This window comes from Podarcis tiliguerta (genome assembly GCF_965153285.1).
Source record: "Podarcis tiliguerta genome assembly, chromosome: 11".
Lineage (NCBI taxonomy): Eukaryota > Metazoa > Chordata > Lepidosauria > Squamata > Lacertidae > Podarcis > Podarcis tiliguerta.
Genome location: NC_139544.1, coordinates 30775153 through 30911329, shown reverse-complemented (window position 1 = coordinate 30911329; position 136177 = coordinate 30775153). Strand labels below are relative to the sequence as shown.

The following is a 136177-nucleotide window of genomic DNA, read 5'->3' as shown; positions in this document are numbered from 1 at the left end:
AGCTCTCAGCCATAGAATGAAATTCCTCTTTTTCCTTTTTATTCCTCTTTTATTTTCCACAATTTTTTCCTGCTCAGACCATGATGATAGAGTCTCTTTGCTGAAAATAAGGAATATATATGTCTTGAAGCATATTAAAGCTGCCTCAAAGCTCAGACTGCATGATGGGAACAGCAGGTTTAATTGGCCCAGAAGAAGAAGCCCACCTTTAAGGATATCTCATAGATATCTCATAGAAGTCAAAGATCAGGGCAAGGAGTTCAGAGTTTGGACGAAACAGAGTTGTCCCCAATGAGTTGACACGCCCACCCACCAAGCTTTGAAAAGTGAGACAAGTTGACTCCTGGGACTCTTGTGCCTTGCAGGAATGTCAAGTGGGTAGATATGCACTGTGTGGGGAGGATGGATTTGTTGCTAGTGGCTTTGTTTTGAGTTATGCATGTGTTTTGCAATAACAAAAAGCTTACTAAGTAGTCTGCCAAGATCCTCTGCAATTTCCAAGTGGCTCATGGGGGGAGGGAGTTTGAGAGATGCTGTTTGGAGCATGAACACTTAGGTCATAATCAATGTGTTGATCTTTAAGGTATAAAAATGACAAAAAAAAAATGTTCAGCAAAGATATAGTTCATCTTGAAAATGTACAAGCCTTCACATAATTAAAGGTAGGATTGTTCACAACAGGTAGACATAGTAAACACTAATATTGCCCACCTACCTTTGATAGTAACACTACCCACAAGTAACTGGAGATCAGCCAAAACAGGCAATTATCCCACTCAAGTTTCAAATCCTCTAATTGGCATCTGTATAGATAGAGACACTTTAAAAATACTGAAAACTGATTTTACAGCTGAGAATAAAATAAATGCAATTAGCACCGGGGGAAACCTGTCGGCAACTTATTCTATGAAGATAATTAAGTGGTCTGATGATGTGTTGAATGATCTTGATAGATTAAACCTCACTTACGATGAAGTTCAGAAGGCAGCATCCAAATGGCATGATGGAAGACATCCCACGATCTGAAGGAGGGGATCAGTATGCATGCATGCACTCTGCAAGCAGTGAGGTACAAAAGTACCATATCAAAGTTGCGAAATGGTTTCAGGGTATCTGGTCCCCCAGTTCTTGAAGCAGCTGATGAAAACTCAATCCCTTTACATGCGCAGAAACAGGTGGTTGGTGATGCCTCAGCATTTCCCTCCCAATAGTGGCATTGCTGCCACTTACTAGGAAGGTGCAGAGCAGAGCAAAGTGGCAATGAAGTTGAGGCTATGTGGACACACTAATGGAGGCAACCCAGTGGAACTCATGCAGCTCCAGTCTCACAGCAGCCCTGCTACACACCCAGTAAGTGGCACTGACAACGCTTTTGGGGGGGCAGCAGTGCCACCTTGCCTCACCACGCCAGCGGAAATCTAAAGGCACTCATGGGAAATACTCAGAGAGTTGTCTTGACAGACAACGTTTGAATGTAGCGTCTTCAGAAAAAGTGACTAAAAGAAGATATTGGATTGAATGCTAGTTCTGCACGCACACACAAACCCCCAGAGGATAGTTTGATATGCATTAGCAATAAATGTATGGTATGTTTCAAGTTCTTAAAATTAATGGAAATGAACTGCATAGATAAACATGTGACTAATTAATGATGAACTGCCATGCTGTGTGTATTGCATGCCAAACCATTCAGAGAGGAAAGGCTGAACTACCATGTACCCACAATGGTGTGCAGATCATGTTCTAAGTTGCATATGATCTTCTCACATTCTGGATATTACACATCATACTTGTGTATTTCATATTGTTATTTTTTTACTTATATTGGTTTTGGAAGCAGTCAGACTTCTAATGGTGGGGGGGCACTCCCCTGGTTGAGAAACACTGCTTTAATGATGACAGGAGATTCACTATTAAAAAAGTGAAAATTTCCAAACTATTTAAGGCCATGCAAGCCTGAAGCTCACCTAGGTGCATTCTTGCACCTAAAAACAACAACAATTTTATATGCCACCCCAGTCAGATCACTTAAGTACACAGACACAAACCAGTCACTTAAGTACACACACACATTTCACATATCGTTTCACCTGAAAAATATTGAAAGTATGGCCCCAACCTCATGACTGAATACTTTCAAAAGCTACTTGCCAGAAGAAGAAGAAATCCACTGGGAGAGTGTGGTTTTTTGTATGGTTTGGAGTTTCTTCTCATAGGCAGTTGTAATTCATGGTGCTAATGGGCATCACTGCCCAAGCACCATTCAGACTCCCATGAAAGTGAATGGAGGATGCAATGTTGCCTGGGCTCTGCTTATGCTCCCTTCCCTCCTACTCGCACACCCTTGTGCCAGGTCTCCCCTGACTCAGCCTTCCTGAGAAAATTAGAAATAAAGCCAATGATCCTACTGAAAAACACCACCAGGCTGTTAACAGAGGAATGATATTACCATGATGTGTAAATCTACACTTCAAAATACATTATTAACTTTAATCAGACTTACTCAGGCTCATGACTCTAATGACTCTGGTGACCTTTAAAAAAATGTCAGGCATGTTTGCCAGGTAGATTTTCAGTATTTGAAACATATGCAATTATCATAAAAGTTATGAAGATGGTAGATATTCCTTTTCAGATTATGGTCTAGAGAAGATTGCTTCTTTGAGGTCCTCGTCTTCAGTAACAATAGCCTGGACCCCACTTGCAAATGCCTGGCTTCTTCCAGACACTTCTATTCAAACTTGTTTTAACAATAATTCTTTAGATGAGCTGATTATGGAGGGGTTTTGCATCCAGACATTTCACATAACATGTTGATACAAGAATTGCCACAATGGATCAGGTTTGCTGCTCTTAACCAAAAAACAACAACAACAAAAAACCCTGTCTCGGACTGTGATCAGTGGACCTTCTCTGAAAATGTAGGTACCTTGGATTTTGGGACTATTAGCACAGTTGGGCAGTTATAGATTCTTGCTGCTGTGTGAAGTGACAAAGTGATTTCTGTGTGATCTGCATTTTATCTCACTTAGATATATTTTTAACAAAAAAAGGGGGGGGGAGCTTTCAAAAATGATATCCTTTCCCTGGCTTGTTGCTATCTATCTGATCACCTCAGGATTCTCCTACTTCATTTCCACCTCATGTTCCTGCATGTATTCAGTTCCAGCCTCAGTTACACATTGGAAGGCTTGACTGATGTTTATTTCATTTGGAAATATAGCTATCCTGCTCTAGTTATCTTATCCAGAGGTAGTTCACTCTCGAAATAGAAAAATATCCTGCTCTAGTTCCTGGGATTAGTCCCAGCCCACTCCTCTGATCTTGGCTCTCAGCTGCTATTTTCACCCTCTTAAGAAAGGGGTGTGGGACGCACCCTGTCCCAAAGCAAAATGATGCCCAAGACCCAACATATCAACCTATCCACCAGAGCTTCATAATTCATACTATGGGGCCTCCTAAGACTTCTTGAGGCACCAGTGTCTTTTTCCTTTTAAGATTGGTGTGATGGTCACTTGCTGGTCAAATGCTTCATACCACAAGACCAGGGATGCCAACTTAATACAATATTGGGGGAGGGAACCCCAGCCCACATATTCAATCACATGATGTGGTGCATGAACATTATTTGAATGGAAATGCCCATCAACTTTGGGAGGACACAGCCCCCTCAAATCTTTTTTTTGGGGGGGACCAAAGGGACCTTGGCCCCTAGGAGTTGGCTCCTATGCACAATACTCCCTTTTAATTTCATTATAGTGTTATTAGTTCATTTAGTGCATTTATACCTTGCCTTTCTTCTATCAAGGAATGGGTTTCCCAAATGGCCTTCCACTCAGGCACAAACCAGACCCAGGTCTGCTTAGCTGAAGCTGCTCATTGGATGGGGCAAAGAGGCTATGCTAGCTTCCTGATGGGTGAGTTTCTGTTTCTCTCCAGGAGGGAGAAGGGGAGAGAAGAGGTAGCAGGGAGGTGTCAGCACAGTGCCAAAATACACCTGCAGAAGCACCGGGTTGGCTCTGCTGGTGCATCTGCCTTACCTCTCCCCCTCCTGACAAGCAACAGTGACCCACCTGCTGGGAAGCTAGCATAGTGGATCCACCCTATCCAGTGAGTCCCCTCTGAGTCCAAGCGGGGTGTGTGTGAGAGAGATCTTATTATAAATCTATGGCCCAGATTCCATCAATTGGTACCAACCCCAAGGGATGGAAGTCTCATTATTAGAACACTGCCTCGTTATTCCATATGAAAAAGGGTACATAAATATTTTTAAATAAATGGCAAGCCTTTTTAGAATGTTCAGCAGCCTATTTCTTAGTGACACAAAGAGAAAGTGCCTGAGGTATGTCAATTTGAAGCTCCAAGGACAACAAGAGAGGAGAACAGTCAAACTGGAGAGTCATTTACAGGGCAATGTGTTTTTCCCCTCCCCCTACTGAAAACCATGCAGATGGTTGCAAGCTTTGCTATAAACCAGTTCTAACACTCTTGGGTGCAATCTAGCCTTCTGTTTAAGCCCTATGGTTCCATTCCCATGGGCTCCAACAGGATATGTAGGCAGTACTTATTATGCTTGGTCTAGACCTTTTCACACACTTGGATATGACCCTGCTTCTTTCTCCCCAAGTTATTAAAATTGGTGACCTGAAATCATAATAGTGCCGAGTGAGATGCATTTTCATCAAACCCCAACAATAGGAAAAGGGATGGAGGGAAAGGAAGATTTAGGGAATGAAGTTATAAAAATAAAAGCATAAAATATTATTTTGTGTTCAAGCTCGGCTTGTTGGTTTTGGAAGAAATGGCTTATCCCAGAAGTTATTAAAACTATTGCTCTCCTGAGGAGTGGCTGAGGTAGCACTGTAGAAGCAGTGTAAATTGACTCTTGCAACGTGTCATTCCAACAGCGATGCTGGGAATCTTGCTTTAAAAATATGCTATCAAGGATAATCTATGCCACCTACTTCATGCAGGGCCATAGGTACATACTTTGGGAATAATTCGTAGGTTATAAAATTGGCAAACATGTCTGCTCTGCAGAGTCAATATTTCTCTATGCTCAGTGCTTAGTAAAATTTGCAGAATGATCAGGATGCAATTACTCTTGTATGTGTTTTATTGGCATTTATTTATCTCACTTTTAGATCAGAGTTCCCTGTAGGCATCTAGTTGTGTTCAGAAGGACAAGGCAGAAATGTTCTAAAGAGCCAATATGTTGGTCCTGTTTCTGTTCCACCTTCCTACCATCATGGACTTCTGATTATTTAATTTGATGCATGGCAGAAAAATGCCATGGAAAATCACAAGGAGGAGTGATGGAAGCTTAACTCAGATTTTGTTGGATTTTGGATTCTCCACTCAGCATGATATAACTTCTAAAATGTGCAGATTCCATTTCCTAGGAAGATGGTTTCTTCTGTCATGCAGACCAGCTTCTTATGTCCACAAAGCCAATGTCTAAAGTAAAACTCTCAATCACCAATCCAAATTCAAAAGTGAATTTGAGAATGAACACTGGTGGAGTTGGGTAAGTATTGAACACATTAATTGTTCAAGAAATGTAAAGGGTACAGGGTGTGATCTTAAAAATGCACAATAATATTTTCAATCTAATATGTCTTCATATCATCCAGGTTTTGCACATTTTGGCACAAACACACAGAGTGAGATGGCTGCCTCAGGTGGCAGATGCTGGGGGATGGAGAACAGTGGTGAGGTGATGGGAGCATGGAGCTGTGTGGGTTTCTTTTGTGGCTTGCGCTGATTCCTCCCAACTAGCCTCCTGCTCTAAGGTGCAGAGGAGGATGCTGTCCCATTGCCAGTGCTGAAGTACAATTCAATTGCTAGTCCAATTGGCTCTTTTTTGTGGATCGGGGGGCAGGGAACCATTTTCTACTTCATCTCAGCCAGCAAAATATATTGGACCAGCACAGAACACAAATGGACACAATTCACTGGAAATTCCTACTCTGCAAGCACTAATGGAGTGAACAGAAGTAGCACAACAAAACAACTATGAAATCAAGCTCAGCCAAATGGTCCAACTATTGTCACCTGTGGTCCAGAACAACACAGCTCATTTGTCTCCACTGGTAATCTGTTTTGACTACATTATCAATCAAAATTATTAAGGTATTGACTTTCATTTTTATATGCTTCCTCTTCCGCAACTGATACAGGGCTCTGTCCGTTATGGAAAGAAAGCCTTTACAAACTATTGTCCAGACACAGTAAATTTGTTCTTGTGACTACTGTGTTTTCTAAATGTCCTTAAAGCTGAAAAGTATTGGACTATATATGTCACCGAAATGGTCTGCTTGCCTCTGAAATCTTTATAAATCCTTTAAAAGCAAGTTTGTTCCAACCTTGGCTTTTAAGTTATAGCCTGACAAAGCAAATACAAACCAGGTTCTTGGAGCTGAAAAATAAATGTTAGCTATGCCACAATGAATGGAGCATCACATTTCATGTGTTTTTATTTTTGTGCTCTTTACGGGTCTTGTGCAGCACCACTATTGGTTTCCTGATGGCACCATAGAATTTTAATAGTCCCAATTTCAGGCACAATTTGTTTTGTGTTGACGTGTCAGCCCTATTTTAATGGGGGTAAAGCCATGCAACTAGTCAGGTGCAAAACAGCTTAGGGTGTGAAATCTAAGTGAGTGGAAATTACTTTGACAGACAATCACTTACATGGACATATGCACTAATTCTGGTAAATATACATTTCTGTTTTTGAAAAGAACAAATACAACACTTTTGTGTTCACTAAGGCATCCAGCATAAATAAAAAAGCACATAAAGGTAAATGTAAAGGACCCCTGGATGGTTAAGTCCAGTCAAAGGCGACTATGGGGTGTGGTGCTCATCTCGCTTTCAGGGCATAGAAGCCAGCGTTTGTCCACAGACAGCTTTCATGGTCCTGTGGTCAGCATGACTAAACTGCCTCTGGCACAATGGAACATCATGATGGAAGCCAGAGCACATGGAAATGCTGTTTACCTTTCCACCGCAGCAGTACCTATTTATCTACTTGCACTAGCATACTTTCAAACTGCTAGGTTGGCAGGAGCTGGACAGAGCAACGGGAGCTTACCCAAATGCACAGATTTGAACTGTTAACCTTCTGATCAGCAAGCATAAGAGGCTCAGTGGTTTAGATCACAGCACTACCCACATACTGGAATAACAAAAAGTAACCAACAAGAGCAGCACACCATGAAGAAGTGCTACTAAGAAGATACTCACTGTGGTCCTAGAGATATAAATGAGACATCAAATAAAATCATAACTTAATAGTGGCATGTTGCCAGTTTTCCAAATTTGACAGGAACTGAGGCAGGTGCCTTTGAGATCTGCCATACTATGGCTGTGATGCCACAGAAGCCTGAAAGAGCTCCCAGAACTTCTTATATTGAAATAGCTGATGAAATTGCTATGGTGTCATCTCATCATACTCAGGATATGGGGGCATTCATCACAACCTGTGCTGTATGTATCCCCTTGTAGTTAAATCATAGGAAAATAGCAACAGATTTTGCCTTTTCATAAATACAGTAAATTGTGGGGAGGATTCAGCATGCGACCCCTTTGTTCTAAAAAATTGGACCCTTCAGCTAACATTTCATAGGGTGAACCAGGGTTTAAACAGGTTTTCTATCACCACAAACAGCCCCTAAATTAGAATATATGCCACCCATATTAAAGCAATTTGAAAAATGAAATGTGTAAGGTGGGAACCTGTGGCTCTCCTGGTGTTATTCAACTTGAGCTCCCATCAATCCCAGTCAGCATGGCTAATGGTCAGGGATGATGGGACCAGTAATCCAACATCTTGAAGGCCACAGGTTCCCCATCCGTGGTGCTAATTGTCCCATCAAAGTATGTCATCACTGAAATTGGGCCTGAGTCCCCACTATTTACTCCCTGCCTTTTTAAAGCAGAAAAATATAATGGTTAGTAATAACAACCTGTCCCCACCCTCCTTGTAAATTCTGCTGAGTTTATTCAGGGCTCCCAAAGAAGAGGATGAAGGGAGAGAATGAGAAGCATCTACTCACTTCTATGAAGTTTCCCCCCCCCCTTCCTCCCCTATATTGATGTCATGGCCCTTGAAATGGAATACGTATATTCAGAAAGAGGAGCTAAAATGGAAAGTGGAACAAGTTAAAATGAACTCCCAATTTTTATTTTGTAAAACTTAGTCCTGTCCTCCCCCTCCATATGATTTCACATGAGATGACAAATAACTACCATAGAATGCATATTTTGGTGTGTTTTTTGTATCACAGAATATGATCCACTTTATTAACTGACTTGCAATATTACCAGTAATGAGTGGGTTAAAAATACTTGTATAAAAGAATTATTTTTTTTTCTAATAGCACTTGGACTGAGTGATGTTGGCACATCTGTGAGATTAATGGTATCATGCTTCAGTGCTTATGCATGATAAAATTCTGTCAGCACAGTCACAGAATAGGTGAACCAAAAATCGGAAGGATCTAATGGCAGATTCCCTAAGCAGTGGCAACATTACTATGCCCAAAGAGTCCCCACTGATAGTTTAAACCACCGCCCTCAGGTAATTTGTACACCAAGACACTTGAAATTACATGTTTGGGGCCACAATCTCTGCAACTAATTTAATTTTCTTCAGGGCCATCCTGGTCTAGTGTAGAATAAAATATTAAGGCTGAGACTGAAATGTGAATAATGCTGATTTGTCACAGGCCAGGCTCAAAGTACATTATTGCTTTTGACTGAAGTACAGAACCGCCTCTTTCCTTGCTGTCTCGCTTCTGCCATCAAGAAGAACTATATAGCGGCCTCTGTTTCTTCTCCTGAGAGTTTGTGGACATGCTTTCCAATTCAGCCCTTGCCTATCTACCATCTATGGCTGTATCAGTACAGCAATTGCTGTCTTTCTGTACATAAACATTTCTGGCATACCAGCAAGCCCCACCCCTCATGGTAGTTTCTGTGGAGGGAGCAGTGGAAGGTTCCAGTAAGGGGGAGGGGGTCTTGCCTTTTCTGGAAAGGTTTACACTCCCTTTGAAAGAACAAGTTTGGAGTTTGGGAGGATTTTTGGATTCATCTTTGTCACTGAAGGCTCAGGTAGCCTCTGTGGCTACAAGCGCCTTTTATCAACACTATTATTGCAATGTGCTCTATGTCGGGCTACCCTTTGCTCAGGTCTAGAAGCTCCAGCTGGTACAAAACACTGTGGCTAGAGGGTTGATAGGGACAGACTATTGCCAGCACATAATTCTGGTTCTTGAGAGGTTGCACTAAGTGCTGATATGCTACCAGGCCTGGTTCAAAGTTCTTGATTTAATTTACAAGGCCATTAACAACTTGGGCCAAGGAAACCTGTAAGCCTGATCCCTTATACCTATGCTTGGTCACTGAGTTCTTAGGGGGAGTCATGGTTAGTGGTCCCCAGTGGCTCTGGTGTTCAGCTCATGTCCACAAGGATTCAGAATTGTGGGCTCCATTCAGGGGAGTCTTTAGCATATGCACCACCAGGGTGCAAAGATCTGCCCAGCACCCCCAAATTTAGTTTAGCCCCCAAATTAACTTTTATTATGCTTATGTCAGACACCACACTTACATCTTATCTCTTGTTTACAAAAGAAGGGAGGAAAAAGAAACAAACTTTTTTTATTTGCTCATTTATTTACAGTACACTTATATTCATTGAGTCTGACAAGCGCTGCCGTTGTGATTGACAAGCGCCGTTGCTGGTGTGGCACGTCTTTGGTAAATGAGTGCACAAAGTCGAAAGTCCTTTAGTGAAACAGTAGGTATACATTTCAGTAATACCTAGGTATATATGTATTTTATTTTTCTAGCTTGATCAAATTATTTATTATTTCATAACAGGTAAATAGTTAAGAGCTTAGGCGGTTTCAGTAGCGGGTGCCCAGCGACAGCCCCCCCCCCCGAATTCGGCACCCGGGTGCCCGACACCCCTTGCACCCCCAGGGAATGACGGCCCTGGCTCCATTTTTTTGATCACCCCCCCCCCTCTAGTTGAGGTCAGATGGCCTCTTCCCTGTTAAAATTCTTGAAGACTAAGAAGAAAAAGAAAAATCTCAAGAGGTGTCTTTTTTAAAATTGTATTCTGATTTCATAGTTTTAACACATCTTTAGTATACGATTTATTTATTTCAAACTGTATACAATTTATTTATTTCAAACAAAAATATTATTGAAAACTGAGATAAATTGTGCAACTATCCCCTCTCCCCAGTCCAAATCCCAGTTTGGTGCTTTAGATTGGGCCCCTATTTGGTTCATATTCTTCCTGGGCATGGGGGCATTGCAGACCCTTCAAGTGTCCCTATTTTCCAGGGACGTCCCTGATTTAGAGAAGCCGTCTCAGTTTCTGATCCCAGAATGCCCCACTTTTCCTTAGGATGTCTCTATTTTCATTGGTGAAATGTTGGAGGGTATGGAGTTATCCAACCCCTGAGCCGTGTGAAGACAATCCTGTATAGGGAAGTTTTTAAATGTTTATTTTGTTTAATGTTTTTATATATGTTGGAAGCCGCCCAAGAATGCTGGGGCAACCCAATAGGATGTGTGGGGTATAAATAGTAAAATTATCATTATGGAATGGGGCATCTCTATTTTCACTGGAGAAATGTTGGAGGGTATGGCACTGTGGGGCTTCATCTTAAACTCCAAGACTGAACCAATATTTGAAAACTGAAGTTTCAGTCCTCTCACAGATTTGTATTGGGAAAGCAAAACAGCCATAACTTTGGGTTTCCCCTCCAGATAGGTGCATGAAACCTGCTGACATTTTAGCCCCCAATATGGTATTGACCCTGCCAAAATTCAAACAAGTAGATCTAAGGGTCTCTCTGTCTGTTTTTCAAAGCATCCCTTTCCCCTCACAACAGCTACTACTTTGTTGTAAGATGACAGTGCAAACAAACCTAGCCGAAAACAACTTAGCCCAAAATTAAAAATCCGTAGAAGTTGGTTGCCATCCTGTATTTTTGAAATAGCAGAATTGAGTTTACTGTTAACATATGTAATACTTAAATCTATTAATCTGTTTAAGGTAACTTGGGGGGGCCACCAGGGGGCGCTTTGGAAGATGGTCGACAATAACATCTCTCCGACCCACACGAGGTAATTAAGAGGCTGCTATGGGAGTATGTAGCCTCCCTTGCCCCCCCCAAGGGGATGGGTGGGGACTGCCTTGCCAGCTGTGTCCATAATTCACCCCCGGATTCGAAAGAAGGGGGTGCGGACACTTGGCACGAAGCCCTCGAGTGAGATCGGCTCTCCAATCAGCGCACTGGTTCGCATTAGCTCGAAATATATAATTGGAAATATATACTGTATTTTTTGCTCTATAAGACTCACTTTTTCCCTCCTGGAGTGAATGCAGGCTGCACAGCTATCACAGAAGCCAGAACAGCAAGAGGGATTGATGCTTTCACTGCGCAGCGATCTCTCTTGCTGTTCTGGCTTCTGAGATTCAGAATATTTTTTTTCTTGTTTTCCTCCTCCAAAAACTAGGTGTGTCTTGTGGTCTGGTGCGTCTTATAGAGCGAAAAATATGGTAATTGGAAAGAAGCTAATGCACATACATCAAGTGAAGATCGGGAGTAAAGACTGCTGATTAATGGGATCTCTGGGAGCGGAGCGATGGGCTAGATAAATAAATCAAGTGAAGAATCATCATTAAAAGACTGGTATGTCGGAGTGAAAAGACTGGTATGCCTTATGTGAGTACCAATAACCCTCCCCTCCAGAGAGAAGAATCGATGCGATTATTAATCACAAGCAGGAGACTAAGAACTGTGTGGGAATGAATTACTGATTAAAGAGAGAACTGGTGGAAACATCAGGGAATGGAAGGAAAGTTTTATGACGCAGCAATAAATGGAATCTCGTGAAGACAGGATTGCCTAAGGAGGATGAGAGGGAGGAGGACCAGGGTCATTGGAATGTGAATGTATGGTTATCGGAACGTTATCTTGACCTGGCAGGGCCCTCTGAGATATAGATTGGCAAGCCTGTAAGTCAACGGACGGACTGTGGGAATGTTTTTAACAGAGGTGTGGAAATGGTGTCTGTCCTTTATGTGATATGATTTTTGGAGAGTGTAAAACCCCCACAGGAGATGTTTGTCTTTCACCCGCTTGTGAAGATTATCAGAGATCACAAAGAAAGGAATATATGATAACAACAAGAAGATGAAGAAAATAACAAAAAGACTATCCGGACAGAACTGGATAGAATTGTTTAATCAAAGCAGCAGCAAGAGTGATGTTTGGACCCCTTTCGGAGCTTGAAGTATGGGTACCCCCAACAAAAATTTTAAAAATTTGGCTGTATAATTTGGAATTAATGTGATTTGATTGGCCTGTTAATAAAAATTATTTTTTTAAAAAACCTCTTTAAGGTAACTTAACTAATTGATATTGATTAAGGGAGGATACAGCTTTAAACAAAATGCACAAAAAAACCCACTATGGGAAAGTGGGGTGTGGGTTAAGTGAAGTGTCACTCCCAAAGTAACTATTCTAACTGAAGACAAAAAGTGTCTGTAACTAAGGAACAAACAAGTGACAATAATCATTTTATATAATAAAGAAGAGACTGGAATGTCTTGGGAAGAATTAAAAAGTATTGGGAGAAAACAAATAGGTAGATAGGCTGGGTGAAGGATATATAAAGGACAAACTGAATTAAAACAACACTTACCAACTCTTTGTAATGTTCAGAGAACTAGATTGTGAAGAAGGGCACTGGGACAAAGGTTGAAAGCAGGTCCCTGTACGAGTTCATCAACACATTCGAGCAAGAGAAGCAAAGTACTGAATCAAAATGTGGTATGAATGGAATAAACTCACCACTATGCAATAGAGACGATAGGAATATCTTTACTTCTACTTGGAGAAGCTAAAGGACTTGAGAACAACAACGAGAGATCAGTGGCAATTATATGTTTGCTTACAGAAAATATTTCAAAACATTCCACAAACGCTTAAGTACAAGCAAAGCCCTAAGAACAGAAGATGGTCATAATAACATTAATAATGGTGGTTTATACTCTACCTTTCATCATTATAAAAGAATATAATCTTCAGGGAATGGATGTGAATAGCCCTATTTATTACACTCTTAAAGTAGGCTAAAACAATTCAAGGTAATTATCCTTGCAATTTTATGTGCCCCGCTTTTGACACTTGTACTGCGTCTCAGTATTGCCATTTCCTTTCTACAGACTTGTTATTTACTGGACTTCTCGAATGCAAGAAATAAAGCAAAATCTGAAGTGGAAAAGACGTTGAGATTACTATCATTCTGTGACTAAGACTCTCTTATTAAAATAGGGTGGGGGGCAGAAATCAAGTTTGCAGTAGTAGTAGTAATAGTAGCAGTAGTTAAACCAGCCTTTTCCTCCAGCCAACTTTAAATACAGAAATTAAAGGTGTCCAGCATCACAAAATAAAATGGATATGAGTGGCTGCTATTAATCCTTTTGGAAGCAAAGAAGTGCAAATATAAATACCCAGATGGTTGGGGTACTATTATTATTATTATTATTATTATTATTATTATTATTATTATTATTATTATTACTGATTGCATATGTGCTGGAACACCATAGCTGAAATCCTGCCATGCTGCTGTATTGTTATGATGAGCATTAATGCAGCAGAGTAGGATGTGTGTGGTGCTGTGGTCTAAATTACCTAGCCGCTTGGGCTTGCTGATCGTAAGGTTGGCGCTTCAAATCTGCACGATGGGGTGAACTCCCGTTGCTTTGCCCTGGCTCCTGCCAACCTATCAGTTCAAAAACATATCAGCGCAAGTAGACAATCGGCTGTGGGGAGGACTGCAGGGCCTGCTCCCTTCCAGGGCCTTTTTCAACTGGCCCAGGGGGCGTGGCCCAGGCCCTTATTTGGAACAAACTTTTGGGGAAGTGTAGGAAGTCTTCTGCCATTGCTTCCCTGTTCCAAGTGGTTAATGTGTTTTAAAATGTCCTCAAGCAGTCGGTGGCAATTTAATTTTTTATTTCTTTTTTCCTTTTTTCCTTTGTTGGAGGTGGGACAGTGGGATGGATATTTGGTTGGGGATTAATTTTAGTATAATTGTTCTGTTTCTGTTTTTTGTTGTTTTATAGGTTCTGTATAGTTGTGTTTTGTTTTTAAGGGGCGGGATCAGGGCTGCCTGGGAGTGGGGCCCCAGCCAACACGATGGCTGGGACAAGGTCCACAGGGGGGGAAGCACTGGGACATCCAATCTCGGTGATCATGGGCAGGAGGAGGAGTTATGCTAAGAGCAGACCATGTCATTACCGAGGAGGCAGGTTTAGTCATTGTTTGAGGACTATCCCTGCCTCCGGGTCTGGCCTTGACCGGATGGATACTGGAATCAACAGGGGAAACCCATATGACCTGAAGGTGTTGCTGTGTAATGCCAGGTCAGTGATGAATAAAACCACTGCCATCCACGACCTGATTGTGGATGGAGGATTTTACCGGCCATGTGTTACAAGAGACCTGGTTGGAGGAAGCAGATGGGCCTGTCCTTGCCGCTGCATGCCCACCAGGTTTCTCTTACGCACAGCAACCCAGGTCATGTGGGCGGGGAGGGGGGGTTGCAGTGAAGACATGTTCTGGAAGTGCATGTTCTGGAAGTTGGGCAATAGGGGCAGTACAGGATTCCTTTTGCAGTACCGACCTCCCCGCTGCACCAAGGATTCCCTGTCCAAGCTGCTTCAGGTCATGGCGGATGTTCTCCTGGAGACACCTAGTTTGGTTGTCCTAGGGGATTTTAACATCCATGCCGACACGACCTTACAAGGGGCCACTCGGGACTTCGTGGAAAACATGGCCTCCATGGGGCTGTCCCTGAATAAGTTTGGCCCAACTCATAGTCTTGGACATGCCTTAGTCCTCGTGTTCACCTCTAGTGACGTGGGTGATCTGACACTAAGTAAAAGTGAAACAAAAGAAGTGCCATGGTCAGATCACTTCCTGGTGCAACTGGACTTCTCCGCGACCCTTCCCCTCTGCAGGGAGGTGGGACCAATTCGGATGGTCCACCCCCACCACTTAATGGATCCAAATGGTTTCCAGAGAATGGTAGGGGATGCTTTATCCCATGTTGATGGCCTTTCAGCTGATTCCCTGGTGGCCCGCTGGAATGCGGAGTTAACCGGGGCTATCGACTGTCTGGCTCCGAAGCGCCCTCTCCGATTGCATGATACCCAGCTCTACCTCTCTTTCAAATCAGAGCCAGTGAAGGCAGTGAAGGTCCTGTGTTAGTGCTTGGAGGCAGTTGGAGGATGGATGGTGGCTAATGGATTGAAGTTGAATCCTGACAAGACAGAAGTACTGTTTTTGGGGGACAGGGGGCGGTCTGGTGTGGAGGACTCCCTGGTCCTGAATAGGGTAACTGTGCCTCTGAAGGACCAGGTGCGCAGCCTGGGAGTCATTTTGGACTCACAGCTGTCCATGGAGGCGCAGGTCAATTCTGTATCCAGGGCAGCTGTCTACCAACTCCACCTGATACGCAGGCCGAGACCCTACCTGCCCGCGGACTGTCTCGCCAGAGTGGTGCATGCTCTAGTTATCTCCCGCTTGGACTACTGCAATGCGCTCTACGTGGGGCTACCTTTGAGGGTGACCCGGAAACTACAACTAATCCAGAATGCAGCAGCTAGACTCGTGACTGGGGGCGGCCGCCGAGACCACATAACACCGTCTTGAAAGACCTACATTGGCTCCCAGTACGTTTCCGAGCACAATTCAAAGTGCTGGTGTTGACCTTTAAAGCCCTAAACGGCCTCGGCCCAGTATACCTGAAGGAGCGCCTCCACCCCCATCGTTCTGCCCGGACGCTGAGGTTCAGCACCGAGGGCCTTCTGGCGGTTCCCTCATTGTGAGAAGCAAAGCTACTGGGAACCAGACAGCGGGCCTTCTCGGTAGTGACGCCCGCCCTGTGGAACGCCCTCCCTTCAGATGTTAAAGCGATAAACAACTACCTGACATTCAGAAGACATCTTAAGGGAAGTTTTTAATGTGTGACATTTTTGTGTATTTTTGGTTTCTATGGAAGCCGCCCAGAGTGGCTGGGGAAACCCAGCCAGATGGGCGGGGTACAAATAATAAATTATTATTATTATTATTATTATTATTATTATTATTGATAGGTACCGCTGCAGTGAGAAGGGTAGCATCATGAATAGAAAGAGAACCTACCCAAGTGATGCTGACACGAAACCCCCACGCATACACTAAGTAAAAGAACATAAGCTTTACCACCCCACCCCTCCTCTCCCGCCCCCCTCTTTTCTTTCCAACCCAATACAGCATATAACACCAATGTCTCACCAAAAATGTAACCAATCTGTTGTAAACACAACCTGAAGAAAGAGACAATGCATGTGCTCTTTATTATTATTATTTTGATAAAAAATACTTTTTTTAAAAAAAGAGAGAGATCTTTTATAATAAACATCCATTAGCGTGATGGTTTCTACTAGCAGCAAGGTTTTCCAAACACTGGTCAAGGATGATCCATTTACACAGCCAAGTGCTGAACTGTGCTTGTTACACCGTGTGCTGCTGAAAAGAACAGCTCTGCTTACCAAGCTTGAGTTAGGCTTCCTTTGAGCGATTACCTTTTTTTCAGCCGTTTGATACCCAGAAAAAAAATCCTTTTTTGATTTTTCTACTCCCTCATGTGCCTGGGGTTTCATTGTACCAACATCAATTGAGTATCAATTAGACAACTAATTGCTATTTTTCAAGGCCATTTTAAATAACAATTACTAGACTTTGAATAGTTTATATTATCTGTATTTATGCATTCACATTAGAACAACATTGTAGGGAAAACAAAAATCTTGAGATTTCTTTTTACACTGCTATATATTCCTCTCTTAACACTTGAACCTGGAACACACAGGTCTTCAGAAAGCATTTCTCTCTACTCTCCAGAAAATGTATTATCTTCTTGTCCTTGAACTCTTGGTGTCTGTGCTTCCTAGAGTTCTGTTTATGTTATAAACCACTTAGAACTAGGCATTGTAAAAAGTTATTTCAAGATGGCCCTGACCAAAACCTCTAACAAATAATTTAAGTTTAAAAATAGTGAGCAAATGGGGAAAAGAACAAAGAAGGGAAAAGCCTGAGAGTAAAATTAAATATGTACCAGGTAGGGCAATTAAGAAAAAATGATGCGAATGAAAACAGTCTTGTTTAGGAAGCTAAATGTACATAAAGGATGAAGAGAGAAAGGGGAAGAAGAAAGAAGAAAGGTATGGAGAAGCTGATGCATTTAAAACTAAAACTGAATAAAAATATTTTGAATAGAAGTTGGAAGGACAAGATAACCAATGGAGATGGGTTGCCATGTCACTCTCACTTCCTCAAGTTTCCCTCTTGCTTTTTCCCAATGTTCTGGTCATTCTCCTCCTAATGTATGTTACTCTTTCCCTTGGTTTTATTTCTCTGCCTATAATTCATAAATCATTAAGGACTCTTTGTTCTCTTCCTTTTCCTCCATCGTCTCCTGTTTCTTCAATAATAATAATAATAATAATAATTCTGTTTTTGGCTTCTGCTAAGCCTACCATGTGCTCTTTCTTCCTTTAAGGAGGTTGCTCCTTCTCTTCATCCTCCTCAGTTTTTACCCTCTCCATATCTACTGGGATAGAAGGGAGTTCAGATGTTTTGTGGTTTCTCTGTTAATAAGTCTTCTGACCAAACACTCTTTCACTACTTCTGCTACTACACTCATGGCCTCTGAGAAACACGTTTTGGAATCAAGAGAAAGAGACAATGCTGTATATCAAAGAAAGCAGAGAGAACCTTATCAAAATAATGATACTACAAGAACTGGAAACTGGCCAGCAGAGTGCAAGAGAGCCAACGAATGAAAGGAGAGTCAGTTTGCAGCAAGACATCATGCATGATTTGAGGCATATTTTCAAAATAGTCCTAGAATTGGAATTATATGAGATAATTGAGAACTGGAGGAAGGGGTGTGAGCATATTGCCTGTAAATTGCATTAAGAACACCCAGAGCAAGCACAAACACAAACAAAAGTACCAGTAGTCAGACCATTCCAACTGCAGACAGTGTGTGAACACTGATGGCGAAGATCATTGAAAAGGAATAGCAAATCAATTGAAATCTGAATTTCACAAACCTTTAAGAGTTCAGCAGAGAATGCAGTTGCAGAAGAAGAAAGGCAGTGTCAAATATATCTGGATAAAAAAGTTGAAAGAACCATTAATCTTTGCATAGATTAAAAGTTTCATTTTCAGTTCATTCTCTTTCATCTCCCTGGTGAAAATAATTTTTGAACCCATGCACTAGGTTGCATGCTCCCCACATCCTCCCTGCAAAAGCTATTTTAGGACACCACCAGTGGATTGGTGTTGCTGTTGCTTAAGGTATGAGTGATCAATGTATATGGTTATAGGGAGCATGGTTATAGGGAGCAACTAATGGAATATAGTACATCACTCATTTCCATGTTATTTCACTTCAAAACAAATTGGTTTGTAGTCCTCTGAACCCAGAAAATTGTGGGAGTAAAGTGATGAAATTTGAGGCAGTATAAAGGTAAAGGTACCCCTGACCGTTGGGTCCATTCGCCGATGACTCTGGGGTTGCGCGCTCATCTTGCTCTATAGGCCGAGGGAGCCGGCGTTTGTCCACAGACAGCTTCCGGGTCATGTGACCAGCATGACTAAGCCACTTCTGGCGAACCTGAGCAGCGCATGGAAATGCCGTTTACCTTCCTGCTGGAGAGGTACCTATTTATCTACTTGCACTTTGATGTGCTTTCAAACTGCTAGGTTGGCAGGAGCAGGGACTGAGCAACGGGAGCTCACCCCATCATGGGGATTCAAACCGCCGACCTTCTGATCGGCAAGCCCTAGGCTCTGTGGTTTAGACCACAGCGCCACCCGCATCCCTATTTAAAGTGATGAAATTTGAGGCAGTATAAGGGCATACAATTCTTTCCTACTGTTTTCATGACAAATCATGGGACAACAGAAGCACACATGTGCAGAAAGGGTGGGGATTAGTGATGTTGTCCAATGAAATTTAGCATGACATCTCGGTATATCAGTCAAAAATCCACAGTTCCAACAGGTACTGAAGTGTGAAAGGAACTTTAGAAAATGTAGCAGAAGCACTAACTAGCATTATAATCAGGAAAATGAATGCAACCTCTGAATACGCTTCCTGGGTATCTTAGTATGTTACACACATTTATTGCAATTTCTTAATATATTATCTCACATTGACTATAGCAGTATTACCAGCAAGGGGCATTGTCAAACACTTGGCAGGTCACAAGCTGATGAGCTATACTGGACATGTTAGCTCACAGTTTGTACAAGCCTGAAAAAGGTGTTCCTGAAGAACAAGTGTGTGAGATGGGGATTAACTATCACCAGAAAAGTAGAAACAATCATCCTCCCTGGAAGGGCAAAAGACATAAATTTGCATAAGCTTTGCATGTGCTAATTTCTATGATAATTTGGAGACAATTGCTATCATTTAAATAGAAAGACAATAGTGAGGAAGACTGTGACCAGGTGTTAATTCATGGTGGGCAACTTCAAGTCTCTTTCTTTCTTTCTTTCTTTCTTTCTTTCTTTCTTTCTTTCTTTCTTTCTTTCTCTTTGAATACATTCTATTGAAATTTGAAAGAAAGTACAAAAATTAATATCTTTATATGAAGACAAAAAAACTAATCTCAATAAAAACACAGATCAGAAAGGGGGCGAAAAACGAAAAACAAGATGAAGAAAAAGAGAGAAAGAAAAGTAGAAGCAAAAAAGAGAACTTCTGATCCTTCATCTCTTGCCTATATGTAGAAAATTATTCTACTCTCCCTTCTCAATGTTTAAGCATGGCTTTGACCAGACAGCTCCTCAAAGACAGGACTGCTTCCTCAAGTAAAGAACTGTCCTCTGCAAAGGAGGATACATGTTCACCCTAGATATGTGCATACTAAGCAGACAATCACATATTCCCTAGCACAACATTAACATATTTTGCATGTGCCTGTTGTGCAACAAATACATCTTCCCCATTGTTCACATAATGTTGATTAAGATAAACAAAAGACCTTTTGATTGTGGACGGCTCTTACAGGAATGATCAAGGTGAGGGCAGGCTGGGCAAAAGAAACCTTTAAACAATATCCAATTCCATCCAATGCAAATCATTATTATGGTCATAGACCAGCATAAGATAAAATAATAGTATCCTTTCAAATCATACATGTTACTTTCTATGGGCTTCCTTTTGCCTCAGGCTGTACATTTACTCACTGTAAATTCAAATTGCTTTTAACTCCCAAATTAGGAAGCAAAGCAGAAATTGTGTGTGCTATTCCGTGTCTAGCAGTTATTGCAGAAAATTAAAACAGATGCAAGATGATGGATATAGAAAACAATGTTGCCATGCATTTTCCACTTTGCCATTCCTTGTGTTACAATTGCCTAATTGTTCATAAGCTGCACAAAAGAAATGCCTTTTATTATTTTTTTCCAGGCACTTAAAGATGACTTAAGTGTCACTTAGTCAATTGAGGGAACAAAGAAGTCAATTTATGGATCAGGTTATTCTCTCCCCTACCCAGGTTCTTTGAAATTATTTACTTTATTGGTTTAGTGAGTCTTGAAAGGTGAGGGATTGACAGGACTATATTGTAGAAATATTTCACCCATTCAGGTCACACACACACACACACACACACACACCCTTTGCTAAAACTGGGACTGAAGTAGTAAGACTTTGTCAGCCTCTCTCTGTGTTATTTAACTTTAAAGCTGTTTCATTTTTGGAGGCGGGGAAAGAAATACAGGTGCCATTTCAGTGTATTTTATGCAAGCATTATAAACCAACAATTTATGAAACACGTAGCAATTGCACCATATTTTGGAGTGGTGGAGGCAGACGGGGAGGTAATAGAACAATTGGAATAGCTATATGCTACCTCCAAGGTCAGAGGCAGTGTCCCTTTGAATATTAGTTGTTGGGAAACACTAATGGGAAAGGGCTATTGTCCTCACGTCTTGCTTTTTGGATTCCCACCAGCATCTGCTTGGTCACTGTGGAATACAGAATACTAGACTAGATGGGCCTTTGATCTGATCCAGCAGGGCTCTTATGGTCTTATGATGACAGAATTTTGAGTTGAAGAGGAAGTAATTTTAAGTTTCAGTTCTGCAGTTAATAATGAATTTGAACATCTGAGCTAGAGCTGCACAGTAATTTCAAAAATGGGCCATAGTTGCACATAGCAGCATTGTTTGCTTCAACTGTATGGGCCTAATAATCACACTTAACTCTGTGTTTGATCTTCTCCAGGATATGTAGATGTCACTACCTGCTGAGGATGAATTCATCTGGTGCAGTTTTTCCACTGGAGTGGCCTGATTTGACAGTCCCCAACTTGCTTGCAGATAGGAACACAACATCCAGTTGAATAACGCACATTGAAAAACATGCATTTTACATAAAAGTGTACCTCTCATGTAAAAGTGCATACATGAAAATGTTCACAGGAGAGGCATGAAGAGTGTGGAGAAGTTAGCACAGTCTCAGATTGCTTGGGAAAGACCTTGGAGATGGGGCACTTAGGCAGCTGCAGGGAGACAGGGACCTTCTATCTCAGCAATTGCTTCATGAGGGTAAGACTTTCTGGAGATGAGTTGCTGTGCTCATGAGGGCTGGCACTCATGTGAAGGTCCTCTTTTTGCTAATAAAGAACTAACTCCAACTTGCTGGGTGTGATTTACTTCTGGCTCGCTCCTTCACTGACCTTGGTTGCCGCTGCCATTGATAACCATGAAGGCTATTGTATCCAAAGCTCTCCCTCTAAATCTCTAGCCAGTGTTTTGTTTCTTGTTTACAGTGATTAGAGAGGGTCATAGAAAGTTGGGCGTGGCTTTGAATGAGAGACAATAGGGGGATGAGGGAAACCCCTCCACAGTTTAAATGTGTTTTAATTTTTTGCTTAGTGATGTATGGAAGTGAGAGCTGGACCATCAAGAAGGCTGATCGCCGAAGAATTGATGCTTTTGAATTATGGTGCTGGAGGAGACTCTTGAGAGTCCCATGGACTGCAAGAAGATCAAACGCATCCATTCTTAAGGAAATTAGCCCTGAGTGCTCACTGGAAGGACAGATCGTGAAGCTGAGGCTCCAAAACTTTGGCCACCTCATGAGAAAAGAAGACTCCCTGGAAAAGACCCTGATGTTGGGAAAGATTGAGGGCACAAGGAAAAGGGGACGACAGAGGACGAGATGGTTGGACAGTGTTCTAGAAGCTACAAACATGAGTCTGACCAAACTGCGGGAGACAGTGGAAGACAGGAGTGCCTGGCGTGCTCTAGTCCATGGGGTCACGAAGAGTCGGACACGACTAAACGACTAAACAACAACAACAATTTTTTTACTATGCACACATCCCTTGGGTCCACACTTCAATTCTGTCTTTGATCGCCATGATTCCTTTCCACTTATTTCTCCCATTTATGTTTTTCTTCTTCATCATCACACATACATGGTAGGGTTGCCATATTTTGAAGAGCAAAAAAGAGGACACATTTGCTGAGTTCTACTTTTAACTATCGATCGCTATGATGACTCTACTCATGAAAAAGAGGATATGTCCTGGAATAAAAGGACATATGGCAACCCTACCATGGGCAGATATAAGCTTCTACTTCTGCCCCTGCAGTCTATAAGGTAAAGGTAAAGGTACCCCTGCCCATACGGGCCAGTCGTGTCCGACTCTAGGGTTGTGCGCCCATCTCACTTAAGCGGCTGGGGGCCGGCGCTATCCAGAGACACTTCTGGGTCACGTGGCCAGATTGATGAAGCTGCTCTGATGAGCCAGCATCAGCGCAGGACACGGAAACGCCATTTACCTTCCCGCTATAAAGCGGTACCTATTTATCTACTTGCACTTAGGGGTGCTTTCGAAGGGCTAGGTGGGCAGGAGCTGGGACCGAAAGACGGGAGAGCACCCCGCCGCGGGGATTCAAACCGCCGACCATGCGATCGGCAAGTCCTAGGCACTGAGGTTTTACCCACAGCGCCACCCGCGTCCCATGCAGTCTATAAAGAAGTGTGCTATGTCCTAAGGGTAGCTGCAGAAATTGCAACGAATTTCCACCAGCCAAATGAAAAAGTTCTTCACACCTGTCAGAGCTGGCTCCAGGTCCCAGCTCACAGAGGACCAACGCTAGCCGGTAGTAATGTACAAAAGTCTTTATTGAAGTACAGTTTCCATTCTCAAGCCGGAGCGCCCCAGCTCTACGTCTAGGGTTTAGACCGGCGAAGCTCCATCTGAATCTCCGCCCCCTGTACACCAGTTTAAGATTCTAGCCTTACTCCACCTCTTCCGTCTCTCCTTTCTCCTCTGGGTCCTGCTACCCCCCGGGGTCCCTTCCTTCCTGGATTCTTCCGACGCAGACGTTGACCCCCCCTGACTCCTCCCTCTCTCTTCGGCGGGCTTTGGGACCTGGCTCCCTATCCGGGCTGCCAACTGCGCCGCCCTCCTGTACATTTGAACTTGGCGCGCGCGCCCAGCCTTCAACCTTCCTCTCGACCGTTTCCTCGCTCCCCGATGTAGGCGTGGCCAGTCCTGCCTCCTGTCCTCCTGCTGGCAGCGCGCCGCCTGATCCCGATGCCTGGGACTCCTCCCCCCTACTGCACTCTGGTGTGGACGCTGGTCCTGATTTCCAACTGCTGCTCTCTGAGTCCCCTCTGGCCCCTTCTTCCTGGGGTGTCCCCCTAGGCACCCCCCTTGCCCTGACCCTGGGAGCCCCTCTCTGTGAATCTTCCGATTCGCTGGAAAGACTCAGAGACCTCGGACCGCTGTCATCACTGCCATTTCCTTCGGACTCCTCCCCCTCGCTCTCCATTTCCTGTGTCTCTGCTCCTGAACCCCTGACAACACCTATCAGGCTACTGGTCAGCATGGCCATATGTTATCTGTAGGATCAGAGGCACTATGTCTCAATACCAGTCTCTGTTGCTCCCTTCTGGGGAGGAAAAACTTAAGCACGATGCAGAGTTCCCAAAAAATAGACCAAAGGCAATTGTACTTCATCCAGCAGAGCTTTACTGCTACTGAAGGCAAATAAGCATAATGGTCACAAATCCAGTACAATCAGGATTGGCACAGTGCATAAAAATCCAGTTGCAGCACTTACAATAAAACTTACAATTCTTATAATAAGACCTTAACACTATAGCATACAGAACAGAACACCAAAACAGAGATAGAAAGAGAAAGTAAGTGAAACCCAGGCTCCTCCTGGCCTTACTATTATAGCCAGCATGACCTTGACAGAAAGATAACAGAACCAGTTTTTAAACCAGCTGTACTCAGCTTCTCAGAAGGAATAACCCAAACAAGAACCTTCCAGAACACTCTTGAACCAAGCAGAACAGGAAAGATCTCAACACATCAGATCAATACTTTATGTGCTAAGAAATGCAAACTGACAGTCTCTGGGGGACAGCTGTAGGAGAGGGCTGTTGCTCTCATTTCTGGTGTGTGGGCTTCAAGGAGGCATCTGTTTGGCCACTTTGGGGGAACAGGGCGCTGGACTAGATAAGATTGTAGTCTGATTCAGTAGGGCTCTTCTAAGGTACTTGTGAATTGCTGCTTCCCCCTCCTTTATGAAGTTCCAATACCATTTGAAGAGGTGAAGCATATTTTCTGGCTCTCTACCAGGTGGGGGAAAGCAGCTTGACTGAAAGTGATTTGGAATAGAAAAGTGGCAGCAGTTGGAATGGTCAAACATTCCCTCCTACCACTTCTTCAATGCAAACACCCTTCCCAAAGTTGCTTTTTCCTTGAATAGAAGTCAGCCAGGTACACACAATTCTGTGAAGTGTTGCCAGATGCCAACAGATGGCAGTAGAAATAACTGGATACTAGATGTGCAGGTTTTAAAAGTAGCAAAATAGAATATAGGTATCATACCACCATTATTGGCTCTCAGTAGGAAATTGTTTGCTGGTGCAATAATCTTTAAGCGACCATAAGACACAGCATTTGACTAATGATTGAGAAACGGGGCTATTAATGTCATTTGTGTACCCACAAACAGGAAAGGAGGAGCAAACCATGCCCATATCAGTTTCTGAAATCTCCCTAAGTTTTAGATAACAGTGATCAGGTTTAATAATGGATTGCCCCTAATGGGGATCATCGAATCAAAATCTGAATTTTGTATTGACTGGAATGGAAAAGGTAAGGCTAAGTCATATGCAATTATCTAAAGGGGAGGAACACTTTGTGTCATCTTACATTTCTTGCCTATCAGAAAAGCAGTCGAGCTGGTACACCGCAGCATTCCAATTTGAAAACGTATCAAATGTTATTAACATCATGGGGCTACTAACAAGAACATATGCAAATACAGTCTGTCCCTGAACAAGACAGAATTTTTGGTGTAGCCTTCAAACGTAATCTATAAATAGTTTTTCCCCTCTCTAGAAAAGCCCTTTGAATGGTATGGGGGGGGGGGGAATGAAGCGACGTATCGGTGCAGAAGGCTAGGAACATCAAAGAAAATAAAGGCACGTCGGAAACAAAGCATTCTTTGCATCCAAATTAAGAAAGTCAAGACCTAAATCCCTCCTCAGCAGTCTCCCACTGACACACCAGTTTTTAGGATCATTTTGCTTGAAAAGTCACCCTTAATAAAGGGTGGCATTTGCCTATGGGTTTTGTTTCCACTGTACTTACACCAGCAGTTCTGTTGTAATTATGATTCTCCCCTCCCCCCCTACTTGATATGCTTAAGGACCTTGCTTACATAAATAGTTACAGAATAAATAACGTTGAACACACTTCTGACAGCACCTCTTGGAATGATGATAATTATAGATTACTGCACGGCAGGCAAATATCTGATAGGCCTAAAATGATATGATTAGATAAAGCTCCTTAAAACAGTAATTCATGTTAGACTTCTAATATTTTACTCTACTCCACATTGCTATTTCCGAGCTATGAATTTCAAGATTTATTTGTTACCATTCTCTCTCTCTCAGTCCCCCCCCCTTCCTGCTGTACACAGTATTTGTGGTCTATGGCAACCAATCCCCTTGGGCTTTCTTTTGCCTTAATTTGCATAAACACAGGCATCATATGAATATTCAGTGAGTGGCTTTGCATTAAGTAAGTGCCCTTAATCAGCTTTTCAGTTCAGTTTTATTGGTTGCACCACAGTTATTTCATCCAGAAAATCTGAGGGCCCTACAAAGCTAAGCAGGTAAGGGTTGTAATTCTTTTTATGTATTTAATGAAAGAGTATTATCATTTGATTATATAGGTTCTGGAGAATGCTTAAAGATTGGTGGTTTGCTTTAGGTTTTGGTTTTCGTATGCATGGTTTTGGGTTTCTGCCCCCCCCCCTTACTATCATTAACCCATGGCGGTCAGGTGGGCATACGCTTCGGAAATTTGCATAAACATCAACTCTCAATGAATAATTCATCAGGGTTATTTTAAACACTAGCTAGGCTTCTACTTTGGATGGCTCTATAGCATCACAGTTTGATTGGCTGTATGGTGTTTTCATCACCAGCAGAATTCCTATAACATAAAAGCCATTTCTTTCCCCCCCTCTTTTTTTTTAAAAAAAGGAGAAGAAGGCTGGGTTGAACATATCAGGAGGGTGTGTGTGTTAAAATATGTGATTCTCTCTTTTTTGTTTTCACTCCCAAAGCAAATTGTACTGGGTTTTTCTGCCAGATATTTGTATATCTTGGTTGCTGCTTTTGTTTCTAAATGGAAAAAATGCATTACTATGTAGACAGTAGCTGCCATTTGCAGCCTTTTCCTGTATAGCTGATTGCAATGGCCACTACTGCTGCATTTGCCAGTAACTTGCATAAACATGAGCAACATGTAAATGAGATGCCATTGAACTCGTACAACATGGATTACCAAACACTGTGATCTTACATCCTGCACTATATTCTTTATTACTGTACTTTATCATTAGAATTTTCGGTGTATGCCAATATGGGCTTGGCAGGGGGGTGTATTAATTCACGGAACGAAGGGTGTTCTTGTTTGTTTTTATAAAAGGCATTTAGAGAAAGAAATGGACCTTTTATTGCTTTGAAGATGGAATGGGTTAATGAAAGCCTAAGGGCCCTGAGAAATTAGAGGACAATGCATTTGTTAGGACTAAATACCATTTCCCATTTTACCTTATAGTCACTTGAGGTTAAGGGTATGCAGTGTTATGCTGTTTGTGTAAAATTAATCAGTTTAGAGCAGAGCATCACAGCACCAGGTGGTTAACAGAAAAGGTTCTGATCCAGAAGAATCACAAAAATTAGGATACCATTGATAATCATTCAGATCTAAAGCAAGAAATAATAAAGAGCAGCCACTGTTTTGAATATTGCGTCGCATGCATTAAACGTACTCCACTCATTTAGCCATGAAACAGTACAAAATTGGTAGGTTGGATACATGTCATAAATCTTGTGGGTAAAAGCATGGCATTGATAGTGGGTTTGAACCAAAGATATGTTTTGTATTTAGGTGATAATTTAACACTGCTCCTTGCAGAAGAGGAGTACACATTGCAATCGCTTGGTATACCACAGTAATGTGATGCTGAGAATGCAGATGTGTGCAGATGTAGTGTGTTCTTTTATCTAGGAATCTCTAATGATGTGATGCTTAATTTGAATAGAGAAAGAGCTTTCCAGGTCTGATAATAACCATACTCATGAATCTAAGAGAAAAACAAATCCCAAGAGAGGAAATCAATTTGGTGGTGATTTTTTATTATTATTATTGATTTACTTATCTGGGGCAACTCTCTTTCTTTCTTAATTACACTTTCTTCGTTGTAATGGAATCAAAAGACATATTCCAAGACACGAACTGAATGGAGTTCTTCCATAACAAGGATATTTCAAAACATTTATTTAATTACCTGCTTGTCATGTCACCCCCCGCCCCGCTACAATTTCTCAGCACATGGAATTTTGAAAGGGAAACTGATGGAAATTTCAAAGGTTTAAAAGAGAACAATGGAAATCCCTTCTAAGATTACAGAAAATGAGAAAATGTTATATTTAAAGCAGAAGAATTGTTTAATTAAATCTTGCCGGATTTAATAAACAACCGTGTATTCAATACTCAACCATTAGATGTTTATAGCTGTAATAAACACCATGACATTTTAAATAGACAGTGTGGCTATGGCAGTTTATATACGTGTATTACACACCAACATGTACACGTGCACTCTCTCTCTAGCTGTTTTCAATATCAATAAAAATAAACGACAAAATTTATAAATGTTGTATGCAGGATTTTATATAATGCAAGCATTCAAACCTTTAAAAATAGAATCAAAGCAAATTAACACTTTGTTTCTACATCAGCACCATAGTGCTTGGGTTGACAAGTTAAATATGACCCATTAAACATCCAAATCTAATAAAATTACATGTACAGTGTTTTTCTATGTTTCTTTAAAGCTCTCTATGGCTCTGAATCAATCCAAATTGTTCCAGCTCCCTGTGGGACCTTGGCCTGACCAACAGCCCAGTCCTAAGGCTTGCTGTACCAGCAGGTAAATGGGAAAGATACTATACATCTTCATGTTGCAAGATAGTTTTGCAGGTAGGGAGACAGGTGAATATTTTAGGACGCGAATGCCAGCAACAGGAACAAAACATTCCACTTAGATCCTGTGAAATTTGTATCCAGCAACCTACCATAAAAATGTGATCACCCTAATTCAAGAACTTTTTCCAAATCAAAATGGCAAAGTACAATGGGAATGCTTCTGCAATTCACTCTAGAGTGTCAGTCGCAATATGGGAAGGTGATACCTTCTCAGAAGAAAAATTCTGAGCTTTCTTGTAAGTGCCCCATGTACAAGCCCTTTCTATTGCATGACTGAGCAATGACAATGACTTTTGAGTGGGAGTACACCATTGGCTATAACACTATAATCTGAAATGTAGTTACTAAGGAATTTTTGTTGTTGGGATGCATCTGTCTTGGGAAACAGTGGGAGATTGCGCCTTCAAGAGTAAAGTCAAACCATTAGAGAGTTGCAACACCACCCACTGTGGCTGTAGAGACTGATACATGTTTTATTGCAGGAGAGAGAGATGAGGGCATCCAGTTTTGCTGCTACTGGAAAGCCATGGCATCTAAGGAAACATGCGCATGATTTCACTGTTATTCACAGTGTGCGAAACAGTCTAGAATTCACACATTACGTTGATAAGGTTTGATGATTAATATTTTTGTCATGAGTTTAGGAGAATTTAGTGAGCTCAATGTGCCCAAAGCACCTCCAGAATACACTGGATAATGTTAGTGGTAATAGTTCCTTGATAAACTGAAGTTGTAACTGTATTTCAATGTTAAATATTAGGCTTTCACTAGGAGTTCGTTCTTTTTAATTTCATCCTGCACCTCATCACTAAGGTTTGGGGTAGTGGGGTAGTGAACTGTAGTGAAGATTTGTCTTCATTTGGAGAAGGAAGAGAGGTTGGGATACAGAGTAGCTGTTGACCCAGCAGATGCCACAGCTGGAAGTTCAGTCAGCCTAGGAGCACAGAAACATCAGGTAGAGGGGAATGTTAAGAACCAAGACCAAGGTAGCCAATCCAGATGCTGGACTGAAGCTCCCATCAGCCTCAGTGAACATGGCCAGTGGTCAGGGTTGATGGGAATTCCTGTATGTGAAGCATCATTCATTCATTGCTTCAGTCATCTCGTCAGAAGACATCTTTTTGCCTAGTCTTTCTCGAAGCCATAAGACTGCTCTGAACGTCTGTCCTTGTCTGGTTTTATGGTACTGTTTTAGTGAACATATGTTTGTACCTCTGATTTTAGGATATAATTTTAGTGTTTTTATGTTGTATTTTAAAATTCACTTAGAGATTTTAAAATATTAAGTGGTTTAGAAAGTGATTTTAAAAATAACTATACAAACGAATGAATAAATAAGCTAACTGAACACGGAAGGGCCTATGGGAGAATACATGATTGTAAATATAACGGGCTTGAGTCATTTAAGGTTGTATAGGTTGAAAGCAGAAATTTTGGAGGTTGGTTGGCAACATATGGGAGACAATATATCCCCCTTTTTGCAATACTCTGCCTTTTCCATTTGAGATGAACTAAATGCTTTTAGGCACCATATTTCATAATCAATGGGAATATTCATTTTTTGTTTCACAATATAATTACAGAGGGGAGGGGAAACCAAAGAAATAAGAAGAGTGCAATTAGCATTACTGTCTTGACATTAATAAGGCTCTTCCGACCTGCTTCTTCTTTTAAGCACAGCATTAAATAATAGGAGAATGAATGCCAGGCTTTATATATCTTAGGGAGAAAAGCATGGCCTTGACAGACAACTCTAAAACAGCTAGGCTTGGAACTCTCTGTCACAAGGCATGTTGCAAGATTTTTCACCATATAACTGAACTGGTATTGCAAATATGATGATGGATCTTCAAGAAAAAGAACACTTTATTCCATCTGATCTTATAGCCCTTCTTAAAAAGAAGCGTTATTAAAACAATGATAAAATCTCAAAAAGGCAATTATATACTCACTTCGGTTTTTTTGCATGGTGCTTCTGTGATACTGTAGGTCGTTAATGGCTATTGACTGAGATGATTATTTCACTTTGTCTTTGAGTCTCATATGAAACCTTCCCCACCCCGCTACATAGTGCCAGCTATGGAAAAGAAAGTTCCTTGAGCACAAAGGTCTCTCATCCCAGACTCTGCTACACAGAGGTGCTGGCTCCAATAAATTTTACAATGAACAAGAGCTGCCCATTTTGTACATACATAGATTCTCCAGCCAAGACTACAGTGTCTGGCCAATACAGAAAGAACAAGGCTTGAATTTTCAGCATGAAAATGTTTTCTGCTGTTCAGATGTTCTTTATAGATCTCATGGGCAAGACTTCAAAGTTCCTGGAAAATTTTCACTTCCGAGTATCTTTAAACTAGCTCTGTTTCTATGCATGATGTGACTGTGAATGGCTGATAATCAAGCTGATCAAGGGATTTGGCCGTATGCCCTGGGTGAGAATGAGAAACAGAAACAGACCATAGTTCCATAGTTCCCCTGCAGTTCTTCCTGTTGCAACCAAATACTTCCCTTGTTTAGGGTGGTCCCACACATTGTTTTATTGATCTCCTATATTTGATAAGGCTTTTCATTTTACAGGTGGGTGGCCATTAAGGGAAATAGGAGTTTTACAAATTCAGATGATTAAGAGAAAACTGGAGGGGCAAATCTGTCAATTTTGGTTTCTCTCAGTTTCTCATTTTTCCATTCTTAAATATGGTTCTCCACATCGGTTTGCAATTTAATTTTTATAGAAGTTCACATTAAAATCCACCAGCATTTTAGTGGAAATTTATCCCAATGTACACATTTTTGCAAAACAATTTCCCTCTATATAATGCACTATTTTGACTAATATGTGAATTTGGCAGAGATTTTTAAAGTCAAATTTGAAACTACTTATATTTTACTTAGTGGTGACTGCTGAGTCTTTATGTGTACGTTTTATGTGTTTAATATGTCTGGATTACCAATGTTTTATGCATGGTTTCTCTCTCTCTCTTTTATGATTTTTATTGTCCAAATCATGCCAATAAAGGTTGAATGAATGAATGTGAATTTTTACCCCACCGTATGCATTTTTGTACCCTTTACTTTGCTGGAGAACTGCCCTGAAAAATTAAGAGAAATGGGAATTTTGAAGGATGACTGTCTCAGGTTGTGTATTGTTTTGGAAAGTATGAATTACCTGAGTAATCTGAACTGAACCAAAATTCTCCCTCATCCATACATGTGGGTGGATCGTGATGTACAATATATACACATAACAAAAAACCAACCAACCCCAAAACCCATTGAAAAGGAACAAATACTATGTTGGCCCAAAGTTCTTGCATCCTGCTTAGTATGGCATATTTTAGGATTTCTAAAGGTTTAAGCACAACCTCAATAGTTGTCATGGACTTGAGTGAAGAATGTGTCAGTACTGACACAGTACTTACCACTTGCGTTTTCTTGAAGATGTTTATGGCGCTATACCCCAAGAGAACAAGGCCTTATGTTTTCAAAGTAATACTAGTGACCCAAGGCAAGTTAACTAACACAAGCAAGCCACCAGGGTGCTTGAAATAAAACAATGCTATGGAATATGTGAAATTTGGGTGAATTTTATTCTCCTTTTCCTCCCATGAAAGGGGGGGAATACTGACATGTAGCAAGTATTCTCAAACCATTAACACACCATTTTATTCTTCCATAATGCATTTGTAGTCATTTAATTTTCTGCAAAAAAAAATTCTCTATTTTCTTCTGACAGCATCAAAAATCTGAGTACTTTTGGAGACATTTTTCTGCAAACTGCTGATAATCAGGATTGGAAATGAAAATGCTGACAGATTATTAACAATAGAAAAATAGCTGTAATGGGGTGGGGGGCATTTTACCATAATGAATGAATTGTTAGCATATCCAGACTTTCATAGCTGATCAGACTCATATAATTTCAGTTTCTCTAAATACCAACAGTTCAAATTATTATTAGAGCTTTTCTTCTCACAAGCAGAGCAGGTCTTATTAAAAAATGTTTCAACTTAGTATTGGCACAATTCTGCAAGAACAAAAGATATGCAGAATGCTTCCATCTCACAGATTGTTATATATATGTGATACACTTGCTTTCTACCAAGGGAAAAGATAAAATGCTTTAAAAACTTTAAAACAGCATTACAATTATTGCCTATTTATGTATATTTTAAAAGCTTTATAAAATAGGATATACGTTGGTAGAATTTGATTTTTTATATATAAAAAAAACACAACTGTGATTTTCCATGAGGCATTTAAAACTTTTTTTAAAAAAAAAATCATGTTGAAATACATACTTTTTATTGATAATTTATGTAGCAACTTTCTGTTTTGTATTGCACTTTTCAGCCTTTGTTCTATTTTTGATTCACATAAGAAACTCTGTTCCCATTTTAAAGATTGATATTTGTTAATGGGCCACACTTGAAACCCAGCCTGACCACTTTTAGCCCTTCTTTCTGCCTCTGGACAATTCTGATTCTTATGCAGACTAAATGAAAATAAAATAGTGTTTTTATCATCAATAATTATTGATTGGGTGGTAGGGTACTTCAAAATCTCCAAAATGGGTTCCCCCTTACTGTGGTGCTTGGGGTATGTCATTTTAGTTCTTGCTTCTGTTGTTTCCATTAGCAAATAAACATACCGTTGGCACCAATCATGTCTCACAGTTTGACACACATCTTGGGCTATCTTACATGTGGCACAGGACATGAAGGAACTGTATGCAGTCCTTTACGTTCTCTGATGTATCTAAAGCAAAAGATAGGGAGACGACTAGGCAAAGTTCTTTCCGCATGATCCCTATTGAGATCTGTGTGGTGTAGTGGTTAAGAGCGGTAGACTCGTAATCTGGTGAACCGGGTTCGATTCCCTGCTCCTCCACATGCAGCTGCTGGGTGACCTTGGGCTAGTCACACTTCGCTGAAGTCTCTCAGCCCCACTCACCTCACAGAGTGTTTGTTATGGGAGAGGAAGGGAAAGGAGAATGTTAGCCGCTTTGAGACTCCTTCAGGTAGGATAAAGCGGGATATCAAATCCAAACTCTTCTTCTTCTGTGACAATATGTAATGTAGCCTGAGAATGACTACAACTTTGCCCATACTTGGAAATCCTAGAAATCCTAGAAACCGCTGCATCTTGTGGGGAGAGTAAGACACAGTGGAAACAAAGCGAATTTCAGAGTGGCCTATGATTGTGTTTTTGAATGGGATTTTGACAGCACTCGTTGATTTCCTGTTGGCAGACGGCATCTCAGCTGTACAATATCATTGTTGGAATTTTGTTGTTGTTTCAGCAGAGATGGCCATTTGACCAATGGGTGACAGTAAAGAACATTAAACTCAACATGATTTTTTCAGCTCCAAGCCATTTGAATTAGCGATTTCCAAAGCCCTAGTGCCGTGATTTCCAAATAGTGAGGTAGATTTTCACCAGTTGGCTGTAGGCACCTTAGAAGTGGGCTTCAAGGTGCTAGTTTGGGCAATGAAACCAAATTCCTATGAGAGAGTGGGCCTTAACCCTGCCGTCAGGTTTCCTTGTTAGATAGGGAAGCCACATCTTAAGCTGGGGCATTTATTTATTTTTTGGCGGGGAGGCACATAGTGCCAGCCAACTTCCCCCACAACCCACTGGTGGCGAAGATGTGAGGGCCAGGCTGAGGGAAGGGGAAGGCAGTGACCTTCCTTTTTACTATTCCTCCATGCAGAGTGCTAATGGGCTATGTAAAAGACAAATGAACAGAAAATCTAGCTAGAAAACCAGGCATGATTTTTTTTTTTTTTTGTTTCAGAAGAGGGGGGAAAAGATGTTAACGATGCAGTGAACAAGAGGATACCAAAAGGCATAAAACAAACAAAAATTGTTTATGCTGTAACTAAGAAGTTAAAAACTAGCATGGAGCATATTTTCCCAAAAGTTCAGTTTTAACCTTGTATCACAACACCACCAATACAAAAATAAATAAATAAATAAAATTCAGAGGAAAAAGAACATTATTATTATTACTATTAATACCACCCTTAATCCAAAAATCACAGGGTGGTTTACAATATACAAAACAAATATATACCATAATAACAAAGGCAATACCCTGCTCTACACAAGATAATATATTGTTTAATGAGCCAAACGCCTGGGATAAGAGTAATGTTTAATAATAATAATAATAATAATAATAATAATAATAATAATAATTTATTTATACCCTGCCCATCTGGTTGGGTTTCCCCATCCACTCTGGGCGACTCCCAATCAAATATTAAAAACACAATACAACATTAAACATTAAAAACTTCCCTAAACAGGGCTGCCTTCAGATGTCTTCTAAAAGTCAGGTAGTTGTTTATTTCCTTGACATCTGATGGGAGGGCGTTCTACAGAGCGGGCGCCACTACCGAGAAGGCCCTCTGCCTGGTTCCCTGTAACCTTACTTCTCGCAATGAGGGAACCGCCAGAAGGCCCTCGGAGCTGGACCTCAGTGTCTGGGCTGAACGATGAAGATGGAGACGCTCCTTCAGGTATAGAGGACCGAGGCCGTATATGTAAAGATATGTAACAAAGGCACCAGGCGAGCCTCCTTGGAGAGAGCATTCCACAAGCGGGGAGCCACTTGTGCAATCGCCCATTCTTGTGTTGCCACCCTCTGGACCTCTTGTGATGGAGGCACATAAAGAGGGGCCTTCAGTGATGATCACAATGCAACCATGGTCAAGCATTTGGGGAGAATAATAGTCATAACGTTTTTTGTTGAAGTCAGTGAAATTGAGCCCTTAATTGCACAATAGACTTCCTTTCCTAAACTAATAAAGATGCTTGATAATCATGGGAAAATTTTTGTTTTTAAATCCTTTTTTTATTAAAGATTTTAGTAAATGCCTTGTTTCTTCTTCCAGGTTGTACAGTCTTTCCTACAGATCAGTTACATTTGCTATGATACATTAGCGTCAAGTACATTATAAGGTCAGGAATAAGGGGACGGTGAGAGGAGGAGTGGTGGTGAGATTTAATTTTTTTACAGTGTATGTCTGGGGTTTTGTGTCAGCGTCAAGTGGATAGGTTCTCTTTCTAGTCCCTTGTTCCATTTCCTTGGTCGTGAGAGGGATTGGGGGCCCAGGGTGTGGTTGGTTGTCTATGGTTGGCTGCAGCGGGGTTTATTTGCATTTGTGAGGAAGGGAAGGGCTTGCTGTTTGAGGTACCGAATGGTAGTTTCACAAGACACCTTTTCAGAGAGAGAAAAAACATGTAGCACCTAAGAACCATACCTTAGGACAGTTGCGGTTTTGCATTTTTTCTAGAATCAATGTACAATTGTATCAAAGTTAAGGTTAGCTTCCCTTTCTTTTTCAAATGCAAAAAAAAATGTGATTTCAGACAGTAAAGGTTAGCTTAGGATAAGCATCCCTGCCCTCAGTGCAAAATAGCACTGTCAATTCAGTGCTATTGACAGCTAGTGCTGTCAATTCAGATAGGGAAGTCCTGTGTCCTACTTTGCAGAGGACAGTCCTCTGTTTGAAGCATCCTGTTTTTGAAGGGCTATCTGGTCCAGGTTTGATTTAAAGACAATGAATCATAAGAAAGGACAGCAAGGACCTTGAAGTTGCCCAATAGCAGTGAACCTCTGGACTGCAGATGTGGCCTACTCAAAGGCATCTCCACTATAGAGGTTTGTATCATATTTATTTATAGAGGAGTATTGCATAGTTCAGCCGGTGTGGACCATGAGTCCATTAGTGCTTCAGATATTTGGAAAGTATCTTACCCATGTATGCTTGGCAGTGACCCTTTTTATGGAGGTCGTAATATTGTTGAGTGTGAGTGGTTTCTGTTTGAGTGGTTGACAGAGGTAATATTTGAGGTAATGAATGGTTGTAGCAGTTGTGTAGAGTGAGATTGGGTGAGTGATTGTATGTATGCGTGTTGATTGAAATTTTATATTATAGCACCTTGTTCTCCTCTCTCTTTTTTTGGTAATCCATTTCCTTTTCTTTGGCAATGTATAAGTGCCTGCACTACCATCAAGAAAACACAGATGTTATGCATGTCTGTTGCAAAATATGGTTATTGTTAACTGACAAAGCACAGACTGCAAATGTTCACAGGAACAGGAAAACACACACCCATCAGATCATTAAAATTAAGCAGCCACACTTCCAGAAAATTAAAAATGGCTGTTTCCGACATTTTATGCCACATTAACCATGTTTTTAAGTGTTAAGAGACAGAAAAAATGCAGGAATAGACCTGAAACATCCATTCCCCCTCCTTCTCCTCCTTCTCTCTCTCTCTCTCTCTCTCTGTTTCACACACACACACACACACACACACACACACACATCCTTTGGAGGAACATGATTTCGAATGGGATGAATGCAAAAATCCCTAAGAATGGAGAAAGTAATACCACCTTGATGTGTACGGCACAATAGGATATGTTGGAGCTTTTCATAAATGTCATTATTTCTGGGATTTGTGCATAAAATTACCCTGCAGGGCTTTCCAAATGTACCCTGATGTGTCTTTACATGATTACAGATGTATATGACATGATGGGGCATGAAATGAATAAATATGGAGTCATTTAAATCACATAATTAGCTATTCTCTTTACAGCTGTTTAGATCTGTCTAATTTGTCGGCACGAGTATTTCCAGGCCGTTCCTCCACCTCCACAAATTAAGGGAAATGCCAATAAGATCTCTTTGTGTTTTCTGTGTTTATTGTGTGCACTTTAATCGTTTTTTAAATAACTGCAAAGAAGCAGTCTTCTTCTATGTCTTAAACAAGACCCAAACAAAAATAACTGGGGGAAACAAAGAGACTAGAATGGTATGTAGCTATACGACGCTTCATTTTACTGTGCATTTGGAAGGGTCTGTGTGGATTCTGATATATTTTGGAAGGTTTATGGGTGGCTTAAGTCATTGGCAGGCAACCTATTCAGTATGGAGGACAATGCAAAAATAAATAGAAGACTGATGAGACAATGCAAAAATAAATGGAGGGCAATGCAGAGACAAATACTCATTTTTCTCTAATTGTTTTAAGTCATTGACAGTCAACCTGTTCAGCATGCAGGACAATGGGGGAGAAAAGAGCTAGAGGACTACGGATAGTCCAGTTCAGCATTCTTGTCCTGCCCCTTTCTGTATTGTTTTAGTGTAAGCAGAAAGTGGCACAATGGCACTGGGGGGAGGGCATAATTCCATGCTATGCTGTTTGGCATCACAACCTATACTTGGTAAATTGATCTGGTTCCACAACCATTCAATTAGCACACTGAGACCCTGAGCCGCTCCCATCCCTCTTCTATGCATTCATTTGTATGGCAATAGCTATGAAGGGCAACATTGAAGGAAGAACTTTGGCTTTTTCCTTCAAAATATTCATGACTGGTGACCAGTTTTTCTTTGAGACTCTGTATTGCCATGTGATCTCCAAACTCTTCCATGTGGAAGGCGCTGAGGTGTCTCTCCTGATGTTTCTAAGTTGCCCACATCTCACTACCTGGTTACCTTCATCTTGGTATTGGTTGTTAGCATTCTCCCATTCCCTTTGGGAAAGGTGAGCCATTGCCATAGCTGCCTTGCCAGTACACCTGGCCAGCTCAGCTCTGATGGAGAAGCGGATGGTTATGATGGAACCCAGGTGGACAAAATTGTCTACCACCTCAAATATCTCAAATATGTGGTCACCAATGCTGGTGCGTGGAGTGCTGGCGATGTCTTGACCAGGATGCTGGTCTTTGACAGACTGATGGTAAGGCCAAACTCCTTATGATGTGGATTTTGTAATCTCCCCCACTTGCGCACACCACATCTTTGATGGCCATTTCTGGAGGCAGTGATCCTCACAGTGTGATGGCATCACATAACATTGGGCATCTTAATGCATGTTGTCTCACTGTGCATGAACTCACCATAAGAAACTGGGAGGGACTTTAGATAAGGGAGTATATAGAACAGTTTTATTCTTCTCATGTGACATAAGGCATATTCAGGACAATGTGATTTGTGCCACTATAGTGCTTCAATGTGATGTGGGACATCAGTGGATTTACTTTAATAATATAAAGTGTCTAAGTGGTGAAAGTGCCACACAAGCAGGCAGAAGGGAAGAGCCATGAAATAAAATTCTTGTTATTTTAATGTTTAAAGGGTTGTGAGTGCCTTCCTGTGCTTATTAAGTATAAACCAGAATCTATGGTGGACTCAAAGGAATGTGGATTGCACCTCATGTTCTCTACCTGCTTTTTGTAGACATCCAGGCTAAACAGAAGAACAGTGTGGGATTGCAATACACTTATATTAAACGTAAAAACAAAAAACAAAAAGTATGGTGTCATGAGAGTGACCAGAAAATAATCCTATTGTAAACAATATCACTCATTATTTCCCCCACAATTTGTATAGGAAGCTGCACGCGAAATAATAATGTGCAGGAGAGGTGAGGCTAAAGCTGTGAAAATAAAAGCAATCACTATTTACTACTGGGAATAATGTTCATGTAAGTGGAACCCATCCAAGACTATTGAGTTGGTCATCCCTTAATGTTTCCACATGCTTTTGTTGAAATATCATTCCATGTGGATAAACTCATCTTTAAAGAAAAAAGAAAAAAACCCATACACATACAACTCCTGAAATAGGCTGGCAGCCTTGAACAGTGTCATATTTGAAATAGGATGCCATACCTTTCGTGTGAGTTATCTCAATATCATCAGAAATGTAGACATTCAGAGGGAGAGCAGCATATCTGGAAATTGACAGGTTTGTGGATGAGTTGAAAGCAGAAGCAGGATATATTAAATATACGTGTGCAAGAGAGAGAAGCACAGTAATGCAGAGAACCCAACAATTAAGGGTGTTGTCAATAGAGTCTGACAGTAGGCTAGCACAGAGAGCTAGAGTATTTCAAATACAGATGCTATCATGCTGGAAGGGTAAACACTCATCTCTAGTAAGTGCCTCATCAGATTTGACTTATCTTACCTTGGTTCCTGAAGTCAATGGAGTCGGGTGTTAAATGAATAAGAGGAAATTAATTTGGCAGTGGCATCAGCAAGCCATGTCGTAGCCTTTAAATGGTGACCATACATTTCTGTGGCTGCTAAAAGTGGTAGCTTATTTCCTTGGTCAGGATGATCTTTGGAAAAGGGAGTTTGAAGCAAAGTAAAATGCTTAATGCCCTGGGTTTTTTCCTCCCCCTTTAAAAAAAAAATTAAACCCTTTGCTCTGAGCTGTTCTAGTTATCTCCTCAAAAAGAATGTATAAACCAGAAGGGAAAAATCAGTTTAAGTAATATTCAGCTTTGGATGCTAATTACTTCCTGTCTGCTAAGTGTAGAATCCGCCTCTGGCAGGGCCAAGGAACATTGGTTGCCTGAAGGCATGCACGATGACACCTTTCATAATCCATCTAGCCAATTGAGTAATGACATGGGATACCGTTCCCTGCTAACCCCAGCAGGTAATCAGCTTCCTGCCTAATGCATTTGGTCTAAACTCCCTTGTATCATTCTAGTCACCCACATAAGAGCAAATGTTAAAAGCTTATAAAATTATATCCAGTTCTTTGAAAGTCCCGCTGAATTATTTTTTCAATGACCTCTTGAAGCTTGACTGTAACAAATTGCAAATTCCACAGTTTGGTTTTGGTATGTTGGGCAGCATGGATTCCGCCTCCACCCCAATTTACTCATTTCCCCCTCTTTCTTTTTCTAAATCAGTAGAAGAAAATAAAAAGGGAGTTTGGACACCAGTGTCTTTATCTCTTTTTTCAGTTTTTACCTGTCCCAGCTATATCGTCTCTTCCTTGTCAATAAGTCTTCTTTCATTACAAGCAGAACCATAATTAATCTTATTATTACTTTTCCCCATGAGTCCTTGCTACTGTGGTCAGGGTCGATGTTCCTGAAACCAAAGCTTGCAATACATCTGTTAAAAAAAACCTTACCTCAGGATAAGTTCAGCTACAGTGAGCTGTAGGCAGTCTCTTTGCCAATGGATAATTTTAATATACCTAAGGTTTTCTGCCTTTCATTTCTTCTCTTTTACAAAGCTTCTCTTTTACAAAAGAGAAAGCTCTGTAATTTTGACTCAGTTCTGTGCATGATATACATGGCATTCACTTCTTCTTCTGTGACATTTCTTTATTGACATAATTATCTTTCATTGACAGCTAATAAAACTTAAACTCAAATAAAACCTTAAGCCTAGGCATCCTTAATTTTTTAAAATAAAAAACCACCATAGTTTAAGGTTTTACTCAGTCACTTGTTGGTATTTTAAAAACAGAACTAACACCATTATGGAGAAAGGTTTGTATTGTGGTCTGTGTCTGCTGAGGTAGTCTAAGCAACTGTGAAGACCACATTGTCTGAACATGGAAAGCAAAAAGCCAGAATGAAGAGTGTCTCCTAGTTTATCTGTCACATGCAGAGATTTGGGTGCTACCATAAAAATATTGACCAATGCGAAGTGTTGGGATCTTATGACCACTTTGCTGAGTGCAGGGATGGGGGGGGGAGAATGGTGGGCAGCAGGGGCAGCCCCCCCCATATATTTTTTTAAGTTGGTGTTTATGGGCCCCACAATCAATAGGGCCCTATTGGAGGTGCCACCACTGGGGGGTTGCCCTGGTCTGGTGGCAATGATATGTGACAAGGCCATATTGGTGGTGGCTCCCTGTCTGTGGCATGTCCTCCCTAGTGAGGTGTGTCAAGTCTCCCACAATATTAACTTTTAGGAAAAAATTAAAAACATTCCTGTTCATGCAGGTATTTAGTGGCTGGAACATATGTTCCTGACAGTCCTAAAATGGTAGTTTTTAGAGTAGGTAATTTCTTTTAGGCATTTGTAATATTTTTTTGAAGTTTGGTGTCACCGTTTTTGGAAGTTTTAAATGGATAGCTTTCGTGCTGATGTATTTACCATGCTGGGCTCCTTTTGAAGGGTGGGATATAAATCTAAATAACAACAGCCGCAGCAGTTTACCAGACCAGAATACCAGTGTTGCATTTATGATAAACTGTTAAAGGGCAATTAAAGTATAATTACTTTTATATAGACATACTGAGAGACAGGCACAATCACATGTCTATCTGTCTATCTATACATATCTCAAGGTGTCATGATTTCATTTGATATATTAGACACCTCAATCCAAACCCTCATCTCCTGTGTGCACAAGAAAATCCCAGTGCACACACAGAGAGAGTTCTGAACAAGCAGAAGACTTTCACTGTGGAAAGCTTGGAATTTACAGTGAGAGTATTCATGTCAATTTGCAATCTGCCCTCCACACACCTTTTCCAGGAAGCTAGATCATACCCAGAGTGACTTGAAATTCACATCTTACAGTTCTGTCTAAAAAAACTGTATTGGACAAATACATGCTTTATAGTGCTATATTGGCCTATACAATTCAATGAGACTTACTTCAAGGACGTAGATTTAAGCCAAAATATGCCTTATGACCATGCCTGTGTAAAATCACACACTGTGACATTAGACACACCATTGAAGGGACATTAGGATTTTAGGTTCCTACAACATTATACAGCAGAAAATCTGTTTCATGGTGAAGAGACTTTCACATCTAAATTAATATCTTTTGCCCCAAAACCACAGCGGTGAAAGTAAAAGTTAAGACTGTAATTATTTGATTTACAGATAGACTATTATATGTAGATTTTATGTGCTGCAAAGGTTTAAGGGATTTTTCTTTCTTTTCTATATTTTTTATTTGATTTCCAAAAAAAAAATAAACATAGAACAAAAAACAATACAAAATCCAAATGGTTTAAGGGATTTTTCAAGACATGTTGACAGGCTATATACTTTAATGCATTGTATCCAACTGTGTCTCTTCTCTGAAAAAAGGCCCTTTGATTCAGCATTGGCTCCTATGAATGGACAGGAAGGGAGATAATTTTTACATTATAGTATTCCACCTTTGTCTTAAAGCACCCCACACCAACTTGCATGGTGTTCCAAAGATTCTTCAGCCTTATGGAGCATATCTGGAGAGCAAGGGCTCCACTAGATTCAGTGAAAATGGCTTCCCCTCATTTCTGCTCACACAGAACTCCTCTGGATTGAAAAAATATTTGGGTTGGCAGAGGTGCACAGCTGGATACAATCCAAAACTACTACTGTTGCTGATGCTAACTGCTGTTAGTGTGATCAATTGAAAAAGGGTGAATTGTTTTATTTATTTTGCAAGCAAGTAATTAAAATATTTTTACCACAAAAACCTCAGGCAGGCACCATATTAGTAGAGTGATTAGTAGAGAGGCCGCTCGCCAATTTCACAGAGGGCGACAGTTGGGGTCCCTCACACCTCGCCTGCATCCCCAGCAGCCAGAACACATTCACTCACTGGAGGTTGGTGGGGAATTCCTATACAGTCAGTGGGATTGAGGAGCTGGCTTCCCGCCAAAGAGGGCAGCTTCAAATGGGCCAATCAGAGGCCCCTCTTGGAGGACATTGGCTGGGCATTGGCTGCTGCCCTGCCTGGCATGGCAGCACCATATTAGTACAGTCGTTCTGCTCTCTTTCACATACAAGAGAGAATGCTTCTTCTAAGATGACTGTGACTCATAAAAGCAAAATATTTTTACATCTAGACTTCACTGCTCCATGACAATCAAGTCTGGAGTCCCCACCCACCCACTGCCCAGCTGTTCTGTGGGACAGTATGTTGTGGGTGATGTAACATGAAGCACAGGAGCAGCCCAGGGAGCACACCTTGCACACTTCTGAACAAGAAATTGGAAAAAAGGCATGCTTCTAGGAGGTTGTGGCTATGGACCAGAGAATATGCACATTTCCCAGAGAATGTAAAACTGTCAGCAGAGAGATGCACATTCCCCAAGACCCTTTGGAAATTATGCATATTGATTGGGAAATATGCCTAGGTCCCTCTTCATGGAAAGATTATATGGACATACTTCAAGAAGCCCAGTGAATGTGCACAATGGCTCAACTTGCATTCCTCTTAATATATACATAATGAGCAAATATAATAGCTTTGAGGTGCCCCATAGGAAGCAATCCATAAATGGAATAAATAAATAAACTTCAATACTTTTCCTACAGATTTTTTTAAAAAACAGATTAACAACAACAATTTATTTATTTCATGTTTTAACCATGTATCATATGCAGTGTTGCACAATATCCTCTAAATAATGTTCTAGTATTTATGAGTGTAGGCTACCATTTTGTTTCATTTTGATTATGGCTAAATCAACAGAAATTTTCAAAATGGATAGATACCTTCCTGGGCTGAAATTTTGATTTTCTGCTAATCATGAGTTTCCACTGTCAAGGTAAAATATTCTAGAAGCCCCAATGACATGAATGATAATATAGCATTTCCGTTCATATATTATCTCTTAACATAAGAAAATTATAATCTAGAAAATAATTCCGTGTGGCATGACTTCACCATACTCTGTTTAAAGGTGACTCGTGTGATGTTTTAAAATCCTACTGTAGCAATACTTTCTGGTGTGATATCAGGGCCTCACTTATTTCTTGAAAATAATTTAAAATAATGTGTTGGTGTTTATTTACCGTATTTTTCGCCCTATAGGACGCACTTTTTCCCCTCCAAAAATGAAGGGGAAATGTGTGTGCGTCCTATGGGGCGAATGCAGGCTTTCGCTGAAGCCTGGAGAGCGAGAGACGTCGGTGCGCACCGACCCCTCTCGCTCTCCAGGCTTCAGGAAGACATCTGCAAGCCTCGCATGCCCGGCGGGAGGTCCCGCCAGGCGCGCGAGGCTTGGGGTGGCAGCCTGCAGCCCAAAGCAGGGGGTGAGCTGCGGAGCCCGCCCCCTGCTTCAGGCAGATGTCCGCAAGCCTCGCACGCCCGGCAGAAGGTCCCGCCAGGCGCGCGAGGCTTGGGGCGGCAGCCTGCAGCCTGAAGGAGGGGGTGAGCTGCGGAGCCCGCCCCCTGCTTCAGGCAGATGTCCGCAAGCCTCGCACGCCCGGCAGAAGGTCCCGCCAGGCGCGCGAGGCTTGGGGCGGCAGCCTGCAGCCCAAAGCAGGGGGTGAGCTGCGGAGCCCGCCCCCTGCTTCAGGCAGATGTCCGCAAGCCTCGCACGCCCGGCAGAAGGTCCCGCCAGGCGCGCGAGGCTTGGGGCGGCAGCCTGCAGCCTGAAGGAGGGGGTGAGCTGCGGAGCCCGCCCCCTGCTTCAGGCAGATGTCCGCAAGCCTCGCACGCCCGGCAGAAGGTCCCGCCAGGCGCGCGAGGCTTGGGGCGGCAGCCTGCAGCCTGAAGGAGGGGGTGAGCTGCGGAGCCCGCCCCCTGCTTCAGGCAGATGTCCGCAAGCCTCGCACGCCCGGCAGAAGGTCCCGCCAGGCGCGCGAGGCTTGGGGCGGCAGCCTGCAGCCTGAAGGAGGGGGTGAGCTGCGGAGCCCGCCCCCTGCTTCAGGCAGATGTCCGCAAGCCTCGCACGCCCGGCAGAAGGTCCCGCCAGGCGCGCGAGGCTTGGGGCGGCAGCCTGCAGCCTGAAGGAGGGGGTGAGCTGCGGAGCCCGCCCCCTGCTTCAGGCAGATGTCCGCAAGCCTCGCACGCCCGGCAGAAGGTCCAGCCAGGCGCGCGAGGCTTGGGGCGGCAGCCTGCAGCCTGAAGGAGGGGGTGAGCTGCGGAGCCCGCCCCCTGCTTCAGGCAGATGTCCTTAAGCCTCGCGTGCCCAGAGGTGCATCCCGCCGGGCGCGCAAGGCTTGGGGCGGCAGCCTGAAGCAGGGGGTGAGCTGCGGAGCCCGCCCCCTGCTTCAGGCAGATGTCCGCAAGCCTCGCACGCCCGGCAGAAGGTCCCGCCAGGCGCGCGAGGCTTGGGGCGGCAGCCTGCAGCCCGAAGGAGGGGGTGAGCTGCGGAGCCCGCCCCCTGCTTTGGGCAGATGTCCTTAAGCCTCGTGCGCCCTGCAGGAGGTCCCGCCAGGCGCGCGAGGCTTGGGGCGGCAGCCTGCAGCCTGAAGGAGGGGGTGAGCTGCGGAGCCCGCCCCCTGCTTTGGGCAGATGTCCTTAAGCCTCGTGCGCCCTGCAGGAGGTCCCACCGGCCCGCAAGGCTTGGGGCGGCAGCCTGTTCTGGGGGCTGGGGTCGTGGGAAGCTCAGGCTTCCCCCGCGCCAGCCCCGGCGCCTGGGGGGGAAATAAAATTTTTTCCCTTTATTTCCCCCCCAAAAAACTAGGTGCGTCCTATGGGGCGGTGCATCCTATGGGGCGAAAAATACGGTAAATCCTGTTTTCAACTTTCACACAATAAGCAATACTTCCTATTATACAAATAGAGCACAAGTTGGATAACCGTAATGCTTGCTATTATTACAATGGTGTAGCCTAGTGTTTTGTCTGTGGACCTTCAACTGTATTGCATTAACACTTTTTTTTGTGCTTTTAATCTCTTGTTACTGCAAAGAAGCTCAGCAATGAGTAGAAAACACAATATGCCAACATTTTCATATCCCATTGATTCTAATTTTAGCTAAGTAGCGTTGCAGTTTAATGCAGAACTGGAAAACAAATCCTCCAGGGTGAAAAAAACAATGTATAACTACTGAGCATTGTAAATAAACAGATGGCAAGGGAACCAACAGATCGTGTAGAGTGGGGATGGGAAGCCTGTGGTCCTCCAGATGTTACTGGACTCCAAATTCCATCAACCACAGCCAGCATTGTCAGGGAAGATGGGTGTTGCAGTCCCTGAACATCTGGGTGGCAAAGCGTTCCTCATCCTTTACCTAGAGGAACTTGGTATGGTTGCACTCATATTGAGCATCTGTGATGGGACTTTGAGCTGCAATTGATTGTACTCTTATCTGGCTGCCTTGTGGTTAAAGCCAGTGTTGGTTTTTCTTCCCCCACAAATGTTAAAAGTGTGGCATTTACTGTAACAAGTTCATGGTGAGTGCTAGCACCTTTTTCCTTAAAAAAAAATGCACTGGTAGAAGTCTCTTCTTTTTCTTGTTAGCCTCCTTAAACTGCTCAAGAAAATCGGGTCCTCCCTTAAAGAGGGCACGTATTGCAGTGAGACCTGGAAAACCGACACCCTGTGTTGTGGGTGGGTACGATTGGTCAGCCACAACACCTGATTGGTAGGTCCCTCGAAGCTGGGTGCAATCTGGCCAATGAGACGCAGTCCAAACGGTTCGAGGGACCTATTTATACCCATGCATGTGACCCAGAGCTTCCTCTTTCGGTGCGTGCATTCGGAACACCCACCCATCTCTCCCTACTTTTAGGGCTTTGCGCTTGACCTTGCTATGCCGTTGTGTGTCATCTGTCGTTGGGACAGGGGCACGGCAGGAATTTTCCCCACTTGGCTGATTGGCTGGTGCCATTTGGGTTTCACCTGCCACGTAGCAAATTGTCACAACTTGTAAGGTTGCGGATAGGCTCTGGTTCAGGCGATAGGGATGGGAGAATGCTCTCACCATCCCTATGTGAAGGGTATTCCATTAAAAGAATCCAGGGGCTCGATGGTTTGGTCAACCCCTGAGAGGGGGTTGTGCCTGTGCCTGGAGTTAGCCCGTTTCCTGCTTTCCGCTTATCCAGGTGTTCACCCTTGGCTGACCTATGCTGGAACCCTGGGTCAGCGCTACCTGCATGGCAGGGAACTAGTCGAACCAGAGCCTATGCAACCAGTCACTTTCTGTAATCAATAAAGTTGTGACCTAAATTCTGCCAAAAATCAAACCAAAATTTCGAGTCAAGTGTGAATTTATTTAGGGGGGGGGGGAGGTTTCTGGATCTGAACACGCAAATAAATAATGGCATAAAATATTACTCAATGAGAAATATAACTATCTACAGCAAAAGAATATGTTAATCTAGTGGTGCATGAGGGCCTCCTCCTCCTTTTAGCACAAATTTGCATAGATTGGCATGAGAAATAAAATTAGCTCAGTCCCAAATGTCACACCAAATTTGCCAGTATTACTATTCTGGATGGAGTTGAAGAAATGTGGCTCTGGCAGGACCCCTGACGGAACTCTTCCCAGTACTGTTACCTCTTCCAGGCAGTATGGCCACTTGAGCCATTCAGCAAGTTGTCAGCTCCTGAACTGATTCCTCATGCAAAATGAGTAATTGTAAAGCACCTATTCTACGATGGACCCAGCTCTTTTCAACCTCTCTGTGTAAAGATTGCAACAGTTGAAGTGCTATGAATAAAAATAAATAAATAAATACACACACTTCCCAATGAAATAACTTTTCTGAGGAACTAGCCAGTTAAGCCTGAGCTCCGGAGCAGATTGAAAAAGATATAAGGAAGGCAAACTTTCTATTGGAATTTTACTTCCAATAAAACTAATGGAATTTCCCTTCTGAGGTATACAAAAGACAGAAAGAAGCTCAGGAAAGAAGTGAAATATTTGGAATGGAGGAAATGCTGTGGTTAATGATGAACAGAAGACCGAGGGCATGGTGGAGAATTAGGTTTGAAAGGAAATGAGGAGTGACTAATAATAAAGGATGAGCCAAAATTTCCTGCAGTTCTCTCCCCAGTTTCGGGGGGGGGGGGGAATGGGAGGAAGCAGAAGAGATTGCAGTTTACCTTACTTGGTCCCACAGGAAGTGCAACTCGTGGGAAGCCATGGCCCTGCTTCCTACTGGCCACGCTACCTGAAATGCTTTGGGGAAGATGCAGTATAAACCTTCCAAGGCTGGTAGGAAGCTGTGGAGAGAGGCTTGCCCAGCTTTGGGTGGTGCAGGGCTTTTTTATGTTAAAAAAAACAAGGAAGGTCCTTAGCCAACCATAAGATTTATTTATTTATTCTTTATCACCTTTACAACCCACCTTCCTTCCAAGGAGCTCAAAGTGGCATACGCAGTTCTCTCCCTCCCCATTTCATTTTCACGACAACCCTATGAGGCAATTTCGGCTGAGAAGGTCCAAGATAACTCACTGAGCTTCATGGCTGTGTGGGGATTTGAACCCTGGTCCACTGGTGGAGGAAGAGGAGTGCGGGGGGAGTGCAGCGCCCCCAGCAGCGCTATCCCCAGAGTGCCATTGTGGCTGTCCCCCCACGCTGGGCACCCCATCCCCACAAGTGGCGCACCACACCCCTAGGATGAGTGCCATGAAGCTCCACCACTGCCCTGGTCTCCCCAGTTTCTGGTTCAACCCTCTTACACCCAGAGCTGCCATACGTCTGGATTTTCCTGAAAACTACCGGCATTTCAAAGGCAGAATTGATGTCCAGGGGGAATTTCTGAAAGGCAGCGCTATGTCCTGCATCTTACCCAAGTCGATTGAAAACATGTTTTTTCAAGTGCTCAACAATTTTTGGTGGTTTTCTATATATATATATAAAGCTCAACAATTCTGGGGACTTTTCGGGATGTCCTGGTTTTTACTTTTTGAAATATAGCAACCCTAATTACACTACACAGGCTAAAGTTAAGTAAGGTAATTTCTTCACCCTCTCCCCCTACTTAAAGCATTAGGTTTCATCTCACTGCCACCCACCCTATGAGGTGTTTAAAAAGTTGACACAGCTCCATCTCTTGTTAAAGGCTATGATAGCATCCACTAATACAGTCTAAAATAATTGAAAATAAAAGGCAATATCTGTATTTTTAATAAAGCAAAGAAATGCTTTATTGTATAAATGCATTATTATGAATAACAATAACAACAAAACACAAAATTTTGAGAGGTGATTCGGAGAAGCAAGCTCTAATTCTGTGTCATTTTCATTGTCTGCTTGTTTTGTACATAGCATTAGTTGTCCAACACAAATGCACACTGTTGTGGCTGCGATAGTATTTCAACCATAAATTCGCAATTTCTTTAGTGGCCAATTCTGATTGTCGAGAACTGCCACTTCTTAAATTCATGGAAATAGAAATATTTACATCGTGTGTAACTGTACTCAGAAATACTCAATCATGACAATGAAGGAGATCAGAAATGGAATGTAAAACATAGCCCTTTCAGTTCAGGGACAAAGACAAAAAATCTTTCTATATACTTTGGAGGATTATTAGCCTATGAAAGGAGGAGACTTATGTTGGTCGTGAATCAAAGGAAATCTCTGGAATATGTGATTATCTTTAATATACAGGGTGTCACATCACATTTATCCCAGTCAAGTTGAGGCTTGTTTCAGAATGAATGGGGTGAATAGTGGACTTCTGGGATATTAGAGGGATATTAGCATTAAAAAAAACCCACCACCCTGAATTTTGTGTTGGATTAGAGAGCAGGAAAATTATTTCAAAGTTCCTTCCATTTTCTTTTTCTCCCACACCCATGATATATATCAAATTAACCATCATTTTATATTATAGTTATGACTAAGAATATGTATTAATTTGCAGGATGGGCCACTGAGATATTCGTGTGAATAATATCTATCTATCATCTATTAATCTATCATCTATCTATCCATTCATTTAGATTATACAGTTAGGCCAAGACTTGCCTAGGACTAAGTCCTTACTCCTAATATGTAATTACAATATGGCTTACTTCAGTACATGTGTACAGGATTGCAGTGTTAAATAGTCTTCAATGTATTCTTCAATGAGTGTCTTGGTTTGCACTCAAGCAAAGCTTTGAAATACATGGCCATTGCTATTGAGGAGCTTTGTCAAGGTCCCTGTTGTCCCTAATTGGACAGCCCTTCAAACTGACAACTCTTTCATATGCAGAACTGTCCCCCAACAGAGGGCTGTCATTTAGAGGATACATGTCATCCTGCATCTGGGAGAAGAAGAAGATGATGATATTTATACCCCACCCATCTGGCTGGGTTTCCCCAGCCACTCTGGGCGGCTTCCAACAGAATATTAAAAACATAATAAAAGGTCAAACATTAAAAAAAAATCCCTAAACAGATGACCCTTCAAGCATCCTGGTACCAAATCCATTCAGGATTGTAAAAGTAATGACTTTAAAAGCACTTTGAATTGGGCTCAGAAAGTGGAAGTCTGTGCTGCTCACATGTAGAGGCTACACATGAGCAGGGTGAATGGCAATGAGAACACGAAACTCTGCCCTCTGCTCATTCTCCATGAATTGTGGAGGGTAAAGTCTGAAGCGGGGAACCTCTTCTACACGTGGAAGCTCACAGCATGATTGAGAACCTCAAAACAAAATACAGCTCCCATAAGTCTTCGGGGGGAAGTTTTGGACTGTTTAAAGTGGTATGTCAGCATCCATCTGTCTCAAGAGACAATGGAGTGCACCTCCAGGGGTGAAATCAAATCACTGCGTTTGAAGCACTGAAATGACCTCCCTGGGGTGCAAGCTCAGGCACTGTGTATGGAGGTCCTGGGCTACCCATATTACAGGACCTGCCTCTCAAGCCTCATTGATATGGTCCAAAGAAAGCAGAGCAAAATGCTCAGCACCAGCATGGCTGCAGGAGTTGCCAGAAGGAGTACAAGACACTATCCAACCGTCTTAGGGGCTCCACTTCAGATTTGTGTATGTTTTATTCCTTAAACTTTTCTTCTCCTGAAGATATCTCACAAGGCAATGGAGGTTTAGGACAAGAGTTTTCCTACTCCTAGATGGACTACCTTCCTAGATTGATGAGCCCCATCTGACCCTCACTTCCCTCTACAGCACATGCAGAAGCTGCCTTCTTGACTGTTGGACCCACTATTGGTCTTGTCTGCTCAATCCACTGGAGCCTATCTTTGCATGCAGGGCAAGTCCCAAACTCACTGAGGATTTGAGACCCATCAGCTACCCTCACCTGGTTTAGCAGGCCCATCAAAGCAGTCTCCCAAGGTGTGGTCACTGTTGCATGCAGACAGCTTCTGGGAGCTACAGGTGAGAGCTGAGTGCAGGGTGGGGGTCAGAGGTGGACAGACTACCCCAGAAGGAGCACAATGTGTTCCCCACCAGAAGTACTACCCCTCCCCTAACACCCCAGTGGTATGATACTGCTTTAAATGCATAATGAAGATGACCTTAGTTTCATGGTTCTAGGGTTCTTATGCTTACAGAAAGGCTAGAAGACTTGCCATGTACCCTCCCCCCATGTTTTGTCAATGTATGAACATGTTCCTGCCCCACTTCAGCTTATCTTATTTCCAGGACACCCATTTTTGGTGTTTGATAGCAAAATGATAACAAATGACTGGTGCTAGTTGGAAAACAAATGCAGCGGAAGAAATACCCTGATGAAAATCCTGTATGGTGATCCTAACCTTTTACCTAGGGGGAAAAAAGCTTGAAATTGCAGTCTTTTATGATCTCATTGGCCAGCTGACAACTGAACATCAAAAGTCTTTCAATAATTCTTCATCTCATTTTAAGCTTCTCACAAATGAAGGAAATAATGGAAAAGTTAAAGATGAAGAAAAAAAGTAGTATGAATTTGGGTCCACTCCTGTGAATAGTTACTTAGTTCAGGAAATGATTTTTTTAAAAAACTTGAAATCTAATACATTAGTCAGTGGAGCATCATCAATGATCACTAGCCAGATTCTTTTGCTAAAAGAGATGTATACTATTCCCACCTGCCTCTCTTCTGATATAAAAACCACCAGCAAATTCCACATCCTGTTCTAAGATCTCCTTCTGTCATAAGGGTTTGTTTGTTGTTCCCTGTGTGATGAGCAGCAGTGCTAGTCTCTGGAGACAATGTTCCTCCAAACTCATAAGATTATCTTGTGAAGAAATTATCCTGGTTGCCTGCTAAGATTCCTGGAAGCTAAAGACAAAGAGAACTAGTTTCATAGTGGGATCTTAGTTTTTGACTTTGATTATGCCTGAGGAATGCTACTTTAAATTAGTCTCATGCACCTTCACCTGAAGCCCAAAGTTCTGATGGCGAAGGACCATGCTATGCTTAATCAGAGGTGTTTGGAAAACATGCAGATCTCCATATGTTGCTAGATTTTATTTCTCATAATTTCTGATTTAGCCATGCTGGCTGGGAGTTGGAGTCCAACACCATCAGGAGGGCCACATGCTCTCCTTCACATATTCTGATTCACCCTGGGGCTCTGATCCAGGAGCCCCCATTCAGGTTGAAGTCCCCTGGATATAGTCTAAATTAGTTTAGGGGTGGTGATAATGTTAATTACTTCTTCTTCTTCTTCTTCTTCTTCTTCTTCTTCTTCTTCTTCTTCTTCTATCCAAATTAAACATACAGCCCTGATTGATAGTGTGCAGGCAAGGGCCAGTTCCTCTGCAATGAAGCCACTTGCAAAGAAACACTCTGGATTGATGCCTCTGTTGAACAGCTGTTGTGCAGAGGCATCAGTCCTGTGTGGTGCTGCTTTGCAAGTGGCTTTCCTTGAGCGGAGGTGTTGATCCTGTGAGGCAGGCAAGGCATCAGGAAGGAAGGAGTCGGACAGTTGGAGGCTCTTCCCTTCTCCAAGGAAGACACAACCAGTGGTACGTCTTGGCCTTTTTACGGGATGCCTGCCTCACCTACCTGCCTTGTGCCCTTCCCTTCTTACATCATCAGATCCCTCGTGCTCATCCAACCCACAGCAATCTATCTCAGACGAGGCCTGAATCTCTTTGAATAGACCCAGTTTGTCTCAGGATTTGGGCCTTGGCCAAATCCAGTGCACACCTCTACATCACACTTTATGGTGTTAATTGAAGACACTATCCGACCAAAGTGGTACTTGGACACTTGAAGGCCACACGTGCTGTCAACTTCAGTCCTGGCTTCTCCTGCCTCTGTTCTTCGTCTTCACTGCAGGATCAGCTTAGGTTGCATATGAGGCCACAGAGGCAGCTTCCTCTTCTGGCTTTGCCCCCACATGGCACACCTTTGTTTTGGGATGAAATGATAAACTGGGCAGCTGCTTAGCAAATGCACCCAAAATTTCTGAAATCACATTGCAGGACTTCTGGTAAGTAAACGTTCTGTCCATTATGCTTCAATGGATAATGGCTGACAACATCAGTCACTCATTCTTAATCATTGCACATTTAATTTATTGCAGATTAATTAAGGTCAGCTTTCTAAAGTATGTAAATACAACCTTCTGATTTTTCACTCACATCTCTGCTTCATTCACCAATAAAGCAGGTGTGTGTCTGTGGAGTATTACTTTAATAGTAAAGGCAGTAAAAGTAGCCTGTTGAAAACTGCCTCTTAAAGGCATAGACAAATAAATCATATCTGTGATTTGTCCCTATTCTTACTTTAGGCTGCACTCCTAATCCCACTTACCTGGGGGAGTAAACCCAACTGAATTTAATAGCTCTCAAACATGGTTCGCTCTTAGGGTTCTCAGGCCACCTTCTTGTCCCTCTTACCATTTCCCTTCCTCTGCTACCCAAATATTCTAAATTTATTTGTGTGCTTTGCATAATTTATTCTGAGAATACATTTGGTGTTTCTGTAGTGCCAAATTCTGATACTCTTGGCACCATTATGAAAATGATGCCGTTACGATTTGAGTAGAATTGATTTGAAAAGAGACATCTGCTTCTATTAAATATTTCTCATCTTTCATCAACATTTCATTAGAAGCTTTTTCCAAGCAGCTGTCATAGCAGGGCCTTTAAGATTTGGTCTTTTGATAGTGTCCTAGCTCAGATAGAGGAACTGCAAAGATAAGAAAGTTGGGGTGATTGGATTGAATTGTGACAGCAGAGAAACTGTTTTTTTCGTTGCTATGCAATTTCCCCAGAAGAGCAGGGATATCATTTACACTTAAGACAAATTCATTTGAAGGCAGTGAATGACACAAGATGGATCTGCTAATGACAGAGTCGAACTTCAATTAAGCAAACAACAAAAGCACAGATATCAGTGATGATTGAAAGACGCTTACCAAACTGAATGGGTTTGTACTGTTCCAGACAGAGCGTATTTTGTTTTGTTTTCATCTTTTTTCATGTTCTCTTGTTGTCTGTTGATTCAGAATCCACAATTCTTCAGTCACCTATCCTGGATTTTGATTGTGGCAGTTCAGACTGTGAAACAGTACCACAAGAGGAAATATTGAGAACACAATGCTGACAAACATGCTTAGTGATTATGTTGCTCGAGTCTCATCACTCTGTTCATAACCTGGTTAAACAAGAGTGCTTGGTGAGCTGATGGGGGTACACTGGATCCATGGGGCTGCCACAGATGATGCAAAGACTGCGAGCCTGCGTATTCTTACCTGGGAAAAAGTCCCACTGAATGCAAGCATAGGTGCCAACTCCCTGGGGCCCTGGGTGCCCGAACACCCACAAAATTCCCCATGAAGAGGCTGGGCACCCACAAATTTCAGTGCCAGGGCCTTGCACGCTGCATGACACCTACAGCCCCAGGCACCCAAAGTCAGGGGGCCAAATTGGCGCTCCTGAATGCAAGCATACTTATGTCTGCGTAAGCAACTGTAGGATTGTGCTTGTAAGCTGCAATCTTACTCACACTTAACTGGGGTTAGGACTACTGAACTGCACAGAGATGGCTTCCCGGGGATTACTGGAATACATGAACACTTTAAAACTGCAATTCTGAACACATGTACTAGGGAGCAGCCTTACTGAACATAGGGGGCTTACTGAATCTCTTTCCTTTCCCTTTTCTCTCTTATGCACATTAAAACAAACATGCCAGTTTCATTGATACAAGAGTTACACTGCATTCATACATCCATTTACCCCATTGAACTCAATGTGACTTACTTCTGAGTAAGAATAGACAGAATTGCACTGTTCATGTGGAAAGCAACTGTTTGTAAGAATGAAGCCTCAAAAGATTGTTAATCTGGTAAACACATGTTTCCTTGCGTTAAGGAAACTACAGTTTTAAAGATGTGTCAGCTGCTGATTTATTTCTTCCTTTTTTGACAGCAGGGGGAAACAGGCTCTTTTTAAGGAAAGCTCTTTTTCTAGTGGTGATGCTGCTAGAAAGGTGCACTGGAAAACTCTGGGACTTGTATTTCTGAAAGTCCAAATGCTCTTAACATCTTAACATACATATATAACATGGGTTGAAGTCAGAGGGGAAATGCAGATAGATTGATTGTCTGTTGTGAAAAGCTGCCAAAAGAGCTGTGTTCAAATCCCCAAGCAGCAAGGAGCCTGAAGGCAATTCAACCATTTCCCAGCATCATTATCCAATCTGTAAAATAGGAATACCAATGGTCCATGCTATGGGATTTATTTTGAGGGCAAACAACAACAAAAATGCCAGGTCTCCAACCCCTACCCCCAGCAGCAGATGTGACCTACTTGAGAAGAAAAAATAAAAGCACTCACACATTATAGATACCATCCACAGTAAATCATATCCAGCAATGTCATGATGTACACATAAGCACATGTTACTCCATATTTGTTTGTTTTTCATTTTTACATTTATATCTCACCTTTCCTCCAAGGAGCAAAAGGTGTAGCGGGCATCAATCATGACAGGAGGACCACATGATCTGTAATCTCCCATTTTGTTTTGTGATATGATCCATTGTTTCCTGATGCAATATTTTGGGGCTTCAGAAAATGATGAAAATAGTTCTCGGTCCCATCCACTCTTTCAGCACATCACAGAGCTATAAAGTTGTCTGGTGCAATTCACTCAGATTGCCTGTATCTACTCCATACTGGAATCGCAAGGGCATTCTGTAGGGCAGGGGTAGCAGAGCTGTGCTTTGGAGACACTGGAAAAACCCCCAGCTCTGATTTAATGCTGCAAATCTGAATTTTGTGCATACTAGAATTCTTTCTTTCTCTGTGTGTGTCTCTTTTACCATTCTCAAATAAATTTCAACCTTTTTATAAAACAACATTCAAAAGGCAAAAATATTCCACAGAATTATTGGGTGCGGGCAGGGAGACCATGACTATCTAAAGTGATATCATAGCACTTTAAATGTATGATGTGGGTGTGGCCAGAGTACAACTAAATTAGCATTACTCACCTTAACTCCCCCACCCAGATGTTCACATCAGCATGATTTCAATTTATTAATTTTGTTTATGTGCACACTAGAGGGCACTAAAGGGGGGGGGAATGTCCTCGCCCTTATGCAAAGACTAGAGATGAATTAGGAACAGTTTAAGGACCCCAATCAGTGTGAAGCTGGCTTGAGAAACACCACATCAAGCAATAGTATCTTATAGCAAAGTGAAGGGGACAGCTGCATTTGAACTGATGTCACGTGAACATGGATTAAAAACCCAGCACTGGAAATGCAGTGAGTGCACAGTAAATGGGAATGTGAACACAGCCCAGTTTGTGGATCAGGGCACCAATGGTTAACACCTGCTGTGGAAACTAATAAGTCTCAATCAGGAAGTAGATAGATGGATGGCATCCTCTGAGACTGACACCAACCTAACTCTGCCAACAAGTGCTCAGAATAACAATTGACCTTCCACTTTCAAGTACTGACAGACAGTTTAAGGATCAATGAGATATAATCAAGACTTCAGATAATTTGCATCCTTAATGCACAAGGCAGCTTATTAGTGAAAAAGCTCATTTGTTAGAGCTCGGAAAGACCCAGCTGATCCGTCATTGATGTATATGCACAAGAGGACAATGACCAATGTGACATCTTGTTCATATCTGCCTGGGACAATTCCCAGTGTGAGTAGAAAGGCCATGGAACATTCCAGAAAAGTTGACTTGGTGCTGCCTCTTTCACCCTCTGACTAGGAGCATATTTTCAATGAACAGAACATCTGTGGGAACAACCCACCATGTGGCAAAGACAAGGTATAGGCTTTTAATGAAGATGGGGGGAATCAGTCTTTAATTATTCCAGGTTTTACTCTTCAGACCTACATGAGGACACTCCCATATGAACTTGCTAGAAGTGTGCATTGTTTCTACCTGAAATGTAAGGTGTGAATGGTAACAGGGTGCTTTTTACTTACCTGGGTTGGGTTGCAATGTTAACAGGACTAGCTAAGTCAAAGCTGAAGACCCCCCCACCACAAAAATTCCATGTTGCTTAGTCAACCTGTTGTGCTTGGAAGTGCTTCTACTTTACTAACAGTATCATCGGATACATCCCTTTGGAAACTACTTGAGTAATTCTCAGAAAATTCTAACAACAACATTCACTATACTTTGCACTAAACTCATAAATAGAAGTTATGCATCATGGTAACACAAATTCTACACAAATTCTGCAATCTGTATAATTAAGGGAATGCAAATATGATTGATTATTTTACATAGTTTATTTTGCATCTGTTCATCATAGGTAGAGGCAAAAAAAAAGTGTTTTGTTGAAGACCTAGTCCTTTATCATTGGCAAACCTGCTAAGTGCAAACACATACAGCTGGCTGATTTCTGAGATTTCTACAGATATTGCGCACATGCTTGCATTCAAACCTTACCAGCTTAAAGACTAGAAACACAATCCTTTTAAACAAAAAGCTAAAACTCTCAGGATAGTGAATTTTATGTGTAATAAAACCAGCAATGTTTTGCCTGAGTTCCACGCCCCCCCTTGTATGGCACAACTGCAGAATTAAATAATTCTCAAAGGCCTTGCTTATATTAGTTTCCTTCAGTCAAATTTTATACAAGGCATATATGTACAAAACAGTCAAGTAAATAAATGGGGGAAAATTAGAAACTAGAACTGAAAACATTCAGGACTAGTAAGGAGAGCATTATATTTTGCCATGACAGTTTATAACTGACCTTGGAGTCACCATACTCAAAGGAAAATCATTCAGAAAGAAGCTGGAACGTGAAGCTGTAGAGTTAGAGTTCATTAGCAAATTTGATACTTCCCCCTCTTGGGTAGAAAAGGCATTATGAATGGTTTTCTCACTGTGGACAGTAATTGTCCCCATGTGGTGTTAATGCTATCTTTCTAGCTACACAGACTGAACACTAATTGACATGAGTTGGGTGCCCCATATGCCCTCTGGCAACAGTGGGAGTGGGGCCCACCTACGTCTGAATGAATCACAAAGCATCTATATTCTCAGACTTCTATAATGCTGGGATACCTAATTCTGATTATATCATATGCTGTTATCTCTTGCACTTCCTCTGCTTTAAGTTTCATGACACAGAACTGTTTTTCATCGACTGCATCCATACTTACATACGTACCTACAAATTTTCCATACTGCTACAAGCATCTGACAAAATAGACTGTGGTTTAGGCTATGAAAGCTCATGCCATAGTCCTAAACACTCTTTCTAGGAAACAAGCCTCTTTGAATATAGTGAGATTTACTGCTGAGTAAATGCATTTGCTTTCTGCTGTTTGCCTGTAGCTCCTCAGTTGTTGTTGGACTACAACTCCAATCATCTCTGCTCATTGGCCATGCTGACTGGGGTTGATGTAGACTGTTGTCCAACAACATCTAGAGGACCATTCCTACTTTACAGTATCACACAATTATTTGATAACACCCCACAGACATTTAAAGCGCATTACATTCCTCCTGTGAGTCCTATGAACTGTAGTTTGTCAAGATGCTGGGAACTGTAGGTCTGTGAGGTGTAATCTACAGTTCCCAGTATTCTTTGGGGGATGTAATGTATGGTGTGTGTGCAACCTTTGGTTGTACCTGTTTCTTTTCACATGAAGGTTTTACTTTGAAATAAAGTTGAAAATGACAGGCAACGAACAGGAAGAACACCATGTAATAATACAGTAAAACCACTTATTAAGAGAAAATAAGTGAAAATAAAAGCCTCTAATTTCAGTCTTAATATATGGTGGGTCGGCTTATAGGACACTTATAGTAAAGCAACTTGAGGAAAGGCTTGCTAACCATTGTGGGAGTTTGGATGTTTAAGTTGTGGAGGTGACTCATAGTCAGAAAAAATAAGCATCCATATTTGACTGGAATGTGAACAGAAGCATGAGGGTCTTTCAAACAAAAGATTAAGAAAACCAAGGTACCATAATGGAAAGCTCATTTTCAACATCAACTTTTTAAACATTGGAATTCATTGCTTGCTGTGCTTACAGAGAAAGTTTACACATAATCATGGTCTCCCAAATTTTATCAATCTATTGTTTTTTATAAGATTGCTTGGAAGATTTCCAGTTGCATGCTATACATGATTTTAGCTCAATAAGCAATTGCTTTAGAAGATCTTTTTTCCCCTGGAATCCAGGGTCACTAGTTTCAAAGCCATGATGAAGCATAGCTTTGGTCCCTGCTGGCCAGAGAAATTCCTGATAGAGATCAGCAGCTTCAACACAGAATTCCTACACTGCTGAATGTTTCTCTTTGCTGTTTCTCCATCACCGGTGATAACTTCTGATGCACAGCAGCAATAATAATAGTATTCTGTCCCAGGTGACGGTCTCAGTCAGATGTGCTTCAGCTCAAGCAGAAAGTTCTGGATGAGAGTTTGGGTTTCAGGAGGGCAAGCAAAGTAAGGCAGTTTTCAGGAATGCAAAAGAAAAAAAAGTTCATTTTCAAGTTCCAATTAGCACCCTGGATAGCTCCCTATTAATACTCAGGCTAGACTAGAGAATCATTTGACCAGGTGCAGCTTCAGTCTCAAAGAACCCCAGACTGAGACTTAAACAGGACTTCAGTCCAGTGTGGGAAGTTAGTTCTGTTCTTCTAGAGACACCTCTTCCTATAAAAGTGGCCTTGCCTGCTTCAGCAACCGTTGACTCACAATATAAGGAAGACTGTCCTCAGAGGTAATCAGAGTGATCTCATCAAGCTGTGACACAGGTTCCTGAAAATGAGAGCCTTCTGGGAAAGCAGAGTTATCCAGCACCAAATCTGAGGACTCTTTTCCCACTAGCTGTAGAGTCTCATCCCCCCGAAGTGAGAGAATCTGGCCCCGGACTAGAGCTCTTTTTCACTTGTTTCTGTTTCATTTTTCACTTAGTGTTTCCTCTAATTTCCTCAGCCTCAAGCCCATTTCAGCTGTTCTCTTTGTCAGAATTGAAACACATAAGGGAGTGGAATTGAGGTTATATCTGCCAACATTGCCCCCCCCCCCGGCCTTCATATATGGAGGCAAAAAAGCATACATCTAAATCAGGGTCACTAGCCTGGCACCTCTGGATGCCAGTGTGCCTTCTTATGCCACCTGCAAAAGTATTTAACAAATAGTTCCTTAAAAAGCTACAATGCGCGTGCAACTGTTTGCTATTCCTGCCCAGTTCCTGTTTACACTGACTTGGCCTCCTCCTCTGAAGTTCTCATTCCAACATGCCTACATTTCAGTAAATGCCAGAACTGAACACCCATTCTCCCATCTGCTTTTAACAAAGGAGAGGTACCAGGAGCAAAGGCAGTGGTGGCTGTTGTAGGTACCTTTTCCCATTGGCAGAGGGGTATGTTTGCATCATTTTGTGTGCCTGCCTCTTCTTTTTTATTGATGCTCTTTTAGATGCTGCAGCCATTTTATGTTGTGCCTACCCCCAGCAGCCATTTTGTATTATGCTGCACAACCCACACCAGCCATTTTGTGACTGACAAATGTGCCCACTAGCCCCAAAAGATTGGTAACCCAAATGTCTGGGTTAGTATTTTGGGTTGCATGGCTTATTTTATGTGGCCATTTTATTCAGTTAGCAATTTATTGCAAAGTCTGAAGCACCAGCTCATCAAGGTACACTAGACAAAAAAATCCAGAAATTTGTATTAAAACAAGGAACTTTTTATTTTTACTGCAGACTCAATAGCAGATCATTTGATATGCAGAAAAATGATCTTGTCAGTGGAATGTACACCCAACAATTTATTCTGGGAATAAAAATGGCTTAAGTATGCACATGTGTTTGGCTTGTAGGATTACTTAGGACTATCAAAAATGGCTACATTGGTCATGTCAATCCATTAGAAGTTTTATAGATAGATGATAGATAGATAGATGATAGATAGATAGATAGATAGATAGATAGACAGACAGACAAATATGTGACACTGTATTGTGAAGTAGCTTAATTCATTTCATTTAGTGTGAAGAATTTTGGGGCGGGGGTGGCCTTTTCCTTTAATGCTGTTAGAAAGCAAAATTTTGGAAAAGTGGATTGAATCTGAAGTCACTAATGATTGGATTTTTCTCTGTAATGGAAAAATATACATTGTACTTGACCTCATCCCGCCCTCTAACTTTAATAAAATTCTGGTCATAGGTAGTATGGCGTAGAAGAAACCAAACACACATTTTCTTTACACTAGCTTCTGGTATATTGATGGCTCTGGTATGAAATCTATTTATTATGTTTGACTCTCAGGCACTATACTTCCTTTCTAGGAATTAGCCTCTGAGGCATCTACACAGAGATGTAGCACCATTTTCCTTATGGGCCTTGGTGTTTAGCATTCGGTCATAGACAACCTGCTAATCTGAGCATTTTGTAGCACACCTCTAGATGCCACATAAAGCAGTGAAGGCTACACCTTTGGAGCAGGTGATCCTGTGCATGTAAAAGCAGAAGGCAATGTGTTTTGTTCTCAGTAAAGTGGTACACTATGAATTCCTAAGAGAGAAGCACAGCTGCTCTCCAATTGCACATGAGAGCATCATAAAAAGCATATTCTCATATGGTGGACTAGCTTGTAAAATCAAAGGGTGTGGGTGTGTGAGAGAGACCATTACATAGGGTGATCCTACACATACTAAACATTCTCCCAGCTCTCCCTGTGTAATCTTTTATTGTTTGTCTCTCCAATCTCCAGCCTATCTAGGAAACAGAGATTTTCTATGTGTGTTTACAAGCGTGTGTTCTGTGTGTATGCGCGCACACACACACACACACACACACACGTATGCATGTTGGGCAGGGTTGAAGGATGGAACAGAGAAAGAATTGGGAGTGACTGCTGAATTAATGAAATTGTATATGATAGCACAGACTTGGCACACATTTGGGATTTGTAACTTTCCCCCCAGACTTTCCAGCATAAAAAAGAAAGAATTCCTAATGGTCACATTTGTCATTGAGAATTTAAGGGATTCCCCCCCTCCCCTTCTCACTTAAAAAAAAAACCACACACACCACAGAGACCAGATCAAATAGTAGGTTTTCAGTTCTGGAAATTACAGACGCTGGAGAGGCAATTAACCACAACTCCCATCTCTTGGCCCTAGTTTAATGTCTTTATTGCCCATTCAGATTTCTTTCCCTGGCACAATCCGGAGAGATGGTGTAATCGGGCTAATTTTGGGACAGTTATCGTGCTAATATAGTCTTTACAATTACGCGGCAGAGCAGGTGCCAAGGCCGCATGGCTGTGCATTGCCAAGGTGCAAAACAAATTCAGCGTTCAATCAACCTGAGAGAAAAAGGACAATTCTCATTTGCATAAACATGTAGCCACGGAAACTGAAGGCACAGAGGTATAAGGAAAAGAGACCTATTTTACATGATGTGCATAGAATATTTGACAGTTTAGATTGGAGGCGTCATTGATGTGCGTAGGAATGGTACAGTTGGTTGCCATGGATATGGTTTTCCCTACTGGCAGCGCAAAGATTGGCAGGGATGGATGCAGGAGGGGGGGGGGAGACACACATACACATACAAACGCCTAAACCACTGCAACTCTCTGGCAGACTCATTCTTTTCTTTTGTTGAGAAGCTATGTATCCTTTCTATGCTAATGACAGCTCATCTAGTATGCTGTGTAATCTAGCAACACTGATATTTCTATAATAAATCATTTATGTGTAATGTGTATTTATATAGTGCATGAACATATATAAAGTATAATTTCATACATACATATTTTCATAAAGCGGTGACATAGACAGAAATAGGAAGTGAGCTGAAGATGCATAATATATAAGGAAACATACTTATATTTAGTTTAATTTGTTTCCCTGATTTGACATAGAATAGAAACACCCCCAGGTGTGTTTTTAATGTAATTTATTATTAGTAGTATTATTATTTATTTTATTTTTTTTAAAAAAAATCATGCACATGCTAACATAAGCAGCATTCTACATCTCATTCTGCAGCTCATTTACACTGGAGTAATCTTATTAAAATTGAAGGGTTTACAGAGGGGTAAAGAAATTGTCACCTGAATGCCTAACATCCAGAGTAAATATAATCCTGTAGAATGCTTACATTAAAGGAAGAACTTTTAAGGTTGGTTTAATAGTATAGAGTAAATAAAAATTGAGAGATGGTTTCTCTGATTTCACTCCAGTATATGGATTTAGGTATATGCTTTTTCTTTAAAATGAAAAGTCAGGTGGAAACCTTACAGCTATTCACTTCATTAAAATGAATATGGATTTAAAATCCTGATCTGCAGCCCAATTAAGCACTGGGTCTGGATATAAGCTGATTGAGTCCATTTGAACTCAGTGGAACTAAACAATTTAAAAATAAACATATTCCTATATATTTTTAAAGCTTACACCTTACTTTTTCCCCACCAGTTATATTCTTAAAATAAGTATGTGTTAATATTAACATGTCCCAGTTTCCAAACGGAAGGTCAATAAGCCACAAAAACGGTGGCACAATACCAAGCAAGCACCTTGCATGACAAATTCAGCACTCATTTGTCATTCATTATAAAATGTAAAACAAACAAAATAAGCAGTTGACCTCGAGACATCTACATGCACCTGATTTGGCATCCATAGTCACAGCATGATGATCATTCGTGTCCCAAAGAGTTTGCTAGATTTGTCGTTTGGCATGGATGGCAACCCACTAGTTGCAGGTGATTTGTTGTGTGTGACTAGAGCTGAATTGGGAGCAGAGGACATTTGTTAGAATGACTAAGACTGTGGGCCTAACCCTTCTTTCCTGGTGGTAAACTCTATTAAAGTCAACAGGATGTACTTCTGAGTTAACAGGGTTTGGAACGCAGCCTAAAGAAATAACACAACATGGTAGAAAGGAAAAAAGAATAAAGGGTCATGGGGCAGATGTATTTGAAATCTCAACAGGGTACATCCTTTTCATATGAGAAGAGGCGTCCTTGTAGTTTTTCAAGGCCTTTATGTTAAACAGGGTCATTTATTTCACAAATGCAGTGGCTGAGACTGGAGCTCTTTCAACTATTCTTTGTATGAAAGTGGAGTTAGCAGAATTCCACTTCATCACAAGCATTCTTTTAGCAAATATTGCAATTCCCTTCTTGATATTAGCTGATAGAACCAGGTTATCCAGAGCTTCTAGTGTGCACAACACTTCAGGACTTGCACAACACTTCAGGACTTGGGAAGAAGACATTCATGGCTTGGCAGTAGTGAAATATGTATGATTGTATGTGGACCTGGTCCCAGATGGTTCCAAGTGCTTTGGAAAGGCGGCTTCCCAGTGTTTGACTAAGCCCACAGTTGTTCTCTCATTGATCTGATTATGTCTTCTGACTCACATGAAGCTCTCGGATCTGGAGGTTGGGCTATTGGCCTCACCTTCTGTAATAGAGGTGGGTAAGATTATACCTCACCTATGCTGTAGAGCGGGACATGCGTGGCGCTGTGGGTTAAACCACAGAGCATAGAGCCTGCTGATCAGAAGGTCAGTGGTTCGAATCCCCGCGACAGGGTGAGCTCCCATTGCTCGGTCCCTGCTCCTGCCAACCTAGCAGTTAGAAAGCACATCAAAGTGCAAGTAGATAAACAGGTACTGCTCCAGTGGGAAGGTAAACGGCATTTCCGTGCGCTGCTCTGGTTCACCAGAAGCGGCTTAATCATGCTGGCCACATGACGTGGAAGCTGTACACCGGCTCCCTCGGCCAGTAAAGGGAGATGAGCGCTGCAACCCCAAAGTCGGCCACGACTGGACCTAATGGTCAGGGGTCCCTTTCCTTTACCTTATGCTGTAGAGCAGCATTTCCCAAACTTGGGTCTCCTGCTGTTTTTGGACTACAGTTCCCATCATGCCTGACCACTGTTCCTGCTAGCTGGGGATGATGGGAACTGTGGTCCAAAAACAGCTGAAGACCCAAGTGTGGGGAAACCCTGCTATAGAGGATAAAAATATCATTATAATAATCTTAAGTCCTTTCTTAAATGACAAATATAGGAAGTCTTGGTGTGGGGAACATTTGGTCTTCCAGATATGGTTGAATTACAGCTCCTTTTATCCCTGGCCATTGGCCATGCTTCCTAGGGCTGATGGGTCTTCTGCGACATCTGGAAGGACAAAGGTTCCCCACTCCTTTCTTAGTGTTTACTCTTTATACAGTTGTGAACTCTGTTCTTGTTGTTTTAGGTAAATAAGGTGCATTAAATATATTTCCCCTAGGTTTTCCCTTCTGTTTCGCACACTCTTCTGTGCCAGAATGTCCAAGGGAAGGCCACTTCTGTTTGGACTCTGTCCTGTGCTGTAACTTGCACAGGATTAAAAGACCAGGGTGAGTGTGGGAATGCATATGCAAATAATAATAATAATAATAATAATAATAATAATAATAATAATAATGTGCCTCAATAAGCTAGTATGCTATAACCAAATTCTTAATTCTGTAGAAACATAGCATGGACGTTCTCACAGTGTTTCGATAACCACCTCCAATATTTCAAGCTGTGAGCATAATTCTTAGCTTTCAGAAAAAGAAATTCTGCAAAAATCCGGTACTTGTGGACAAGCATATGCTTGCCTGAATTGCAGCGAAATGTTGGCATATATTATCATGCAGAGTTCCTTGAATATAATTCATTTTGAAGCCATCATAAATATGAAGTGACTTGTTGAAAATCAGTCATTGGACATTCATTTAAAAACCATGAGCAACCTTTGTTGAGTTCAGAGGCCTGGGGCTCTTAGGATCAAGAACCTGGACTGAGGCTATGTTTGTTAATGAAGAGGTCTATTTTATTTCCTTGCTCATAGTTACATACAGACCAGTGCTCTTCCTTCCAGAATTCCCTGTAAGTCCAGGAGTGATCATTGACTAAGACCTAATAATTCTAAAATCCTGGTCTAGGTCAAGGAATGGATCTGCCGTATGCCTTACAGTCTTCTTCTTCCATTTCCACTACTGACTATACACTTGAATTCCTCAAGACTTCTACTGGTATTATTCAAATGCCCTATTATCCCACTCCTGCCATGGTCCAACTCACACACAGCCCTGGCATGATACTATTGGCAGGTAAGGGAGTGATTCTTGGGGGTTTGCACGTATCCTCACTGTGCGTAGATCTTCTTGAAGATGGGAGGTTGCCTTATACTGAGTCAGACCAATGGTGTGAGTAGAAGCAGCTCTCTAGCCCTACTTTTGAGATCCTTTTAATTACAAAGGGCAGCAACTGAATCTGGGGACTTGCACATCTGCTCTACCACTGAGTTGTAGGTCTTGAATATGGACCGGAGCCTATCCTCCTCACACATATTTATGCCTGTATGCTCCAGTTCATGTTCAAAATTCTAGGCATGGTGGAGGAGGATTTGAAAGCCCAGGGCTCCTCCTTTGCTTTTGCACCTTTGCTTTTGCACCTGCTTTTGCACCTGCTTTTGCACATGTAAAACTCACATCAGGGGTAGCCCAGCATGGTGACTTCCAGATGTGTTGAGCCCCAGCTTCCTCCAGAACCCTTGTGCCGAGTTTGGCAATGATATCTCAAGAGCCATCTGGACACATAGAGAAGAAACAAATGGGCAAACCATTTTCAAAATATTCAGTAAATGGCAATCTCTCTCATTAGTTACACAGACCAGAATATCTGTATTTGAGAGCATTGTGGCCAACACCAGCATATTATGAAATATTTGTCCCTCTGGTTGGACTCCTGGCACAGCCATTAAGATATTTTCTTTCAAAACAAGCATTTAGTAGATTACACTATGAGTCCATCAAGGAATGGGGTCTTACACACACACACACATACACACACACACACACACACAGAGAGAGAGAGAGAGAGAGAGAGAGACTTCTGTTTCATCCTGGCATAGCTGAAAATTTATATATTTCAGATTTTCAAAATGTCAAATGTGTCACTTTGTGACTGGCACTGAATTGTGTCACTGTGGATGAGTCAACCTGCATGCCCCAATATGAACTTCTCCTTATCCATGCCTCTAGATTGGATCACCAATCATTTTCAATTTGAACTCTGTGCTAGTGTTGCTTCACCACTGTGCATCCATTTTAATATTGTTTTGTAATTCTGCTGTGATGCCTCTAATATGTTTATTTCTATCTTTAATTTTACTTATAGATGCATGATACGATTTACAGCTGAACAGGATGACTTAAAAAAAACTAAACACCTCCCATCAAGATAATTTTTTAAAAATCAAATTTTATACAGTCTGCAACTTCCATATTTGCAAGTGAACTCAATTTCCATCCTTTCAGCAGGATCCCAAGTAGTTTAACTGCTATCATTTAATGAAAATCTGATCTGGTTCTATACTGTTCTTTAAAAAATATAAACCATACTGTACTGTGAAAGGAACCCCAGTTCTGGAGTTTTTCCTCACAGGGTTGTTGTGATGATAAAATTGAGAGGAGGGATCCACACATGTTTCCTTCAGTTTCTTGGAGGAAAGGCAGGAAATAAATGCAATAAATAAGATTATCTATCTACAGATTTCTGTGATCTTTACAGAATGCAACTATCATGATGGTATCTGACTATCTTTGTACATATATCACTTTTACACTTTGACTAGGGCTGTGAAAGCAACACCATTTTACTATTCCCAGTTTAGCAATCCTGTTCAAGCCAACCCAAACTGCTAAGGCCCTGTCTCATTCTGCTCCAGGCCTGATCCAAGCTACAAACTGAATTGAGGGCCTTGCATAGTTCTAATATTTAAATTCTAATTAAACATTAGGTGGGTTAAACCACTGAGCATAGGGCTTGCCGTTCAGAAGGTCGCCAGTTCAAATCCCCACGACGGGGTGAGCTCCTGTTGCTCAGTCCCAGCTCCTGCCAACCTAGCAGTTCGAAAGCACGTCAAAGTGCAAGTAGATAAATAGGTACCGCTCCGGTGGGAAGGTAAACGGCGGTTCCGTGCGCTGCTCTGGTTCGCCAGAAGCAGCTTAGTCATGCTGGCCACATGACCCAGAAGCTGTACGCCGGCTCCCTCGGCCAATAAAGTGAGATGAGCACTGCAACCCCAGAGTCGGTCACGTCTGGACCTAATGGTCAGGGGTCCCTTTACCTTTACCTATGGGGAAGGGGAATTTTTATGCAGAAAATGCTATACAGCTATTAAACATAGAGGAACCCTTTCTGCTTCTCCACCTGACTCCCCCGAAAGCTGTTTGGTCTGGACTGGCCAAAGACATTCTGCTGCCTGAAGGAAGGGTCAAAATGATGCCCTCTCTATTTCATGTGAAAAAGCTGAGTGGCCTGCCAGCTGAATCTGACTTCAGCACTGACAACAGGACAGCATCCTCCAAAGTACTTGAAGGCAGCAACCCTCCTTGCGAGGTACAGAGCAGGCCGCATGACACACACAAACCAGCCCACCAACACTCCCCCACTGCTCTTCAGCCCTAATCATCTTCTGTCTAAGGCAGTAGCCTCAGTCTGCCTAATGATAGGTGCGGCCCTGACCATGATACCTGTTTTCCCACTATATAAAAACTAAAAAAGGCACACAGGTGTGCACCTTTTGAAATCAGTAGATTTAAATGTGCTTAGCTCTTTTGTGCCTGTTCATGTTCAGCTACCAGGCTATAAATGCAACTTAAGCAGAATCAAAATGAGAGGGACCTTTAAAAATTCAAAGGCTGGCATTATCTTTTAGTCAAGTGTTTCCAAAAAAGAGAAGAAAAGGGCTGTGATAAAATGGTCAGTCTTTAAGGTTCTTTCAGCCACCAGTTCTCTAACACCAGGTTTCTGCTTCCTAAATTGTTAATACATTTCACAGGCCAAATAGTTTGGAAGTTTTCTTATTGCTTTATCTCCACATAAAGTCACACTATTGTGTCCTCACCCCAATGATCATGTGAAAAGGGTTTCTCATACATACTACAGCTGTTTGCATTGGTGAAACACGGAATTGTACATCATCTAGTCCACTGCACTAAGTTTCTTCAAACTCTATAATCCAAAGCAGGATTCCTAAATCTTTAACATTTTTGACAAATGGAATGGAATCAATGAAAAATAACATCTTACTGTCCATGTTATAGTTTAGCACAAGCAGACAACAGGAAGAAAAATGTGACAACTGCTTGCCAAAAGTGTTGCTATGAAAAGGAATAAAAGTAAATAAAGAAAAATGACTTGTACTGAGTCAGTGTGTTGTTCCCTCTGGCTCAAAATCGGTGATATTGACTGGCAATGACTCTCCAATGTCATCAGGGATCAGACACAGCATCACACAATTTCAGGGGCAAATCATAACTAAACATAACTATTAAGGGTTAAGTGTGGCATTCAATGAAAGCTCCATTTACACTATACATTAAAAGCAGTACCATACCACTTTAAACAGTTATGACTTCCCCCAAAGAATCCTGGGAACTGTTGTCTGTTAAGGATGCTGAGAATTGTTAGGAGACAATTATTCCCCTCACAGAGCAATGCTTGCCAATTCCTCTTCCTGGTGAACTCTGGGAATTAGAGCTCTTGGAGGCAGAATAACAACTTTCAGCACCATTAGCAAACTACAGTTCCCATAATTTTTAGGAGACATCATGGCGACTAAAACTGGTATGATACTGCTTTAAATGTATTGTGCACATGGAAGCCTAAGGTTTACTTTGAGTAGACCTTTTGGAGCTAATGGAACTAATTTAGTCAATTTTAGTGGGTCTGCTCTGAGGAAAACTTAATTGACTATCAGTGAAAGTTCTGTAGTAAAATATGGGAGGGACCCCCCCCCAAAAAAAAGAAACTTAACTCTGAAATGCATGCAAAAAGCATGTTGTATATGGGCCACTCAAGTAATGTATAACAGGTGATATGATCTATTCTGAAAGATCATAGAATCATAGAATCATAGAACTGTAGAGTTGGAAGGGACCCTGAGGATCATCTAGTCCAACCCCCTGCAATGCAGGAATATGCAGCTGGTCCATACAGGGATCAAACCTGCAACCTTGGCGTTATCAGCACCATGGTCTAACCAACTGAGCTATCCAGATATAAGATATACAAACGTTAAGTAATATGGAATGGAGATTTCTCACTGTTGCCATGCTCATAGCAAGAGATCATTTTTCTATGATCCTACATGATATTTCTCCTCCAAAATGGGAGAATGGATTCATGAATGATGGACAGGTAAGTAAAAGTGTGAAAAACCCACAAGATGACCCAGGAAGTGGTTTTCCCATCAATGAAAGAACTGAAGTCTCCAAGACAATTCACCCAGACAAACCATCAAGTGAGGATAAAATGAGTCACTCTGTTTTTCACATTTCTTTGCATTACAACACTTTCCTGAGCTTTGCTGCGTTGATTTTATGTGTAACTTACCACATGGACAAGAGCCAGAATCCTTCAGAGTTATTGCAGGGAACAAGTCTTAATCCACTTAATTTCCCTCTGTTATCTCTTTCTACAGCTTTGCAGTTCCAGTTTTTGCACCGTTTCAGGAGACATTCCCCCCTGCTCATTTCTTGTACACAAATTGCACGCCATAAATATTCTGCGCTTACTTCGCTGCAAAATCCAACTCTTACAAATGGATGTGGCTGCAGTGCATTGCAAACCTGTATCCACTGCCTGAAAGTTTCCCAGTGCTTGTGGGAACCCCCTGGGATCAAACTATTGTGCATATTATCACCAGAGTGGGAAAGAAAAAATATAGTGAATCTTACCCAGATAAGTAGTTGTTTTCATTCCCTGTACCAATTTGATCACTGAGATGAAAAGCCACATTCAAGATTATTTGGGGGAAGCTATGACTGTATCATAAAGGGACGCAGGTGGTGCTGTGGTCTAAACCACAGAGCCTAGGGCTTGTTGATCAGAAGGTCGGCGGTTTGAATCCCCGCGACGGGGTGAGCTCCCATTGTTCGGTCCCAGCTCCTGCCAACCTAGCAGTTCGAAAGCATGTCAAAGTGCAAGTAGATAAATAGGTACCACTCCAGTGGGCAGGTAAATTGTGTTTCCATGCACTGCTCTGGTTTACCAGAAGTGGCTTAGTCATGCTGGCTACATGACCTGGAAGCTGTCTGCGGACAAACGCTGGCGCCCTTGGCCTATAAAGCGAGATGAGCACGCAACCCCAGAGTCATCCACGACTGGTCAGGGGTACCTTTACCTTTATGACTTTATCATTACCATTTAAATGTGTAGTGCAGATGTGGTCTATATTCAAAATCAATGGCATGTGAGTTTCTGCATTGATGTGACCAATGGAAGGGTTATAAAGCTGAAGTCATCAGGGAGAACATCTGTTTTGGTCAAGCAGGTTTCAGAATCCACAATCAGAGTTTTAAAAATGCACAGATGCAAACATCCCTTACACCAGATATCCAGAGGGGGTAGCCAGGGTAACCTGTTGTAGCCAAAACCGTAAGGGATCTTGCGGCTTCTTAAAGACTAGTGCATTTATTGTGGCACCTGCTTCCATGGATGGTGCTCCACTTTATCATAGAAGAATGGACTTCTGCTTCATATGACAAAATGATTGATCTGAGGAAGTGAACTCTAGTCCACAAAAACCAGAGGCAGTATGATTCTGAATACCAGCTGCAGGAGGGGAGAGTGTTCTCATGCTTCAATTCTGCTTTCAGGTTTCCCACAGATATCTGAATGACCACTGTGAGAAGAGGATGTCGGACTAGACAGGTCATTGGCCTGATCCAGCAGGTTCTTCTTAAGCTTTATATTAAAGTCCTTATGGTGCCACAAGACCCATTATTGTTCATGCCAGATCCATTGTGCCCTGATGAGTCCTAAATTTCAAACCAAACTAACATGCGCTTGCTGATTTTTGTAGTATTCAGCACTGACATCAGGCAGGAGAGAACAATGAATGAGTGAGGCAGCTCCTTAATCCACACAACCCTCTTCCGTGCCTTTTGATTGTAAGATTTCTACTCATCCACTGTACCAAGAGTTAGTATTTCTCATTACTGTTCTTCGGATTACTGTGCTTCTAATCATTTGTGTTTTAAGCCAATGAGGAGGAGGAGGGAGGGAATGATTAGGTTCACAATACAATCTACCCCTTCATAATTTGTAGGAAATTGAGAGCAAAACATTAAAAATTGAGTGCTGCTCAATAATTCATAATTCCTCAAAAGTGAAATCTACCACCGAAATTCAAAGGCTTTACTCATCTCTAGTAACAGCAGTGATGGGACTGGAGGAGCTCCAGGCCAAATTTACCAACAGTGGATGACAAATTATATTTTCCAGTTTCATCACTGGAGAAGGATTGCTGAGAGACACAGAGAGAGAGACACTTCTGGGGAAGGGCTGAAAAAGCTGCCCCAGAGACACCTCTCTATTAGACCTCAAAGGCTCACTTTAAGGGGCATTTGCACTATAATCCCAAACTGGGCATTTAAACAAGGGCAGCAAGCTTTAACTGATTAATCCATATGATTTATTGATTTAAGCACTTTGGTGGAATTGTAAGTTTTTCCACACTCAGTTGGTTGAGCAATTTCCAATGCATGTGAGGGTCTCCCTTCCTCAGTCCAAGCTCTCTGTGGATGGAAGGACAGCAACTAAGCAAACAGGATGGCAGGAGGATGCTGGTGTAGCAATATGGCTTCAACACTTGGGCCAACACCTATTTCTCTTCTCTTCCCAACTCTAGGAAAAGCTGCAGCCAGAACAGATTCTTTCCTCTCTCTCCTTTTTGCAAGTTTTTGCCACATTCCAGCTGCAGGTTTCATTATGGCACTGAAATGGTTTTGGTTCCTCTCACTGATTACTTGTATCACAGGAGATATGGAGAAGCTCTACAGGTTGGGAGTTGGAGGTATGGTTCTACTCCACCACCAGCACCACTTACAGAATCTGATATTGGTATTGTGACCCTGCAACACAACTAGGAGACATGTCACTATTCTGCCTCCCATGCTGTTCCTACAGACATATGAAGCCATCAGGCATCTTCACCTGGGTATTTGGGGCATAGTGTCACCAGTAAGCAGACAACACCCAACCTGGCCCTCTGAAACAGATGAGGCTGTGGCAGTGCTTCGAGATAGTAACGGACTGGATGAAGCTGAATCCTGACAGTTTTTGAAGTTTTGGGGTCAATGGCCTGTTCTAGATGGGGCCTAACTCCCCCCTTAAGGAGCAGGTTCAAAACCTAGTGGTCTTCCTTTATTTATCATTGTCAGTGGAAGCAAAGCGGCTTAGGTGGCTAGGAGAGCCTTTGAGCAGCTCTGCCTAGTTTACCAGCTACAGTTATTCCAAGAGAGAGAGAGAAAGTATAGTTGCATGTTATGGTATCTTAATATCTTAATTAGTGTAATGTCTTGAAGACCATCTGGAAACTTCAGTTAGTGCAGAATGCTACTGCTAGGATTCTGTCTGAATTATCTGTGAAAAATCATGGTACACCTATTTTGCGCGGTCTGCACTGGATATTTTATGCGTCACCAGACCACAATTAAGATGTTAATGTTGGCAGACAAAGCACTCAACAACTTGGGATCTCATTATCCATTGGCGTGTCTTTTGCTTTACCAACTAACATAGGCCCTAAGATGGGCAGAAGAGACCCTTCTTGTTGCTCTGTTGGTGAGGATGGTTCACAGTACACTAACATGGGATTGGGTTCCTTCTCAGAAGTGGTGCCCCCAGAATGAAATTCACCCTGCCTAGAAGCTCAGCTGGTCTGTACATTGGTGGTCCTCTGGTGTCAAGTCAAAACAGACTTCTTCAACAAGGCTGTTGGTGGTGCTGATTGCACTCTCCAAGGTTCTGCAACTGGGGGAGTAATATGTCTGCTGCTGTATCTATATATAGTTAAATCTCTATTTGCTGCTACTTTCTCTTGTTCTGAAGTTTAGATTGCTATTTCATTGATAGATTATATTTTTAATCTGTATTTCATTGACTTGTTTGTAAACCACACGGAGATTCATTTGTGAAAGGTGGTTAAGAAGTGCAACAAATAGATAAGTAAACCTTGCTCTGATTGCAAACTCCTATGCTGGTGTCACAACTTGTTGAAGTGGGCACACTTGGGAAAAGCTTGCACTGAAATCTACAAAGCTGATTTTTAAGTAAATGGTCATGTTTATAAGGCAAGCCCTTTGTATACATGTCCCCATTTCTTTTTGATTAGTGCACAAACACACACGTACAGCACCATCTGAGATCACTGGTTCTTCTGGCTTGCTTAAACCTTTTAATCTTCCCTAGTCCTCCTGTCTGTGTCATAAACTGAGGGTGCCTGGGATTGAATTTAGCATCTTTAGTACAAAAACCTGGTGTACAGTCACAGTGCTACAGTTCCCTCCTTGTGGAGCGCTCAGTGCAAATGTGTCCATATGGGTGTGTGGGGGGGGGTGTCCTTCTTGGGGGACAAATGGGGAAGTCATGCTTGCACTATAAAAGCAATGCATTGAAGATTAGGGAGTAATATTCATTTTGCATTCCATTCTCCTCATTGCTGTTTGTCCACAAATAGTTCCTGGGTAAGACAAAATATAATGTGACAATATGGGCATTAATTGGTTTCAGTTTAGAACATCTTTGAAATGGGCTAAAAACTATGATTGCTCCAGATAATGTTTCCTTTTCAAGCATTTTTTTTGCCACACATATTTTTGTCTGAAGAGCTGAGAGAAATAAAATGATATACTGTATTATATCACCTTGGTGGACTAGGTGCACAATTGATAATAGTTATACTGTTTCCAAATGCATAACCTCTTACAGTTACAGCAGTTAGTGGCACTAAATTTTCCTTAAATGAATGTCCTTTGACATAACATAGTAATCAATGGAATGGATGGTCTTTTTTCCTCTTTACTGTCCCCCCCCCCTTCTGCTCACATTATCCTGCAACTATTTGCAAAGTTCTCAAAATATGTTGATTTTGTATTGTCCATATAGTGATGCCAGCATCTTATTATGGACATGTGGCTCATTAGTTGGCAGTTCACTGTGTAGTCAATATATCCCCCTCCCCGCCCCAATGTTTTGCTTGAATTCGTTGTCTGGGAAGTGTATTTGTATTCCACACTGCGTAAAAATAATTCCCAGGGTTAGAATTCGGCTCCTAATAATAATTTCAAATTCACCCTTTCTAAAATTTACTAATATGTGATTTAAATAAAATTGCAGTGTATCTTCTTCCCCAATGATTAATTTTATTCAGAGAGCTTTTCTATCATAATCTCCCCCTGATATTTACAAGGAGAAAGAAAGGAAGAAAGGAAGAAAGAAAGAAAGAAAGAAAGAGAAAACATAAGGTGATGATCCTACAGAATTAAATGCATCTGCTTATAATCTGAACAAATATCCTGGAATCGTTACTTTGCAACATCAGATGCCCCATTGCTGAATCACTTTGCGCCAGATAGCCATTCCTTTGTGGACGTATCTGCATCTAGACGTGCGTGTAAGGCAGAACATGTTTGCTGACCGTTTCCCACTCATGGTCTGGTACTGATTTTGAGCACGCTTTGTAGGGTTTTATTTTAGTAATGTTAAAATATTGTGATAGATGGCAGCTCGTCGCCGTTAATTGCACTAAAAGCAAAAAGGCTTATTCCTAAGGAAAATTCACAGCTTGTATAAATACAAATCTCTCCCCCCCTTCCTTTTCAATATATGTACTAAGCCTCCGTTAGTCGAAAGGATCATTCTGTCTGCAGTCACAGTCCTTGGTAAGCTGCCAAGCACAATAGGGCATTAATTAACATGTGCCAGGGATTCATCAACATGCACAGTGGTATAGAGCCATTGCAAGCTCCCCCTCCCCCCTCCCCTCTTCTCCTTTGTCCATGTAATTCATGAAAGATCTTCTCCAGTATGTAAATCACTTCTTGCTAAACACCCAGCAATACAGCTCCCTTTTATTTTCCAGAACTATTGTCAGTTTTCTTAAACATACAAGGAAGACATTGATTCTCTCTGTCTCCTTCCTTAAATAAATATTAAAAAAGGGAAAAGGGAAAAGGTAGATGTTTATACGCATGCTTTAAATACATTTGAAGGTCGCTGGGATAATAATGTGAATGCATTTGTTTACTCACTATACATTGCTCCATAAATAAATCACTTGATGAACTACAATTTAGAGGGGGGAGGGGGAAGAAGCAGTATGTGATTCATTTTGCTAAATGTGGTGCCACAGGGAATTGTGGAATTATTCTTCCCATTAGCTCAGAATGACAGTAAGCTGACCTGCTAACTTATGGGGATGCCTACAAAAATATCATAAGTCATGCTGTATCGATGACCCACCAGTGACAAAGCAAATAAATCAAAGAATTAAATTAAATTTCAATTAGCTGTTGGGTTGCCCTCATTTCCTTTTATTGCTAAGGATTACCCAACTCCCATCCTATCTGCTGAGCTGCTATTAATGTTGCTCCGATAACATTTCATCCACATTTAAGTGAAAATGCACAAAGCTGTTGACTAAACTGTATCATTACTTCATTGTTTTACTATACAGTATTATTCTTTTAAATCATAGCCGCACCTTTTGTCTGAGGGATCATTTCCTATTCTAGACTATAGACTGGGGGATGTGTGTGAGTTAGCCTGCAGTGTGGTTAATGTGTGGTGTGCATGTGCGTTGTTAATTCATGGAATAGCCTGCTTTGGATTAGGGGGAGGGAACTAGATTACATTCAGTCCTGTCTTTTAGGATTTCCTGAAATTCCCAGCAATCTCCTTTCATTATTAAGTCGTGAACTTTGTGATAAAGCAGTGTCCACATTCCTCATTCAGGCTATTGTCCTTAGCTGTGTAACCTGGGAATAGTGTTTAAGAAAAAATACTAGCAGAAGTTTGGGACTCTGTTCTGTGTCGATCAGGCCAATCTATAACCTCATCTACAAGACCGTTAGGACAGGAAAAACGTGGATTCCAATCAACCAAGTAGAACATCACATCAAGTCACAACCGCTGCTCACCGACAAGATGGTAAGCGGCCATTCATAATCTAGGTGCCTGTAAGATTATAGGTTAGAGCTGTAATAACACCTTCCTCCACAAGCACAACTAGTCTTTTATAGTTCCCGGAAAACTTATGTTGAAAGACACAGACTCCCCCATCAAGTTGATATATGCAGGTGTAGCCAATGTGGTGCTCCCTAGATATTTTTGGGCTGCCACTCTCATTGACATTGACCATGCTGGCTGGGGCTAATGGGAGCTGCAACCCAATAACATATGTATGGAGGGAACCACACTGGCTACTCCTGCTTTAGTGTGTATAAAATCAAGAGAAGCTTTGTCTCCATATGTGCAATGTTTTGGGTTCCAATACAAGAAGAAGAAGAAGAAGAAGAAGAAGAAGAAGAAGAAGAAGAAGAGGAAGAAGAAGAAGAAGAAGAAGGAAGACAGCTATCTATACTTTTATAGGGTTGACCTCTAGGAATCATTGTTATGCCATGACACTTAGTCCATGGTGGACTTTTTTGTCATGAAGAAATGAAGGTAATGTGATTTTAAAACTTGAATCTGAACCACACCAGTTATTGGAGGGAATGAAATGTATAGCTTTGCTGAAGTCTTAAGATCTAGCAACTTAATGGCCACAACACAGTGCACTATAATGTGCATTTAAACCCCATTTAATCCATGGGGCTCAAGCATGCTGGGCTCCATGTTGGCTTGCAGCAGGTGAATCTTGATCTTTTGCTGGCATGGACCACAATGATCAAGCTACATAACACATTGAGGTTCATAATACCAGCCCAGAATATTTGGAAATGTAAGTGCAATGTTGAAAATGAGCTACTGCCAATGACATTACGCACAAAACAGCCACTATTTCTCAGCTGCATTCACTCTCTTAACTAAACTTTTCAGGAAGCAAATTGGAGGCCCACCAAACGAGAGAGAGACAGAGAAATATTTTGCCAAAGTGGTTTACTGTGTTATATTTAACAAGAACAAGATGCTCTCCTGTCAACACTCATTTTCTCATACTATTTATTTCAATTGTTGCTGTTACAAAGTCAGCATGTGCTTTCATTTTTACACATGGTGCTATATGAAAAATAATGCCAGAATCTTTTGTTTTCACCCAGAACAGCAAATAACGGCGGTTAACTGTACAGCAACAATGCTTATTTAAGGATGCTCCCTTGCTAATGTATGTGGATATGTTCTCAGATTTGGGAGTCAGGTGGTGGTGAAGTATAATGAGAAATGCAGGATACTGTAAAGTTCCTAGGTTGGCCAACCACATTTTTAAAATACAGCACAGCCCCTGGTTGGAAATAGGCTCTATAAAAGAACATTGGCACAGCAATTGCATTTACAGTGAGCGGATGACATTTTCAAAAGCACTTAAGGGTGTGATTCACTTGAATGGGGGCATCCATGATGATCTGCTGACTTCAGTAAGAAAACACAAGAGTTAGCGATCAATCTTAATCACTCTGGCTATGAATTGAAAGGGCCCAACCCAATGGGAGAGAAGCCGCATCATTCTTTTCTATAACAGGGCAGGGGCATTTCTGAAGATGGAAAGAGGATATCTTTGTGCAAATGGGCTCTGGATCCAGTGGTGCACTTCAGTAATATTAGACTTATCCTGGTCTTTGAGAGGGCCCATTTCAGATGGTAGGTATGTGTGTTGCTTCAAAATGTGGCACACCAGCCCTGCTTCATTAGGGGCAGTGGAGGCTAATTCATTGGGGCAAATCAAATCAAATACCTTTATTGTTATCACAATATAAAACATTTCAAGGCACTGGGATAATTAAAAGGACAAGGGCGAAGCTGTCAAGGGTAATAAGGTCACACTGTGATGGTGTGCACTTAGATATTGTGCTTTGCCCTGTCTGTTCCGTGAAAGGATGGGTTATTTGTGGGGCATAGAAATTCGTTCATTTCCCCCCCAAAAATATAGTCCAGCCCACCACATGGTCTGAGAGACAGTGGACCAGCCCACAGCTGAAAAAGGTTGCTGACCCCGCCTTAATTTTATGTGCAGAGGTAATATGCTAGGGACTAGGTAGAGAGCACTATTCTTTCTATCCCACAGGTCTTTAGAACATTGCAGTTCCAGCTTCTCTGAAACCACCTTATATGATTTGTACTAACTGAGACATACCAGAGTTGACTTGGACACTGAAATTTGTAGCTATGTCTACACATGCCACCCTCTGCTAAACACAGCAGCTACACAAATATCTAGGATCCAGATGGCAATGTACTGGAATGTCCTTTTAGAGCCAATACTTGTGTGTGTGGCAAACAGTCCATTGAAAACTGGTCCAAGTACAGTAATTAATATCGCAGCAGGCTGTGCAACACAAACACAGAAATGCTAAAAGAGGGAAGGGTCATAATAAATACAGTACAGTGAGAATTGCATCATATTGCTGATGTGATGGTTATAATGGCCAAAGCAGTAAATGTGTGGAGAAACCATGCAGCTATAAGAGGCATGATGCTAGAGACAGCCCAAGCCTATTTGTATGTGATAATAATAATAATAATAATAAATTATATTATAAAATATTATAAAAGGAGATGGTGTGGTCTAGAAATAAATATTAGCAGAGCACAGAGATGTAGAAAGATGTGATTTCAAAAACAAGCAGGAGCTGAAGAGGCAGGGGAGCCTTGTAATGGAAATGTAAACAAACGTAGTGCGAGAGAGAAGGCAGAATGGAGGAAGTGAAGTAAATGACTAAATAAACAAGAAAATATGAACAGAAAAGCAAATATGTAGCAAGATGCACTAAGCTGCAGCTATCATTGCAGAGAATCAACATTGTCACTTGAAAAATTTCAGTACGGGTTCCAAAGTTCATCTGGGCCTGGCAGGGACCATGGGGATAAAGTGTGTCATTCATACGGAGCACCATTAAGAAACAGGCACACCAAAGAGCTACAACTCCAAACCCATGAAATGATCATACAGAGGAATTAAGGTGATGTAAGTGGATAGACTATGACAACTATGACACTAGCTATTCTGATAATCACAACAATGAATATTTTAATATATTTTATCTGAAAAAGTTCTTCAGATACATTGGCTTGCATCCATCCTTTGGCCTCCACAAATGGCTTTTCATTCAGTGGAGGAGCCCTCCTGATGAAAATTGGAAAGTGACTTCTAGTGATTCCTCCCCCTCTGGGCAGTCCAGACTGTTCTGGATTATTTCCCAACCCTCTGGAGAATATTTTTATAGAGGAGAAAGTGCTGCAGGGGGAATGGGAATCAGTTAGTGTCACCTGTCTCTCCCTTCTTTTGGTGCAAGTGAAGTCTGGATCCCAGTCATTATTTTAGTAATTGTTTCGGCAGCCCTGCAAGCAAGACCAATATTAGTATAGGCCACTGACAATTCTGGGTTAGATTCAGACTGAATTCATTGCAATTAGTTCAACAGGATTTGAGTTGGGTCGTGTCTGATTGAAATTTCCCATTGAAATTTAGTTAAACTGAGTTTAACTGATTTACAGTGTAGACCTATATACAGTATATTTACTCAGATGTAACCCCACTGTGTTCAGTGAGGCTTACCCCCAGGTAAGTGGGTATAATATGACACCCCAAGTCTGTATCTGCAGCATTATATATTAAAGGCACAAATACTCTCATGAAATTTAGATTAGATTATGCAGAATTCACATAAAAACGGTGGGTGTGGGATTTACTTGTGTATTTTTGGAGGGTGAAGTTCTTTGTAATACCTTGTCTATATCCATTCTGTCTCACGTATAAACTCACTTCCAGCACTTTCCCGAATCTGCATTTCAGGCATGCATAGCTGTTACACTGTCTAGTCCCACACCCAAAGTCAGCCCATGCAAACAACCCTTTGACCCACCCTCATACACAAAGCATTCACCTAAATGCAATTCATACACAACACAGACCACTCACACCCCTCATTTATACCATCATTTTTAAAGGATTTGAGTTTTCCAGGTCAGGATTCACAAAGGCCCAACCCTCAAGCCACATACCCTATCATTGTCATACTGTAATCACTGGTACTTCAGCGTATCTGGAGTACATAGTTTGCAGGAGCAATTAGGCCACACTGTTGTAAGTGTTTTAAGTGTTCAGCGAACTGCCTTGTAATCTTCAAATCTTCTCCTGCTTCATTTGGGAGTAGGATCATACTAGTGTAAGTGTTCTGTTATGTATATGCTCATTGTACTGAGCAGAATAAGCCTTTCATCTGGATTAAGGCATCTAAATGCAACGGAAATACAAACAATCATCAAAAAGAATATGACTAATGAATCAAGTGTGCCCCCATTTAGAAATACACGGTACATATTTTAAAAGGCAATGACATGAATGAATCAAAGTACGGACTTGGTGCCATTTCAAAGGTTTAGGTTCGCAAGCATGTAAGTGACAGGATAATTGGACCCTAGGACTTTGAGGCTAAAGAAGAATCCAGCTAGTAGAATGATGAGCAATAAATACAGACAGTTTACTTTGAGTCTCTAATGACACCTTCTTTAGAAAAGTGCTAGCTTCTATGAATAAATGGATGTCCCCCCAACCATAATGGAGTGGCAGTAACAAATAATGGAGCAGCGTAGCAAAAACCAACAAGACAAAGACATACATTAGCATCAAAATGTTTAAAAAATAAAGAAATGATGGGGGATAGATTAATTTCAGCAGTCTAAGGAAATGAGAGAATGTGAAAGTAAAAGAAGGAAAGAGGAAGGAGGACAGAGGAAAAGAGACGTGGGCCCTCTGTTAACCCTAGCTTAGCCTAAATGAGGAATAAACATTCTGGCCACAGAATGTAGGCTGCTTGGAAGATGAAGAGGACAGGATGTGGTGGTGGGCAAGGGTAGGTTGGAATGGCTGGCTGGCATCCTAGACAGGCACACTTCCCTTAGAGAGGAAGGCTACAGCGCAACATTTGTTTGCAGGTCCTGCTTGTGGAGCATAATGGGGTGCTAAAATTGATGGTACCACATCAAATGGGAGATCCCATCTGTATCCCCAAACCCTAACCACTTCATACAGGTAAAAAAACAAACAAGAGGAGTAGACAGAGAGCTGGCTAGACCCTTTCTTCTTGCGTTGCTAGTTTTCAACGAGAGGGACCTAAGAAGCTGCCTTACAGCAAGTCAAACCTACCCTTGTCCAGGGTTTCAAGGGACATTCTCAGCCCAATCTGGAGGTTCCTGGGGTCGGATGTGGAACATTTTACATGCAAAGCAAATGCCTTGTGAGTTGTAAGCCACCCAGAGTGGCTGGGGAAACCCAGCCAGATGGGCAGGGTATTATTATTATTATTATTATTATTATTATTATTATTATTTTCTTCCACATGTTCTCTGAAAGGATGCAATTGATGCTTTAAATATATATTTTTAATTTTTTATAATTTACTTTTGCATTTTCAATTTTACATACATGAAATCCCCTTTGATTTCCCTCCCCCTTTGTGGATCTTCATATAATGATTTCCCCTCTGCATCTCTTTCGTAACTCTATTGTTATAAATCCTTTGCCAATCCATAGTTCAAATTTTTACTGCAAGTTTTCTGTCAAATCTACCAATGAATGTAATTGTTTACAATAATTTTTCAAATAAATTATGACATTTCCCCATTCTTTATTAAAATCTGCCTCTTCCTGGTTTCTAATTCTTCCTGTAAGTTTTGCCATTTCAGCGTAGTTTATCAATTTTGTCTGCCGATCTTCCTTGGTCAGAATCGTGCCTTCTTTCCATCTCTGGGATAGAATCCAGGCAGCCGTGGTTGCATAAATAAATAGTATCATCTGATTCTTCGGGATCTCCGCACTTAGAATTCCTAAAAGAAAAGCTTCTGGTTTCTTAGGAAAAGTTATTTTCAGCATTCCCCCCCCCCCCAATTCATTATACATTCATTTCCTAAAAGATTGGACTGTTGTTTTTTTCAAATCACCATTCTCCAAGGAGCAACATCAAAGATCCTTAAAGAGCCCTGCAGATAAGTACCAAAAAAAAAAAAAGGAGGGAGGGAGTCAGTGCCAGATTTATGTATAGGCTAAGTAGGCTGAAGCCTAGGGTCTAGGGCCTCTAAATATAGGGGGCCTCGCCATCCTGCGAATTCCCCAGTGGGCAGTCTCCCCTCTCCCAAAATTGCAAAACCAAGACTTCATGTGAGGGCAGGGCAACTCGGGCCTCTAAATCTAGGGGACTTCACCAGCCTGCCCTCTCCTCAGTGCAGCAGTCTGCTCTATCCCAAAATTGCAAACCCAAGACTTCATGAAAGGGCAGGGCAAGGGCATAGGCCCAGCAACTATGAGACTCAGGGCTAGCCAGTGGGGCCAATTTGAAACAGTGGGGCACAACTTGAATTTTTTTTGGGGGGTAGGGCCCCAGTTCACAGCCAAAGTCTGCAAATAAAATCCATCTAGACTGCCCTGGTGTGTGGGGGGGGGGGCTTAGGGGCAGCACACAGGGTCAAACTGCTCCAATTGCCTTAAGGTCGGCCCTGATGAGACTGTGCAGGGGTTGGACTGACAAGTCCTGCACCTTCTAGGTCCCTGGTGTCACTATTCAAAGTACAGACTCAGGGACTAGTTATGGAAATAAAGGGGGGGGGCACTTATTGGAAATCAGTTTCATCACCTCCCCCCCCCCAAAAAAAAACCCTGAGACAATGAGCCCAACCACCTTTTATTCACAGTTGCATAAGCACTACACTACAGCATGGCCATAAACCTGTACGTTCAACCGCTGAAATATATACCCAATATATAGCAATGGAGATTTATGTTACTGCTTTATGAATGAACACTGTGTTTTATGAATGGACTCTGTATTTTGTGAATTACCTAACTGTCATCAATAGGGAGCTCTAGAATCTGACAGCTAACCAATGGGGTATTACCAAACAGCGACCCCTATTGCTGAAAGCAGGTAACCAGCAGGGAACGCTTCAGCTCAGCCTTTGCACTGTTGACTGAACACCCCCTGCTGTGCAGATAATGAAGAAGGCTTGTAAATTGTATCCCTTCTGGCATCCTGGCCAACTCTATTATGCTGTTGTAAACCCTGGTGCACCAGAAGCACAGAATAGCAGCAAATAAAATCCACTCATACGTCAGCGACTGATAAGACTTGTCAACCAGTTCTTCCAAAGTCTTCTGAAATTATAAAGCTCCAAAATACAGGCCAAAAGAGAGCAGGTCTGGGACGAGCGAGGCATACAATGGAAACCACCACTGTGTAGCTCCTGCCCTGTCATTTGATAGGGTGCCCAATTACCCTCCTTCTTGACATGGAATGCTCTCTATTGAAGTCTCCAGGTCCAGTACCAAGACCATAAGAAGGGAGAGCAGGGACCTTGAAGTTCCCAACAGCTGTTAATCAGGTAAGCAAGTAAGCAAGCAAGCAAGCAAGCAAGCAAGCAAGCACACAGGTCATCTTTGTCACAGTCAATATACACAAGCAGAAAAGTTGTTTTCCTTCATTTGCAAGGAATCATACAAAACAAAGTGACACTAATAAATAAAAGTTCCAGGGTGGCAACAGAAAGCAAACTAAAAATGCTTTTGCAGTTCATCAAAGCTACCCAGCAATATCAAGTTATAGGAAAACTGGTGCTATTAACAGTTATCCTTCTAGTTGGTTAATTGGTTTGGCAACTTCCATGCACATGACGTGTGATGCTAATTCTTTCCCCAAAGAGTTAAATAATAACTAATCAGAGGCAGCTACAGTTGCAAATGGCAACAAAATATCTGAAAGGAAGAGGAGCAGGTTTGCTCAAGTTTGTTGCAGGTAGAAAGAGTGTTTGTAATGAAGTGAGAGCAGTAGTTTACTTGCTCGAATTAACAAATAAGCAAGTTTTGAGAATTTAAATTCTAGATTAAAATTGATTACTTCATTGAGAAGGGGATTGTAACAAAAACACTGGGACCTAATTTGATTAGTAGAGTGCCTGGTATCTGGTGGGCAATCTCCTCCTTTATTTCCACACTGTGGCTGCAAACCAAATCACCTGTCAGGAGAGTTATGAGATTCAGGTGAGGTTCAGATGCCTTGTCAATCCCAGCAGGTATATAAGAGGATGTCCACCCAGGCCAGGCCTTGCAAAGGTTTTTCAGTATTAATTTTATGCATTTTTAAAAATCACCATGACATTTAACAATAATATATGTCCTTTAGAAGAGAAATTGTGAATTGGAGAATTTTTTAAAATCACCATGGTATTTAACAATAAGCGAAGGCCCGGCCAGGGTGAAAATGCCTTGTCAATCCCAGCAGGTATATAAGAGGACGACCACCCAGGCCAGGTCTTGCAAAGGTTTTTCAGTATTAATTTTATGCATTTTTTAAAATCACCATGGCATTTAACAATAATATATGTCCTTTAGAGGAGAAATTGTGAATTGCAGAATTTTAAATACTCGTCACCATCCTTGGCTTCACTCAATTTTGCTTATAACACTCTTCCATTTTCTTCTAGTTGTGAGGGTGGGGGATGGAGAGGGACCTCACAAGTAGAGTAGCCTAGGGCCTAAATCCAGCCTTGGAGGGAGGACAAGTAGGCTTGTTTAGAATATTATTATATCTCTCACTAAATTTTACTTCTCTGCTGGGACAAATTTGCGCAGATATTTTATAGATTCTGGTCAGTGACATAAAAACTCCACCTTCCAGGCTGAGGCTGCCATTCAACAAGAATATTTCTGCAAAGAAAGAAATGTAGAAATGTAGGCATTCAAGTGAAAATTCAATCCTTCACAGTACAGAGCCTCTGCGAAGTCTTTTAAATGACCCTTTTTATCATGGTGCCATGTCTTTACCTTTCTGAATAGTGAGACCTGGTAAGAAAAATAAATGTATGTATACAAGTGGTTGAGTAATGTATTACTCATGTGCACTTTGTTCTTTTTGGCAAACTGACCTTATCAAAGGGAAGAAAGCTATACATTGTGACAAGAAGAGCTTTACTGGAAAGTCTAAATTAGAAGCCAGGGAGATTTTTTTGCTGTTATCTTGCTTAAATTATGATGAGTGAGAAGCATCTTTTCCACTTCAAGGAAGTGATGAAGCTAATGTGATGCTCGTTCCTTCTGCTCTCCTTTCAAATTATCCCCGCTTTGATGCTAATCAGGATATAAATGCTAATAATGGATTATTGTTATAATAAATAAATAGAGAATGAATGAATGAATGAATGTTGGGAGGACATATACAGTTTCTGATTTTCAAGACTATGATTTACAATGTTTAATATTATACTCCAATGGTGGAGGGATCTGAATTGTAATTACCAGTTTATGACTGGTCTGGGTTGCATCTATGTTGTTAACATTCCTGATAACTCTTTAAATTATTCTAATTTTAATTCTCCCCCCTCCTCACTTAATACATATCTATAGGCTACCCATCCTTCCATTATATATGGTTCTAATGCTGAAAGCCAGAGTGGTGTTTTCATCTCCAAATAAGTTTTAGTATTTATCCCAGGCACCATCCAAGTTTTTTCTGATTATATGGTTTGTAAATCCTTTGTGTACTTTCACTTTTTTCATATCACAGATGGGCATGCCAACCAAAATTATTATCCTGACCTTCAAAATCTAAAATATATGGATTTTTCAATGTCAGCCACTCCTTCAACCAGTACAGACAAGATGCCTCATAATATAATCTCATATCCGGCAGAGAAAAGCCTCCTCTCTCTTCATTCAGAAGCATTATTGCCTCCAATCATGGAGACAAGAGTACAAACATTGTGGCATGTAGCCAATGCGCTGGCCTTCGGCTTGGACTCACTCTGATCCCTTATATGGGATTTGGTATATAATTTTTCTCTTGGCTTTTTGCTGGCCCATGTAGGACCAGCATGGATAGCTGGCTCGAATGAATATCTGATGTTTCCTCCCTTTATGGTCTTGATTTATGGGCTACTACTAAAATGAGGCTGCATTTTAAGCTGTATTTTAAGCCGCATTTTAATTAACTGTTTTCTTCTTCTTTTTTCTATTATGTTTTATAGTAATTTATATTCAGTGTTAGCCTCCCTGACCACGGCTCTGGCTGGGGAGGGCGGGGTATAAATAAGAATTATTATTATTTAATAATAATAATAATAATAATAATAATAATAATATTTTCCTCCTTGAATTTGCCTAATCCTTGTTTTAAAGCCATCTGTATTGGTGGTCATCACTGCCTCCTGTGGGAACAAGTTCAATAGTTTAACTGTGTAAAGTACTTTCTTTTATCTTTCCTGACTCTTCCAGTATTCAGCGTCCTTGGATGTCCACAAATTCCAGCGTAAAGAGAGAGGGAGGAAAGCTTTCTATGCCCACTTTCTCAATTTTATAAGCTTCTATCATGTTGCCTCTTACTCGCCTACAACCTTTCTTCAGAGGTTGTCAAAAGGTCATTTTGTTTGCTTTTTCCCGAACCTTATCCAACTCTACAATACAATATAATTTTTGAGTTGAGGTATACAGAGCTGTACGCAATATTCCAAATGCGGTCAAACCATAGATTTGCATAATGGCAATATGATACTAGCAGTTTTGTTTTCAATTCTTTTCCTAGGGATCCCTACCATGGAATCTGCCATTTTCACAGCCACCACATACTGGGTCAACATCTTCATAGAGCTATCTACTATGACCCCAAGGTCTCATTCCTGGTCTGTCACCTCCAGGTCTGACCCCATGAGCATATACGTGAAATTATTATTTATTTATTTATTTTGGCCCCAAAATACATCATTTACACTTTTTTATCTTGAATTGTATTTGCCATTTTACTGCCCATTCACTCCATTTGGATAACTCCTTTTGGATCTCTTTACAATCTCTTTTGTTTTAATGACCCTGAACAATTTAGTACCATCACCAAACTTGGTCACTTTACTTGTTCTTCTTGTTGTTGTTTAGTAGTTTAGTCGTTTAGTCGTGTCCGACTCTTCGTGACCCCATGGACCAGAGCACACCAGGCCCTCCTGTCTTTCACTGCCTCCTGCAGTTTGGTCAAACTCATGCTGGTAGCTTTGAGAACACTGGCCAACCATCTCGTCCTCTGTCGTCCCTTTCTCCTTGTGCCCTCAATCTCTCCCAACATCAGGGTCTTTTCCAGGGAGTCTTCTCTTCTCATGAGGTGGCCAAAGTATTGGAGCCTCAGCTTCAGGATCTGTCCTTCTAGTCAGCATTCAGGGCTGATTTCCTTCAGAATGGAGAGGTTTGATCTTCTTGCAGTCCATGGGACTCTCAAGAGTCTCCTCCACCACCATAATTCAAAAGCATCAATTATTCAGCGATCAGCCTTCTTTATGGTCCAGCTGGTCACTCCTAACTCTAGATCATTTACAAACAGGATAAAAGGCACAGGTCCCAATACTGATGCTTGGAGGATTCCACTTTTTTACTTTATGTGCTTTTGTTTTCAGAGAAGTAGTGACAGAGAATGAATATGTGACTCCTTCTTCCTCTTCTCCTGCCTCTTCTTCAAAATGCCCAAGCGGTCAAAAGAGAGTTAGGTATGCATACATTTTATGAGAGCCAGAAGAACCTAACTGAAAATCATTTGCATAAACCCTACTTAAACAGGATTTAAGCATGCTCAGCTTTTTCTGGATTATGCTTTAGCACCTTTAGAAAAAATATACACATGGATCCACCTCTGTTCAACCATCAATCCGTGTTACATTCCTTCCACTCCTATTTCTATGCTGGTTTAAATCTCTGCACAGTGAGGAACTGGTGAAAGATCTGGCAGTCTGCCTTAATGTGCCAGATTCAAATCCTTAGTGTACTAAGGCAGGGTGCTACACCCATGCACTTATTTGTGAAGTGCATTTTTTAACAAGTTATTTTCGGTCATAGACATCCTTAGAATCAAGTCTTGCTACTGCTGCTTTGTTATAGATACAATGTTTATTGCTGTAAGCTGCTCTGGTTTCTTTGCCTAAAGAAAGGCAAGGTGTATATTTGTCTAATGAGTGAATGAAGATGTGGATTTAAGAGATGTTTCCCAAGAATATGATCTGTGGATTCCTCCAGCTACTTAAATGTGTTACGATCACAAAATCAATCACACTATCTTACTTGTTTTGCATATTTAGCAGTGCTTCTACACATGTTGGGCATAAATTTGGCATGTGAGCTAAGAAACTGTTTCATGAAATAGGAACATTATTGCACAATAATCACAAGCAGCTTCAGCCTTAACTAAAGAAATTATGAAAAAGAAACAGCAGCTCCATTCTTGGCAATGATTGGCATTTAAAAAATGCAATGCTGAACTTGCATGTGAAAGATGCAAGAGCTAACTGCACTGTTATTCAGATATCTGAGTTTTCCATCTGCACTTCAAAATTGAGAGAGAGAAATGAGTCAGAATGTAAGAATATGCAGGGTAGAAAAATGCATATGCGCTTAATATTAGATGTGGAATCCAGTCTATTGTGAGTAGACCGTGAGTTCCCACAGGTTTGGTAGAATCTTGTTTTCTGCATGTGTGAGAGCACACATTCATGCAATACCAGGTGTCATGAAGGGAAATAGAAGGTCTGTGCATCTATAGCCAGTCTCCCCTCTGCATGGCTTATTTACACTCTAGAACACAACAGTAACCTTCCCAGAGTGCAGAGCATGGATGAGGATATGGAAAGTGCATGAGTAGATGTGTACAAGTAGGTGATTTTGAGCTTGTGAATGTATGCTATCCTCCCTGTAATCCTAGTGAACCTGCAGAGTCCTCTGCACATGGGTGCTAAAGCTGCATTGGATGGGATTGCGCCCATACTTTCAATTTCATACTTTCAATTTCAGTTTGCCATGCCAGGCATCCATTGAGGATACATGCAGTAAACTGATTCAAGTAGTTCCATAATGTTTCAGCCCATGACACCCAGATTGCTGGGATATCGTTCATGTTATGACAGCCAGTAAAGGTAAAGGTAAAGGGACCCCTGACCATTAGGTCCAGTCATGGCCACCTCTGGGGTTGCAGCGCTCATCTCGCTTTATTGGCCAAGGGAGCCGGCTTACAGCTTCCGGGTCATGTGGCCAGCATGACTAAGCCACTTCTGGCGAACCAGAGCAGTGCATGGAAACGCCGTTTACCTTCCTGCTGGAGCGGTACCTATTTATCTACTTGAACTTTGATGTGCTTTCGTACTGCTAGGTTGGCAGGAGCAGGGACCGAGCAACAGGAGCTCACCCTGTCGCAGGGATTCGAACCGCTGACCTTCTGATCGGCAAGTACTAGGCTCCGTGGTTTAACCCACAGCGCCACTCGCGTCCCTCTATGACAGTAGCCCAGCTCAATTATTATGAACTGGGGAGAAGACCATACTGGTTTCACTCCAGCTGCATTCACAAGAGATTCTCAGAGCCTAAGAATGTGTGAATGTTGCCAGTGCAAGATACCTAACAGAAATTACAAGTGTTCCTATTATAGTCTCATTCTCTCCAATGTAAGTTTTATTGTCATAATGTGAAAGAAGGGGAAAGGATCCGATTCTAACAACATTTACTTGCCCAGGGTGGAGATACTGACTGACAGGTTGACCTACAAATTCATTAAATAAATCAAGAATACTACAACAGAAATCAGCTCTAGAAATCTGGGTGGTTATTGATGATCCTACAGTCGTGTTAAAGCACAAACTGTGATATAGTGGAAGTGATCTGCATGCAGAAATAGATGTCTACGCAGTTCCCCCAATTGCATATGTCACATATTCAACACCTGAGCAGTGTGCACAATGTATCCCCAAGCAGCACTGAATGCATAATTACTGTTGTCTGTTCTGATAGCACTAATGACTGTGATGATGTCACTGTGCTGGAAGGAGATTCAGACCAGCCTCTCGGCTACAATAGGTGAGCAATGCTGTTCAGCTGGCATAGGGTGAGGGGCAGGATGCTATGAATGCAGCAAGGTGCACTCTGGATCACAGTTATTTACTCAATAAATTCCATGGAGTCATATGGGCTTGCTTTCAAGTTAATGTGTTTAGGATTGGGATACTTAAGCCTCAACAATACACTTTAAGACCAGTAGTTCAGTTTCATGAGCAGGTAATAAATTTAATTCCAGCACTTAAATTTGCTGGTTGTGGGAAGGGTTCAGGAGGAATTCAACTGAGACTGAATTACTTTTTCCCCCCTTAATCAATATAAAAGCTAGTGACAGGGTTCAGCCTAGCAATTATTCTAACAAGTAGTAATAATCAATTTTAGTTTTTTGAAAGAAACAAAACAAAAACAAAACCCTGATGGCCTGATATGTTAACACTAATTTCACGTAAATGCGGAGTGGGGTATGTAGAGTCACACAATGATTCAGCAATTTAAGAAGGCACTTGTGACTTTCTAATCAATCAATCAATCAATCAATCAATCAAAAAAGGCTTTCTGAACCACTTAAGTCTTAAGCATCTCCAGGCGGTATACAAAAGCCCAACACAAAAACAATAAAATGGTGTGATTAAAAACAGATACATCACAAACACCAGTCAAACAATATTATAAAAACAGATAAGAACAGAAAGTATCAGGGTCAGGGAAAAGCCTGGGAAAATAGATACGACTTTATGAGATGTCTGTAGGAACTGATGAATAAATAAATCTTCACATATGGCAGAGGGAGGGACATACCACAATACAGGGGCAAATGCCCATTTTTAAGTCTCTGCCATGCCATGTGATATTCTTTAGGGTGCAATGCCATGTGTAAAAAAATTCCCATATCATCTAAGTGATCATACTGGTCTATACAGGGGCAGCGGGTCTTTCAAGTAACCCGGTGTCAGGTTGTTCAGGCCTTTATATGTTACATCATCATCATCATTATTATTATTATTATTATTATTATTATTATTATTATTATTATTATTATATTTATTTGTATACTGTCCTGTACCTACAGGTCTTAGGGCAGTTAGAACATAAAATCACAATATAAAAACATGAAATACTCTTATTTCTCCTTCCATTACTACTCGCAGACACCAATGTAAGGAACAGCTGTTCCAGTTCTGTTAGAGTAGGGATTCTAAAGTAAGAAGACACTTTGAATATGTTCAGACAGATATTGGGCTGCACTTTAGAACTGGGATCAGATGAGAAAAGGGCTCAGTCCCCACCACCACTACACACACACTCTGTAGGCACCTTCAGAAAATTATTATGAGTTCCAGAGGTGATTCATAATTGTATGTATGTATGAATAAATTAATGAATGGATAGCCAAGTAAATACGTAACACTGAAAAATACACTTGGATTGCAATTGGCTGGAATTTAAATTAGGGTGCCAGTTGGCTGGAATCTAAGGTACAGTTACTCAACTGATTTGTGGCAATCTGTTGCCTCACAGTCTGTGAAGAGGGAGAAATAAAGATATGTGTGTTTGTTGCGATTCAAATGCTTATTTGTACACTTAGGAATAAAATTCTCTCACAGTGTGCTTTAAAGTGTTGAGAAAGGCTGAGAACACAGAGCAGGAAGAGGGTTGGGCAATATTACACCTGTACCTAGGCAACATCTATGTACATTTATAAATATGTGTAGACACATTCAAATGTGTTTCTGATGTAGATGGAAGCTAAAACGCTTAACTAAGGCTCAAGCCCACTTTGCTGGGAGCCATTGCACAAAATTGCAGTTACTTTCGAGTAGACAGGGATAGGATTATTCTACAACAGTATTAAACTCATCGCTGTCTGGTCACACACATGGTGGAAAAGATTATGGCAGCTTTTCATAACAACAAATTCAAATCACCCCAGAGTGCTGACTAGGCTCCGCACTGAGTGCATTTTGTGGGCTTCAAGGATTTAGGAAGCTTCCTTGACTCCCTGTCTCCACTAGATGGCGGGAGAGCACTGCCCTGGGACATCCCTGCAGTGCCACATGGTAAACCATTTGTGTATATTTGCTATCCAAGCCCTGTTTAGTCACATATGATTCACCTGCTTTTTTTTGGGGGGGGGGAGTCCTTCTCATGCCTGATTTGAGCACACACAATCGTTGCCCCCGCCCAGCATAAAAATAGGATTAGCTTTGAACTAAGACAATTAATTGGGTAAACATCATTATGCCACCTTGCCTAGTAAATAGTTCGGGTTTTCCTTAATATTATTCTGTGCTGGAAACAGATAAATAAAGTTATGATGTATTTTGCCATTCCTCACAATGGCCTATTTTGCATATGCATGCAGAGAAATCACACACACACATGCACACATTTTTCTTCCTGGCACTGATTTTTTTTTTTCTTCGTTAAGGGTTAGATTGTGAAGGATGAGAAAATGACAGCCCAGTTCAAAATTATCATTTCCAAACTGGTCAATTCCCAATCCATTTCAGTTGAAACTTTAAGGTTGGCATGTGCCCTTTCCCCAAAGGGCTAGATTGGCTTAATTCCATATATTTTGACAACCAGATTGTCGACAGACAATTTGTCGAAAAAGACGCACGGAACATAGCACTGGTCAACAATACAGCCAGTCCATAGATGAGTTTGCTCAGTCTTCCATCGCTGAGTATGGGACTATGTTTCTAACTTGGTTTGCAGAGTCACGGTCAATATCTGTGGGGGTTTTTTCACCTTTCCTTTCAAATACTACATTTGGACCCTTTCTGTTTATGACAGTCCTCATCTGAATTTTCAGATAGAAACTGAGCGTTCTCGGCATATTTCTATACTGGCAAGTCCCAATATCGGCTGATGGAGACAAATTTAGCCCTTCTGTTCACTGGGCAATGTTATTTAGATTGCAGGAAGGATTAATTTTTCCTGGTGCAGGTTTATGTTCATGGTACCTATCTTTACTTCCACAGTAGGAAAATTACCATATTCCTACACATATTATCATTTCCCCCATCACAAAAATGTCCATTTAAAAGCTGTTTTGATCTTTTGGATAAGTGCCTTGATTTAAAATAATAGCAAAAAAAGTAAAATTAAGCCTCTATGCTCAGCAGTGCATGAATGACAAATCTGTTGTAGTTTGGAGTATATTTTAAGAAACTCCTTTTAAACCTCTTAAAGCAAATTTACATATGCTCAGAAAAGATATTACACCCTGGGAAAGTGAGCAGCATAATTTATTTCCCTGTGCTACTGATATCGTTGTGTTTATACAGAGACTGCATAATACATTTTATACTTTTTTGAACTGGTATCATATGTATTTCTTACAATCTAAGAGGTTTTAAAAATGCATCTCTATTTAAGGATAGTTAAGATCTGCATGCTGCTTTCTAACCCACCTAGCAATCTGAACTAATTCTTCTGTGGTTCATTTCAGAATGAGGCAGACATTGTTAATTTCACCCAATTGTGATTCTAAACAATACACTGGGTGTGCTCAAAATTTGGGATCCCCCCCCCCGTTTTCCCCCCAAATCAAACAAAACAAATAACTAAGACAAGGGGTAGATATTAGCATAGGAGGTATGAATACTCAGCCTCATATGCAGCAGCCTAATCCAGATCCATGAATCACCTAGACTAGGGGTCAGGATACTGTGCCTTCTAGATGTTGCTGAACTCAGCATCAGCTGGCATGGCCAATGGCCAGGAATGATGGGAGGTGTGATCCAGCAGTATCTGGAGGGTTTGTTTCTGATCCAGATCAGTTTTGACCCATGTGTGTATGTGTGTGTGTTTGTGGTGGGGAATTCTTGGGCAAGATGCTCTGTCTGCTTGTCCCTCACCACTAAGAGGCTGAGTTTAGGCAAGCGAACAGGCAATGTTACCTGCTGCTACTTCTCCTTTCCAAAGGAAGAAAAGTGGGTCAGTAAGTAGCCAAGGTAAGAGGAGGAACACTGGGGATGTATGAATGCATCTTGCATTTGCCACAAGCAGCGCTGTTTCCAGCCCAATGTACTTCGGCTTCTGCGAAAACATTGTTCGGCTTGCTATCTGCTGATGCCGAACCTAATGCAATTATTTATATGTGACCATTATGTGAGGCCACACCATTCAATTCAATGGAAGGGAACATCAAGAAAAGGGCTCATGAATGCCATCACTCACATTACACCTATGAACTTTAAAAAAACCAATGGAAGTAAATATCCATCACATTCACTTGCCAGATTTCTGCTCTAGGTTGGGAATGAACACATTAACTGATGCTGTTCCAGTGCTGTTTCCAAAGCTGTTTGAATTCTCTACTATTTTTAAATAGCAACAAGACCAGGGAGGCCCTGGTGACCAGCAGTGAGCCCCACATCTAGGTGTAGGTCTCAGCAGATGCCCAACAATGTCAACCCTTAATTCTGGACCTGATGTTGAACGTTACTGGCACCACACTAAAAGGCAGCTATTTAATATTTCAGGAGGAGGCTTCTTTGGGAAGAAAGTGGGTTGGATTCAACAAGCTTGGTGGATTGTACTGTAGATTGAGCTGAAAGCTACAGATGTCAGCAGTGGCAATTTCCCTCATAAGAGAGTCTGTGCTCAAGGCTTGACTGTCCCACAACTCTCACCAGCCAACCAAAGCCTCCCTAGTTTGGTTGCTGCCAGCTCTCTCCAGAATTCCTTTACATAAGCAATGCTTTCTCAAGGAACAGAGATAAAAGTTTAAGTAAGATTTTTTTCTATAACTGTAGTTCTTAAGAAAGTTTCCAAAGAGCTAAACATAAATACCCATTATTCCTTTGGCAAGTCCACAGAGAACAGCAAGCCGACCAATTCAAATCAGCTTGCTGAACTCAACTGAGGCCTACAAAATAACACTGGAAGAAGCAACCAGTTACCTTCTGCTCTGTATGTAAAGGGACTGAAAGCAACTTGCCCAAAACCAGAAAGCACATCTGTGGCAGAAATTGTTAAATGCACAGAATGGGTTCATAGCAGATAATCCTGATTCAGAAAAAGGTAAAACAATGGGGGGCATTGTAAATGATGGAGGGGTGGCCTCATTTTGACACCAGATAGCCCTAGGTTTGCTTAGCAGGTCATCTTAGGCAAGGCAATTAATGTAATCTCCCCTAGCTCTTCATTCTTTCACTAGCCAAAGTTCCAGAAGTCTTTTCCATAAGTCAACCCCCCCCCCCATATTTTTTTTTTACATAATAGCTGGTGATTAAATCCATCTGCAATAGTACATCCATCCAACACATGAAGTGGTCAGTGAGATTGCACCTCTCTTCCCCAGCCCAAATAGCAAGTTCTCAGGAACCCTGATTTCAAATGCCTACATATTTAGGAGGGTGAAAAGGTGAGCTTTTGTGAGTACAGCTCTCCACAGGGAAGTTTCCCATGCAACCCCTAAAATCTGACCATGCCAGATTGTAAACTAGTTCTTTTTTTTCTTGAAAAAATTCCATGGATCTTTACCAACTTGGATGATCCAATTTTACCTGACAACAAGGCTTAATAGATTTATTTCAAAAAACCATTGTTGACAACATACTCACATGCCAAGTGTGACCTGTCGCTGGGCATAATTCAATGAGTAGGTAGTTGAAACCAAATCCCATTGTAAGCCATAGGTTTAGAATACTCAGGCCTGTAATTAATGTTCCATTTCCACCCAGCGATTGCTCTTTAATCTAGCAGAAGTTTCCAAGAGCAAAATTAGGGGAAGTAAGTCATTTATTTACTGATTCCCTTTCCTTCTGCAGTCTCTGATGACCTTCTCCATCTGCTGTAGAGTAGACTTCCCAAAATATCATAGGGGTGGCTTGGAAAGCTTTAGAAGAAAAGCAAACTTGAGGAAATCACAGCCCTTCCCCTTTCATTCATGGAAGTCTCTGCTGAATCAAAGAACTTCCCATGAATGGAGAGCACTGAGAAGCACGAATTCCACTGAGATTTAGACATAGGGCTCATATATACTTCTGCTTGTGCCATACCTAGAAAGCACAGTTCCAAGCAGCTTTCTGCTTGTTTTGTGATTTCTGGCCATAGGCCCAAGCAGTTTTGCCTTTGATCTGCTGCATTCCCCCAGAAAACCCACCCTTTAGCGGTAAATTGGAGCGAACGCCAATCCTCAGAAAACCCTTTTGCCATTTGTTCTGATTCAGCTGGTTTTCCCAGGAGAATGTAGTGGGGCAAATGGAAGTGTGGGTGAGTGCATTGTTAACTCTGACTGCATTTATGTGTTAAGCTTGCGCCACACTCTTCATCTAAAGAGCTCAGTGCAGCTTACATATGCCTCGCCTGTGTGGTCTTCCACCTACACACCTGGACTGCGACCATCTACTTCAGTGGGAGTGATGGGACATTTCTCCCACTGAATGGAAATAATTTCCATGCAGAAATAAATAGGTATGCCATCAGAATTTCTGAAAAATACACAGCTAGTGTATCCCGGCTAACATATCACACTGCGTAGTCGCGGCAATCATACTTTAAATGAGACAGTATGCATGCTTCTCCACCTCTATTCATAAATTGTATGGGAATGGCAGGTAAAGTGACCTTGAATGTGCCTACCTGGGTACAGGATTGCATCTTTAAGCTGTGAGCCTACAAACAAATCCCACTGAAGCCAAGGGGATTTCTTTCCAAGTCTGTCTGCTTAGAGTCAAAGCATCCTGATAGTTTTGAGACTATCAGTGTATTTGCTTTAGATTTTATTGGCAGACATGTACTGTTTTGTCAGTAGGGAACCTTATTTGGGGTTAGCTAGGGCCAAACTAAATGTTAAATGCAGGAATTTAGTGCATTTAAACACAGAACTACACTGGTCACAAAGGAGGAGGAGCCTAGGGGAGGTATCTGAGTTTAGAAAGCAAAGAGGAGCATGTCTGATGCATGCAGAGATCTTCCCACAACTTTCCTCCTTCACTGATCTCCAATACCAGAAATGGCTTCCGTGCAGGGAGGGTGAAGGGAAAGCACTTGGAAGCAGGGAGATTACAGGGATGTAAGCAGTGGCAAGTTCTTTCCATGTAAGCAGGGAATTCCTTATTTAAACTCATGAAACTGGCCATTAAATCTAATCCGGCTCTTGTCTTTGTCAGAGTGTCTCCATGCCTACTCTCTGACAAAGTAGCCAGCAACAAGGATTTCTAATTTTCTGAATGTGGGACATCTGATTAGGAATATTGGAATCAGTTCCAAAAAGTCTTGGCATGCATAGATGATAGATAGATAGATAGATAGATGATAGATAGATAGATAGATGATAGATTAGATAGATAGATAGATAGATAGATAGATAGATAGATAGATAGATAGATGATAGATGATTGATAGATGATAGATAGATATAATAATAACTAAATAACTAAATATTAAAATATGCGGGGAAACTATTAAAACAGTGCTAAATGAGACATGAACAGGATTGTGAAAATAAGAAAACAATAAATAGTTAGATAGATGATAGGTTGGTTTTCCAAAATCTAAGAAATGTGTTAGGCAAAGTTTGTTCTTTATTTGATGCCAGGTCAAAACTTGTCTGTTTGTCCTCTGGGTGTATTAGCTGCATAGTCTCTCTTTACTGCCTCTGAAAGTTGTTTTGACTGCTTGTTTGCTGTTCAGTTTCATGGCTGTTATTTACGGTTGTATAACCATCTTCGGTCTCATTTTGTACACCGCCCTGATATCTAATTGACAAAGGGGCAGTTATCAGAAATCGCATAATAAATAAACAATAGGAGAAAATAAATAAAAGATAACGGAGGCGGAAAGAATGAAAGGGAAAAAACTAAACGAGGGGCTAGTTTTGTGAATTCTACCTTCCCCCTACAGTGCTGATGAAAGAAGGCAGGAGAGTAGAGGCGGAGAGAGAATGCCAGAAAGAATGCAATTTATTCCCAGTACAAAACAATAGCAGCTCCAGAAACTGTGTTCCTTTCTGGAGGGCCAATTGTATCAGCCAGAAATGCTGCACAACATGAAGGAAGGTCTATTATCCTTCTTCCCATTTGCTTCTCTGCACTGAATTAACAGTAGAATTTGACTAACAACAGCACTTGGTCCCCTACGCCTCAGTCTGAAACAATCTGCCAATCATTTTTTGTTGAAGGGTACAGAATCAGACATGGACTCAAAGCCAGTGTTGGGATGAATGAAACTGAGACCATAGCACGTCTCGATCCATCATGACAGTGCTGCATGGTGCAGAAGGCTATTCTTAACAAATATCCGTGAGCACCATTGGAGGCCACAATCCCAGGCACATTATTTACTGTGCAACTGATGTTTCTTTGTCCTTTTTTTTTTAAAAAAAAAGAACTCCCTTCATCACATTGTTTTCGTTGCCTCTGATGAAAAAATAATGATTCTTTTCTCACACTTTGTGCTTAAAAAAAACAAAAACAGAGGTCCTGATCCACAGATCCTTACAGATGTTTCTGTGCGCAGAGATCTCTATGCATGTAATTTCTAAATGGAAGGTCAACAGTGTCACCTTTGACAGCTCCATCAGCTGATGGAAGGAGGAACAGAGGCCTGGATTTAATCTCCTACCTGCCCCAACACTGTTCTTCGCACTGTCACTGTGGACTACTCCAACCATCTGGGAAGGGTGTATGTATGTATGTATGTGTGCAGACACATGTGTCACATTGAATGCAGGAGGCTATAAAAAAGCAACCCAAGCAACTTTTGGGGGTGTACAAATACAGTGGATCTATCACATAACTTTCAACTCAATCTGCTACTAGTTATACCGAAAGAAGAAGAGGAAGAAGAGTTTGGATTTGATATCCCGCCTTTCACTCCCCTTCAGGAGTCTCAAAGCGGCTAACATTCTCCTTTCCCTTCCTCCCCCACAACAAACACTCTGTGAGGTGAGTGGGGCTGAGAGACTTCAACGAAGTGTGACTAGCCCAAGGTCACCCAGCAGCTGCATGTGGAGGAGTGGGGAAGCGAACCCGGTTCCCCAGATTATGAGACTACCGCTCTTAACCACTACACCACACTGTGAGTGATTCATGCAAACAGCTATCCTCCTAGAGTGGATATTTACCAATTGTCTATCAAAGTTGGAGTCAAATGCCAGTAGCAGTGACTTTAATGTGATAGTTCATGACCTTGTGATAGTTCAGGAGATGAAATAGAGCATTTTGTGGTTTTCTTTGCAAGTGTCAGTAAAGGATCATTAGTCTTGTTGATTTCAATGGGACCAGCATCCAGGTCTGTAATAACCTAAGCCATAATTTTAAATTTTAAAGTTCCACTGTAATCAATGTCCTACTATTAAGAAGCAGAGAGTCATGGGATCAGAGTTGAAGTCTCACCAATATCCAATATCTGCCAGAGGAAGCCTTCATTTGATGAGACTCCCTTCCCTGAACCCAGGATTCAGCACATTATGAAGCAACCATGTGTGTGCCATGGTTCCAGCGATCTGAATTTTCTGCTTGGGCTTCTAAAATGTGCACTGTCTTCTCCCCTTTCAAAGCCACTGTAATATCACTGCAGTGCTTGCCCAACATCGCATTATGTCATGCTTTGGTGTACTGTATGCTGAAGCACCACGTTCACCAATTATATTGTGGACATACTCTCTAAATCTCTGAAATATACTCTGAAGATTAGGGAAACTGCTGCATCTTTGATCTATGAGCTACCCACTCATATGTGAGGTTGATCAAGTGCATGGATAAGTCTTCTGACAAAAGAAAGAGGCCCAAGAATGTGCAGGAGCCACTTATTAAGACAGAACCAGAAGATTTGTTCATTGTCATTCAATAGGGGTTAAATTATTTGGACTGTGCTTGAACTAAATAGTTAAGGGCTGAGACCAGTTTCACTAAAACCAGAGGGAAAGAATAGCTAGAGTATTTAATTGTATAGAGACCGATGGAACAGAATACTCAACAGAGGTATAAGCTTATTTAGGTTTATGGATATGTTAGGTGGTGAAGTAAATTCTAACTCATTGAGATCGGGAAAGGGCTTTGAGCACCTTCCAAAAGAGGTTGTATAAATAACAAAAAAAAATATAAAACGAGTGCTCTGTTGCTCCAACCCATTCCAATCTTTCTTTCGACATGTAAGCAATTCAGTAAGAAGAGGGAAAGATTAATGTGCAAATGTAGGTTGGTGCAAAAGGAATTAAAACTAAATTAGTTGTTACACCATAGTTGTTAACTATGTAAACATTTCCTGTTTATTAAGATACAATTAGATTTTAGAGATAATACAATATTGTGCTGCTTTAGCGCTTGTTCTTTCTTTTACTTTTCTGTATTTTAAAGACGGTATCACAATTGTTCACCTTTTTTGTCATCTGCTGGAACATTCCACTTCTCTCTGTCTTCCATTTGGATGGTATCAGTCAGTAATTACAGTTCACATATACTGTAGTTTAGTGAAGCTGTAAAGAATTGGTTTTTTTAAAAAAAACAAATCCCTGGCAAAGCAGTATCCCATTACATCACTGCTTCACATGCATTCATTCTCTTCAATATTGTTGGCTATTTCAGGTTAACTACCAAAATTATTTGCCTGAGAAGCGAGATTTAATTGTCTTACAACTACCTCTGTGAAATACAATAGGGATAACAAGTACCCATTGATTATACTATTGGATAGAAAAAGGGACTCTTATTCTTGCATTTTTCATTCATTTTGTCATTGCATTCTCTTTGAAAGAGACCAAATGGGTCTCAGCAGGTGAAAGCAAAGAAATGTGAAAGGGCCCCTTTGATGAATGACAATAACACAACTGCCCTCCTCTCTCCTTTAACCCCCTCCCCTCATTTTTTGGGAGATTATAAAACCGTATTAAATCATGCCCTGTTCGATATTGATTGAGAGGGAGCTAAACTAAAACCAACAATAGTAGACTGAATCAGAGAATTGCAATTTCTTCAATGGGCACTAAATCCAGCTAACCTCCCAGTGCTTTTTTCCCTATGCAGGCACTTAATAAATAAATAAAACTATTTACTTACCATCAAACTATTATATAAGGAACAAATTTACATTTGTGCCAGCATCATCAGTTACAGCCGTGTCAACATCTTGCAACATTAACTGCAAGAAGCTGTGCCCACAATCTTAGAGGTGGAAAATTCAAGTCAAGATTTGAAGGAAGGGAAATTTGAAATATTCGTAACACCTGTTGCTGAGTTCAAAAGAAGTACAAAGCACTTTTAAAACTACAAAAATATATGTGGTTCAAAAAAGGCAGAATAATATTTGATGTTAGACCTAGATAATGTTTGATGTTAGACCAATTGTGTTTCAAGGCTATTTATTGTAGACATCAGTATTCACTATGTGACAATCAGTTTGGTCTTGCTTGAATATGTTAGCTTAGAGGAGCTCTTCATGATAACATTGGGTGTTAATTTACGGTCAGTGGAGGACAACCCCCCCCCCCTTATTATCACAATGCATTTCGAACTGTAGGTGCAAATAGCATAATAAAGCAAAAAAAAAAAAAAAGTTCTTACATCGTACCAAAGTCAATGCCAGTGCTTTTAATCTGAATGTGCTGTTTCTCGGTCACACTCAAGCTATAGACTTGAGCTGTAAAGGTCTTTTCCATATTTTTCACTCTTACGTGTGTATCAGAAATTACAGCAGTTCTCTGTCAGAGGTAATTCCTGAGCATAGTTTACAATGTGAGGGGGAAAAATACTGATTTAAACAATCCATTTCCAAATAGACATTGTATTATGCCATGATAATAAGTGATGGCTAGATTCAACAAAATGTTCTGAAGTGATACTTCTCAAATTAGCCATTAGTGCAGAATGAAATAATTGTTCAGATAATAATGATACCAATATTAATTCTGTTCCTAGTATGTAAAGATAAGGGCTTTTGGGGTATTTATTATTAATAGACTTATTTGAAAGAACAGCACACAGAGAGCCAGGGAGGGGGAGCATATAAAAAGCTTTTCCCAGTAGTCAGCAGCACAGTTATAAAAATTAAGAAAATGAAGCAAAGTAGTCCAGCATTCAAAGAAAAATATGCGTCACCTTTCTAATCGCTAAAATGTTTTGATGTTTGATGGTTAGAAACCCTTCAAATATGCACTCATCAATGAGGTGATTCATGATATCCATGCAGAAAGTATATTAAGACTTTTGCTGCTACTAACATGCTGCATGTTTAAAATATTAGTATCAAAAAACATCTGACAGATAAAAATCTTTGGAAGGATAGAAAATACTGCAGTGATAAAAAGAAGTGTGATGAGACATGAAAGAGCTGCATACAAAGCAAGATGCTTTTGAGAGGAACACATACAAAAGAAAAGAATTAATTATTTTTTCACCATATGTTTATGACCGTATTGATTTTTTTGATTGATCTATATGCTTTTTTTTTTACTCTGATAGTTGCTTTGCCTCTGTTTATTTACTTTCCTCATGTGACATCTATCGGTGTTCACCTTTGATTTCGTTCAATGCCTGTTGCAATACTTCCATCCAGCAATACTTTTTCTGTGGAATACGCATCATTAATAAATATTTTGATTATGAGCTAAATGTGAAGGTTGAAACCACTTGTAATTGCATTTGGCTCCTAACAACAAAAAGATGCATAGAGCAATGGCAGGTTTTGAAGCTTCTAGTGCCGAAACTGCAGTGATTCTCTTTGACACAGTTTCCTAAGCAAATTTTTATAAATATAGCATACCAGCTACAGAGCTTTAATTTCTTAAAATGCCACTCAGGATGAACTGGCTGAATTATAATGCTAATTGTATTTTAATTTGATTTGACTTTTCAAAGGAAGATACAGAATGCTAGGTTTCTATTAATAATTATCAAGGTGTGGGGAGGTGGTTGTGCAAGCTTCTTGTGCCTTATTTTTCAGATTGTGCAAAAAATGTGTTAATTCTTCTCTTGTCCAGTTCCTTGCAAAAATGTTCCTGTGCCTTACCTAAACAAGCCTAAGCTACCTAAAAATGCACCTGTCCTCTACCTAAATAATAAATTCTGGAGGAAAGAAGACTCTCGCAGTTTTTTTGTTCCTCCTTGTCTAGAAATAGACACACCTTCCTTCCAAATTACATTATGTATGCTGAGAAATACAGTCGTCAACTAATTGAGGATAAGCTGTAATGAACTATTGTGCTTGTCCTTATTGCCTACCAATTATCTATGGTGATTATAATTAGGACCAATATTTTTTTTTCCTTGGGAGTGTTTGGGCAATCATCATTTGCTTATGGGTGCGTTGTTGTTGTGCTACATTTTGACATTGTTCTCCGGATATGATCAAGGGAAATATAGTCTAGATCTGTGTGTGTGTGTGTGTGTGTGTGTGTGTGTGTGTTGCAATGAATACATGCTTCATCTACATTCAGTGTTTGAAAAGACATTCGATGTATTTAATAGAGTGATGGCCACCACCTAGGATGCCTTTGAAAGAGAATTAGACAAATTTATGGAGGATACGACTATCAGTGACTATGAGGCCTTGCCACCCTGGACACCTTCAGAAGGACGGGTGGGATGTAAACTGGATAAACAATAACAATCATGATGGGTATGTTTCTGCCTCCATTGTCAGAAGCCAGTTGCTCCTGAAGATAAGTTCTGGGAATCATGAGTTGGGAGAACGCTGTTGCACCCAGTCCTGCTTGCTGGCTCACCAGAGTGGTACATGCTCTGGTTATCTCCCGCTTGGACTACTGTGATGTGCTCTATGTTTGAAGATGACTTAGAAACTAATTCAAAATGCGGCTGCCAGACTGGTGACTGGGAGCAGCTGCCAGGACACCAGTTTTTAAAGGATCTACATTGGTTCCCAGTACATTTCCGAGCATAATTTAAAGTGTTGGCGCTGACTTTTAAAGCCTTAAACGACTTTGGCTCTGTGTACCTGAAGGAGCGTCTCCACCCCTATTGTTCAGCCTGGAGACTGAGGTCTAGCTCCAAGGGCCTTCTAGCAGTTCCCTTACTGTGAGAAGTGAGGTTGCAGGGAACCAGGCAAAGAGCCTTCTCAGTAGTTGTGTCCACCCTGTGGAACGCCCTCCCATCAGATGTCAAGGAAATAAACAACTACAGTCATACCTCTTGTTGCGTTTGCTTCACGTTGCGGCTTTTTGGGTTGCAAACGCAGCAAAGCATTCTGCACACTTTGCACATGCACAAAAGTGCTCTATCGTGCTCTGCGCTTGCGCAGAAGCGCTGCTCTAGTTACAGACTTTTTGGGGTGCGAACGGCGCCCCAGAATGGATCGTGTCCGCAACTAGAGGCACCACTGTATCTGACTTTTAGAAGACATCTGAAGGTAGCCCTGTATAGGGAATTTTTTTTATGTTTGATGCCTTACTGTGTTTTAATTTGTTGGAAGCCTCCCAGAATGGCTGGGGCAACCCTGTCAGATGGGCGGCATATAAATGATAAAAATATTATTATTTATTTATTATTATGGCTTCCCATGGACAAGGACCTTTGGCCTGATCCAGCTCTTCTTATGCTTTTATTCTGAGACAGCCAGTTTGGTGTGTGAGAGAAAACCATTCACAATTTCTTTAAGTTTTAAACAGATTAGAGATTGTTCACAACAACAAAAGTCATCTTCAATACCCATAAATGTAAACACCTGATTAATCATGTTCTCATCTCTTGCAGACATCCTTACGCCAGTGAAACTGAAGCAGCCCGCTGAATTCAACCTAAGCATTTAACACCACTGCAGCTTGAATGCCAGGTTTGGTCAACATAAAATAAAAAAAATATTCATGTGTAGTTATGTATTTTTCTGGAGGACAGTCAACCCCAGAAGCCAGTCAGGTAAGTGGAAGAATTTTGGATTGATATCTAATGGGAATAAACATGATTCCCGCTTCATGTGCCAGATATGTGCACAGATATGTGCTTGTCCACAGAGTATCTTCTGACAAATACTCAATATTTGATTAGGATGCATGTGCTGCCCACACTACCACCATGGCAGACATGAGCTGAGTGCATTTACAGCCATGTGTGCCCTTTAAGGCACTCAGTGTGCTAGGAGACATGTGTCTCACAAGCAGCAAACTCATCAGCTGCATAATTCATCAGGCCGAACCACACGGCTCTTTTTAGTGATGAGGTGGTGGGGCTTGAGTGAATGTGGTTTGAATGATTCCCTTTGTGGTTAAATGGCCACAACAGCACTTCACTACAAGTCTAGGTGCTATATTTCCACCCTATCACAAGATGCGGGGATGGGATACAGTAGCTGCATATTGAACTGTGGCCACTTGAAGATGCAATCTCTTGACAATTTTGCCATGCTGCCTGAAGGGGATAAAATTTACACTTCATTTTTATCCACAGAAATCCCCCCCCCCCAGTCCAGATGATCATACTAATTAGCCCCTGGATTTGATCCTTAGGAAAATAAAAAATAAAACAAATCCTGCCTTTCCTTCGTGATGCTTCCCAGCACAGAGAGAATCGATCGCATAAAGTGTGACATCACACCTTTTCCCAATGTACCGTACTTCCAGTTCTCCAGCACCAGAGAGAAACTGGGTGATATATTGCACTTCTCATGATTACCCATCTGCATAGTGTGGATCACCACATGGGGTGGGGGGAAATCCTCTGGAGATTGTCTGCACTACTCCTTCATTCCAAATATAATGTGAGGAGTGGGGTGTAAATTGGCCTAATTCTTCCGTTCATCTTGGTTGTTGATCTGACACATCAACATCTTTACAGGGTATGCAAAATTATCAGAAACTATAAGATATTGGTCCACTAATTGGGACTCCTGTTACAAAGTTTTGTCATGATTTCTAACCAAACAGGTTTATACTCATGAAATACTGCAAAAATAGGAAAGATCTTGGTTTTCTAGATTGGTCTCCCTTTATTTTTCTCCCCACATCTGATTACATGTCCTCCAGTTGTTACCATTGTATTTAGATTAATTAATTTTCACTAAATGCCAATTTACACATGTGCATCAGAGGGAGATTATTCCTTATAGGCCAATTAGCATCTCCTACGGAAGAGCTCAAATGAAGAGGTTTTGCTCAACTGTGTGTGTATGTGTGTGCACATTTGTGTGTGTGTTGGGGGGGAAAGAGAAACCATATTCTAACCATATTGCATAGGTCTAGAGAGAAGTTCCCTTTTGCTACTTTAATGTACCAAATCTTTACTATTCTCTAAGTTTTCTTTAGCTCCTTCTCAGACCTTCATGCTCAGAATTCTAATGATTAGGGCTTCCTCATTGACACTCCATAAATTCCTACCCATTGCTCTTCCATTTCTGATGTGGTGCTGTAGAGGCTTAAAGCAAGCAAACAAAAATCCTAACTGGAAGTAGAAGCAAAAAGCAATGGAGTAGGCAAAAGAGATTACTATTAATCCAGCACATTTCAGGCCCTAAGCATAAGGAAAGAAGCAGCAATAGATCTAAATGTTGAATTGTTCATTCTCTTAATTTCTTTGAAGGAGGACCAGTAGGGTCCAGAACACATTGGTGCAATAAACCTCTCTCTTGACTGCCCCATTACTTTTTGATTCCACTTCCACATTCTTTTGGGGAGTTCCCATTTTTGTTACATTTCCAAACTATATTGCTCTTCATTACAGTGGAATGCAGAGTGTCCTCAAATGACCTCTTAAATCAGAGGAATATGGAACATTCTAGTATGGAGTTAAAGGTAAAAAGAAAACCATCTGGATATACCTGTAAGATGCAGGTAATGAGAATGTATTATATTTTTGTGGTTTGGGGGTGGGGTCTGCCAAACCTATCTTAAGCTGGAAATGTGCTCTCTCTTTTTTGTTCAGTTTCTATCACATGCACCAAACACAAATAAATAAAAAGCAAGCTCACGCTAGTGAAATCCAGATATTGGGTTGCCAACGTGGTGCCCTCCAGATATGATGGACTGCAACTCCCAGCATCCCTGAACATTGGTGATGCTGGCTAGGACTAATGGGAGTTGTAGTCCAGAACATCTGAAAGATACTATTTCTGCTGGCTCTGATCTAAATTCTAAATATTGTGGGTTGGGATCTATCAAGTATCTTCTGTGAGCTGAAAGCATAGGTACAAAATCTGGCAAAACTTAAGAGAAATGACAAGTGGAATGATTTCACGTACCGTGGGCAATGATGACTCTTTCATGCCATCTTCAGCTTTGTCTGTCTCCAACCTAAGAGTCTAATCCAATTCTTTGCAGTGTATACAAGCAGACAATCTCACTCAGGCTATGTTGGTGCAAATAGCTCCTTTCCCCTAGTTGTGATTCAGTGGCCTGCTCTCTCCTAGCACCTAATTAGCAATAACTGGGATAGTAGCCAGTTCTTTGCACCCATCCAGCGTTCCTTGGAGTGAGTTTCCAATGCTGGTGCATACTTCAAATTGTTAATTCTCAAAGCTTTCCTCTTACTTTTATCAGAGTTGGGGCAGCCTGTCCCATTTGCTATCTGAGGCAAAACAGGAAGATGCCCCTCTACTTCTGCCACCCCCACCAAAGCCTTGCTTGCTGGGGACACACAGCGACTTCTGGTGAGATCTCACGAGAAAATCTTCCTCAGAACTCTCACAAGATCTCGCTGGAAGCTGCAGCTGCCTGTGAAGCTGTGTGGCTCTGGTAGCAGGGGCAGGCAAGGGGCCTACAGGGGCACCACTGCCTTATAGGATTCAGCCACCTGAGGTAACTATTTCAGTCAGCCTCATATGCAGGCCAACCTTGATCAGAGTAGAAGTGGCCACTTCTTTCTACTCATGTCATGGCTTATATGAGAGCCAGTGTGGTGTAGTGGTTAAGAGCGGTAGTCATGTAATCTGGGTAACCGGGTTCGTGTCTCCGCTCCTCCACATGCAGCTGCTGGGTGACCTTGGGCCAGTTACAGTCTCTCAGCCCCACTCACCTCACAGAGTGTTTGTTGTGGGGGAGGAAGGGAAAGGAGAATGTTAGCCGCTTTGAGACTCCTTAAAGGGAGTGAAAGGCGGGATATCAAATCCAAACTCTTCTTCTTCTTCTTCTTGCATATTTGCAAGGTTGTCATCAGAAGGGTCCTTCTGGATCAGGCCCATTTGTTGAAATCAAACAAGCACATTTGCTTGGTCCTTATGGATCAGGCTGAAGCCCCATTTGTTGAAATCAAACAAGCACATTTGCTATAGTCTTTTCAGTGCTTGCTTAAAACATTTTTGTTTTGGCAAACCAGGGCTCTTTTTCAGCCGGAACTCACCAAAACTCAGTTCCGGCCCCTCTCAGGTGGGCGCCAATGCCATTCTAAGAGAACAAGGGCCATGTCCATACTGAGTTCTGGCACCTCTTTTTCTAGAAAAATAGCAGTGAGGTAAACCCATTCAGACATGTGGACGCGGGTGGCGCTGTGGGTAAAACCTCAGCGCCTAGGACTTGCAGATCGCATGGTCGGCGGTTCGAATCCCCACGGTGGGGTGAGCTCCCATCATTCGGTCCCAGCGCCTGCCAACCTAGCAGTTCGAAAGCACCCCTGGGTGCAAGTAGATAAATAGGGACTGCTTACCAGTGGGAAGGTAAACGGCGTTCCGTGTGCTGCGCTGGCTCGCCAGATGCAGCTTGTCACGCTGCCCACGTGACCCAGAAGTGTCTGCGGACAGCGCTGGCTCCCGGCCTATAGAGTGAGATAAGCGCACAACCCTAGAGTCTGGCAAGACTGGCCTGTATGGGCAGGGGTACCTTTACCTTTACCTCAAATCCATTCAGACATGTGGAAGTTACATGTGTGTTATCTCTTTTTAGCTGACTTTAATCATCTTTTGAATGTTTTTCAATACCTGCTTTAATCAGGCTGGGTTTTTTTTAATCAAGAACCTTCATGTTTTATTTTATATTTTTGTAAACTGCCTATGGGAAGCCTGCAAGCAGCACATGAGCAGAACAGCCTCTCTCCACTTGTGATTCCCAGCACCTGTATCAAACTTTATTTCGGTCACAGACAAGCATATGATAAAACATACGGATAAACTGAACACATAAGGCTTAAAACAGGTAGGAGATAGAAACTGGTAGTTAAAAAGTGATTATATCATACACAACTTAAAAAGATAAAAACAAAGACAAGCAGTTAAAAGAGAGGGAGTGATGGAGCACAGGTCTTGCATTTTGGGCCTTCTGTTTAGGCGTAGTTTGTGGCACAAACCATCCTTTGATAAATAGCCATCATGGCAGTGCAAAATCTAGCACCTGAGTATGTAATACCTGGGTTTCTGGTTAAGATGACTTCCAGTCAAGATGGTGATGGTTCAGAAAACAGGCTCTGGAGCTCCACAGATCACAGGATTTTAACTGAGCTTTAATTGGATTTAACTGTGTCAAACCAATTGTTTTACCCAGCACCTGGTATTCAGGGGGAAACTGCATCTAAAAGTGGTGGTAAAACATAGTGATTGTGGCTACTAGCCCTGATAATCTTATCCTCCATGAATTTGCCTAATTCTCCTAAAACCACCCACGTTTGTGACCATCACCACTTCTAGCAGGAGTGAATTCCACAGTTTAACTATATGCTCTGTGAAGTACTTTCTTTTGTCTAACCTGTGTCTTCCAACATTCACCTTCATTGTATGGCTCTGAGTTCTAGTATTTTGAGAGAAAGGGACTCTATTCATATTCTCCACACCATATGTAATTGTCTGCAGCTCTGTCGAGTCCTCCCCTCGCTCACCCTTTCCCCTAAACTGAAAAGTCCCAAATGGTGTAACCCACCTACAATGTTAACAATGCAGATGGTTCTTAGGTCCAGCATTGATGTAATATTTGAACATGCATCCCACATATCCCCTTCACTTAAGCACCTAAAATGGGACTTTTTGAATGAAGCTAAGTGCTAAATTAAACCCTCGAAAATAACCATTGCATTTGCTGAAGAAGTTGCCAGAGTTGCGGGTGGGGGGCAGAGCATGATCATGATTTTTCAACTTCTCTGTTACACTTCTGAGCTACACCATTACATTAGCACAATTTGTGCATTTAATTTTCCCTGTTAAAACTAAAATAAAGTTGATGATGCTTTTATAACACACATTTAATGTGAATGCTAAATTATACACTGTTACATTGAGTTAACATGTTTCACATTGATATATTTTTATTCACTTGCTAAAAGTCCCTCTTCCATGAATACTTGAGACGATGAAGCATTTATCCACTACTCTTGCATGCCGAAGAGATGGTTATTCTAGTCAAGAAACCCAATTTCCATACATTACAATTATTTGGGATTGTTACTAATGTATGATAATGTAAGGAAAGTGTAGGCTTTCTTCTTCAATTTCTAGGGAGGAGTTATTTTATATCATTAAGTTACAGTACTTTCACTTTGCGCCAAATTCTCTAGATCAGTAAATTTATTGCTGGCTGATTATTCAAACAGAAAGGAACAGGGTGGAGGGAATTATCCAGCTAGCTATTCTGCTCCTCTAGAAGAAATATTTAACTCCAAAGTGGCCAACAACAGGGCATTTAGGCACCTAGATTCTCTTTGAAATACCTTTGATATCAACAAAATAAATTGGTGTCCTGATCCTATTACAGAGCACAATCCTCACCCCAGTTAGGATGGGGCAGAGGTGTCCATTGTCTGCCTCAGAAACCCTCTGCTATACCCATGGAAATCTCTTAAGGAATGAATCTACTGCCAATGGTGGTCAGTGTGAGGTCTCAAAACAGGGCATTTGGGGCGCAGAGTCAGGGAAGAGGCAGCCTTTATCTGTTGGATCCAAAGCCCCAGATGAACGCCAGGATCATGCCCATGCCTCACTGATTTTAATGGGATGGGTAATTCTGAAAGATGGAGATCCGCCAGGCAAGACAAAAGGGAAAATGCCACACTCCCACCTGGAAATAAAAAGCTAGCAGGCTTTTGGAAGTACTGGATGATCCACCACTTCATACACCCACACCATTTTTTTTTAAAAGACAGAAAGTTTGACTGGCTAGAGATAACAGTTCAAATATGATCATGTGACACATTGATGAAACAGACAACAGAAAAAGAGTAAGGTACTTGTACAAGCTGTTAAGGCCTCTTGAGATGCTATTATATTTTCAGAACAAGTAACAGGGAAAGAAATCCAGATAAATTTTCAGTGGAAAGAACCTAAAGAAATAAAAACAGCAGCTGCAAACACAAAGCAAAATACAGCCATGCTTTGCAACGACCCCTTCTCTGAATTTTGCAATGTAGTTCTCTTGCTAATAACATGTATAAAATGCATATGCTAGGGTAAAGTATGCAAAAATGCACTATAGTAAGAAAAATTGCTTTCCAAAGGTGTGCATAATTGGGAGAAATGTGCACTTTTTTAAAAAAGCAAACTGATGTGGAAATGTGGAGATCTGAATTTACAACTGGAAAAATGAGAAATGGGAGAAAACTGAAAATGACAGGATTCGCCCATCCCTAGTGCCGAATGCACATGTGTTCACACCAAGAGCACCAATCCGCAGAGGGAGTTCCACAAATGCAGTGCCACCACAAAGATGCTCATTTGCCACTATTCACCCGCCAGACCTCAGCAGGAATAAGTCAGCAGAATAACCCAGAAAAGTACCTCACCAGATGATATTAAGGGCAGGATCGCATAGCAGAAGGGCCATAACTCCGTGGTAGATCATCTGCCTTGAATGAAGGAGGTCCCAGGTTCCGTCCCTGGCCTCTCCAAGTATAGTGGGGAAAGGTTCCTGCCTCAGACCTAGGGCGGCTGCCATTGCCAACCAGCGTAGACAATATTGAACTAGATGGACCAATGTATTGACTCAGTATAAGGGAACACCATTTTCAAGCCATAGTTGTGAATAGCTCAGTGCCCAGCTGCGCAGAATCCTTTATCCCCATGCATATAGGCAAGCATTAATTGTGGCGTTTTTGGTTTGCTCTCTCTCCTTTTCTCAAGAACGTTTCCTCATCTGTTAACAATTGAGGAATGCAGTGGAACTACAGAACTATGAAATCCTATGCCTATCTACTCAGAAGTAAGCTACATTGAGTTCAATAGGACATACTCTCAGGAGTGCAGTGTAAGTGGAATTACTTGATTGCATCACATTTTCCTATGGTTGGGGTTTCTCCCAGAATTTGTGATCCAGGAAGCCATTGAAATCAATCAGATTTCTGCTGATAGGTTGAATGGGGTGCATAATGCACTCTAACATTCCAATCCTCTACTGACATTCCAATCCTCGGATTGGAATGTCAGTAGAGGATTGGAATGTTAGAGTGCATTACGCTCTGACAATCCAGTCCTACACAAACACTGTGTTCAATGAGACTTTTACACAGGTAAGCATGCATAGCAGTAGATAGCAGCCTGAGGCTGTAATCCTAACTCCACATACCTTGGAGTAAACCCCACTTGATTCAGTGAGACTTACTTCTGAGTAAACTTGATTAGGATTGCAGCTTAAATGCCTTTCTCTTGAAGTTATTCGAAACGCCTTGAAGAATAGCACTGCACCTTTGCCTTGAGGGTAATTTGACAAAGAATTTCTCATTTATTTCTATTATTTATTTTATTAAAGTATTTCTATACAGCCTTTCACATCCAATTCCAAGGCGTCAAACAGCAACTTGAGAAGTACAGACATCACCATGAAAATTGTAATATATAGATGGAAGTTAAAAACCCCAAGGATGTTATACTGGAAATTAAGCACCCGCAAAAGCCCAGGATCACAGGCATGTTTTTAGTAAGCACCAAAAAGCTGTTGTAGCTCATTCCAATAGTCAGGCAATGGTCCTAAGAAGAACTCTGCTAGACCAGGCCAAAGGCCATCCTCTAGTCTACAATCTCGTCTCAGCATCACCAACCACATGCCCATGGGAAGAAGGTAAGCAGGTCTCCAGTTAAATTCCACCCTGTTTTTGTTCCTTAACAGTGTTTGACACATTCAGATCATCCGTGTGCTTCCACATTTATTTTCTGTTGCAGAGAGTCCTCAGCTTTCAGGCTCCTGCTGTTTTCGCTGTTCTGTCAGCTAATTAAACACACAAACCTGAGAGAAAGGACCAGTTAAATCCTCCTCGCTAACAAAAGAGATTTCTCAATAGGGCTGATGTCAAATGCATTTTGAGATGTCTTGTGAAACCTCTTCATGAAGCAAAATGTTTAGCTTTTCTTCTGCCACTTGAGGTTCATGGCTGTCCGGAATTACACGGAAGGAGCTGCTAGCTGACTGCAAGTATTTCAGAGACAGACAACATGGCAGCTGGTCTCACCCTGCTTCCAAAAGAAGTGTCATTTGTGCACCCGCCTCAGCATAGAAATGTGATTTCTTTTAATGGATTAGGGCCACTTAATGTCATTTATCAGGTAAATAGCACCCTGGGCTAACAGTGCCTTCAGCTGCACCCTACCCTGTGGTCAGCTTTGCAGCATTGCCAAGCAATGTGACTTCCACAAGTCTTCCGCAAAACTTAGCAGTGTGACAGATTCCCCTTTTCCTAGGCTTTCCCAGCAATGTCCATGATAAAGGCCCAGACCTACCTCTCAGATATCTTGCCTTGGTCACACCAAGACACTGGCAGCCCCTTGAGCTTGGCACCCAGATTGAAAACACAGCTCACTCACCTGTAATGCCAGCCCTGAATCTCATGTTTCTCAGTGCATGCAGACATATATGTGGAGATATTGCTCTTGTACAATGGCCATTCATTTTAAAGGGACTTCCTCAAGGCAGCTTCTCAATCAGTTGTGTTGGACACACACTAACTGTGTCATCAGAACCAGAAGTGCAGTGTCTTACATTACCCATTGAGAAGTGGGTATAAAGGAAGATAATCCATGTAACACCATGACTCTTCCCTCCTGCCCTGGTTCTTTTCAAATAGCCCATAAATACTTGCCACTTAATGCCAACTATTTATTTATTCAGGTTTTTGAATATACATCATACGTTTTCCATAATAAATCACTTCTCTCAGGACTTCCCGGTCCATCCCCCCATGGCACCTGATTCAAACCTTATTTTGCTGCATATCCTTTTCTTCTACCCTGTTTTGTCCTATAAATATCCCTTATTATTAGTAACTGCTGCTCATGCTGCTATTCCTACCTGCAACTTAATTTAAATATTATATCTCTTTAAGTACTCTCCCAGGTATTTCCACTCATCTCTTATCTGTATCTTACCTTGGTTTCTTATTTTCTTATTTGGTTTCTTATTTTCGCTGTCATATATGCTAGCTCCATGTAAATTTGTTCTGCCATTGTTCTTTAGTTGAGGTTTCTCTTTCCTTCCATTTTTTGGCATATATTATTCTGGCTGCTACAGTTGCATATAAGAAGAGACAGAGTGCCTTCTTGGGGATATCATAATATATTAAGCCTAGTAGGAAGGTCTCAGGTTTTTGGGGAAACATAAATTTTAAGATCTTTTTTAGCTCTACATAGATCATTTCCCAATAACCCTTGGCTTGTTTACATGTTCACCACATGTGCATAAAGGTTCCTTCAACCTAATAACACTTACAGCACAATTTGGATCCCATTTTAACCAACTTGCTGGGTGTCAGATACCAACTGATATTAGCAGTATATTTGGTATATTTGCAGTACATTTGTTTCTTCTCTAGCACATAGAGCAGAATACAGACCGGTAAAAACACAACAAAAAGAAAACCAATAAAATCTCAGAAGATCTGAGAATATGAGTGAATTCATATTCACTGTCTATGGAAAACTCTATTTCTTTCTCTTAGCTTTTTTTGCAGTAGAGGAGATTCATAAGACGTTATCCAGTGTTGCACAAGCAGTTTCCCCCTTTTTCTCATTTTCTTGCAGTTGCGTATGCCCTGCAAATCTGCTCCAGAGGGTCTCTCAACCCTCTAAAGCAGATTGGGGAATCAGACTAGGAGCTACAGTGGGAAGAGGTGGGCGGGCTGGCCCTGTATATATTATTCCTATTATCATGGGAGTTTACAGGAAGTAAATGACTATTCCCTATTAATGTTTGCCCTTGATTTTAAAAATGCAGCCACTAATTCATCTTGGCTTACTTTCTTCCCAATCAGTTACAGAAGCTTTGAACAATATAACATTTCAAGTAGATCGTGGTGCCTAATGAATTACAGACCGCTTGATTAATAGCACTTGTTCAGCATCACATCAATGGTGTATGAAATATAAGAGAATGGAGGAGTGGGGGCGAAATGGTGTTTCTGCCTGGTGCTTTTTCCTCCCTATGATCCAGGCCAGTCATCATCAAAGCTGATTCCACCCCCACCCCACCCCCGCTTTTGCTGCTCATCTGCTGGTGGTTTGGTTTTGTTTTTAATTCTACAAGTGTGCATTTCTGTCTCAGGCTGGTGCTTGCTAACACAGTCTTTATCATTCAAGTGGCTTGCTGCAGATTCTGCTGAAACATCAGTACTGAGCACTGATGGTTGCAATCAGTAAATCTCAATCCTCTAGCCTGGCATACAGCATGAAGAAGTGGGGGCAGGAGGCGAGGAGGAAGAGAAGCTGTAAGGAGGCAACATTGGTCGAAACCAGCGTCAAGCAACCAAGCTGCAGTGGCATATCTCATGGAAAGCCACTGGTGAATTGTGGTTGATGGAAGGCATGCTTCACCTTGCTGTATCAGAGTTTATGTATTTTGCTAACCTTATTTCATTGGGTTGAAACCAAAGAGTTTTATGAGGCCTCCAATCTTCCCCTAGCATGAAATAAATTTGTTCTAAACTTTATATCAGAGCCTGACAATTGTTTTCAGGCCAAGCATGTGCTACTGTTTACTGATAGTTCTTCCATTACTCACAGACCAAAGAGAACATTTGGCTGTTGGGCAAGAAAGGGGGGGACAGCAGCAATGCCAGCCTTCTGCTTTGTTGCAACCCCACAGATAGTTTGTTCCATTGTCATTTGGCACCACCAGTACTAGAAAAGGAGGATAAATTTGATTCAGTTTGCATTTGTAGGCAATCTATTGAATTCGCTTTCTGAAAAAGTACGAGACCTGAAACACACCCAGCAGTCCTTTGAAATCGGCATTTATCTAAATTTTGTGAGGCAGATCTCCAACCGAATAAGGTTTACAAAAATGTGTGTGTGTGTGTGTAGTGTAAATATGATTATATTCACAAAAGTTCATTATATGTGGAGAAATTGCTTGCAAAAATGTGTACATTCACCAAAGGTTCATACAAAAATATGTTTATTAGGAGGAATTTGAATTAAAATGCTGAAAATTTTTCATGTGCTCCTAGAATGTAAAGAACTGAATTTATGACTGGAAAAAAATGAGAAACTGAGAGAAGCAAACTTGGCAGATCCTCCCATTCCTAGTCACAGTACTATCAACTATTCCTGCCCTCCAACATTTTTTTCTCCTGATTGTAAAGGGAGTCTGTAACATATTGGGAGTTGCATGTGGTGGAAGATGCAGTAACAATAAACCTAGACTCATCTTTAAACATTTTTTTCCAAACCACTTATGTGACTGATTTTTTTATTCCCACTAAAGAACATTAATCTGTAAAAGACAATGGTCACATTCTAGTGCTACGTACATACTCTCCTGTCAATCAATGCTGCTAGGTTTAACAGCACCAACTGTTTACTCGAATGTGGTGTGAGTTGGAATCCATGCCACCCTCCAGAAGTGACTGTTCTCAAAGTGTACAGTGCCAAGCATCCAGCTGGGGCTGTAAGTTGAGCTCCTGATCCACTAAAGGGAAATGGACACAACAATGTGAGACCCAGAACCAGACCCAATGCAGCAGTTCTTCCAGTGCATGGCTTCCAGTCCAGTGAATAATGTGCATGTGTCAGCTCCGATGTGCATGTGTTGCTTTTGCTGAATTGGGGTAAATCTTAAGAATGATGCTGTAAACACCCAGTTGCAAGCCATTCATTTGTATAAATAATCCTGTTGGTAAAACGTTGTGCAGGCATCTTCTAAACGTACCAAAGCCAAATTGGTTAACCTACATCTTCCTCTCAAGCAGGACCTGAGCAAAACAGCACCCTCCCTACCTGAGGTTTCCAGCAACTGGTATTCAGAAGCATTCTTGTCTCCAACCATGGAGGCAGAGCACAGACATCATGGCTAATAGATGAGAAATTGTGCAAATACCTTCTGAAGTCTTCTACTTATAAATAGCAGGAGTCATGCTTACTTTCATGGTTGATTTGCCTGAAATTCCTGGAGGCCAAATTGTGTCATTTCAAAATCCTCTCAGTGTGGTGATGCCTTTGGCCAAGATATTGGCTGGTGTGTGAAGGCCAAACTAGAAGTGGTGGCAGCAGACCTGTCTGATTAAACCATGGTTCGTCTCAACCATATATAAAAGGGAAATGAGGTGCTTGGATGGGGTGTGCTAAAATCTCCCATGCTTCTGGCTTGGTTCTCCACAGGTACTGTCTCCTCAAGTGTTTTCTCCTCCCACCCTTTAGCTGAGCTCTGGTATTAGGAGAAAAACCTTTGTGGGAAGCAAACGGTGGGTACAGGGAGAGTATGGCTCAAAATAAGACACACACCATATGAATGGAGCAGATACCACAAATGGTGCTACCTCTGTCCCATCTAGTCTGGCTTCGCCTTCTGCGTTCTTCTCTTATCAATTATAGGCTATGTTTTAGGCTGTCAACAGCATGCCCCAAGACAGAACAAAATGTTATTTGCAGGTTGATGCCTTCATCAGAGAAATAAAAGGTCCAGAAACCAGGATTTATTTGTTTATTCAGCACTGATCTGCATTGAGAACAGACCGAATTACTCTTTGATTTGGGTCCTTATGAAGGTTTAGAGTGCACCAAGGAAACTGCCTGGAACAAAGCTGTGCATTAATGGGTACACAGTTACATTTTTAGAAACACACACACACACACACACACACACACACACGAAATAACATTGGGGAAGCTGAGTTTGAGCAGAAAAGGGGGGAGACCGCTTAATCCTTCCCTTTCCAGTTGTTTCCCCCCTCAAAATCCATTACTTCAAAGCATTTTCACCTCTGAGGGGAAATATATAGGCACACATGTCCCTAGCCCAGAAGGAGAAAAGAAAACCACTGGGTCACATTTGCACCCCAGACACGAGAAATATATTTGCCCCATTCAGAATCCACCCCCAGCCCTGCTGCTACCCTCCTCAGGTACTTTGATCTGACTAGACTATGTCATTAAACTGTGGTAAGGGCTCTTGCTTAGTTGAATGGAAGAAGTTGTTTGCCTCTCTATGTGTGGGCATGGCTGGAATGTAGCCTATGGTACAAAGGTAAGAACAGAGGTCAGCAAACTTTTTCAGCAGGGGGCCGGTCCACTGTCCCTCAGACCTTGTTGGGGGCTGGACTACCGGTATATATTTTTTTTGGGGGGGATGAACGGATTCCTATGCCCCACAAATAACCCAGAGATGCATTTAAAATAAAAGGACACATTCTGCTCATGTAAAAACACCAGGCAGGCCCCACAAATAACCCAGAGATGCATTTTAAATAAAAAGACACATTCTACTCATGTAAAAACACGTAGATTCCCAGACTGTCTGCGGGCTGGATTGAGAAGGCGATTGGGCCAGATCCAGTCCCCGGGCCTTAGTTTGCCTACCCATGGGTAAGAATCACCTCCATTGCCCACACACGTTTGCCTTTAGCCATGCCCATCACTGGCATGTGGATTTGCCCACAAGGAAATGTGGTCCTTGGGCTTACAAGGTTCCCATACCCCTGGCTGGTGGATTAGGTTGGGGCACACGGGCCACAAGATGTTTTGTTTCTGCATTTAGAAAAAAAGAAAAGAAGAAGCAGCAAGATCATCCCTCTCCTCCCTGTGCTCTATGGCAACATTCATTCATACTTCTTTTCTCTTTCTTCTCCATTCACCAGAGCATCTCCCTTGCCCACTGTACAGCAATCAAATGTACAAATTCAGAACTGGCCACCATCTCCAAACCTAAACCCTCTGGCTGAGTTGGTATATCATAGAGAGTAGGAGGCCTTAGTGAGGATGGGAAAGAAAAATGAATTCTTCATCTCAGGAGGCCTGAACAGTACTGCAACAGCTCCTGAACAGCTCCTGTTCCAGTTTGGCTGACCCCCTGAACAGAAAACCTTCAAACCTTCATGTTAGGGACTTCAGATATAGTACAGCATTTTGTTGCTAGCGTCACTTGATGCTCAGGCATGATTGCTATATGATAGCAAAGAGTAGGTTTCATGCCCTTTGATGGGTTTCCCATAAACATCTATCTGTCCACTTTTAGAAGCAGAATCCTGGTCTTACATGCATAGATGCTTGGTCCAAACCAGCAGAGCTCTTCTTCTGCTCATTGTGGAAGCAAAATTTCCAGCTGTGGCTTTATTGAAAACTACATTATTTAACAATCCATAATAGCATAACTTGAAAAGAATGAATTACAGCTGTTGCCACTGGCAAATGGTTTCCTTTTACACAGCAGAGGTTACAGGATGGGAATAGATGAGACTTTTATAACACCAACAACAATTTGCTTTAGCAGATAATAGAATAACCAGCTTTGTAAAGGCTAGCCGGTGTTAAAAAGAAGGTGCTTGTCAAGGAAACGCGCTTCGACAACCGGGTTGTCCCTTGAACAAGTTAAAACATGGTTTTATTTTGTTGCATCGATGGAACCTTGGCTGCATTGTATAGCCAGACTCAAAGGTCAAGGTACCATCTGCACAGCACAATGAGACTATGTTGCAACTGGGTCCCCTGGCACAGCTGTATTTGCAGTAAAGCCAAATCTTCTATGTGCTGGATGCTATACAGTATTGCTTTTTCTTTTGCCTCTTTCTCTGACACATATACACACAAGCACACGTACTCAGTGCCCCAAGGACACCTCTAGAGAATCATGCTTCTACATTTATTGTGATAGGAAGTGCTTTGATTCTATGGCAGAGTCATTGTCTGTCAAAATCAGGAGATCTGAGGAATTGTACTTCAACTTTTTGCAAGTCATTTTTTTTTAAGGAGTATTTCCAGGCTTGGGGAAGAGAAACAGCCCAGGTCATTAACCTCATTAGACAATGAAGGGAGGAAAACAATAGCACCTGCAAATTTAGCTGTTATGTTCCTTGGTGTATTTGTTTTTGTTTAAACATTCCCCATATTTGAAATACCTAATGTTTCGCTCATTGCAGGTATACAAAACAATTTCTGCTTCATCAAAAAGGCAGATCAAGTTCAGGAGGAAATAACAAGAAGGTTGACCTTTTTATTAATGGACATGAATTTTTAATAGATACCTTTCAACTTATCAACTTTCAGCTGCAGGCTAAGACAGTAGGTATCAAGGAATAAAAATAAATAATAATAATTTTTTAATCTATATCCCACCCATCTTGCTGGGTTTCCCCTGCCACTCTGGACGGCTTACAACATATATAAAAACACAACAGAGCATCAAATATTAAAAACATAATATCCTATATGAGCAACAAACAAACCAATAAATCAATTAATGAGAACAACCATAATAAACAGTTTACAGACTTAAATTGATTTTATTGTTGGTTTCAGCACATCACTTAATGGTGAAGGGCAGGTTAGACGTACCTTACATAAAATAGAGCAAGTCTAGGAGTCCTCTGTGGGGAGAGAGGAAAGGAGTGCCAAGTAGGGGAACAGCTATTACTGCTATTTGTTGTAGCTGTTATTCTGCAGTATGGATAGTGCTTTACAGAGTAATAGAAATGGGTATCTTGGCCCTGAAGTACTTACAGTCTACAACACATCAGAAGGAGAGGAAGAGGAGGAAGTGAGGATAACAAAGAAGGAATAGGAGATCAGTCACAGAAATATGGAATGATGGCAAAAGAGTTAGACCAAGGTTTCGCAGAAAAGGTAGAAAGCATTTGAAAGGAGATGGTGGTGGCATCTCACAGGTTTTCTAGGTGTCATGCTTGGAGAGGCAAGGAAGAGTGTGTAATGAAAGAGCAATAGAAGTTTGGACAATAGAGATGGATGAAGGTAGAGATGGAGGAAGGAAGTACAAAAGTTGGAATATATTATTCTATTAGGGTGGCGATATATGTAAGCAAGGCCATTGAGGACTTCAGAGATGATAGTGAGTCTGTGCTGGACTGAGAACAAAATCAGTTCTCTATATTCCCTCACCATTTTTCCATAGCAAACATGAGGAGATAGCAACATATTGCTTTAAGGAGACAAAAGGAAGGAAATTGTTGACAAGGTGTAAAAGACCTAAGCAGCCATGGAGTCTCCTAGAAGACAAAATTCTGTAAAGCTCGTCTGACCGCTCATTTCCAGTTGCTGCCATTCCTGAGGGAAAATGGCCCTCAAACTTTAGGAGACCACTGCTGAAATTAGTTGTTTTAGATCTAATGAACTCTTGTTTTAGAAACTAATGAGATTCTTCAGTTTCACAATTGTTCTGAAGGCACAATCCCACACTTTTGCTTTTCTGGTAGTTAGGAAACAGCAGGACTCTGGCTTCATCTACTGGAGAAGCTTCACTTGTGGATGTGACAGAATTTCTTAAAAATGAGTGCTGCAATGTCATAAATTGGATAGTCCTAATTTATTAAAATCTGCTCTGGACTTTAAAGGATTTCCCCTTCTGGGCCCTAATCACATCATCCCTTCCCAATTTAATTCCTTTAATGCTAAATGACGTACAAGGATTGTGTGAAAAAATGCTTGCTGCCTTTGGTGCGATACCTTTTCAGACACCCTGTGGAGCTTCCTAATGTTCCATTCTGTACTATGTTACTGGAATTTTACTAAAGCAGATAGAAAATGCTAGCAGCCCTTTTGGTCACTGGGTGAAAAAATTCCAAAAGCAACTAGGATAATACTTGGATTAGGAACAATTAACAAGTCACAAAAAGTGAGCAAAAGTAATCAAGAGTTTTTATCAGGCTGAGTACCAAGCATTTAAAAGGGTATCCTAATTGAACAACACAGTTACTTGTGGGGTTTGTCCCTCCTTAGGAGAATCCCATATTTAGCCATCTGAGTGGAGGAGTCTAGCATTGGATGACCATACCTTCTCCCACCCACTAATGGAATTTATTTATGTGAGAAATAGCATGCTGCCAAACCACTACGTAACACCACTCAATTTGCCTTCTATAGACTTTTATACCTGATGCACCAGCTAAAAGTAGCCTCCACCTTTGCTAATATAAGGCTACCATGATTTTCTCTTTGTCTGACAAGAGCCTTTTGTGTTTTGATTGGACAGAATGAAGTAATGAAGAATATAGTATCTCTGCTGCTTTCACAGGGGCAAATAAAATGCCATCGGAAAGCCCACAAACAAAAGCTGAGCACAACAGCACTGTCCCTACCTGTGATCCCAGCAACTGATACCATAGAGGTAGAGCATAGCCTCATGGCTAGCAGCCACTGATAATCTTAGCCTTCATGAATTGGTCTAATCCTCTTTTCAAGTCATCCATCACGGCATTTGTGGGAGTGGGTGCCATAGTTTAACTATGTGCTGTGTAGCCTTTGTCATTTCGAAGGAAGAGCAGCCACTTTTCTCTGTAGCTTTTGATGAAAACAGAGATCTGGTTAGGATGACCTAACCTAATTAAATTTGCATTAACACTTTCCCCATTCCATTTTTAAGACTATTTCCAAAGTGCAGAAAAGGATTTGCTTATGATGTTCTGCTTCATTGTATTCTCTCCTACCCTCCCTTTTTAAAAAAATAAAAAATGTTTAGCATCCAGGTTGAGGAAGAGTTTCAATGCCTTCAAATGTTTCTGCACTTCTCCATCATCTTGTTTGTTTGTTTGAAATTAAAACACACTCTTTCATAAAATATAACAAGATGGCAATATAGAAGATACCATAAAATCAGTCTACAAATATCTATAAAACTTAATGGTATAATGGTTAGAGTGTTGTACCTGGGAAAGAAGGGTTTGAATCCCCACTCAGTCTTCAAGCACAATGGGTGACCTTGGGCCAGTCACCATCTCTTAGCCTAATCTACCTCACAGGGTTGTTGTGAGGGTGAAATGAGGAGGAGGAGACCTTGAAATCCTTGGAAGACAAAGGTGGTATATAAATGTAGTAAGTAAATAAATAATTTAGACCAGTGTTAGGCTGAGGACCATACTGTTAATGGTACTGTCACCCTCCAGGGCTCTTGTCCACCTTCTGTTAATTTCTAGGAAGCTTGTATATGAGATTTTGTGTTAATTGCGCATTTAAGGTAGGGATGGGGAACTTGAGAGCATCCACATTGCTGGACAGCACCTACTATCAGGGGTTGATAGGCGTTGGAGTCTGACAACATCTGAAGGACCACAGATCCCCCAATCTCGCTTTAAGATTTTAAGGTGGACAAAAAGCACACATCTCAAATGCAACATAGGAAGCTTATTTCATTTATTTCATAAAAAAAATTATCTACCGCTTGACTTTAGAAAAACAAACAAACCCTCAAAGTTGCCTTAGAGTGAGTCAGAACCATTGTTCCAGATAGATCAGTGCTGTCTGCACTGACTGGCAACAGCTCTCTGGGGTTTCAAAAATGGGATATTCCCAACCCTAGCTGGAAATCCCAAGAATTGAACCTGGAATTTTACATGTGCAAAACAGATCTACATTAAGCTACACCCCAACATAACAACAGAAAACAAACTTGTGGAAGTGCAAGTTCCTTCAGCACCATGGAACTTTGCTGTAGGCCTTTTTTAAAAGAAAGAAAGAAAGAAAGAAAGAAAGAAAGAAAGAAAGAAAACCTACCTTCTATGGTATCTGCAAAGAAACTTTTTCCAGAGCAGCACAAATCTAGTGCTCAGAATTGGGGTGGCATCATTTGGGGTTTCCATTTTCGGAACGCAATACTTATCTTGAAATTAGGTAGTCATCATGCCTCATCCTCCCTTGCCATTTAAGTAATTGAACCATCTTAAACGTTTTTAATAGAAGAACTGGGTTATAAGGTATGTCATTAAACTTAAGAGTAATTTGTTCAGTTCCTTCGGTCCCTGAAGGATATTATGAGGGTACACTCTTACAGCACAGTGGACCACAGACCCTTTGGACTTGAAGCATCAAAAAGGCCATTGTGCTTTTAAGAGTTTAGCTTCACCCAATTCAGGAAAGATGCATTTTTTGTGTGTCTACTGTGCATCTCTGAACTGAACACTTTATTCAAAATAGGACTTGCACTTGGGCAATGGGACTCTGTGCCCCCTCCTTACTTGTGAGTTTCAGAGCTTCTCCCAACTCTCCAGAGCAGCAAAGTCCTGTTGCACTAGAGGGCCTTGTTCCGTGCAAGCAGAAAGTTAGTTGAATACTGCTTAGAATATAGCAAGAATCCCATGGATACATTTTTTTTATTTTTTTTGGAATGAAGAATGTGAATGGGCTGCTAACAAAAAAGCAAAGAAGTTTTATAAAAAAAAAAAAAAAAACCCTCCAGTACTTTGTCTTAATGGTAAGATCACTGGTGACTGGTGTAGACTAAGGCAGGCAAGGTGGAAGGCCAGGAGACAAACAGTGGGTGGAACCAAGGCCAATGGCAGGCGGGACCTCCTTATTTTAGTCCCATCACCTTGGATATTGCTAAGAGACGGTTTGCTAAGATCCTTGCAAAAATTCTGCTGGCTGCAGCTAATACAGAGATGCCTGGATAGTTTCCACAATCAGTTCTCTCACCTTTTTTAAAGAGATTGATAATTTTGGCATCCCTAAAGTCTGCTGGGATTGTATTAGTAGGTGATCTGTCCAGCAGTTGTCGGTGCTTGTCATAGCTCTGGTAAGGAGCACATCACGTCGATCTTTAGCACAGACAATAACATAGTCTAAGAAGTGCCAGTACTTTGACCAAGGATGCCTCCATGAAGTTTTTAATTTATTTTTCTGTCAAAAGCCTGTGTTGGTAATAACAAGGTTATTCCTTTGAAATTTGCATTTTCTGAATTTTCCAATAAAGTTTCCCAGATAAGTAATGTGTACAAAAATGACACTAATGTGAAATGTGCATATAAATGCATAGATTGTTGAAAACAATGTGCAAAATGTTGAAAATAACATACAGCAGTGATTCAGAATGTGTTACTTTGGGAGTAAGGGATGATATCTAAGAAATTTTGTTGGGGTGAACTTACCAGTGGAAATTGGGCAAAAGAGGTACTGCCAGTCCCCACCTGCCTATCTTCTTAAATGTGAATTAGGTTGGTTTGCCTTTAAATCCAAATGTTATCAAATTTCTCCTCCATCCTTAAATTCTGGATCAAGATCTTCAATTCAGGATCTCTTTACAAGAGGTACCGTTCAGTAATTCCAGACGAAATGTCTCTTTTTGGGTCTCCCTCCTTCACTTACTTCAGAAAGTTGCTGTGCTCCACATGCCCTGCTTCTTATTCTGCTTAGTGGGACATGCCACCTTTTGCCCCAAGATCCTGCCCCTGAAGGCAACATTGGCTCTAAGAGAGACAATTTGAGAAAAACAAAACACAGTCTCTAAGCCTAGGCTTGGTGTGGTGCTGTAATATTAATCAGCGGCTCATTGCTTGGCTGGTTGCCTAAGGCTTATCGATAAAAGAGTAGCAATAAAAACTGGATCCCAAATGATAAACATGAATCATGTCATATCCACCACTGACTCTTAACTGTATTTTTACCTTCAGCTTTGGTGCTTATATTGTTTTATTTTGTTGTTTTGTATATCTCACCTAGAAATGCTTGGATGTATGGAGGGAGACAATGTTTTAAACCCAAGGATATTCTTTAAAGTGTCACCTTTCAGATAGGAAATAAAATCTTATGGTTCTGATGGCTCATGAGCATTAAATGGGCACATATTAAGGAAAAGATTGCTCATTTCTGTGTATCCTGGATATCCCCCCGTCCAGGTATATATGCGTTGCTGTTTTTTTAAAAATTCTCATTTATTTTATTTTCTTCTTGGTAAAAGCCAATCTGCCATGCTGCATTCTTGGAATGACTAGATTCCTGCTATTGCTGTCTTCTGCATATACACATTCAAGAGATCACTGTTGAAAGTGAATTGAATAATGTCAAATTTTGGGTAAAAAAATAATAAAAATATAAGAAAGAAAGAAAGAAAGAAAGAAAGAAAGAAAGAAAGAAAGAAAGAAAGAAAGAAAGAAAGAAAGATCAGCTTCATCACCTTGCACAGATGATATGTGGACACATCCAGTACAAATTCTAGGCCAAAAAAAGCAATATACTCTGAGGTCACAAACAATAAATCTAATAGCTAAAAAAACCCAAGGCTGCTGAAAAGTATAGCTGTGCACCACCAGCCCTGAATCCATCAAGTGGCTCTCAGCTTCAGCACCCTACCTGCCATTCCAGGAGTTCTTGGAAGTATATTTCCCTAGGATCAACAAAGTTTTCACACTGAGGGCAGTGGAAAATGAAAGGAAGGGACAGACCTCTCTCCTTCCCCCTTCTGTGGACTGATGATGCCATTGGGAAGCAAAGTTGTGAAGAGCAGGAAGGAAGCTGTGAATTCTTCTCTAAACCAAATCTTAATCTAAGGGGCAGATGAGTTTGGTACCTTGTAATGTTTGTTTCTTCTTCTGAGATGAGAACTCATTTCTGAGGCCAACCTGGTGTGCCTCCTATTAATTCATTGCTGAGAAATAACATAACCCAAATATTTAATTTCAGTGGGATGTGGGTTATTTATTTTTATTTGTTATTTCCCATTTATAGACCACTTAGCATTATAAGCAGTTTACAACAGATAAATACTACACATACACACACAATAAAAATCATGTCAAATAATTTACATACGAGGACAAATGTGTACACAATACCCTACATATAAATAATATTAATACAAATACAACCAGAGAGCATTAAAAAAGCAATATGGGCAACAACCAATTTATGCACATCCAATTGTTGTGTGACCACGCATATGTGCACTGCACGGAACCTGGAAGTGACTTTTAAAATGGCTAAAAATGCCCTAAAAGAGCCTAGAATAGACAGAAAAGGTGTGAAAACAGCACTTAGCAATCCCACGAGCCTTTGCACTGACGGTTGAAGCCTGTGGAGAGTTGGAGTTTGAGCAAGGAGGTTTGTCAGGAGTGAATGTGGTGGAATTTGGCAGAGTTTGGCATCTGGTAAGTGCTGCTGGTTTTTTAGAGTGTTTTTCTTGGGATTCCAGAGGTTTACAGTATGTTTGCAGGCTTTTCCGATGGTGTTTCAGATATACATGATTTCACTTAAACGTGTGGTACCTCGGAACATAGCCCCTGCGTAAATGGGGATTTGCCTGTATAATATAGAATTCAAACAATTGTAACACGCATTATTGTAACAACCACTCACCCAATCTCACACACTCTTCAACATGACCACTATAATCATTCACCACATCAAACACTCTTTCCATCAACTCACCAATCACCTAGGAAGGACCCCTGCCTAGCATACACGTATAAAATACTTTCCATTTCTGAAGCACTAATTGGCTTGTACCTCACCACCACCAGACTATCTGATGCTTCTTTTCCATCTCTCACCTGGGAGAGGCCCAATTTTACACCACAGCAGTCTCTCACCCTGCGGGGTGTAAAACAACTCCCACCCACCCACCCACTCCCAATGACATAGTTGTCTCATGCCTGGTACTGCACATGCTCAACTGCTGCTAAATAACCAAGCAGCACTGGTAGGAGGCACAGACAGCAACCTCACACTCAAGGTGGCCCTGAAGATCATGATATCATTATAAAATCAAGCTGTTGCTGCCACACCTCTAGCCTTTTAAACAGAGAACTGACACTGCAGAGTGGCCAACTCTTATTTGTACAGGCTGAAGCAACAGATTCCAAATCCCTGGAGCATGTACCAGCAGGGTATATGTCTGTTTGCAAAGATCTTATTTTTAGGAGTACATGTAGCAACATTTGCTGCATTCACCTGAATCAATTAATGTCCCATTTCATTTTCAGAATGGTGACACAAAAGCCTGTGAAGCCATCTCCCCTCTACCTTAATAAATAGCCATGTGCCAGCTAGAGAGTCTAACCCCTGCTGTTTTTGTTCCTCACCTGTGACCCAGAAGAACGACCCTCTCAGAGGACATGCGCTCTCTCTCCTATTTTCTTGACAGCACATTCTGTCTCAACTGCAGTAGCTGCCTGTTTTGGAGCCAGCTGCAATCCTTCAAACCATAGGTGTGCCCAAGAACTAAAGGCTTGGCCTAAAGTAGACTCCATGATGGAATGCTGCTAGGCAATTAAAAACGCTCTTCCCTGCTAAGCCTTGCAACTTTCCTGCAAGACATGCAGAGTAAGCAAAGTTTTAGCTTTGTTTGAAAATCCCTCTTGTTGTTTTCTCAAGAACTCAAAGGGCCTGATCAAATTATAATATACTACTTGGAGGCTACTGAAAATGGCTCCCCATGGTAGAGATAAGTCAAAGGTAAAGATGTGTTGCAAGATCCTGCCCTGTAGGTTGGGTACAGCTATATCTGCTTCTACATGTGTCAAAATACTCTGTCACGGTCACTCACATTCTACACCAAGAAGAGCTGGACTGGCTTTGTGTGAGTTATACATACATTTGAATAATTTATCTTACTTTACACAATTTATTCTGCAGTTGTTTTTTTACCATTTTATGTGCCGTTCATGAGGAGGAGCAAAAGTCCATGAATGGCACAGGATACATTTTCAGTCTTAACACAGGTCTATTCCTTATCTGCTTTTCCCAAGTTTGCCTCCTCTGCTATGAAGCTGAATTTAAGTACTTCAAATACAGTAGCTTAGTGAACCTATCAACAGCTCTATGAGGTAGTCCAACATTAGTTTCACAGGCAGGATGCTGAGGCTAAGAGAATATTGACTTGCATTCGTGGCCCAATCAAGAAGTGAATGGTTCCTCCTGGTTCACTGCTTAACCTCTACTGGGTATGTTGTGAGATGTTTTACAGACCATGGTCAATCTATGGAAGCTGCTCCAATTAGCTCCACTTGATGTCCGTTGCCTCTTCAAGAGGCATGTTTCAACCACTTGCGCCTTATCATGCTGTTGCAAGTAAGGTGGCTGCTTTCACAGCATTGCTTTAAAAAGAGGACCAGAGAAGATAGATGTCTGCATAAAACTGGCATGTGCTAATTTATGCTTGTATCTGGAGTTTTAGAAATGACTTTAATTTCAGTAGAAATAGCAGGGAAGACTGTGACCTGTGTGCTGGGCCCATCTGCTGTTCAGGTGCTAACCTTTGATGGACAGCCTCAGGGTCCTTACTCTCCTTTCCTGTGGTTCTTCATTTTTAGACTAGACTTAGACCAGCTCTTATGCTAGGGGACTATTTAAAATAAAGGATAGCCCTCTGCCATCCCTTCAAATAGACAACTGTGCTGTGTAAAGCAGGATACACAACCACCCTGAAGCTTTTCTTTTCTGACATTTCCGGTTTATAATAGCTGGGCTAAGGTAATGTTAACTATTCAGATGACCTGAAATTTCAAGTATTTATCATTACAGGGCTGTAATCATATGCTGGACTCAACCTCAAGTCTTATATAAAACATATACTTTGCGGTGAGGTTCTGATACGTGTGGCTATTGTAGTTGTATTGTTCTTTTTAAATAAAAATAAAAATGTAAAAAAACAAGAGAACACTGTTGTGGACATTGTTGAAAAATATGGGTTGAATCCAGATGTGCCCCTCCATTTGCAGAAAGGGCTTCAACACAGTGAAGACTCCTGCTGAAGCGGGAGCCAGAGTCAATTTCCAATTGGCATGAATCACATTATGCAACCAGCCCACCACACCGTTTCAACTGCAGTGTGGAGTGATTTAAGAAAATGTCTGTACCAAAGCTGTGACAGGCAGCCTGGCCCTTAAGACTGCCCCAGCCCCTGCCCTGATCAGCTTTACCAACTCAGGGCACAAATCTTACTACATGCGGTTCACTGTGTGAAAATGGCAGGGAAAATATCACCGTGGCTGTACCACATCAAAAAATAATATGATAAAGGGGCTAAGTTTTACCTGGTATCAGGCATTTAGGATTTAAGAATACACCTAAAAGAGAGGCATGATAAAAATCATGAGAGTTGTAAATCCTTAAGAGACTTTCATGAACTGTAATGTGGAGATTTTCATGACTCGGAGGCAGGTATATAACTGAATATATGAGTGAGATACCTTGGAGATTCAGGTTGAGCTCAAATGTAAGTTGCACCCTGAAGGAGCAAATGCTTCCCTCTACATTTGCGCACATCAATTTTAATTTCTTTAGCTGACTTCCAGATTGGTAGAATTAACTCCTTTCCAATTAGACTTGCCCTTAAAATAAAATGTCCTTGATCTTTGCTAATATTTGTAATGGAATCCAAATCCCCAAGGATAAAGATTTGAGGATTCAGAGGCATGTCTATTCTCCTTTTTGTATTTACCCTTTATTACTATTCCATGGAATTAATTCATGTATTTCAGCTGCAATTCATCCTAGAAGACCAAATCACACCTACTCATCACAGCAGCACCCCACCACCACCACCATAAATGCTTTAAAATGTCATGCTAGTCATTAAAAGATGTGACCAGGGAATTGGATAGTTGGGCAGCAGGAAGGCTAGACTCACCAACCACAATTTAGCCAATAGTTATGACTAAGAGCCATTTAATACAACAAACCTGGGCTTAGCAGTGGCCTTTCTTTGACAGTATTTGCTAGTATAGAGTACCATCACCTCTTTTGTTTTGGTGCCCATGGCAGCCATTTTGTGCTGGCACCCACAGCACTTGATCAGGATATGAATACTGGTGCCTCCTTTTTTTAACAGCATCAAAAAGCACTGGGACTACTTACTCATTATGAGAAGCTGCAAGCAGCAGAATGGATGAATCTCTCAGTTCACCCCTTTCCCACATGAGATTCCAATTCTTTTTTAAGTCCATGTTAAAATTAGTATGCATTTTTATGTGCATTTCTAAAATGTACGGGTTTTTTTGCAAGCAATTTCCCAAAATATAACACATTACACAAGGGGTGAGAGAATTGCATTGCAAAATTCAGGGGAAAGGGGAACTTTGAAAGATAGGTGTGTTTAAGTGCTGGAACCTGCCTTGAGACCTTATAGTGGAAAGTGGGTAAGAAATCCAAGTGAGGAGAGCATCCTGAGCACAGAGATCTGATGTAAATTACACCAAAGTAAGTAGTAGTGTCTGGAACATTTTGACATGGTAGGACTACAGTGTTTAAGCTTGCTGTTTTCATCACAATAGGACTTGCACAGCACTTATTTAGGAAAGTGTGCCATTACGCATGTGCAGAGAGTCATCATCTGAGGGGCAGGCTCACCAAACACAATATAAATCTGTCTACTGGTTGTTGCACATCCAGCACCTAGAAACTTATCCACCCCAGATATTTTACTTAGTGTAAGAGTTGTCATGTACCTTTTATGAAGTGCCTATTTCTAGCTTCACCAGGGAAAAGCAAAGTGGAAAGTTGATTATCTGATCATTAAATATGGCTCCATGAATTAGCCAAGATGGTTCTGCAAGAGAATTTGTAAAAGCCTTAACTTTTGGAATATGCAGTGGGGAGTTGGTATCTTAGTGGGGTGGCATATCCTAGAATTCTACTTAATTTAACCTGACCATTACAATGCCTTCACTTGTAACTGATGACCTTGGACAATGTGTCCAATAAAAGGACATTCAAGATCAATGCCAGGAACACAGACTTACCTTTCCCTTCACACTCACTGTTGAGACCTTCTCATTAATTCTGTGCCCTTTCACCTCTATAGAAGTCTCACGTACTCTGGGGACTCAGCTCATCAGTGGTGTTTAGTACATACACAGCCGTTGTTTCTTTGACTGCTCCCCAGCCACATCTGTTTTCTGAGCATCTGTAGACTGTCTATCATCTATCTATATCTATCTTTCTATATCTATCTATCATCTATCTATCTATCTATCTATCTATCTATATCTATCTATCATCTATCTATATCTATCAACTTCTAAGAGAGAAACCTAATGATTGGAGTGGGAGATCTGACCCTCTGATTGCATGAGTTTTTCTAAGTCTGATCAATAGACAAAAGACATTTTATAGACAGTTAAAAATTGCTAGATATCAGGGCTCATCCAGACTTCCTTTTGTGTCACATTTCTAGACACATGTCCACACTTTAAAGCACTGGGTCTGAGTGCTTTTTTTGTCCTAGTGCTTTCCCCATGAAGACTCTCTCTTTACCATTGAACTGCCTTTGTTCCAATTCAGGATTAAAAACCGGGTTTTCCTAGGGAAAGCTGCAGAAGTGAGGTTAAAAGATTTTGACTGGGTAATCTTTCATGTGCAATATAAAGGTAATTGTTAATAGCACCTTTGGGCACTTACTGTGAGTCGGGAGAAGACTGTTTTTGTAGGGTAAGTGGCAGTAGAGGAAAGAGTTAACCTCCTCTCTGTGTGTTGCAGGCCTGACAAATCTCTTCCACACACCCTTGGCAGCTATTAATGATAAATAAATAACCCCTGCACTTCAACTGGGCATCATATTCCGTTTGGCCTTGAGGCCCACTTCAGGCCAAATTACATATTACTTTAGTTGCATGTTTAGCAATCACGCCTGTTTTTATTGAAATACTACTACTACTTTGTTGTTGTTGTTTAGTCGTGTCCGACTCTTTGTGACCCCATGGACCAGAGCACGCCAGGCACTCCTGTCTTCCACTGCCTCCCGCAGTTTGGTCAAACTCATGCTGGTAGCTTCGAGAAAGCTGTCCAGCCATCTCATCTTCTGTGGTCCCCTTCTCCTTGTGCCCTCCATCTTTCCCAACATCAGGGTCTTTTCCAGGGAGTCTTCTCTTCTCATGAGGTGGCCAAAGTATTGGAGCCTCAGCTTCACAATTTGTCCTACCAGTGAGCCCTCAGGGCTGATTTCCTTAAGAATGGAGAGGTGTGATCTTCTTGCAGTCCACAGGACTCTCAAGAGTCTCCTCCAACACCATAATTCAAAAGCATCAATTCTTCGGTGATCAGCCTTCTTTATGGTCCAGCTCTCACTTCCATACATCACTACTGGGAAAACCACTACTACTACTAGAGGGCTGATTTTCATCAGGACTGCAGTGTGTGGGAAAAGGAGGTTTCACCTGTTTCTCTTTAGCTATAATCCTAATAAAAATTCACACACACTCTAATTAATCTTTGGGGGGGGGGAATCTTCCATTGGCACCTCCTAAATGTGGAGAAGATATTCTTTAGCATTTTAGCTAGGAAGAGAAGGGTACAACTTTGCTACCCACACTCTGGAGTTCTGATGGCAATCAGGTCTCCCCTGATGCCTAACATTTTTTATTTTATTTTACTTTATTTTATTTAAAAAGCAGACATGGTTGCTAACTAGAAAATTAGAATAATATCTAATTTGACCCTAATTTGATGCAAACTTTCAGATTATGCAGAACCCTTCCCCAGGCCTCTTCAGTGCCTGATTTAGAACTGAAGCACACCTTCAAAATCCAAAGTTCAATAAATGTTCTAAGCAGAAAAAAGAACACAGTCGTTTTTTATTAGATGCATACAGGACGCACAGTTAAGATCCAAGCTGCAAATAGTAAGAGTGTCAAAGCATAACAGAAGGTAGGTAAATAAATTAAGCCACTGTTTGTGCCACTGTAGCTAAATTGGACCCACAGGATAAGACTGCCTGAGTTCAGTGGGACTAAATCAGCTTAAATACAAGTGATTCAATTGAACTGGGATGTGAAAGAGGCCGTGTGATTCCTTTGACATTCCGTTGGCACACAGCAGCTGCAAAAATTTTCAATGGAGTTGGGATGAATTGACCAAATGCATATTCATGAATGGAATTTTGGTATTCATGTGCCCCTGATCAAAACATGAATCCAATTTCATGCAACACTGTTAGCAAAGGCTACAAAATGAACATGCATTTCGGAACTTGAGCACTTTAGTACTTCAGTTTGCATTTCACCTTTTGATATAGCATTAACTTGTTGTTGTTGTTGTTGTTATTTTGGTTGGATAGTGGATTACTATGATGGGCATACACAATGGACTGAACAGCCCTAAAAACCATGATGGTGACATTTGGAAATATGTTCTCTTCCTGCACATAGAAAGTGCTTGAGACCTCACCTAAAAGCCCAGTTAAATGCATTTTTGCATTTAAGGTGCAGGTTGTTTTAAAACATTTATACCCACCCAGTAAATAGCATCTGCTACAGGCTGATAATGATGCTGCGGCAGGTGTGAGAGGGAATTTTAACCATTTCCTCCCTTGCTGAGAAATATCATTCTTTGAAACTGATATTTGAATTGGGAGGAAATTTGGTGGGCGGATGTAGCTCAGAGCTTCACATCTGCTTCACATGCAGAAGGTCCCAGGTTTAATTGTTAGCAACAGCCTCCTCTAGCCTGGTGCCCTTTAGATGTTTTGGTCTACAAGAGGGCATTTTTTCAGCTGGAACTTGCTGGAACGCCTCAGGTGGGTGTCGCTGCCATTCCAAGAGAACGAGGGAAGTGTTCATGGTGAGTTCCGGCACCTCTTTTTGTAGAAAAATAGCAGTGACTACAACCACCAGCCATCCTAGCTAGCATGACCAATTTGTCTGAGGCTGGTGAGATTTACAGGAGAACAGCAGGTTGGAGAAGTTATCCTTAAGTCTGGCTTTAGGCCTCAGAATGTCATGGAGAAGTTCTTGGTTTCCCTGTGGATGACCTACACCAGGAGAGAGACAGGTGGAAAGTGACTTTTGTTGATTCCCTTGTACCTCTAAGCAGTTTTCAGTACCATTCATCATAGTATCCATTG

At 41.4% G+C, this 136177-nt stretch overlaps 2 long non-coding RNA genes across 2 annotated transcripts; both read left to right on the top strand.

Annotated features, from left to right (window-relative positions):
• Positions 1-26197: 26197 nt before the first annotated feature.
• LOC310660128 lies at positions 26198-108123 on the top strand. The gene is made up of 3 exons (XR_014503220.1): positions 26198-26312; positions 106059-106220; positions 108018-108123. It is a non-coding gene; the product is annotated as an uncharacterized lncRNA (long non-coding RNA).
• LOC310660179 lies at positions 28559-73300 on the top strand. Its single transcript, XR_014503277.1, has 3 exons — positions 28559-28643; positions 72421-72539; positions 73249-73300. It is a non-coding gene; the product is annotated as an uncharacterized lncRNA (long non-coding RNA).
• Positions 108124-136177: the final 28054 nt, after the last annotated feature.